Below are 144,179 nucleotides of genomic sequence, written 5' to 3'. Positions count from 1 at the left end.
TTAAAACAACTCGAAGACTTTAACCGCAAGGGGGATCACTGCAATTAAAGGATGGAATCATAATCTTTCTAGAAACTCCTGCGATGTAACCTCTGCAAACCCTTTCTGCTGTCTTTCCCATGCTGCACTTTGACCGAGGCACAGAACTGAGGTAACGCCTTGTTGCCACTTCTAAAATAAATTACTAGGAGAAATAAAATGTGGACATAATGAGGTATTGCGAAACAAACTCATTCCGGGCTTGTTGTCTCCTTCCACCATGGCTGACCTGATCATCCAATTTACTCTTCTGAGAGAAAAAAAAACCTGCAAAGTTACAGTGGAACACAATAATGCAACAGATGAGACGTCGACGTGTTTACTGACAACACTCCGTCACCATCGAGAAGCCATTATCAAGGGCGGGTAATCAGATAATGGGCAGACTATACACTGGCGCAGAAACTCAATGCTCCGAGCCATCATCTCGCACAAGGAGATGACAATTACCGACGAAAAGAGACCATTAAAAAGCGATGATCAGTAACAACCACAGACAGCTACCGTGCCCTGGAGTGATGTCCCTACTTGCAGGAAAACTACACCTTTCACTTTGCAGTTGTTTCTTCCATTCAGCAGAGTTCTTTCCCTTGTCTTCTATTCCTGATTAGCGGCGTTGTGAAACGTTTGTTTCTTGTTATTTCTTCTTTCTATTTTATCTTTCCTCGTCTTCGTTAGCTTTTCAATCACGACTGCTGTGGGGTTTGTTTCTAAGTGTTTGTGCAAGTTGAAGCGTGTTGTGATGGAGTAGAAAAATCCAAATTTAGAAAAACCATTGAAAGTCTAGTCTTAGAAAAATGGTCACTGCTTCTTATCCTGAATACTCCACGTAGCAGATGACTGACTAAAAGCGTGTTCACTTGAATTTGCATTCCATTTCATTCCGAATGTATAGATACTAGAAAATATTCTAAGCCTTAGATGCTTATTTACAATTCCAAATCATAAAATAATCAAGCCAGATTATTTTATAACTACATCTGGCGATATTGCACATATTAAAACCAAATAATTGTCTCTGTCTCTTGGCTAGCCAGAAAACAACATTATCGTAGGAAAATATATATTCAGGACCATGTCTAGCAGGACTGAAGCTCGATTATAAATTTCTCGTTAATATGGCCACGATGAAAAGACGAGTTTTGCTTATATTTATTTTAATTTGAATCCACATCCGAGCCACTCGTGATCTTCGATAAGCCTCTTGAAGACACCATCAAAGCGGGCTTAAACAAGTCACTGGTGATGGGGGATTTGGACAAGACGGTTCTTGTAACCAAATTAAACATTTGCAGACCTTTATTTTTGACAGTTGCTTGCCAGCATAACACATCGGTACCGCCCACAACCCAATTACCGCTCGCCTCCGTCTTGTTTCCAGACCCTCCGTGAGATTTCCGCCAATGGTAGACAGCATGCGCTCGTCTTACATCGTCACAATCCCCGGATGTTCACTGCTAATGGCAGTGACCGAAGGTTTCCAGAAGAGCTGTTTTGCTGATTATTCTCGTCTGTTAGGTCGAAAGCATTTGATATTTCCATGTATGTCATCGATTTGAAGAATATTGTGGAAAAAATCCTGTTGTGTCCTCGGCGGAGCTTTTTTTGTTCGGAAAAATTATTGAATGGAAGATTCCTAAGACATGACAAACTTCGGCACATTGGAATATATTTTGGACATTTGGTGACTGATACAAAAGACATTAAAGATGGTTTGTTTGACTATTTACTGAATAGTAACAACAGACACCGCGGTGTTAAAGCAGTCTCTATTTGGATTTGTTTATAAAAACTGGTGATAAGAATAAAAAACCCCAGCATGATCAGTTCGTATCTTTTAAAATAAAAGTGTGGTCGCTGATGTACACTTACAGTTGATGAAGTCAGTGCCCCAACAAAGCTTATAATCGTTTTTATTTACAAGTCTTCTTTGGTTTTATTTAGTTATGTATGGCGCATGCGTTGTTACCGGAAGAAACTTTTAGGTTCAAGTGACAAAAGATTAGCCCTGAGAATAATCTTAGACAAAGGAATCCATGATTAACAGGCGACGAGATGCTATTCACCATAACTAAGAAAATAGTTCAATGTCTAAAAGAAGTTGTCTCCATTCACCCAAACAGTAGGCTATAAATCTTTTTTGGAAGCGACTTACTAAACTGCTTGTCAGTGACTTTCTCGTGCATCTGGGCCCCACTACCACGCCTGACCCCCGTGTGTGTCAGTCTGTGACCTTTTGTGTAAAATGTCACCAGACGACAGCAGGCAGGCATATTTGTATCAGTTATCACTCTTTTTGACAGAATTCATCGAATGAGTGACGAGACTGACATCGGAGAAACTTTACCTGACCAGGTCTGACCAAATTTATGAACAGAGCAATTCGTGAATGAAAGGATGGAAGGATGATAAACTATGGGTGGATTGGTGAAGGGAAAAAAGGAAGGAAAACAGATGGATGTATGATGCACAGATCTGTCTATATCTGTCCGAAATTTTCTGTTTGCCAGTTTAGAAAATTCAAGAAAAATATAACGAGAAAGGAGGAAAAAACCCAGCAACGACCGTTAACGTTTATAATAAAATGGAGAAAATTTAAAATGCGAATCATGAACCGCAAGACTGGCGAAAAAAAGGCTTATTAAAAATCCTAACTTAAAAAAAAATATCTGTCTGAGCCAGTTGATCTTCTTGACTGTTATAACGCGATATGTTTTTCGCGGGACACTCATCTGTGGTATCAAGGAGATGATGGATGGTCCTCATTGGGGAGTCTGAAGTGTGGAAAATGTAATGTCCGCCCATCCATCTCAGCCACGGCAGCAAGAATGGCTGCGATAGCACAGTCTCAAAAACATGGATTTGAAGAAGGTGCTAAGAAGAAACAAGAAAAAAAAAATCGAACATAGAAAAGAGAAAGGAAGGATCAAGGGACAGACAAAAAAGTAAGAAAAAAACAACTGATGAGTAAAACAGAAAGAACGAATTAAAAGAATGGACAAAGAAAAAACCGAAAGAAGAACGGAAGGATAGATAGAAAGAAAAATAGGAAAAGGAATGTAGAATTATGACAGAATAGCTGCGAACAACATATGTGAGGCTGCAAATGGCCGAGATTTCCTGTGATACATCTACATGATGGATTTTTGCTTCAGGCCCTATACGTTTTCGTCACGGTGACCTCCTCCTTTCCCATGATTTGCCGACTTAACAGCGCCCTCTAGGGTTTCATTGGTTATGCTGAAGACGAAAGTCACAATTTTAACAGAATTGTCCTCGCCTTGAAACTTTAACTTTCAGATTCGCGTTTAGTGCCAGCAGACAATCGTAATGTTATGTAAATTGCTGATGATAAGTTTGCTAGCAAACTGTGAAAGGGAAGATTAGTTTTCTTTAAAAAATGTTTTGAAAATTTCAGTTTGGTTGCGTGCTTGTTGCGTCTGTCGTACGAGAAGTTGCTGAGTTGTAGTATGTTTTGTGAGCGGCAACAATAATAGTCACACATACACATATATATATATTAACTCCATACCTCTACCATTAACTACCATCAACGACAAAATCGACGACAGATCTTGATACTAGATGTTTCTTAGCACGACTTCATCAAACCACATTTTCAAAAAACGCATTGAGGTATAAATTTAGGTAAGTGAATAAAAACTCCTTTTCAATTCCCAGGAGCAAATATTATTTCGGTCATACCACGAGTTACCCCCGAGACCTCTTCAGCGAAACCGTTGTCTCCCTTCGCGAACAGTTGCCGTTCATTTCCAAGTTGCCTGCAGCGCTGCCATCCTCGAGACTGTACAAAGCTGTCCCTGCAGCCCGATAGGTGGCGGCTCACTGCGCATGCGTGCCTACCATAATCCGTTTACACGCGAAAGTCGAGTTCACGTGACAATTATTTGATCGTCACGACGCTGATTAATGCCCTTGTCTAATTCAAATACCGGCGTCACGCGTGGTGACCGCTTATTGGTCGGCAGGGGGCGCACTCTAGCCTTCCCAGAGTACTAGTGGCATCGGGCCTCGATTTGGGATGGATGGTCCCACACTGCATTCAAACATCAATTGATAAAGCTTTTATCTGTAGTAAATTAGGATCGAAGTCTTTAATTTTAGTCTTCTTTCTCGAGCATTTAAAATAATTAGTAATACAGAAATACAGTAACGTTTTATAAAAAAATAATGATTTTTGTATTGTGTAAAATCAAGGAAAATCTTTAAAACGCCGAAAGTATTAAGCGATTTATGAAAACACCTGAGAAACTTTTGTAAGAAATGGAACAACTTTCCTTTTTGCATCTAACTGTGACCGTCTTGAAAGACTGAAAATACAAAACGAAAAACGAAACAAAAACAGGTAAAACAAGAGATTAAGGTTAGTGAAAACGATAGTCTCTGACAAGTTCGTTAACGGTCTCTGCAAGCTTAATTAAAGTTCTTCATTTCTTGCAGGTCATCGCTACTGCCAGCGCCCTCCATGACAGAGCTGACCTTGTACACATCACTTTTCGCCCTTCTGATGCTCAGTGTGAGATGCGAGGACCAGAGCCTGAACCTGTTGCACCACGATCAGAAACGAGAAGCTTCTTCTAAAGAGTCTTTAGCAACCCTTGACGGCGATGCCGACAAGACCGTCCCTTGGGCTCACAAGGGATGCTGGAGGACCTCGACAAACGTGGACTGGACCGCACCGCGTTCTTTGGTCAGCTGGGAAAAAGGCAGATGGGAAAATATAGGTTCGTAGGGCAGCTTGGCAGAAGAGAAATGGACCTGTCCTGATATATACGGACAGGAAGACGGACAAGGAATACTGGACCAGCTGGACAAACGCGGAGTGGACCGTCAACGCTTTCTTTGGTCAGCTGGGAAAAAGGCAGATGGATGACTTAGGTTCACAGGTCAGCTTGGCAGACGAGAACTAGACTTCCCGATATGTACGGAGAGCAGGACCAACTGGACAAACGTGGAGTGGACCGTAACGCTTTCTTTGGTCAGCTCGGCAAAAGCAGATGGATAAATACAGGTTTCCAGGACAGCTTGGCAAAAGAGAAATGGACCTCTCCGATATGGAACGGACAGCAGGACGCGCAAGAAATGCTGGACAAACGCGGAATGGACCGTAACGCTTTCTATGGCCAGCTCGGGAAGAGGAGTGTGGGCTGGGCTAAGGCGAGGAGGCACATTGGCAGAAGAGGACTAGACTTCTCCAGTCTGTATGGACAGCTGGGAAAAAGAGGATTTGATCGGTACTCATCATTTGGACAACTTGGCAAGAGAGGCCTGGATCATTATGGCATATTTGGACAGCTAGGAAAAAGAGGCGTAGATGGATATGGGTTCTTCGGGCAGCTGGGAAAAAGGGGATTTGACCAATACAGATTGTTTGGGCAACTGGGCAAGAGAGGTATGGATAAATATGGCTTCTTCGGACAGCTCGGCAAGCGTGGCCTCGGCCACTACAGCGTTTTTGGGCAACTTGGCAAACGGGACTGGGACGCCGAGAACAGCGAGTTTGAAAGGAGTCCGGCGAAGACATCGACAACTTGGAGCTGAAAGAAGAAGAAGACAGGAAAGACTCTGCAGGACATCTGGGAAAAGACGACGCCTCTGACGACGGCCTACAACCATCTTTGGAAGTAAGGACCCCGGCAAGGATTTGCTCTTAAAAACTGCTGTCACTTATTAATAAGATGCCAGCTGTTTTCTTTTTTCTGGGGGGAGGGATCGGTTCAGAAGCTCGTAGCACTGGAACTAGTATTAGTATCTCGGAGACAAGTGCACACAGCATCGATAAGCTTTAGTTACCTTACTAACATAACAATATTCCATGGTTTATTAACAGTAAACCGTTCGGTGATTCTTTCGCAACGATCGAGCGTCTAGTGTCTAGGGACGTTCTGAGCACGTGGCCAAGTCCGAGCACATATTTCCATGTCAAGTAGGCTTGTGTTAGATTTTTTTAAAAGCAAACATAACTTGCCCATAAGAAAACCCACAGAATGACAGAACGACAGAAGACAGAAAGAAAGAAAAAAGACTGAATAATATGGTTTGACCCAACGGTCAGTTCAGACAGTCCTACAATGCTTACACTTGAAGATATTTTCCTAATCTTTTGTACGACGATTCCCATCATCGCACACACCTCCTTAAACCTCATGAACACACACACAAACACACACACACATTGACGAAAAGATATTTCTACTGGAGCAATGGGTCAAAGGTCATCAAATGTGGTATTTTGTGATTTGTTTCAGAAACTGGAAGTCAAGGAAGTCTCGTGATGACTCAAACATAAACAGCTGCTTGAGGTTTTTTTCCTCGGGTCAGACACGCAATGTTTGACATTATTGATAAAAGGCGATTTCTCGCAACAAATATGCAATCATATCATGTGCGCCATGAGACATGGTTCCATCATATGAACGGACATTGTTCTGGAAGTTTCTCCGCTTTTAATAAATTCTTGAAAGAAAACGTTCCAATTGTTTTCCATTTTCAGACACGAACAGCTTTACAGATTATTCGCCACCAATTATTTACACGCTGGGCATAAAAATGTTTATCAAATGAATCTTTAACTGTGGGTACACACGATCTGTCGCCTCGGCCCAGTCGTTTTTTTGCGTTGACAGATAACATTTTTTTGTAAAGATTTGCAAACGGAAAATGTAATTAGAAAGAATCAAACCTGAACAGCCATTATAGAAATTGAGGATTTCTGTTTAAGCGCAATCAGCAGAATGATTTTCTCCCCAAATAGCTGCCAATGCATAGACGCATGCACATGCATTTCAGAGGTTATAGGTATTAGGGGCTTAGTAACACATAGACACACACACACGCACATGCATAAAGGAATAAAACGATAAGCAGATATGTATGTTCCAATTATTTACCAATACGCACTATTGAAAGGTGCATAAAATTATTTGTAGTTGTATAGGAGCCCTGTTTACTGAGTCAGAGGAAGGTTGGACCCCAGAGCGGATGTCCAGGACCCTGAGGAAATGGCCGACAGTGGTTTTGGACACAACACGCTGGGCGCTCTTGCTGTACTAGATGACCTAACATCTGCTGATAAGGAAACTCGATGACACAAAGGATGGCGTGCATCCGTGTAGAGATTTGCTCAAGATACCAATATTGGGTAGATGTGATGAAAATAAACGAACAAATATTCCTTCTGCTATTTTCTTCTTGTTTGTGAGTATCGGCTCAGTTTTTCACTCAAAGAGTTTGTGTGTGTGTGAGAGAGCATTCTTATGCTGCTTTTCTTACATATAGGATAGAAGGATTCAAGGAACTAAGGAGTGTGCAGACAAACAGTACAACAATAAGATATAGACTTCTGCTTGCAGCTATTCACATACATTCTTTTTCTCTTTCTCTCTATGCTACACACACACACGCTCGCGCGCGTGCGAACACCTCAGCGCGTGACACTATGACAAGAGTTGATATAAAGGCAAGGCACCAGGCTATCAGCGTTTGCTCAGGAACAGTTCACGATGCTATAATCGCTGGTTTAGGTGGGAATAACAAGCAGTCCGGGCTAAGAAAGCAGTCATAAAAACATCGTTTACTGCCAGGTCGCCACTTGACTACATATGTCTAGAAAGGAAATAGAGGGAAAGAAAAAGAAAGAAAAAAAGGAAATGAAAGATTAAAGAAAGAGCTGAAAAGGAAGCAGAAGCGAAAAGCAGCGGCGAGATAAGAACAACATAAAATAGAAACGGAGAAATGCGTAAAATAATGGAAAAAACTGGAGAGAAGAAATGAACAAGAAAATAAACAAAACAAAGTAATGCAAAAGTAAGAAACAAAGAAAAATAAAAAGAGAAATAAAATATAAAAATAAAATTAAGAAGCAGCCCCCCCCCAAAAAAAAAAAATACAAAACACACACACACACACAAACACACACACACACAAAATAATAAAAAAAACAAAGTTAAGCAGGATAAATCATACTATATACGCAAAATAATGATTTCTTGATGTTACTGTAACATATACACTTTACACTGGATATTTATGATTTCTAGTTGTAAAGATTGATTTTTTAAATTGTAAAACGAGGCTAATGCATATTACGCAGGCGCCATGTTGATACCTAACTGTACAAGGTAACAAATACATATTACACCTCCACAATGATGATTCCTAACTGTAAACTGTGCTTTGATTCATTTCTAACTATAAAACGAGACATAGATATAAATTGCGTTCTTAATATGATTGTAAAGTGTCACAGAAAGCAAACACATGTTTTAGTTGATTTAGATGATTCCTAAGTGTAAAAACCCCACTAATATATGTCACATATGTATAAAGAGAATTCCTAACTGGCACTGTATGGGTATGTTACACACGGTAAGAGATACCCGTATGTGGGATATCTGACGTCACTGGGGACAAATAATCTACTATAGCTACAAGCAGCTTACCTCTTACAAAACCATGGCATACATGGGCGGTTACTAATAATAAGCATCAACCTTCAGTGTGCCGCGCAGCTCACAATCAAATCACCAATCATGTACGAGGCAGCAAACAGCAAACAGGTTAATTATTCGTTGCGACCGATGCTCTGCCTCGCCAGGTAAGTCTTTGTGTCGGTGCATGCACGTGTGTCGTGGACACCTTCACCACAGACAACGATCGACATCGCGTGTTGTAGGAGCGCCGACAGATAATCAGCTAACTAGCGGTGTGCAAACACTTTATGACATCGAAGCTGCTGCGGTATTTGCAGTTCGAATCCTGTTAATTTCGTCTTTTTTTGGGGCAGACATGCATGAGCGTGAAATTCCCAGGTACAGATATAAGGGATTATTTGTCATTCCGAAAATACTTTGGTAAATATAGTCATAGACTTAGCACACCTATACTAATCACTGTAAGGGTCTAAGTAAAAAAAAAACCCCAACCAAACCAAACCCCCCCCCCCAAAAAAAAAAAAAAAAATAAAAAAAAACAACAACAACCCCCCAAAAAAACCAAAAAACAAAAACAAAACCCCCCAAACAAAACAAAAGAAAACAAAAAACAAACAAACAAATTGAACCAAACAAAACAAAAACAACAAAATAAACTTTGGACGTCTGCTATTGCAGGCTGTTGTTTCCAGGATCGTTAACTAAATTTTTTTCTGATCAAGCCTACGGGTTCTGCCATGGTGTACTGGAAGTATTGTCCCAACCTGACTCTTTTTTAAATGTTTGGATGGGAACCGAACGGGAAACAGGAAAAGGCCGAGCCATGGCGAGTGATTTGCGTGGGAGGGCGTGGGTGTGTGGTCTGTGGGTGCCAAGTCTCATGACAGCCGCACTTTCTTAATTTTTGCATAATTGAAGCGCTCGAGGAGTACAAATGTCGAGGTTCTGGCTGAAACATGGAGTGATTTTTGTTAAGATGAAAGTTATAATCTTAATGTGTCTATATTTTGTCTGAATCGTATTTCTTGTTCACTTCTCTCTCTTCAACTATTATAAAATGTGTGCTGCGAATTACCTTCTCTTGGGGACAGTAAAGAAACGCTCAAAGCACCACCCATCGACCAGCAGGTCCACTCGGACTACCTCCTTATTAAGTTTAAAAAACATCCCGTTCTCGAAAGCAGTAACTTCTAACAATGAACCTTGTAAAAAAAAAAAGCGGTCAGGTGCTCAAGATGGCTTCCACTGAAAGCACCGAATGGTCAATGTGTGGATGCCTATGGATAAACCTACCTTGGACAACTTTTCTGTGACAGGGCATTAATTGTATGTCGTTAGGGAGAGGTGTGGTAGTGGGCGGAAGTGTCATTGTGGAAACTCTTGTTAATAATCGCTCCATAACTCGACTGTGGACAGGCAGACATGACGCACGTCTAGTCACTACACTGTTCCTCTCCTAAACCAAAGATTGCCTTCCTCGAGAACAATTGTCATGTTGGATATCGGCGCACAGTGATCACTATAATGCCTGGAGGCAAATCTTCCCAGACATTTAATACTGACTGGTTCCATTCACGCGACACTGCTCACAATGTAGCAATAGCAATGCCATGGACTTCCTGATAACTGCAATTCCCAGACCCACTTGCAGCAAAGGGAGGCAATGATAACAGGCCATCATCCATTTCTATTGCAACATTGTTTGTACACCGGATGGCAATACTATACCCTAACGACAAAACAATGTTTCTTTTAAAGGGAAATAATCGCATCGTTATTATTTACGTATTACAGTTTCGCATCGGTGGAGGTTACCTGGAAAAAAATATTGTATGATTATGACTTGCGAACAGGAGCATCACGAAGAAGAGGCAGTGAAGCTGATAATTACTGTTCATTTTTCAGTTAAAGAAACGGACAGAGGCTAATAAGTGACAACATGCTGCAGGCGTCACGAAAAGATATATTAACTATAGACTATCTTATTGACACTGATCAGTTAGAACCTTTGACAGGTGATAGAGGTGACAGTCTATCTTCAGAAAAAAAATGAGTGGATAATATTGAGAGAGATATAAAAATGAAGGATGAGTGTAAGGAGCGGATATATAGACCGGTCACGTTTTGGCACCTGTGGCCTTTGATCACCTGGCGGCTTAAAAAGGTTGAGTAAATAAACCGACCATCAGTGTTCACAGGAACACCTGACATGTGATTTAGTGACCGTTGTCTCTGACTGACGAGTGTTTTGCGGTAGATGATTGGAGGAATGAAGAGTGGTTCAGTCTTTGTTGCCTTGGTGTGTGTGTGGGAAAGAGAGAAAGTGTGTTTGAGGCAGAATATATGGGTTTGGATGTACGGATGTGGAGGTCGTAAAGCGTGAGATACGCACATCTATGTTTGTTTGTCTGCCTCTGTATGAGTCTGCGAGCGTATGAAGAGAACTTGTCAAGCTCTCCGCCATCTCAGAGTTGCCAGGATACGTCAGGGTAACCCGTCAGCAAGTTGAGGAAAGGTCACAGATCCATGTTAAGTGCTGACGGCTCCACGCCACCCGATACCTGGTGGGTGGGCATTACCTTTCAGCAAGACAAAGTCAGACCTCCAGCCACACGCGCCATTGCCCTAGTCTGCTCTGGTCATGTGACCCACGACTTCAAGTCCTGTAGAGAGCATTGCTATCTTATTTTTCTAACAACATGGTAAAGCTCAATACAAGTTATTATTTCTCCAAATCTGCGTGAATGCCTTCCTGATAATATTTAGCAGCAGCAACACCGAGAGCTATGATCCTAGTCGACCAGTAATGAAAAGTCCAATAATTTCACTAAATTGATAATAAAGACAATATGTGCGAGGAATGAGTTTGAAATACATTTTACTTCAACCTTACACGCTGGATGCAGAAATAATTTTTTTTATTAGAATTCTTCTACTGCAATCCTTTCCTTCGTAGGTCCACTTTTTCTATCTTTTTTCTATTATGTTTTGTTTGCTTTTTACTTTCTTATCATCTCTGTACTTTCTTGTTGAGAGTCAGTAAACTTTTCCAGACGCTCCCCTCCACTACATACACTCTGTAGACCTTTCGTTCAGCCAGACAGTAGCATTATCTCTGGCCTGTCCAATACACTTTAAAAAAGAGCGACACGATTAGGTCGAATCCAAACAGAATTAACTTTTTTTTGAGGCAGCCACGGTGCCGATGTGAATTTCGAAAATGGCTTTTTTTCGGCGGGTGGATGGGAGGGTGGGGTAGCAGAAGATCAGTTTCCTACGATCATCCATTGATAGCGTCTGCTGCCGCTTCCCATCTCGCGAGCTTCTGTCCTCCCCAGTCAAGCCTGTCAGACGTGGCCTGCCCTGAGTGATAGACGGAGAGGAGGATCTGAGAGGAAACTTACGGCTGTTTTAGAGAACTAAGCTGATTATAATGTTTGTCCTTGTGATGGCAAGTCAAAGAAGATCGGATACTCCCAAAGCAGAATTCAATACTGTTCAAATTTACTTCCCTTCTCCATACCCTTAATGTGTGTGTGTGTGGGTTGGGTGTGTTGGGTGGGTGCGTGCGCGCGCGTGCATTACTTCTTTAGCATCTTCGCTTTTGGTGCCAACCACGGAGGTATGCTTCTGCACCGGAAGGACGTCCTCTAGAAGAAGCAGAATGTAGTCCGTGGTCTACAGCAGTGAACCCGGTGTTCAGATTAAAAACACAGGATGGTGTTACTATGGAAATTCATCATCATAGTTGTCGTCGTCGTCGTAATAGAAAGCTTGTTTAACGCAGCATTAGACATTTGTTTTCAGATTTTTTCATCATTAAACAAGTTTTCTATATATATATAAAGACAAGAACAAATAAAATTCAAAAGTAATTGAAAGGACAAAAAAGTAGCGTCCAGACCATCTATTTAAAGACAGCGTGACATTATCATTGTCATAATAAATCAAAGGCTTTGTCAGAATCATTATCGACAAAATTATCATTGTTATGATCATCGCCGTCACCACCCACTGATGCCAACATTGAAAGTGACTGTCACAAGTGCTGATGTCCCGCAAGTACCACTGTCCAGACTCTGGGTGTCTCTGTTGGTCACGATGTTGTCGCCCTGCCTTAGACGATCACTAATTTGTCCAAGTCTTCTTCGTCCTCCCAAAGGGCGCTAACAATGAGTAACAAATGCACAGCAACAAGCGCAGATTGTACTTAAGTGCGTCTCCCTCGCGGTGATTACTCTGAAAATGGAATTGTCTCGTTAGATAATTGGGTCGGACTGACTTAGCATATGCAAGGAACTGCACGGACCTCCAGTCAGAGAGTCACAGTAACTTCATCTTACAAATGAAGGGGGAATGTAATTGCCAAAACTCACAAGAGCTACCCATAATGGACCTAAAATTTGCATTTGAAGTGCATGGATGGGTCAAGCGTGTTGGTAGATGCGTGTGTGTGGGGATGGGGTGCATGGATTGACCACACACACCCATAGACCATTACCACTACCGCTACGGTTACGCCTACCACTATTGTTGTCGTTACTACTATTCTACCTCTATTAACACTTTCTATTACTTCGTCACACTAAAAAAGTTACCAATTACTGGGCACAAAAGAAGAAATTAAAAAAAGCGAAAAACAATTCTGTAAACCTTTTCTAAAATCAATTTCTTGATTATCCTTACCACCTAAGTATACACGTAACGACAATCGTTGCATAAATTAAGTCTGGTTGTGAGATCAGATTTTTTTTAAAATTTAATTAATGTCCTTTTTTGTTAGGGATTCCTTCCCTCACCCTCCATCACCAGGTCTTCGATCTTAGATTATAAGGAGACCTTTGTTCATTTCCCTCGGCAGAAATTGTCTGGAAAGATTGCATCAAATCTCTATCTGCTCGTTCGTTGAACTTTGGCAATCATTTTAAAACTCAGCGTTTAGAGCCAATGGCCTCAAGTCCTTTTTATTACCGTGCAGGGCGGTGCACCAGAAAAACTCCTTTCCCTTCTCCTTTTCCTGCTTCGGTGAGGTCTTAGCGCCCTACAAAGATTGCCATCTCATCCATGATTAAACTTTATTTTAATTTTATAATAGGTATAAAACACACATGGAAGATTTTGCTAATCTAAAATAAGTACATTGCTTGCATATAGGTTACAAACAGCAGTCACGTGGCTCATCTTTGATAAGCTTCGGTCAAACAAGATGCTGTTTGTAAGCGTGAACGAGAGCTTTAATGAAGAGGACAAACACCAAAATATTTGCACGTGTAAATAAATTTAATCCAACGAGTACACACATGAATAAGAAAAGCACATACACACACAATCAATATCTTGTGATTAATTAGACCACATCAAGAACTATAAAAATATAAATATCTCATGATATGTTTTTAATTATTAATCCCATGATTACAAATATCTACATCTTCATCACAGCCCTCCCTAGCTGTCACATCATTTGTCTCTAACCATCTACATGCCTAACCTTCCCGCCTCCTGCAAACCAGAGGATTAAAAAGTGAACTGGATAGTGGTAGTTAGTGGAGGTGGGCGGGGGAGTGTGTGGAAATCATCTTTGTTTGTTCCTCTCCGGGCGTTTACCTCTACCGAAGAGCTACACGGTGTGTTATCGACTTTCCATTTCCGCTGCCAGCCCTCGGGGTCTTCGACTGAAAGGTATCGCCGAGCGGCGACGATCGGCTCCAGCGACAACACCATCGCCGCGGTGGAGGTCGTGTTTAGGAAGTCGTAAGACCAAAGGATTTGGGGCGTAATGGGATTGGACTGCCGGTAAATTGAATATTCTTTGGTTTCAATTTTCTGAGGAATTGCATCGAGATCGCGTTTGTGTCTTGATTTACTGCCCCTTGATTCGGTCTGGCCACTTCACGAACGAGGATTGTTCTCCACTTTCTCTTGACAACACGGGGTGAAAGCAGCATCTTCCGGTGAAAGGTCACAGTGAGTGGGTCTGGCACTAGTGGCTGTGAGGAACGTTGAAAAACCGCGAAAAGTTGTAAAGTGTGAGTGCGAGAGTTAGCGAGGTAGAAATGATGAACGGTGAAATACTTTCCCGATACTTTCCGTACAGAATATAAGAAGATATTCAAACATTTAACATCTTTATCTTACTCTGAGAAGTCTGCAGCCAAAAAGTTACACCGTCGTCGGTTGAGCCCAGACACACGAGTTAGGTAAGCGTTTCATTAAACGTATCTTTGCCTCTCGACCACCGAGTAGCTAAGTCTGATGTCGAACCTTAGTGTTATTCATAAGTTTAGCTCTTAAAGCTGTCTAGTTCTCGCCGTCGGCCATCAAACACAGTCTTCTACCCGATATACAAGATGCCGTGGATCCGCGGTAGCCTAAGGGTGTCTCCCTCTAAAAGCAGAGTTACTTCAAATCGAGCTTGGAGCTCAGCGTTTCTTTTGATCCTGTTGGTCTAGCTACGAGACAGGCCATTAAGACAGCAGCTATGGAGAGTGTGTACAGTTTCCCCACCTCGGTCCGCTCGACCGGGGGTTTATCAAAGCTTAAGTCAACTGAACCGCTCGTTGATGCGTCTGCCGTCAGCTTAACGCCCGCGTCTTGTAGGTGGCCCTCGCTAACATCGTCGCCAGTAAAAGTTGGCAGCCTGGACTGCTTGAGTATGAAACCGGAAAAATGTGAGGGTGACTGAGAAACTGATCGAATGTGCGACGGTTGATGAACCAGTGACTAGTTCACGAGAGGGTCAGCTCAGTCTTGTGACGGTTGCAGAAGGATACACTCTTTTATTGTCTTTTTTGGTGTGAAGTTGAGCATTCTTTTCGTTGACGTTTCATCATATCATGTAATTGTTTAATTATGTTGTTGCTCTTACTTTTTCCGCTCTACAATTTTAGCGCATTCAGATACTACAATAAAAAATTATGCATTCTGGTAATATTACAGTTAGTGTAAAATCAAACCCAAGCTGTTCAGACTTTCGGAAACAGAGAGACGGTCAAACCTCAAAATAAGGAAGAATAAGTCCAATATCATGGTAGGGAGGGGGTGAGAAAATAAGATATATACCAAAGAAAGTTAAATTACATTTTTCAGTTATAACTACCCTGGAAGTAAATGCAATGCACCAGTCAGGCGACAGGAAGTTTAAACAAAATCTGGGCATATAAGGACAACTTTAACTTTGATACACGGTGCACAGAATTTATATTTTGTAATTTTGATCCCACCTCAAACGATTCTTACTTTTTTGTTAAACCACATCCACTTCGTATAATTTTCAGTTTGCATTATTAGTATGTTTTAACAATAAACTGGACACATCTTCAGAAGTTCGAAGTCAGATGTAACCGTGGACGGAATGTTATTCAATGACTGATCTTAGACAAGTCTGTCTGCTGGAAAATTCTCTCGATCTGCCTCGTGCCCGCCATGTCTTGTCCATCGGATCAATTCGATATTATGCTTAGTATTTAAAGTAACATCGCAAACAGATGTTCTGCTGATCAGCATACATAATGTAAAAGATGCATAGGTCAGAGAGTTGTCCTCATGAACTCTACTCATTATTCAGGGTCGTTTTAAAACTGTTGCAGAGCGATCAGAGTGGGTTACGACCGCTGCCTGTTATCAAGGTCTGATCAGGGTCATAACTGAAGAGAACTGCAGAAATTGTCGCAGTAGCCGCTGACCCCTGACCCCGTTCACCAGCGCCGCAATCCCATGATCCCCCAGTAAATCAGACGCCGACTACTACTCCATGACACAGCCCTATAACTCTGGCTTCGTTTGGCAGCACGAAGCATATTACAGGGTCATCTGTATCGTCCAGTCTCATTGTCTACCTGAGAACTCATCTCACCGTGTGAGTGAGCATATTATCAGTCAAAACTAAACTTGTACAGACCTCAATAAAGGTTTAAAATGATATATCTGTCTAGATAAATGTTTATGCCTATCATTTCTACACAATAATTCAAACACAAAAAGTACAGAAAGAGGAATCAAAGGGTCAATAATGTCGCCCGCCCACTGACACAATACCATAAAGTTACACAAGATAGTCCAATTTACCAGCTTCCCTTATCTTCCTGCCAAAACCAGTTTTTCATGGTCGTTTCTGTGGCAACCCATGTTTATGGATAAACTCTTGCATCGCCTGTGCCCATAAATGGTGAACCTGCCTACGCGCAGTTAACTGTGTGAGAAAGATGGACTAAAGAAGCAGACATGCAGCCTAAAACAATTATTAAGAAGTAGTATTCCTTTGCAGTCACCTTTGCTTATTGCACTCTGCTCATGTCCTGTCGGCACAAACATCATTTGATTTAATTGTTTTCCGATGCGAATTATGACTAACCCATACTTCGTTTGCAAAAACTGGTTCTTGACTTAATTACATTTGTTGTCACCCGCTGGTATTTTTTCAATCGTTTTTAGTCTCAGGAAGGTTAAAACCTTAACAAGCAAGATGCTGAGTGGAATGTGCTTCAGCCACGTGTAACTCAGTTACACGAAGATGCCGGAGATGCCACCAATCAAAAAGAGGCAGAATTGCATGGAATACAAACAACGAATACTCAATGTGCTTCACCTTGTCTCCTGGCAATTTTCTCAAGCACCACCATATGGCAACTTTCTGTCATGCCAAACCCAGGCAACTTTTTTTTAACATCTAACTTAATATTGACAAACGATGTCTGCCAGGTTGAAAGGCTCCATGCCACCTACACTAGAAGTAAAAAAAAAACAAGCTGTGTGGGTGGTTGTAGGGCTAGACTTCATCCTGTCATCAGCTCGCCCTTCTGCCTTCTGGTGTGGAAAGGCGTGTCATCACCACAGGTCAAAGGGCAAGCAATAAGAGATGCTGCAGACCTTTTGAAGTCACATGAAAGCAATGGCAGAGTGTGGCCCAGTTTCCTTGCTGTAGACGGCCATATTAGAAGTTTGGGGGACCACCTTGTCCTTGTAATCAGCAGACGACAGTGTTTACGGCGAGACGTCAAGGAATGTCAGGGAAAATGAAGCAGACAGTACTTACTTCAACCTTTTCGTACCATTTGGATGGAGGACCCCGGGATGAAATTCATCGGAAAGTAGGAAAAACAGAAGAAATAAATGAAGGGATAAGGAAATTGTAACTAAGACTTTCTGAGGATGACCATTGCAAGCAGAGATGAGCAAAACGCTCTCGGAATTTTGAAAGAAATGATGAGGCTGCTGCTTGAATTATCTGCTACTGATCACAAGAAAGCATATTCAACAGAAGGTGAGAAAGGCAGGAAATTCTGTAGACTTGTTGGAGGGGAAGCAATTCATTTTCTCTAGGAGCATGACACGTAAAAGGTGGAGGTCAGCTGTCTCTTTCCAGCCTCATCTTGAACCGGTGACCTCCTCCACAGTTCACTGCACTATACCCACCTAGGGCCGTGAAGGATAAGTCGCTGTTCCGAGTAAATTAAAATCAAGCATCTTGTCTCTGTAGTCATAGTAGGAAGTCCAGACTCCTCCGATCACAAACCATGAAGGTGGTTAACTGACTGACTGCCTCACATTGACCAACTGGTTGCCATCTGCAAATGCTGACACACATTAATTTGTTTTTATTCGTACAGAAAATGACGCCCAAAACAAAAGAAAACCAAACAAAATAAAACAAGTCAAAACAAAACACACCCGAAAGCGTGGCTGATGTTTATCGAACATCGAGGAAAAAGCCGAAGTGAAACATGTTGACTGGAATATTTGCTTTCAGCTTTTTTTCATGGGGTCCGTTATTCTAAATCAACAAAAACTGTATCGAGTAAACAGTTTGCATCATCATATCAGCCCACTTTATTTAAAATGTATCAAAAAATTCGTGTTCGCTTCTGTTTGATTTTAATTAAGCACAATTTCCGCCATTTTTTTTTACCCGACTATATTTTATCGCCAGGGGCTTCATCTGATAAATTACCCGGTGGAAAGAGGTTTGTCCAGGGCTTTGAAGCGTATACACACTATACTCAGGTACTTTTTTTTCTAATGATTGCCTCAGTACAGCATACTCCTTCCACAAATCTGGGAGACTACTTTGTTCCCGAGATATGCAAGACTGAAACTTTATCCAATAATTAGAAACAAAATCAGTTTTAAACAGGATTATAACAGAACAAGGTGACCTGGCATTCAAACAGTACTGTCATCTCACCTTTAACGGTCCCCGCCGGACACATCATGGCTGTTAAAATTAGACAAAGGCTCAAAACATTCAATCGTGTGATGCACTAATTTTTTTGTGGAGAAAACTGCGATCTGTCAAGAACTTGCATCAGGGGTAATGCGCTAGTTCTGTTAGCAATGGAACACGTGACCAGACTAGCTTCTCTGACCTGCGACTCCGTCCTCGCTGGCACGTGACGCGTCCGATCGGCGGGGCCATCCAGGGTTATGGGTCGCGGAGGAGTTGATAACTGAATGATATCACCCACCACGTGGTGTTTTATGAGCTGAGGCAATTTGATTATGTTTCGGTTGATTTGGTCGTTGTCATTCGATATTTGGTTTGATGTCGCTGCAAAAACTAAATCTCATCTTTCTTTTTGATGCTCTGTGTCTCCTTCTCTTCTTCTTCTTGTTCTTTTCTTGTTCTTCTTGTTGCTGTTCTTGTTTTTTTTTCTTTTTGTCTTTTCGTTCTTCTTGTTGTTCTTTTCGTTCTTTTTCTTGTTCTTCTCGTTCTTGTTCTTTTTGTTCTTGTTCTTCTCTCTCTCTCTCTCACATGTGATAAGTCAGAAGCAAAAGTACTAACAATCAGCGTAGTCTCTCTCTCTCACCCCTCCAATTCCAAGTGGTGTCATGCAATGAAGGAGAAGATAACCATTATTTTGTTTGTGGCAGTTTATATATGTTTCCAATATGTTAGTCAAATCAATAACGGTCTGGCACATTCGCCTCTAATCAAATCAATTTATAATGGCGTCTCATCCAGATTGCATTTTTATGCCTTGTGTTGTGGACATCATTTACATAAGTGTCTCATCCCATTTCTCAGGTCATTAAAAAAGTTACGACGATCGTATGTCTAAAAAAAAATACGAAACGGACAGCAACAAAGTTTGCTTCCAGCATTAAGAAGCACATTTTTGCCGCAAAAACCTCATTTCGAAGCAGTTACTGGTGTTTTTTCGTATTTAGAAGGAAAGCAATAAATCCTGGCGAATCAGATGTGCGCCAGTGTGCCATAACGCATTCACCTTGTCCTACGCAAAATTAATTGCAGTCATCAAATCGGGAGTGAGTAGTGCGCAGCAGCTCATCAAATAGGTGGCACATCCTTAAAGGTCTAGTGAAATACAATGTTTTTTCTATCTTTGAACCAGCTCAGCACGAAGATACAATATCACTTAAAAATCTCCCTTCAGTTCACGAGTTTGACCTCTTTCTTTGCATGTTGGTGTCTGGGAGGGTGTATTTTGAGAATGTATTCACTCAGACAAAAAAAATGTAATAATAATTGAAGCATGATAATTTTTTTTAGACCATACATCTCGCACTCAATCTGGTCATCAAAGTGTTGCATCATTTAGTTTGATTTATGCTTTTCAGGTTATCCAAAAGACATTTGCAGAAGTCCTTAATAACTAACAGTCCACGGGCCAACCAATAACGCACGTGACATATCTTGTCCTGTTGGAGTTTGGAGGGTTGGTGAGGGGAACACACGAAGAATGATGGTGTAAAATAGCCCTCGGACTCATTTTTGAAAAATTTTGGGTCTGATGCAGTTCTAAGAAAATCACCCCACCCCCTTCGCTCTCTCTCTCTCTTGTTGAAACCAAGTGTCCGACCACCTTCCTCCCTTTTCAATGCTCATCGATGTTGAAGTCTATGTACCTGCCGTTCTGTTGAACTGTACTCGGCTTTTAAGCGACGACTTGAAGCCTAACTGCCGTGATGGCCGTTTAATGACGATCGCATTAGCCAAGTCAGGGCGCCGGCCACGTCCCCGGCCTGTTCATACGACATTGATGAGCTGCAATCATTCCGAGGCAGGCATGCAAGGTGACGGAGCCGTGAAGATGAAGGCAAACAGGCTAGACAGGCATGAGACTGTGAGTATGGGGATGGGAGATGGGATTGGGGAAGGGCCATTTTATACCGAATCAGCAGCTAAGGTTATATCACGGCAAATCAGCCTGGCCTGTAAACAGATGCCTTATACAGAGAAAGAACAGCGTCCCAAGACGAGATCTGAACGCAGGACACCCAGTCCTCACTGGCGTTAGCCGTTGCTTAGAGAGAAAAGAAAAAGAGAAACTGTATATGTGTGCGTATGTGTATGTATGGAAGTAGGTGAGTAGGCGTGTATGCATCTGCGTGCGTGTATATGCAAATACGTGAGTGTCAAAGAGTGTGTATGACTGAGTGAAATAGAGAAATGGAAAGTGCGGCCTTTGTCACGGAAATTATGGCAAGCACTATGAAAAGTAAAATCTTTCATCATTATAACCCACAACTCTTCAGTTGAAGTATTATCAAACAGCCATAAAACTAGCATAACGACTGCTTAAAGTCAACAGAGCATGACAGGTCACGCTTGCCATGTATGGTCAGTCACTCCAAACCAGTATAACCAGCTAACAGTGCGATGATGAGAGGTAGACAGGTAGAAAAGGAACAGTCTCCGCAACTGCTTGTACCATCTAATGGAGGGAAATCGACTTCTTTTCCTAGGAAATCTCAAATGTCATCTCGCAAAAAAGATTAGAAAAATGTCTTACTCGTCACAGGGATTCCGGAAGTTTGTAGACTGTAAACAGCCTTCACGAGGACACGGACAGCACGCGAATCTGGGTGGGATGCTTCAGCAAGTGCACGTGCTCGCAGCAAACCAGTGCATGGCTTCAGTTAATCCTACCTCTGACATGTTTCTAAGCTTCTCAGTCAAAGAAATCACTTTTCTACATAGAACAAAATGGTGGTTGAGGGGAAGGAAAAATAGCGCTTCTAAATTTGAACTGTATGTTCCATTCCAGAAAAATCTGGTACTTCATAAACAGTTGTAAGTAGAAGTTTAGCAGGATCGAAGGAACTGTAGAAAACGCACGGATTTGTTAAAATTGAAAGATCTCCTTACCAATTACACGAGAAAAGTAAAAGTAAGTATTTAAAGTGGAGAATAATTACTTCTGTACAACTAAGAAGTGTAGACAAGAAAGCCAAGACAAACAACAGAAGAAATTGTAAAGTAGCCAAGTGGTGCACAGGTGGAAACGGCATGATGCAGGCATAGAAAGAACAATTCAGAAAAGGGGTAACAGGGCAACATAAAAGCCCAGATCAGTAGGAGACAGTAGGAGACACTAAAGGTGACGAGACAAGAAGACAGAGTAGTTCCGCACGTCAGACGAAGGGTCATCACTCTTCAACACCAACGAGGACATGGCTTATAGTCTGTCCCTCTTAATTGTGAATGATTATTTCAATAAAGAACTGACAGAGGACAAACACATTGGAGAGCTTGAAATAATTTATTAGACAAAAAAAAAAAAAAAAAAAAAACCCGAACAGATTGAAAGAAACCTTAACTTAACCACTTGGTTAAATAAAGGAATGAAATAAAGGAATAGGCCGTGTTATCATTCTCTACCATGGTAAAGAAGATTTGAAAAGTCTTACAGATATTCGAACAGGGTATGTGTTTTATTTGTTTGCAAGTGAGTGAGCGAGTGAGTAAAAGGGTTAAAACTGAGTAAAAGAGATACGTACATGTGTTTGGGAGAGAGATAAGGACATGTGTGTGAGAGAGAGAAAGCGAGAGAGAAAAGAGAAAGAGAGAGAAAGAAAGAGAGAAAGAGTGATGATAAGGCTAATCGACTTCTTGCATACTTCTCACACTCGTGGTCGATATGCTAGCGGTAACTGTAGCCGAGGACGGCGCGAGGTGAAGCGAGGTTTCCCGGAGAGCGGGTGAGAGTTGACGGGGCGTAAGGTTGACTTAAGGGACAAATGACGGTGGACGGGGGGAGGGCTACGATAAGAAAGCTTTTCATTCTCGATCTGTTCTTCTTGAATACTGACGACCCTTTGATGCACAACGTCCTGACGTCGCCAGTCTCGTTAGGAACCGCGACAGAGGGCGCACACAGACCCAAGCGACATAAATCTCCAGGGCAAGCTCAGCCGCTGATCTTACACCCCGCACAAATGGAGGTCGGCCCTTCGATGCTCATAACGGTGTTCCATCAAAGTGATCACATTCAAAATTGTGTAGGTGATTAAACAATATAAGCTGTACACTCTCCGTCTGGAAGACTTGTTTTGCCCTCGTTTTCACACACAGAGGTTACAGCACAACTCTCATGCAAGAAATTATAGAACATATGCACACAGTTTCATTGCAAAAAATAAGTTAGGTTTAGTACTAAGAACTATATTATTAGTGTACCATTATATTGGTATATCAGCCAATCAATCAATCCAGCACACGTTGACTGGCTAGCTCATGAGTTGATAATGGAACCACTTGGGAGGCTAAATGAAGATTTATACACTTGAAAGACCATTTGGTTCACGAGAAACTATGTTAGTGATTTATTCGGCAAGCCTGCTGAAGGCGTTTTTTGGTTTGGGAGCCAGAGAGAACGAAAGATAAGAAGGTTCGAGAAAACTTTCATTTTTCTGACGAGCATGTCACGAATTTTGACACTCCCCTATATCCCAATACAAATTTTAATGATTTTCAATGCACATAGTACATCATAATACCGTCTGTTATGTCCCAGATCATACCTGTACCTTCCAGTCTACCTCAATACAGTCCAGCCCAATAATCTCAATATTGCTAAGTACATTCCAGTATTCACTTTCTCCCTAGCTCATCTAAGTACATCCCAGTACACCCTGGTGTAGCTCCATTCCTACAAATAAAGTCCAGTTCAGCTCAGTACATTCCAATACATCTCAGTAAATTCTCTTGCAGCTTAGTGAACATCAGACGGGGAACAAAGAAATCTCTGATCATGACCAGCTCAGAAAGCAGAAACTGTTAATCTGACTCTAATTGGGAGAGGGGTGACCTGCTCGTTTATCTTCATGTCGCTCGCAGCCCGTAGTTAACGGCAACGGAAAAAATAAATAATCTGATCGGCTTTCAGATCTGACGAATTTTTTCTCCATCCTAGCGAGAGGATCATGGACAGCATCCGTGCAATTACTAACAAAATAAATATTTTACTTGTTTGATAAGTAAAATCAAAGTAGCTTAACCTTTAATACGCGATTTGCTTCAGAATTTTATTATCTCGCCAAATCTCATCTTTGCATGTCCTTTGCATGAATGGGAGCTTACCAAAGCATATTTTCACGAACATTCCACCACCTATTGCCAGTCATAGAGTACCTTTACTGATACAGTGTTTCATGATATTTTAACAAAGCAATTATGTTTAGATGACACTATTGTTAGTGTGTTTTTATTACTTTTTTTTAATCCAGTGATAAATGTTTGCGCTGGTCTCCCTGATTGTTTGGGGATGAGCAGACCAGACTTTTTGGGTAATTTCTCAGAATGCTGTCTGTCCGGAATCTGTTGTTGTGGAGGCAGATTGTGCAGACTTTGTTTGTCTTGTTTTTTGGCAGTCAGTAATGATTCTCTTGTTTCTTGGAAGGCGGAATTGATTCTATTTTTTGTCTGTGGTGATTTAACATTCTTGTCGGTCTGTGGTTTTACTTGTTTCTCAGCACTCTGTGAGGATTCTTCTTGTCTCTTGGTAGTCTCTGTTAATTCTGCTTATCTATTGGCAGTTTGTGTTGATTCTTAGTCGTTTTGAAGCCTGCACTGATTCGACTTCTTTTGTCATTTTGTGTTGGGTCCCCCATCGCTGTCAGAGGCAGCCTTTGGTTCTTGGCCGACTGAAAGCTTTATGATATCACCCTGCTTCATGTGTCCTGTTTCTCTTCAACCAGATGTAACTCTTCATCTTGTACTGGGCAAGCTTAATGTGTAGAAGTAGAAGGTTCCTTCCACAAGCAGGCTAATGAAAACACTTAAAACACCTTTGAGAGATTTTCCAAAAACAGAGAATCTATTTCCTTCTTTAAGGTGTAACTAGCACCTGAAACTAATAATGGACATAAATGCTTTTCTCCACATTTTCCTTTAAACGGTCAAAGGTTGAAGTTATGGTATAATCACTCTGTCCGCAGCAGTCTCTTCTCTGCTTCCCTGGCAGCCCGAGGAAGTGACTGCCAACTTCATCAGAAATATTAGAAATGTACTTTGTTTCCACACAAAATGATCCAGGAAACTGGTGAAGCAATGATTTGTTGGTTAAGGGCAAAATTTTTAAAAATAAGGAATGCACTTGCTTCTTTGAACCCCTTTCGAATCCTCCCCAGGAACTGAGGCAGCCAGTCCTGGTAAGATTTGTCTTGCCTGGGGTTCATCATAAGGCCGTAGAGGAAACTCCAAAAACCCATATTCTTGTTCGAAAGTAAGTTTTTGTCGTCCTTGCATTTGGGCTTCAGATGCTTGCTCAGGAATGGCTTAGGTTTTCAAAAAGTGTGCATGCAGTCTTAGTCAAATTGAGAATCTTACCATGTATTTTGTGAAGAGAGTCCCCCCTCTCTCTCACTCACTCACAGCGGGAATACCTTTTCTTAATATGAAAGAAAGCAGATAATCAAGAAGAAATGTTACTAACAAAAGCCCCTGGAGGAACCGATTATTTTGATAGTATGCCAACACACTTGCCAGAAATGTATGTCAGTATCCAAAATCTCCCCCTTCTTAGTATTCTTAGTTAATGACTGGTATAAAATCATGAAAGTATTTTAACAAAATCATTTCTAATGGGAAAAAGTAATAATAAATGATCTTTTCAATTTTGTATATTTGAAGAACGTAACTAACCTTTGTGAAAGTATTGTTTTTTTTAGTGCATTCTAGCAATACTGAAAACGTAGTAGTGATTTATAAGGTTCCACTAAACACCTTGTAAAATGATACCCAATTCTTACACGTGTCACATTATCTTTTCACTTATTTGTTTTCAAGAAGCCATTCCTACCTCAACTGACTGGCAGTATGGTCGACTTCTAAAGCTGCAGAAAAGTCTTCCTGGCTTTCTTTATTAAAGATTCGCATTTTTTAGGACTTCTTTGCTCGACGATTGAAAATGAATCTGCAAACCCGCTAAATCCGTTTCCGCGAGGGACACAACTGCGACATCTATTCCCACTGGCTCATTGTATCGTTCACGATACCACGAATCGTCTTCTCGCTTTTACGATTCCTAGCCCCTGGTCCTTCCACAGTTTTATTTTCCGTCTCAGCTACGACTTGAGATTTTTTTTTTATCTCTGGACAGAAATCCGTCCCCCGGACAGAGAGATCCTATCGAACTGTGTCTTTTGGGTGATTTGGTGTTTTTAGTCTGAGTTCAAGAAGTGCACAGCAGCTATGCAATCACACACACACCCACACAGAATCAGATGCTCCTTCTCACGGAAGGACAATGTACCTAAGCACCCCGCATACACAAGCACACCTTACTCCCATTTTCCAATGGCTGAATCCATTTTCCTCCTCCATTCCTCTATTCTAGCAGTGGTCACCAAGTCAAAACCTATCGGTAAAAAAAGTAAAAGAAATAACCGTTTTACGCGCGTTTGAGTCGTAACTGACGCATTGCAGCAACGATTATGTCAGCATGATTAGCCGAATTCAGCACCTTGCAGCAGCGATCTGTGGCAGCGTGGATCACTGAGTTCGATACCTTGTTTAGCGTGTTTTCAATGCTGCCTCGTGAACAACCATTCAGCACCGAGTTGCTCAGTCGCCGCGCCGAGTTCAGAACACGAGGGAAGACCAATCGCTGGGCTGAACGATGATCGTCCCGCCGATGGTTGTCCTCACGTCTTACTTGCTTACATTCGCCTCGCAGCAATTTTTTAAAAAGCTTTGGCCGCTCTTGCCGCACTCCGGAGGGGAACCATTACCAAATTTGAGTATTTTTGATTTTTTAAAAAGTACTTCGTGCTCCAGTGTGCTTTTTTTTAAAGGGTGATGCAGAGGGATGAATTGGTAGGTGGGCAAGGAAATTTTTCATGACAGATCTCAACAGTAATTACGCAGACGTGCAGAGGTATGGGTGAATAAATTCACTATTTTTAGCAAGGAACATAAAAAAAAGTTGAGAGCGAAACAGTCCAGAAGGCAACAGGACCTACCTGATGTATAATGGATGGACACATACTGGAAACTGAACTCACATATATGGCGAAAAAATGAGCAAGTCACGCTAATAAAAGGAAGTGTGTGTGTGTAGGGAAGAGGGAACTATAAGAGAATGATTGGGCGAGATAACGAGAGAAACAAGTGACACGATTAAGAGCGTGTTATTCTTCTTACGCTGCATTGTGAATTAAAAGCTTGCACAGACATATTATTTATAAACCTAATATTATCTACTCTGCAGTTCAAGATTATTTGAAGTTTTAAAGTAGCTACAAATTTAAAGCTCTTACAGAGAAATATGTTCTTCACAAAACAAAGCAGTACTTTAAAAAGGGTTATTTATTACCTCCTGACAAAAAACAAAACAAAACAAACCAAACAAACAAACAAACAAAAAAAAAAAAAAACCCAACAAAACAACAACAACAAAAACCCAAAACAAAAAAGGTCATCATAAGAAGTCAAAGTTCTATGCAAAGTCAATTGTACATATTGCTGTAATCCAGTTATACGATTACCAGGCATGTAAATATCTAAGTTTTGTCTAGTCTTTCAGTCTTTTTATTTTACTTCTCCAATGTGCAGTTTACGAAATTCATGTTCAACCTTAATTTTCAATGCAGTATTAAATCCATATTGTGTTTTACACAGCAGAATATTTAAAGACAATGTGTTTTAAACTATTTCCCTAAATCTGGGTGCGGAGATGTTTTATGTTCTCGAAAAATCTCGAGAATTCTCGAGAACGGAATATACGTCTCCTCACCTACAACCACCTCCATGAGCAGAAAGAAGTCAACAGACATGAAGACTGTGTATGGTTTCATTTACTTTTTCAAGAGTTCTGCCAATAGGAGAACTCCAACAATATGTTAATGAGTCGTATCTCTGTACAGATGTGACTTCACAATTTTTATCTCTTTCTGTGCTTGGTGATGTTTCTAGGGGACGGCCAGCGGCCATTCACCCTGATTTGGGGAAATAGTATCTTTGCACTCAGTTTTCTGAGTCATTATGAAAAAAAAATTGCACGACGCCAGACCTTTAAGGAATACTTCCGATCCAGACAGCCGGGCGGACGGAATGGATCGCACCATCCCAATCACAGACAACTTTTATTGTGCTCTGCCTTTTCTCGCCGCCAGAGTCGTCTGCAGCAGACGTCGATCACGAGAAGGGGACGCTACTCGAGACATGTATCAAGACAAAATCAGTAGCGTCCCTTCTTTTCTCCTCTGACAGAGCCTTCGGACTCGAAACTTTTGAAGTAGCACCATTAATTTTCACTTTTTTAGATGGAGAGTAATTATCATGGACAGTCGTAATCGTTTTGTTTGTGTTCTACCGTCCTATAGAGATTACGTGTGCCCAAGATAATTATTTAAATAACTTGGTATTGAATTAAATTATGTCTAATCATATAATAATTATATTACATTTTGAACAGAGACAACGTGCACGCAGACACAGGAAAACAAAACAGTAAACAAACTTTACTCTTACTTAAATTTTTGGAAGTGCAACTTAGAAGTGCAACTACAGTAGTAGAAGAGATACTCACTTCGAGTGGCATAAAACGATATCAATGAAAGTTGAAAATGCAACAAGTTTTGCACAATTGCAGATTATGATGAATTTAAAAAAATCGTCCTTTGTGTATACACTGTAGTTTTATCCAATATAGATCACAAGCATTTTCTGAACGTGCCGCAATATTTTTGTTTAATGAAAGAAAGCATTGCAGCTTGAAGACCGAAGACATAGTACTCCTGCATCATCATGTCCTGACCTACAGTAGGAGCACCCTAATAATATTTACACCAGTTGATCGCAGTTATAACATTCTTGGACAAACCCGTCCACAACACAGATTCTCTCCAGTCACATCTCCACCAACACCCAAACTGTAATATGAAACCCTAATCTGCTGCTAGTTTTTAAGCCTACCAAACTATTACATTAGTTGTCTGCCCTTTCAAAGATGGATCGCGATTTCATTTCGCTTTGGGATTAGGAAAAAATCCCCATGCTTCAGCTATAATGACCGGCAGATCTTTTTGAAGTTCTTTCGTGTGATTGATTCTTACGAACTCCAAATACTACAACAGATTTTCCTAAAAAAAAAAAAAATCTTGGTACAACGAACATCGTATTTTTTATCATGAATTTTTTGTCCGAGTAAATAGAAGTTTTGTTAACTGCCAGCACCATCGTCTTGAACTGCGCCTTCCGCGCGACGCAGTTAACAATTCCTCAGTCACTACAGCGAACGCGCAAATCAACTGGCGGGCACTAAGATGGCGTTCCCCTGGCGTGGATTGGCGGAGTTCATTAGCCAAGAAAAAGCAGTCTACGATACAACGAAACCAATTTGAAAGCGATGATCGGGCTGAAGCATTTCCGGGCATAAAATTCGCATAAAGAAGGTTCGTTTGAAGATTTCCTCAGCTCTGCTAAAACTGCAAACCCCCTCCAGCTCCTCCCCCGCCCCCTCTCTTTCTTCTCTTAAGCCGTATAGCTCCAATTGCAAAGCAAGGATGATCATGCATTTTTCTTAACTAATGCCGGTCGTTTCAAAGAGACCGTAATTGTTTCTTTGAGAGAAGCCTTATGAAACAACTCGACCATTTAACAGAATCTGTTGATTAAGAATCACGATAGCTGTAAAGGGAGAACTTTATGAAACACCGATTTTTTTTTTTAAATTTAAGACTACGCTTACATTCCTGTGTGTACAGCATATGCATATTCTCACGCAGAAGCAGATGATCACGACTGGACCAACAACAGCCACAGCATGGCACAGATTGTGTGTGTGTGTACGCGTGTGCTTACAACTGATGATGATGACCATGATGATGACCATGATCCTGATGAAATTTTTCGTGCCACATACAAAAAAAAAAGGCAAAGTCAGATGGTGCTGACATCAAGCAAAGAAACAGCGAGAAACGTTTGTAGCTTCGATTGCCTCCTTCCCTCCGGAAAAGAAGGCTGTGGTGGTTTTTTTTTTTCGCCAGCTGATACATTCATGACACTTCACCGTGTTGCAAAGACTGAGTTCGTGGATCGTTCGCTTTCGCAATGAAGGCGAACACAAAGAATCTGATTAAGAACCCACACAAAATTTCCTTCGATGTCCCAGGATCATGTACAATCTCGTTTGTCATTCGTTATGGCCGAGAAATTATTTTGTGCTTCTGCGAAAGTAATTTTCCCAATTATTCGCTGTAGCCAACGATGACAAATGGAGAAATAAAAAGACCATTTAAATGGAGGGGATTTATTTTTCACCTGCTGCTATGTCCAATGAGTAGCATTCGTGTACGGGTCTGATCCACCTTGCTTCATCTTTCAACTTTGGGCGTTTCAGTTTATATGCCATTTTGTATCTGGATTTAGCAGCAACTTTGAAGGCAATAGAGTCATTTATTGTCTAGAGGATTAGCTTAGTCTGAACTAAAGCTTTTCATTGTCTTTTTTTCTTGTTCTTCTTCCTTCAGAAGAGAGTTGTGTCTGTTAGACATTGTAACTCAGCTATGCTAAATAAGTAGTCTACAACGCCCACCCATCTCCAAAAGGAGAACAACAAACACCTCCACCTTTTGAAAGACAAATTCTGTTAACATAGAAATGCAAATAGAAATTACTTTGAACTGAACTTTGTGCCAAATACCCAACCTCCCGGTCCCGGTTGTTCAAAACAGAAGGTGCAAGAACCAAGGCTGCTTTGGAACACTTCCAGAACGGGTACAAGAATCACAGATTACTGCAGCATGCCAAAGGTCATTTACAATGATGCTCATCATTTAGCGAACATAACCTCTGCTCTTTGCTGGTTGATTTAGTCCGTAAGCAGTAATCAAAGTGTCTTTACGTGCCATTTGGCCAGTTGACGCACTTGTAGCACTTAAAACTCTTTCTGAAACAGGAAAATCCGTTCGGTTCCCTTTTTCCCCCGCGTAAGTAAACGAGATCAGTAATTCTCAAAAATCGCGCATGCCAGCTCCTGGCATATGCTCCTTTAATCAGGTGCCATTGGTTGCGAAACAGGTACAAGACGCAGATCAATAAGCAATAAACAATAATTACTGCCGGCGTCTTAGCCAGACAACTTCAGCACTGAGATAAGACGCGGCACCAGGACCTGCAACTGTTTGCCCTTTTCCTTCCTCCTCCAACCCTCGATAAATGATTGTTTAGTTCCAAGAGACGATTTTTTTAAACCTCGCACAGTAGTGCTGCTTTGTAAGCCTACCTGCTTGTTTCTGGCAAAGACCGTTAGATTGCGCACGTGAGGTAAAGGAGATCGTGAGGCAGGCGTCGTCACTGAAAGAAAGCAAACGACTACCCTGTACCGCGAAATCCTCACATCTCATATCATCTATTACTTCCCTTGTTTAAACGGAAAATAATTTCTACTTGCCAAACCGAAATGGACTTGCAATAAGCAAGTCTGCAGGAATTTCTAATCATGAATAGTGTAGGCTTTCCAGTGCATTTTCACATGTGAGCAATATATTTTTATTCAACAGTACCTAAATGTGTGTGTGAAAATCTGGCTAAGTGGATGAAGTTTTTCACAGGAAAAAAAAACTACAGCAGCTTTTTCCCCCTCTGCGACACAGACCGGAGGAACAATCCATCTACAATAGCCGCAGGAGGGAATGCCAGCGAAGCTTTCAAGAGGGCCCAGGCTCCCAGATTTTCTCCTTCGAGCACGTGAAATTATGAGGGAAAAACAACAAAGACTGCAAAAACGAGATTTAGACGTCTGATGATTGCAAATCGCAAACTGCATTAATGTTATAGCTTACGGCGATTGTTTCTGGAACCCACACACACTAATACGAGGTTCCTTCCACGACTGGTAGCTCGCCAGCGCCAGTGGATCCCGCAGCTGAAGGGACGTAAGAACGAAAACTTTAAGTGCGTCAGGTATACTCTCCCTTTGCAGTTGTTTGTAGTTAAGAGCGTTACAAATCGCACGAAAAAAGGAAAATATCCGCCGAAAAGTAATAAATAACGCTCAAAAGCAATGAGGTAAAAACATTGAGGTAAAAACATAATGACCACAGGACAAATTTGTAGTGGCAAGTGAAAAACATTTCTTAGAAAAACAGCATCAAAATTAATGTTTTTGTTAAATATGTGGGCTAAACTCGACAGTTATTTATTATTTCCATTATTTACACTATAAAAGAAAGAGATGCTGAAAATAAAGCAACGCGAAATGATTTATTGTAAATGTGCTTCTCAAACCAAGGCTTGCATAAAGTTTTATTCATGTTTCATCGTGGAGAACAAATTAAGATAATTTTGATTTCTCAAACAATTTTAAAACTTTAAAGAGCTTAAAAATTTTCTGCAATAAATAATAAAAGACAAAGTTACGATGCCGCAGAGCATGCTGGCCTCTTTCAGCTTTTCAAAGGCACTCATCCTTCTATTGATTGAAGATGACAATTATTTCTCTGCTTTACCTCTTATAACTCAGTAATGATTTTCAGACAATGATTTTGGTTGAATGTCGATGCTGTTTTGAAAGTCACTTTGTCCGAGGAGCGCTGCAAGCTTATTGCAGAAATCGGCCTCACATGAATGTTCGGTGATCCGTGTCTTGAAACCAGATAACAAGAATTTTTTTTCCAAGATTTTCAGGTAGAACAATTTTCGTTTTTCTGGCTTCTCTCCCACAAATTTGCTCTAAAAGACTTCCAAACTGATTCACTGTCCATAACTATTAAGAAGTGGTTTCGGTTTGGTTCTTATTTGTGTTTATTAACATTAAGCAACTTTCGACCCTTCTCTGTAGGCTGCATGCCCGATCTCACCACTAACTTTTATTTCTCCATACGTCCGTGATCTCACTTCAACGACTCAGTGTGTGACACGTGGCATATCCCAGGAAAACGTTGTTATAATTGATTTGTTTTTATGCTGGAATTGAATTTAAGTTCCTTAGAGAAGGAGTCGTTGAGTTGAAAGTTGCTATGTCAAGATTTATTTTACATTGAACACTATGAAAATTTTCCAGGACTGAGGAAAAAAATCGTTAACTTGAAAACTCGAGATTCTATCTGTATTTCTAATGCTGCATATCAAATGTATGGGTTTTACGTCTGCTAAAACGCAATCTGACGTACATGTGATGGCTCAGTAAAACAATGGATTTGTTAGCTGGAGCTATAGGCCTATAGATCTACAAAAGAAACAGAGATTAAATTTGTTACGAAACGTTATATAAAAAAAGAAAATAACACAAAAAATCCCAAACCAATCCAGCCAACTGTAAAACTCAATCCCAGTTGTAAGTGGCAAATAAAACTGGATCAAACAATTAAGATCATATATATGTGCAGCTTCAAAATGACAAATCAGCAAGAGAATGGTTTTCCTGAATGTCATATACATAGAAAAACATTTTCAGTATCCTTCATATTTCCATTACTTTGAATACATACCTGTAACAGAAGTATGTACATGTAATTGCTACCGTGTGATTAAGCTAAAAAGAAATTAAACTGTGATCCTTTTTTTAAGCATATATTTATGACCCACTTTTAAGCAATAAATAATGCTGTTAAAAAATTAACACGTGATCTAAATTCCTTTTTTTTTAAACTGGGACAACTTTATTCTTTTGGAGGGCTTGTCAGGAATTTTCATAGCTTATAGACGCATGAAAACTATAAGAATAAAGCAAAACAGAAAAAAAACTTTAACCCAATCCTAGATTTCTTTTTCAGCTCGTAAAAGAAATGTTACAGCATCCTAAGTTTTCCTAAGCTAGTGCATAAAATTGTATATGAGAAGCAGCTTTTTTAATATTATATAATATAGTAATTACTACATTGTTATGTAAATATTTTTATGCACGATAACTGAACGTTTAGTGATTCATCGTTAACAATCACACTCACTGTAGTATGTGTATTAATGGCAAAGGTATAAATATGGTATTGACGGCTCACAATAAAGCATCAAATATTAAAGTTTCGCGATTATACCATTTTAATTGTCACAAGGAAACAAACGAAAAAAAGCAATATTAATGGGTGCCCTGACATGTAGTTTATCTTCTTCCCCTTTTCGAAACAACTCTTGCCCATTCCGTCCAGAGTTGCTTCCCGTTGAGGTGCTAATTCTGACATTCCCTTTTTTAAAATATAAAACAAAAAATTGGTAGCTGTTAATGTTCGTAAAAGTACTGGTAAGTGGATTGTGCTGAAATAACTTTTTTCATTAAGTCTAATGATACTTCAACAGACAGTCGGGTAAAAGATTGCACCACAGTAATTTATTCGCCGGCGTTTCTTCGTTTCCTCCTGATGACGTCACGGGTTGGATGCGTTGCATGGCGGTCTAGATTGTGAGGATTTTTGGGTAAGTTTTCCCAGTGTTCATTGTAAATGTTGAGAGAAGTATCTTGGGAAGGGTAGGATAACGGCCGCTCTGCTTCTGGTAGTAATGCCATTTTTCTCTTTCAGGATTAAAGAATGACACCGTGTATATTTTGGTGTTTTAGAAGTCACACGTGTTGTGGTTACGCCAGGCCAACATGGTTTACCTTGTTCAACTTTTATACACAGAGCACGCGTCACATTTGCAGCTTCGTGTTTCAGTCGATGAATCCTCTGGTAGACAAAATACTGCTACATGTTATAGAGTCAACAAAAACTGGAGTGACAGGGTTTTATAATGAATTTTAGCGCTGTTAAAGAAAGATCAGATATCAACATTGAGATTTTAGCGTCTGACATACTTCCGCCTGACCTAAAGACGAAGTTGATCGCTGCAAATGAAGTGTAGATGAATTTCGATCTGAAGTAAAGTTGACATTGCAAGTAATACAAAAGGAGTATCATCAACACTAATAAGTTGGTGTTACCGTAATTTATATTTTAAATATTATATTTAACCTCTATTAGAGGGGTGAGAAATTTAGGCAGGTTATCAAGTTCACATTTGTGTCAAATGACTTGGAGATTAAATGGTTGAATAGTTTAAAATTGTTTCCTTTTAGTAAAGTACATGAAAAAACTGAGGTTGCCAAAAAGTCATCTTTGTAATAATGATTGATTTAATTATGCATATTGTCAACTGATTTAGAAACAAATTTGATTTAGGGGGAGCCAGCAAGTCGATATGCTGTTTAACCAATATTCACCAAAACTCAGCTTCATATTAAAAAATATGACTTTTTTCAAGGCCAGGACTAACTTGAACGGATGAACAAAATAAAATGAAAAAAAAAGTGAAATAAACCTATCGCCTGGTTCTCTGAAGGCACACTGTTCAGTTTGCGCAGCTCTACACCCTTCTGTTGAATGGGATCGTACTAGATACCTCTATTCAAGGACCTAATTTCTAAAAGTCAACACTTTTACAGTGTCATTTCCATATGACACAATTCACACCACACAAAAGAGGAATTCAAGAAAGCTCAGCAGCACTAAGAATAAACGGTCTTGCTATGTTTTTATGCAAAATATAGCTCTGGACGTAAAACCACAATGAATTTGCTTTTTTTTCTTGTACTTCAAAAGTTTCAGCTCTGACAGGAGCAGAAAAATTTTTTTAAAAAAAATGAAGAAATGAACACTACCATTGGACAAGGAAAAAAGAGGTGAAATAACATGTGCAAAACAAACATCATCACACTCTTTCCATAACTCCAAACAGCATTGCTTACTGTTGCTTAGGCCAAAAGAGACATTAAGTGGTGGCCCCATCCTCTCTCCCATATTTCATTTAACGGTATATTGAAATGAATTTTGGCTGCTTTAAAACTGTAGACCTTGCACAAGTTGCAGATGCCCACCTCTCCCATTCAATCAACGCTACCACCATATGTATGAAAACAAGTCAATCTACACATTCAACCAACATATTAACTCTTATGAGCAATGTGTTTCGCCAAACCCTTATTATTGTAATGAAGTAAAAAATAACAGTCGTTTTGCAGCATCAGCAGTATGCCGCCATAAGTAGTATATAGAAAAGGATAAAAGTTTTAAAAATATAGCTAGAAAGCTATGTTGATACTGACTTTAAACTGTCGAAACGAAATGTCGATTAAATGTTTTGGGAAGCAAGCAGACTAAACCTGATAGGGTTTCTTATATGACAGCTAAATGTTTCAGGTTCAAAGTGTCTGTGTCATACTTCTATGAGAGAGGAAGTTTTGGGCACATCTATTTAAAAGACAGTTTCTTTCTAAGCATCAGGGTATGTCATAAGCAACCAGTGGTTGGAAGTAATGTGACAGTTGATACTTGTTGGCCAGTTTTGTGTTCCATAGTTTCCTAGATACATTTGTAGTGGACAGTTTCTCTAACTGAATGTAGCTGCTAGAGAGAGGTGATGAATGGTTCACTAAGTCACCTTCTCTGACCTGCCCATTGTAAAAACTTGTAGTTGGTGAGAGTAACCATGCTGCAGCCATAACAACAACAGCAGCCAAGATCAGAAAGTTACAGCAGTGTTTTATCTCCCAGGCTGTCACATAAGCTGGAAGAGTGAGAAGAATAAAGCTTATATTTGTTGTTTATATGCACTTCTGCTGTAAATGTCATAGATTAGTGTGGATGCTGACGATGAACCGTAAGTTGTCATGTACTGATGGCATTAATAATAAAGCACTAAGTGTATTACGCTGCTAAGCAGTGAGCTCAAAGCACTTGAATAAAAGAACAGCGTGAAAAAAAAAGAAAAGAACAGTTTGCAAACTATAAAAACAAATGGCAGAGGAGATGGAGATAAAAAGGGGGAGGGGAGGAACCACTAATTAGGTGGGTTGCATGTGATGTGTTAAGTCAAACTTGACATGAAGCCCAAGATGTTTAGCTTGAGTTTCAAAGGTCAATCTAGGCTGATGAGGAGATGAAAATAGTCTCAAGTGGCAAGTTGACTGTTTAGACTTGGCGAAATTGGCCAGCTTTTAGATACTGGCAACTTAAAATTCATTTTCAAGATCTTACATGCACACTAGCCTTGTACGTATTCATGAAAAAAAGAGTCTTAAGACCAGCCCTGAGGAGACTGGTATTCTGGAGTCGCCTTGTAAAATCAGCAATATCACAGCACAGGATGACCAAACTGGAAATTAGTGCAGCTCACAAAAGAGTGGTGTTTTTCAGGTTTAATCCTTTTCGCTCCTCGAGGAGCATAGGGCTGCAACAAAGGAGTGGTATAGTGTGGGCAGTTATGCAAAATTTACAATAATATCCCAAATCTCCTACATCACTTTACTCAGATACTCGGAACAGAGAGCATTGTAGATAATTGCATAACACATTCCAAGTGTACGTTTTAGAAATGATGTAAACATGGAGAGACAGCTATGTATGGCTAGAACAGAACAACAATGTCAGTCACACTTAAAGAGACTTCAGTGGCCAGACTGGAAGCAAAGATACAATAACTTCAGTGATAAGTGTGTTAGGAGTGTACTGCTCTTCAGAAAAATAAAAACATGGCAGCCCCCATTTCACTACATTTGTGCTAATAACTATCGTTGTGACAAACGCATGGTTTGACATCATGGTATGTATAACTATCCATATCCCTGTCACCAGAGCAACCACACAAGGTCATAGGATTTTTAGTTACTGTGCTTCAAATCAGTGAAACTCTCTCCCCTTCCATATCTTCCATGTATCCACCATTGAATACTTTAAACGTGCACTAAAAACACATTTCTTCCATGAACATTATTTCTTACAAAAATCCACATACTGCTAGTGTACCTTTGAACCCTTTCTTTTACCATCTATTGGCTAGTCTGCCTGCTTGTCTTCCCTGTTGATCCACAAAACGCTCAATCCTTACTGTTTGTTCCCTTATTCCTCTTTGCACCTTGTATATTTGTCATCTGTTACTTGTCTGCACTGTCGTTTATCCTTCTGTCCTTCAATGTCGATGTTTTGTTCTTGTCTCAAGCACTGAGATCATGCTCCTTTATGAAAGTGTTCATGCGCTATATAAATCACAAATTTATTATTATTGCTATGTTTGCTTCTGCTTTTCTTGACATTTGAGGAATTTTTTTTCATTTCTAGTTGGTACTGAATACAAATTTCATTTATTCTGTAATTAGAATCTGTTTTGTTTTTTAAGGTAAACAGAGCAAGAGCAGGTGAAAATGGACATGGGAGTTCTCACAGTTCATCTAAGTGACGTTGAGCATGGAGGTGACATAGGTGATGTTGAACATGGGTCTGACATGTCACCTTTGTCAGGAAGTCATGACATCACACATGATGATGTCTCACAGCTTGAGCATGAAGCAGTCACCCTTGCCTCTGCTGATATTAGCCATGATGAAGAAGATGATGACAATGAGGATAACAATGGTGAAATTATTCAGATATCTTTGTTTTCTTAATTTTAAGGGGGATGGTGTATGTATAATACATCGATAACGAGAAAGAAAATAATCTAGTTCATTGGGCCCTACCTTTTCTTGCCTGAGGGTAGCAGTGGACATGATATAAAATCTCGCTGGCCAGACTTGGTGGTTTTGCTAGAATCATGATGTTATAATGAAATTATGTTGTGTCTGGCTAAAATGAGCGGGCTGGATGTGGCCCACAGGCCCTAGGTTGGGCATTCCGATCTAATTGCATTCTAACTGTTATATTATGTGACTTGATGTTGACTATATATTGGCAAAACAATGGATTCTTAAATGTTGCAGGAGGGATCAGCATTCAAACAATTTTGCATTTGCTGTCTTAAATGCTAAGGGATAAGTTTCAATTTATAGATAGCAGGTGGATTTAATATGGTCAATGTAAACTACTATTTATAAAATTAAGTATTTATAAAAACTTGAAGTAAAAGTAAGAAAGCTTAAACATTTTGAGAGCAGGAATGGTTATTAGAAAAAAAACAGTGACAAGAAAATGGAACTAAACTTTGATATTGTAATGCCATGTTGAAAAATTATGGGGGGGGACTATCTTGTGTGCAGAAGAAGTGGTAAATGCTGATGGTGCTGACGATGAAGAAGGGCAGGTAGGACAGACAGTGGTGTCAGCAGCCGACAATGGAATTCTCATTCATGCAGAATCTGGTCATGCAATTGTAGGGGGAACATCACAAGTTATAGGACTTCTGCTTCAGTCAAGTCATGTGAGCTTTCTTTCTCTCTCTTTTTCTGTGTGTGTATGGCTTAATTCAGGTCATCAGAGACTTCAGAATTCAGCAGCAAGACTTGTTTTGCCACATCGCTGTTGAAGACATTGTACTAGCTGCCCATTCAGGTGTGTGTTAAGTACAAACTGTATCTGGTCTGTGACAATATTGTTTCTTCCATATTTCTCCCTTTTAAATTTCTGATATTTTGACAGCATATTCACCTCAGTGCATTCAGTATTAATAACTTCTCTTCATCTTAGCATTCCAACATGTACCTGGTCTTTTGGTAAGCAGACCTTTTCCTGTGTTGGTATGAAGTTGTGAAATTACCTTCTGCATAATCTTCATCCCATAGATTGTACCAAATATTTCAAACTTTGAAGATGTACCTTTTCAAGAAAAATAGTCACTATCTCCTTTCCACAACTTTGTTTCTTATGCGCTGTGCTGGAGCTTTTTTGATAGTGTTCAGATGCCTATACTATTCGTTTTTGTGTGTTCATATGTATAGTGTAATGGGATGTGCACATGAACATGTTGTATATTGTCTTGTTACCTACTTTTACTCAGGTTATAAATTTGTCTTTTTTTGTAAAGCACTGCAGCTTAGCTTTAGTCACAGTGTGGCACTTAACAAGTCTCATTATTATTATTATTTTATCTAATTAAGCTATTACTGGAAAAATTAAAAACTGAAATGTATGCATACATACGGATGTACTGCATGTTTAAAGGTTAGTTAAAATAGAAAGGTAGAATAGAAAGCTGCCAATAGTTTGAAGGTGGATTAGTTAATACACATTTAGATTTGATGAATAACCTTGTGCATAATGATTTTAATTGAAGAGCAAATTTGCAACTTAGGTCAGATTTGACTTATTATTTATTATTATTATTTTTCGTTTTAGTCTGCTGGTGTGCCTTTGTCATCTGGCGTCAAACTCTCAGTAACAGGGATGCTGTCAGAAGGGACTGTTGTCACAGATCCCACTCATACTGTGCAAGCTATTCAAGCTGTCACACTTCCAGATGGTTCCACTGCATTTATACAGCAGCCTAAAGGTGAGACACTTATGTTTTGGTTCTGGTGCAGTGGAATTTGTCAATATATTAAGAATGCTACTGTAGAGTTTGATGGCAATGTTTCATCCTTACTTAAATAAAATTTGATAAAAATGGTGAATTTTAATTTTTTTTGTCAGTAGTGGAGTTGAAGATATTTTCTGATTATGAATAATAACAGTGTGTCAGGAAGAAAAGCAAAATTAACCAGGGGTCATATACACTATCCATTGATCCATTATTCACTGCCTATTGTGTTTAGGTCTTATATGCTTGTCTTATAACTGGGCCAAAAAATATATTGCAGGTGCTGTCTTACAAAAATGTACATTAGATATTTAAAAACTAGCAGAGGAGAGAAAACTTTTGTTGAAAACTAACTTGCACATACATGAAAATAAGACAAAATGTAATGATAAACTAATGAAAGCATATCTGTTATTTTTTCAAAATAATTTGTTAACTTTTTAAAATTATGTCAGCATTCCATTAAAAAAAAAAAAAGCATATAAAAATCAACACATCCAAAACAGATTTAGGCATGACATCATTGGTCCATTAGTATAGTTCCTGAAAGGTACATTACTGGGAGATTGGTGTGTATGTTAACTACAGTAGGCAATGGCATATGATCCTCACCTTTACTAATGGTAAGAGAGTTTGCTTTTTGATATGTGTATGTCTAAATGTGTACATATGTATTGGTTTGTGTTGTTTTTAGAAGGTAAACTATTGGAGGGACAAACAGTAACATTGGAAGATGGTACTACTGCTATTGTTCAAGGTACCATTCATCCTAAAGGTAAGATATTGTAAATAATGGTTGTCATGAAACTATTCTAATGCTAATATGCTTAGATTAGTAGCGTAGAGAGATGACAGAACATGGTAAAAAGGAAATGTTCTTTCTTTGTGTTTCCAGTGTTTAGCAAAACAGCTAATAAAAGCACATTAAAAAAAGAAGTGAATGTGAAAGAAGGTATGATTTAGCCCACATTGTGAAATTTTTCAGTTGAACCACAAGATGATAGTAAAGTTTTGGAAGGGCAAACAATTCGATTGGAGGGACAGACAATTCATCTAGATGACGGCAGTACAGCTTTTCTACAGCCATCTTCAAAAACAGCTTGTGAGTGTCAAAACATGTGAAGTCCATGAAGTGGCTAGATCTTCTGTGATTTCTTGAATGCGTTGGAGACTTTAGGTTTCTTCGCTCATTAATTTATATTTTGTAATTTATCATGAAGCATTAAGTCAAAAATACTTTGGTGCTTTTAACGATAGATAAAAATTATCATAAATTTGAAGAGAGTATTGAATGTTAATTGGCACAGTAATGTCAAAACTAATATTTTGTTAAAGTCAAGAGGTGTAGGTATGCCAGAAGGCAGAGTGTTGCACTAATTACAAAATTTGCTACTTATGATATTCAGTTATTATTGAAAATGAATAATGAGTTTAGTGGGATTTGCAATTTTTTGTTGTTCGTTTCTTTTTAAGTGGAATTTGCAGGGCATAAACTAATCAATGTCATTGTCGCCACCATCATCTTTCTTATTAGCATCATTATCTTTATCTTCATTCTGCTTCTCATCTACATTGCTATCTCTTTTTTTTTTTCCAGTGAGTGAGGGATTGCAGGCTATTAGATTTGAAGATGGTACCACTGCATTTATAGCTCATCCTAATGCAGAGACCCTATTTGATGAGTCTGGTGCCCTGGACTCAGCCACTCTTGATACTTTGACCCAGGTTTGTGAAGTTCCGGTAGAATAATTTTCTAGCATGATCTACAGATTTTTAATTTTTTTTTTACCTTGGTGTTTTGCTAATAGCTGGGCTTCTCTGGTGCAGTCAAATCCACAACAGCATAAACATCCTGAGCAACATAACTTTATGTACTGTAAAGGACTATTCGGTATGTTTTAAACATGACCTCTGTGAGTAACATGACTTACAATATGAGTAACTTCCATTCTAGAATAATTGCTGGCACAGCATTAATCACAAACAAATAAAATCCATTCTAACATAAAAGCTGGACTCAGCTTGTAGGTTCCTTGTAACAATCATTGATTCTAAGCAATGATATCATCAGCAGATCCTAGAGTTTGTAAAGTACTGGTTCTTTTATTTATTAAGTCGACAGCAAGAAATTTTGTAGTTGTGTACTTTTTTTAGATAACCTTTGAATCAAATAGGAAACTATTTGGTGAGTGTAAGCATGATGAAAGTGCTTTGTAGAAGAATAGCAAACCAAAACAGGGGTTTCGAAAGATCGAGTGAACTTAAACATTGGTAGTTCTGTGAAAATTCCTGAAAGGTTTGTTTTTCATGGCATTTAGGCCCCTCCCCCCATCCCCAAACAATTAAGTCTAAAATAACCGTGCATGGGAAAAGGATGAGTTTTTCAGCTATCTTATATTTTTAGAAATTTTACAAAAGGCTGACATGTTTGCCTAATTTAAAAATAAATTAACCTTACCACTGGAAAGTATGAAAAGTCTGTATTTAAAATGCATCAGATTTGGTCAGTGAAAGAAGGGATATTATTCTAAATGTTTATAAAACAGTGAAAGCATTAGAAGCAGAAAATGAGAATGTATTTCTGCAATAGCATTTTCGTAGTGTAAGTGTAGGTCAAGGCATAATACTTGAAGACAAGATCTTCCAGCAGAATTATGATAATATGCAGTTTTCACTATGGCATCAGTTCATATCATATGACCACTCTGTTTTCTATCAACCTGCCAAATATGCATACATACTGTGATAAAGTTACAATTTATTTTGTTTTTTGCTTAAGTGCAAGACTTTTGAAACTTGATTAAATTGCAGAAAGCAACCAAAATATCTGTAAGGATAAAATTTCTTCTTGAATCAGTATATTTGTGGCACTGGCTGTCAAAGCCAGTATTCATCCCTAACAAAGGAAATCACCCCTCTAGCATCCTTGTCTCCCATATCTGTGCTCACAAAAAAAAGCAAAACTACGTAAATGTAGATTTTATTAAGGAGGTGCATAGAATAGATTTTAGAAACAAAAGTTTCTTGGAACAATATAAATAATAAAAATAATAACAATGATAGTTTGTTGTGAAAGCATAGGAGTTGTAGCCATTGTGATAACATGAAGTACAATATGTAAAAGCCAACATGAACCACTATCCAGTCAGTCAAAAATGTATCAGAGAATAAAGAAAGGTAGATAACCCAGAAAACTAGTAATCGGGTGATGGTAACCATGTACAGTTGGGAGTGACAAGCAGTAAGCAGCAGATGACTGTTGAGAAAGCCCTCGCTATTGGAGAGAAGGCGTACAAGTGTGGGTACGAGGACTGTGGTCGTCTGTATACAACTCTGCACCATCTCAAGGTAGTGATTAAATGTAATGTCACTATAATAAAGGACGTTTACAAGCATTTCTCTTTTGTTTTTTTTAAAGTTTATTTACGAAAGTTTGCTGTTACATTTTTTGAGGTACAGACATCAGTAGCAGTAAAAGGGAAATAATCTGCTGCCCAGCTACTAGCCTTAAGAAGCTTGTCAGGGCCTAATGTTTTGAATGCTATCAACATCTGTGCATGAGGTCTTCTTTTCCACTGCATCAGGACATGCAAAGACAGTTTATTACTTCATAACTACTCAAGAACAAAGTAGTTAATGTCCTCTTTTTTTATGTGGTGTTTGTCGATTATACATAGAATCTGTTTTTAAGCAGATTTTAATAAACGTTGAGATCAGAGAGATAGGGAGAGCAATAAAAGAAAGGAGTAGTGTAGGTTATGTTTCCATAGGATCAGCTCCAACATAGTGGAAAATTTAAAATTAGGTATACCTCTTAACATATAATTCCTGCCTATAGACTTTCAGAGTTATGTTGTAGAAATCATACTTAGTTGTCATGTTTTTGTAAGAATGTAACTTAAGGACTGAAGCAGGTTTCTGATCAATGTTTATAAGGTTTGTGCATTTCACTTTCTTCAGACTGTTGTCAGGAAGGTAAAACAAAATGAAAATTATCAGCATTTTTGTGTTTTTGAGTGACTAACCAAACCAAACCCACATTTAAAATAATAGGGACACCTACAGCACCTGTGTATAGTAAATAATTTCTGTTCTACCTATAAAATATAATTTCCACTATCATCATGATACACCACTTATGAGTAAGCAGGCACCTCAGAGATTGTACTCACATTTTCTTTTCTCATTATTTGCCTACAGGTTCATGAGCGTTCACACACTGGAGACAGGCCCTTCAAATGTGAATATCCAACTTGCGGGAAAGCCTTTGCTACAGGCTATGGTCTGAAAAGTCATACACGGGTTCATACAGGCGAAAAGCCGTATCCCTGTACTGAAGAAGGGTGTGACAAAGCCTTCAAGACATCAGGCGATCTGCAAAAGCATGTGCGCACTCACACAGGTCAGAGAAGCATCTAAAGTCATTTTATATTGTTGTATAGTGTAATTTTTTTTTAATAAAGATGTTACTTGATAAAAGATAAATGTCACAAAATATAAATTAATATATTCAAATTGTAATCTGAAAGCATCAGCAGAGATTTAAACTGAAATATTTGTGTCAGTTATATCTGTTTAATTTTTTTTTTTAGTTTTTATTTTGAAGACTGTGGCTTGATGATTTTTAGTTAGTAAAATGTGCCTTTTCCTTTTATGCAGGAGAGCGACCTTTTAAGTGTCCATTTGAAGGTTGCACTCGATCTTTCACAACCTCAAACATTCGTAAAGTTCACATCCGCACACACACTGGTGAAAGACCATATATATGCCAAGCAGAAGGATGTGGCCGTGCCTTTGCCAGTGCTACCAACTATAAAAACCATGTCAGGATTCACACAGGCAAGTTTCTTTCACTTTCACGATCGCAAAATTATTTTGATGCTTGTGTAAAGCACCTTTGAGTAAGTTTATACCTTTACTGTAGTTCAAACTTTACAAAGCTTAATATTTCTTGAGAGGTGTGCAACTAGAGAAACAGATATTTGATAATTATTTTACCTGCAATTGACCACAACCCTGTAAAATATGAAGATCTTTGAGAATAGTATTTAAGGATGCTGTTTATGCTACTATTCAGCACAGAATAACCTTTGTTAATTGCATGTTAAGATTGGATTTTCTTTGTGGAAAAGCAAGTGTTACAGCAACATACTGAAAGGACTAACAGTTTGTAAAATTATGCGAAGCTTTATAATTTTTGCCACAATTTATTCATTGTGTCCTGTTATGAGAAATAAAATCTTTTTCCACAATTGAATATGTAGCCATATGAGTTTGTGAAGTACATTTATGTTAAAAAATAGCAAAGTGTCTGTCCAGCAATGTGGTTTTATAATTTTTTTCCCCCAAAACAGGTGAGAAGCCATATGTCTGTACAGTCCAAGGATGTGGGAAAAGGTTTACTGAATACTCTTCACTGTATAAACATCATGTGGTTCACACACATTCCAAGCCCTACAGTTGCAATCATTGTGGTAAGACCTATCGCCAGACATCCACATTAGCAATGCACAAACGAACTTCTCATGGAGAGGATATTTTACCAGAAGCAGAAGCCCAGCTGTTTGCTCAAGAACAAGGAGATGGAGGTAATTTTTTTTTTATTTATTATTTATGTGGGAATTTTGTCAGTTACTTTTTTAGTTTCTGAATTGGTAAGAAAGAAAACAAATGAGTGGTGTGTTCGGAAATGTTCAATAATGGGAGATAACAAACGTCTGTATGTATCGCAGATTTCTAGTTTTGAAGGAGCTGTTTCCCTTGGTTTTACTTGCTCAACTTCTTTACAAGGAATGTATGCTGTGTTTTGCAATCCTGTAACGTTCTCTTCCGTGAATAACATTTCAGTTAGTCATTTTAGTGTCATAATCAGTTATATTTAAAAACGTCTTTCTTGCATTATTTTTTTTTCCTTAAACAGCACTATTGTTTAAACTTGAAACTTGTCCATTTTTTTTACCATGTTTTCATAATGACCGGGTTAAAGATCAGTGCAAGATATGAATTCCCAAATCTGCGTCATCGTCTTTCGCTCCCCAGATAACAAGTCGACAAACATTGACTTTGGCCTGTGCGTGGTATTGTTTGTAGGCACGGATCTCGACAATGGAAGCGAGGTGTTCGCCAGATGGGGTATAGAGTACTTTGCACTGAGCTTTACCAAGTAATTAAAATGTTGCACCCACTAGAACGTTGCAAAGGAAGAGAGCAGCCGTTGTAGATCAGTATTTTGTTTTTGGTATTATCGTTTCCCTACCCACCCCAACTTTCTTTACAGATGAGGAGCATGGTGAAACTCCCAGCAAGAGACAACGCCTTCAATTTGCGATGAGTGAAGCGGATAACCAATCTGGAGGGGATGAAACTGAGAAAACTCTAGTCATTAACACAGATTCCCAACAGGTAGGGGCAGATAAGAGACAAGGGACGCTAGTCACGATATATGAAACCCTTACATCCGCTTCCGCGCACCATTCATTAGTCACCATGTAAGTGTCCTGCTTAATTACACGAGGGGATCTGCAAGGACTCGCATTCTTGACAGTTTGACAGCCTCACTTTGAGAACCACTGTATTAGACAAAGAAAACATCACGAGACGAGCAAAAGGTGGACAGCAATAAAGAGTGGCATGCTGGCTGAAACTAGTTGTAACGAGACTGCCATCATATCCCTTCCCCAGCCTGTCTGGGCTAAACCACTGAGTCAACGTGCTTCATGAGTCCATAATTCATTTAGATGCACGTTGTACCACTTCAGTAGCGTCCTTGCTGTCGAGTAGTTGACTTCGGTACCTCTGCCGTAGAGCTACACCAGAAAAAATTAGAAGAAAGCTGGAGAAAAAGGTCCCAAGGTCACTTCTTGGTCAGGCCGCCAGGGCCCAGACATCACTTGACCGCTCGCTGCATAAATAAAACAGCAACTCGGCGTTTAGATGGCGATATCAGATGAACATAGTTCATTTCAGTCGGGATATCGAGAACATTATGCAAATTCTGACCATCAGGGTCTTGGTGCTCTGCCGCGCACAGGCGTCGGTAGCGCTAACGGTGCAAGAACACGAAGTGAGTTTCCTCTGGGTACAGCACAGAAAGCAATTCGGGTGCCTAGGATGGAAAGAGAGAGCAGCTCTGCGTAGGTGGCGCTGAGGGCAGAGAGGACAGGAAACATTTCTCATTGTGTGTTATGTTTTATTATGTCTGGACTGTGGCTTGCACTGCATACTTTAATCCGCATGGTTTATTGCGAGGAAGATTCGACACAATCGTGTGACACGGGTACTTTCGGTTAGTGAAAGAGGAACCTGTTAGAAAAATCTGTTGGGAGATGGAGCTTGTGGCGGTCAGATGATTTATTAAAAAAAAAAAAAGAAGTAGCGGCATCTCAAAGTTAACCATTCAAGTAAAAAAATTTTTTGTTTTTGAGAAGTTAAGTAAAATTATCTCTTTGTTGAGAAACAAAAATAAACATCTGGTTTATTGGGTCACTTATGAATTGCATAAAAAATGATAAAAGTTTGTGAAAACGTGAAAGTAAGGATGATGATGACAGAAGTCTCCGAGACGAATAAAGCTAAGAACGCTTACTAATCGGACAAACATAGACAGTGTTTGGGCCAGATGAACAAAGTTTAAAAAAAATAAAACAATCATATAAACATTTTGTAAAACTTGATCAAACGCTCAAGAACATTAATGAAAGCCCTTCAAACTATCAACATAAGGTCGGCATGCCTGCCTTGACCAGATTACAAACTCCATCATTTTGAAAAGAGAAGAACGTCAGCAGCTGCCAATAAAAATGAAAAAAAAAAAAAATATCAGGTTCATCGATGAACATTTTCCTTTTGATATTTTTTTGCTTATGAAATTCATGAAACTAAACGCCCTTTTTGGCGCGAATCCAGCAGCGCCGCCTGTTTATCGTGAAATTTGTGTAGGACAAGGGTGGGAAATCCTTTTTCTGCTAAGGGCTTTTGGCATTTGCGGACAAAATTATCAACTTTAAAATTAGCCTACTGTGTTTTGTCAAGCTGTAGTTTCGCCACAAGCATGTTAACACTTTTACAGCAGCTAACCCCAGACTGTCCTGAGAGTCCCTGCAATACAGGCAGACAGGACATTGGCAGCAAATTAGAAGCATACGTGTCTGTCCCGTCACGTACTCATCTATCTCCTGTCTATCCCGTAATGGATGTTCCATGCTTTTCCCTCAAAATCTACGTTAGTATTATGAATCACTTAATGTAAAGCTATGTTACTACAAACAGTTCCTAGATTTATTGGATTTCGAGTCCCACCTGTGATTGCCTTGGCCAAGTCAGACCAAACGATTTTGAGGACCGGACATTTCCCACCCATGGTCTAGAAGAAGTAAGGCATCATCCTGCCGTTTGGCGCTTCCTCTGGTTACAACCAACGGAGACATTTCCCTTTTGATCCCAGCGCCACCTACACACAGTGTGTCCTTCGGTTTTCCGCTGGGAAGCGCTTGTGAGTCGGTAACTAAAGCAAGACAAGGATCAGTCTCAGCCAATGAAAGATTCCAAAAAACCTATCCCATCAGTGTTCTAGCAAGAGCAGACGTCCTCAAAGCTTTGTTTGAACACATAAAAGCTACTAGCAAACCGCCACTAAAGCTCCATCCTGGCTTTATACAGTCCATCTGTCATTATTGCTCTTTCTGTCCGTCTTGTCCGCTTGGCTATTCGTTTGTCTTTGCCTCTTTTATGCTGTTGTTGACGTGGGAAGTATCTTTTTTTAATTAGAGGCTCTTTCACTATTTCCAGCGCACAAAAGATAAAGTCAGATTAAGTGTGGTCAGCCATTGCTTGAGTTCCCTTCGTTCGCGCGATTGTGTGTGAGTGTGTTTTCATGTGTGTGCGCGAGTGCCTGTGTTCGTATGTGTGTGTAATTATGTATATATTTCTGTGTGTGTATGTTTATGCACAAAATGTACGTATGTTGATTATTGATGGTTTGCTGTCTCTCAAATCACATTAACAGATGTGTGTTCGTGCGTATCCATGTATGTGAGTGTTGGTGTATGTATTTTGAGACTGAGATGACATGTTGATTATAATATATAATTATAGATGGTCTACTATCTCTCATATCATAAACAGAACTCTGCGCTGGTCACGCTACCTGCACAGGTGACGCTGCAAGCTCTTCAAAGTCAAGGGCTGTCCAGTTTTACAGTTGGGCAGACTGGTCATCAGGTGCTCGTTGTCACGGACCCGGCGCAGCTGGAAGCTTTGCAGGTGGGTGTGCTTACAGTCTTGACATTTAGAATAAAGTATCCACACTTTTCTTCCTGCCTCTTCTCGCCTTGCTTTTCTTCTCTCCGTTCGTCTTTATTTTCTTTGTCCTTTTATCCTTCGTGAGGTCCGATTTCTTTGCCGTGATGCTATGTTAGTTGCTGGTTCTCCTTAAAACACCAATTTAAAAAAAAGTTGTGGTCCTTTTATCCCTTCCCAGCTTCTTTTGCTCTTTCATCTTCTCTTCCTTCAACATTTTTTCACCTTTCTATTTTTATTTTTTATTTTTTCAAATTAAGAAAACTGTATGTACAAATTAGGGCTTCCTACGTCTAATTTGAACAAGGTCACAAGTACTTGCGGGCGCACATACACGCTTAAGTGCATCTTTCACACAAGGGGTTTAAAAAAACGATAATTCCACTTTCAGATGTATCCGCTGTTATTTCGTTTGTAACAAGTGAGTCACTTTGGAATATTTAAGAACATTTGTACAAAGCGTGACATTGCACTAGGAAGACGTTGACCTTCTGCTCGCTCGGTTTCAGCAACTGGCCCAGCAGCATCTAGAGGGCGGGGCGTGCTTGAAGCTGTGTCCCCTAGCACCACCACCACTGCTGCTGCAACGGTCACCTCCGTCAGCCACCTGCCCGGCGAGTCCTCTCTCATCGTCTTTCCCACCGAGTGATGGGGGATCCACTGCTGGACGCGTCGCCGTGTCCTTGACAAGGGGGTGGAGGGAGAGGGGTACGAAGTGTGGGGGGAACTTGCCGTGGGCCTCGTCTCCGCCGTGAAGTGGATGGACGTTTGTGAGCGAGCGAGCGTTTCCTGCACGTGTTTGGCCAGAAATAATTAAAATTGGCGAAGGTTGAAGACACTTGCTGTATGGAGAGCTGTAGAGGACAAATTCTTGGAAACGAGGGTGATGCACGCAAGTGGTACCGGAAGTGAAGACAGATAAGAGGACTGGACATGCATGTGTGTAAAAGGTCACCAACGATGACGGGAAACTTGTTTTCTTATTTACTGAGATGGAGTTTGTTTGTTGGGAACTTATTGTTTAGAGATTGGAGGTGGAATAGCTCTTGTACGCAGGTGCTAGCTTGTTAGATCTGACTATAAGCATTCCTTTGAATTGGAGTTGATTACCTCAGACTGGTGTGAATCTTGATTAAGTGTTCGTGAGAAGTATGTGACACTGAGTTCTAATTAAATTAAATTTCGCAACAGTTGTTTTTATGGGAGTTCTTGGTCTCTTGCATAAGGAAGGCGTTGTGCAATCTTCGCCGCATACAGTAGAATAACCACGTACGCTTCTGCTTATGTAGCTGCCGTGACGAGTGTGTTGGTGTGTGAACAATTTGCAAACTTGACTGCATATAGCCATCCTGATATCGAAGCATGAAAAGTCGAAACTTGAGCAGTCTGTGAAAGTAAAGGCTTTATTGTGATACTCAAATGCGTTTTGTCTTTTGTTTTTATCGTGAATGCCTGGAATGAAAGTTACTTGATTAAAGTTGTATTTTCGCAGTGAACATTTTCGGTTAGTCATGTCCTAACATAAAGGTATAGAGTTAGATAAACATTTTGTTTTCGACAGCAAGTTACAGAAAAAACGATCTAACTTAGAGGAAAGTGTATTTACAGCTATGGAGGGAATCAGTGAAAAACAAACTGGACCTGTTATGTCCATCCCTCTCTCTCTAGGACTTACTGAATCACGTGACCATAGATGGTAGTCTTTTAGAAATGTATGAATATACGTTAGTGCTGTTACATGTACGACGGGGTCCCAAAACTAAGGGTGATGATTATTTGCTTCTTGTTATCTGATTGTTTTATGTAATATATACAGAGGCTTGCTTAGCGCAGTCTTTTGCTCTCCTGTGTTCAATGCAGCAAGTTAACATGTCCGGGAAGCAGCTTCCTCCATCCACCAACCTGCTTCAGCTGATAGACCTTCAAAACATCCTGCTTGGAGCAATGACCAGAGAGTTTTTGTGGTGTCAGGGTGTTCGTGACAGTTGAAGGCTTGCTGCTCATGCAACCACCTCGTCACAGGTGTTAGTGGTGTAGACGTTCGTAGACATAACGAATACAGACGGGGGGCTGACTTCATGCTGGTGACAGCAGACACCCCTTCAGTGTCTGTGGATGAACTCCTCCTGCCCCTACAATAAACCACTAGTCAGTCTGGAAGCGGCCATAACTCGCATTCACACAAAACTTTCTGTCTGCATGCGCACCCCATCAGTCGTACTTCGCACGCACGCATCAAACACTTGTGCTATGAAATAGTAGACGATGTAATGCAAATCTCACCAGGAAATCACCAGCAAAAAATAAGCTCAGAGAGCAGAGATGCTATAAACAAAAAAGTCTTCAAAGTATATAGGACAAGAACGGTGGAAATGTGAGATAATGTTTCACAACGATGGCATGATTTCCACCAAACATGTAAAGCAGTCTACGAAGCATTACTAAGACTAATCACTGCCACTTTTTTAAATAATAAATTATTAATTATTGTACTGCACATTTTCCTGACATCTTATGTAAAACGGTAATAACTGTAATTACTGCGTCAAAACAATTCATTTCTGCTGGACACGACTGTCTCGATGTTTGGTAGTGGTGTAGTCAGAGTGGATCGTTCCAAACTAAACCTAGGATCGCTTCCTTAGAGAAGATCTGCACTATAGCTTTTCAAAACCGGAAAATGTGTTTGGTCAAAGATTTCATTCTTTCTTTACAAAATTATGTAACAGGGACACTAGATTAGGTGGGGAGGAGGAGGATATTATCTCCAGATGCTGTACTCCACGGTCGAGCGATGGCCGAGTTCTGATCAGCGAAATGCATTTTAGTTCAGCAGCAACAGTGTACTTTTGGATGCTGTTGAGGTCAAAAGTTCAGAACTGGTTTAGAAATCAGTTTTGTCTGACCCTTGATGACCGCCTGTATGACCTCAACAAACCCAACAGTACCGTAAAACAGTCCTCGACAGTCTATAAGTCACGTGACAATGGAAGCTTGGTCTTTGACTCTAGCTGATCGCTTCCCTTCTTTGTCCGAAACTGTGAACTGTTACCCTCCCTATGAGCTCCCAAAACACGTGTGGTCGATGCAAAATAGTTTTTATTAATAAAGTCTTCATGAAGGAAGTTATTAAACTGCTGTACCTTGTATATGTGTGTGTGCGCGCGTGTGTGAGATAAAAAAAACAATAAAAGAGAGAATCTACATTCGCTCTCTACGTGTCGCTATTAATCATGCACGAGTCTGGTGCACTGTCATGGAACCGTTAACGTCATTAAACACTTGAAAATGGCGGCAGTTACCTCCAAATCGTCGTGATTTTCTCATATTCTGCGCTATCTCATGCGCTGCACATCAACTGCAGCCACAAAAACTATTGTATTCCTCTAGTCTGGAGAGATTGCATGCTGGCAGAGGCTGCTCGAGCCTCTCTTCATGGCCAGTCCGTCATGAAGAGTTGTCTTCTTCCCTACAGCACGCTGCTTACGATTTATGCCCCCTGAAAAAAAATCTCGATGCTCTTGGAAATTATTCAGTCTGAAGATATACCTCCAGAAATAGTTAATTACAAAGTGTTTGTTATCGGAGGGAACACTTTTGATAATAAAGCGAATTATGTTGGTGTCTGCATCTGTTGGTGTTGGTCTCTGCTTAGATAATCATCCACGGTTTGTAGAAGCATCACGTGTCTTGATATACGGACAGTTATACTTAATGAGGTCATGTTTTACCTGTTTGTGGTACAGATTTGTAGAGGTATCATGAACTGAACAGGTAGTTAATTTTAAGTCGGTTACTACTCAGATGTTTATTTTTTTTTTACATGTTTACTGCTGTTTACGAAAGGGGGGCAGATATGATTGTAGGTCATAGGTTTTTATTTACACGCGTTCAGCTGCACGCGCAAACACACAAACAGACAAATGTTGAATTATGGATGCACACAATTGCTTTGTATGCAATTTCGTGTGTAATTTTGTATAAGGGCTAATGATTTTGCTCGTTTACTATTCAAAGTATAGTCAACGACCCTGCCTGTCAGAAATACGTTTCATGTAGTGGTTTTCATGGCTTTACTTACTATTTGGAAGCCAACTGTCTAACTACTATTTTTAAACTATCACAGTATCTCACAACTGTTAGCAGACATACCACACTAGTGATTGCCTTGACATCTTGTTCCGTCTGTGGGCGAGGGTCTAGGCACATTGATCATATATTTGTTACTATCTTTCCTGAGTCGCTGTTCCCCTATCCGCCCAGATTCTACTGCCTCATTTACATAGTGTTTCGAGGACGGGAAGATGGCAGACTGGTCCCGTATAGTGTTGTAACAGGAGATGCAGTGATACGAGACAGACCGCCTTCCTCCCCATCCTCGCCCGCCAATAACTTCCAAGGACCGTTTACACGGCAAACAGGACGGGCGCGGAGCATCTGGCCATCGACTCCATGGACAGGAGATAGGTATCACACGCAGTGAAGGCTGACCGGCTGTCAAAAGAATAATCATGTATAGAAGGGAAGGAAGCCATCAAGAGTCGAACAAACGAAGGCAAGCACGCAGAACGACGCACGTGCACACATGTTGATGGGATGGGTGCGGGGGATGGGGATCGACACAGTGCATGATGGCGAGGACACTAACACGAACCTCAGAGCATAAACTAATTCTTGTTGATAAAATAATTACCGTTTATTTTCTTCTCTCTTTGAGCTTCTGTTTATCTGTTCGCCATACAAGACCTGGATCATAGCTTTGAAGTAAAAAGTTGTAAGGACGTTTTGTGAGCATGTGTGCGTGTTGTGTGTGTGTAAGCGCGTACTAAATATATGTTCGTGTATCCGTGTTAGTTTGAAGAGTTGGACAAAGATGAGGATGGAGAGTGGTAGATTAGCAGAGATTCCTATTTAAGGTGTTCACATGTCCACTGCTGTCCGTTTTTGCCGTTAACACCTCAATTTTCAGGTTTGTGACATAGTCGAAGATGAGCAGTTGCATTGTTTGTTGGCAGACATATCCGCCAAAGATAGGACAAGGTATCAATTTGGAGCAGAAGGTTTTTTGGTGTATGTGTGTGTGTTTTTTTTTTGGGGGGAAGATCATTTAGAAAAAGCTGGGGAGGCACAGAAAAAAAGGGGCGGGGGAGAGACACGGAGCTGCTTGTCAATATGTGACAAAAGAAAGAAGCTGCAAAGAACAGAGGAGAAGGGTGTATGGGTAACATCACTATTGTTTTCAAGTTGCAAGGCTGACAGGATGCACTCACCATAATTCCAAGCAGAACGACGAATGACGTCATTTCATCGACCGTTACTTTCTGGGCGATGTGACGAGGAGGCACACGTAGGCTTTGTGGTAATGACGCAAAAATCTGAAATTAGGGGCGTTAGTGGATGGGTGAGGACATAAGAACGTTCTGGAAGCTGATGTAATAATACAGCCTTAATAAAAAAATTATTGACACACACCTACCCGCTAAAGATGGCAAACAGCCTGTCATTTGCGATTGTCAGTGTGATTGTCAATGCAATAAGCGATCCGGAGGATGTCTCGATGACATTGTAATGACATCTTGTTCATGACTGTAATGAGGTTCTATGAAGATGGAGGCTCCAGTGTCTTTTGGAAACAGGGCATTGTGGTCAAGAGTGTGCAAAACACAGGTGAGGCTATATTTTCGTCATCTGTGAACACACAGCAACTCATAACCTCAAAGTAACATTGCAATCACAGCTGCAAGATGGCGGAAGTGCGCCCTCGCAATCATCTGGATTTCGTAATCGCTCATTTGTCCTTTGCTAATCATGACAAGTGGCAGGCATGCAATGTTTATTTTATCTCCGAGCCTTTTGTTTGATTATTTGTCTGCTGGCTTGTTAAAATATCTGTCTGTGCGCGTGTGGAACATCGTTCGCTTCTGTGCTCATGTTTATGAATGTTTTTTTTTTATTTTTTTGTTTTGTTTTTTTGTTTTTGTTTCATCGCTTCTGTGAATCTTCCGAAAAACTTCTTACTAAGAGGCAAGGCTTTCCTGGTGACATGAAAGCTTTGATATTACTTTCTCTGTCATTAACCTCAACTTCTGCTCCATTAAACTTACTTCTTCATGCCTACCGTCTATTTTCGATATGCATTTTCACAATAGGACAAACACCTTTCAAGAAATCCTTTGCTTTTTGATAAAAAAAAATTGCATAGGTTTGTTTGTTTCGCTGTGTAGACACCAAAATCACAGAAAGCTGTTTCTATTCAGTTATCATTTCAGAGCTGTTTTTATTCGCTGGCGGATCAGTGTGATGCCTGCAATCACAGAAGAAGAATGGCGGTTGCTGGTTGGAGACCGGCGGCTAGGATGAAATGCTACCAATGATTGTGAATAAATACTTGTTTTGAATCGAGAACTGGGACACCAAGTTCTTTTCGCAGACGAAGGTTAGTCGGGGGAAGCTTAACTTGCCTGTATTCTTTCTTTACCCCATACCTAGGCTTTCAGCCATTCGACTCAAGACACCAATCCAGAGTTCGCAAGATGGTGCAAGGGAAGGAAATTCACTGCGAATAGTTCATCTAGCTGACCCTGGCGACAAAATGCCACACGGATATCAGAACCTTGGAGGAAAACGCAACAGGCATTGAGAGCGCTAGTGGGGAAAATTCTCCTGGCATCCGGAGAGTAATGCCCCTTTCAGCTGGCCTCTGATCTGCGCCTGCGTAGCGAACACGATTCTTTCCCCTGCGCTGCTCCGTCTACCCACAATCCTTTGCCTTCGGGAGGCTATTTTCAAACAGGAAGTGCTGTCTAATCCAGTTTTGATCGGAAATGCGACACACACAGGAATGATGCTGCCATTTTTTTTGTTGACGCCTTTCCTTTCACTGTTCCAGAATTTCTTGGGGTTGAAAAGACTCGGGGTCCACCTACGGAACAATTGATTCCTTCCACGCCAAGCATCTACCTTTCTTGAGTCTACATTGTATCTCGCATAAAATTACTGTAAATGTCTCTCAGAGGAGGCGGACAAAAGTGGCTTAGGTCTAATAAAGACAGCTGTTCTTGTAAGGTTTGTCTTGGGTTAAAAAATAAGATAAACACGAGATAGTTGACTGAGCCTTGCTCAACTTTTTTCAGTATGACCTTCGTTTCTTTAAAAAAGAAAACAACAAGCTTTGCAATTTTTTTACTGTTTGAGAATTTTTTTTTCTTACACCATCATGGAAGGCCAGTTTTGTGAGGAGGGTGTGAATGTCCAACAATTTTTTGTCAGAGATGATTACTATGGCCAACCACTGTATTTTCTGAAGTTTTATTTTGAAGTTATGTCCTTGTCCTAACGGTTCCGTTGCTACTAGCTGATTGCTCTTTTATCCAAAAGTTTGGAAGCCTCTTTACGAGACTCCAAAATAGAGAATCCGAAGGAAACTTGACTCCAGTGTGGTTAGCTGACGCTCGGACAAAGTCCGTCTGGTAGGGAGGAATCGGTGGCACTTAACTGTGTCTATCTGGGAGCAAGTTTTTTCGGGAACTTTAGAAAAGTGCGAGCAGATAGAGAAGAAGGTCTAAGACCACGGCAGACGCCCTCGATTCCGATCCTTGCGAGGCTGTTTACCACCAAGATCAGGAACAGTGTGGTGTCCTTTTTGTGTTTCTCGTACACAACGGTCGTACATCGCGAAATCTGGAAACACCAACGTCTTGCGGGATGGTCTGGGAGGTGGAGAACAAACGGGCAAGGGGGTGGCTGGGTGGAATGGAAGGGGTTCGAATTCCCAGCATCCTCACGAAAGGGTCAAGTGAACGAGCTTGATGTGGTGGTTGTGGTGGTGGTGATGGTGGTGGTGGGTGGGACAGGAAGAAAACACTCGGACAACTTTGATGTGGCAGTCGGGCTTGTCCGGCGATCGGTTTGCGGGAAGCTGGGCAATTTCCGTGGACTGGAAGCAAAGCAGCAGACAAGACGTGCGTGGTCAGACTTGCCAGGGTGTCGGTGTGTGCTTTCAGTTGTGAATGGGGTGCCTGAGCCCAAGAGAAAAGACAGAGAGACAGAAAGAGTGCTGCAAGACCGACAGTGAATGAAAGAAAAGAGAAAAGAAAGAGTCTTTATGCGTGGGCACTCTTTAATGTATGTTGTGCGTGTTCATGTGATTTCGTGTGTGTGTGTGTTTGAGAGAGAGAAGAGAGAGACAGAGAGTAAGAGAACCCCTTTCTCTGTATTCATCCCACTTCTCACACTTTAAAATGCACCAGCAATAATTTCTTTAGATCAACTTAATTACAAACACCTCTCTCATTAAACGCATCAGCTTGATCATTATGTGTAGCTCGTGCTATGGAGATTACTGGCCGCTGGTGGCTTCATGTAACTTCACCTTGATAGCCCAGTAAGCACACTCTTAAATGTGAAGTGTGATGATAACAAATCCTCGTGCAGTCGACTTCCAAAAGTGCATTTTGTCCGAGTGTTGTTACTGGCGCTGCGACAACATGGACGAGAGTCCCAGTCCTCCTCTTGCTCTTTTCTTATTCATTGCAGGAACAGAGAATGTTTACGCAAGATTCTTTTTCCCCAAAGTGTGAGTCATTATCAATTATTATTTGCATCAGAAAGCGCAATAAACAGCAAGCCGGACGAGGAGACTAACGCATGCAAGACGAAATAACTGTGATTACGGCAGGCCACCCGCACCCACATTAAACCGTGTTGTCATGGAGATCACACCTAGGGGAACAGAGGAATAAAAGATGAAGGAAGAGAAGAAAGAGTGGAATGAGAAAATAAGGAAAAAGAGGTAGAACGAGAAGAAAAGATGAAGAGAAGAAAGACAAGGAGAAGAAAGGTAGGGAGAAGAAAGGAAAGGAAAAAAGTAGAAGGATCGGGAGAAGGAGGTGAAAGAGAAGGAAAATATGGAGATAAAAAAATTTGAAAAAGGCAAAAATAGGAAGAAAGACAGCAAATAAGAGGATGAAATCAGAAAAAGAAATAGCTAGGAGATGTATAAATATGGGTAGTAGGAGCAAAAACGAGACAAAAAAAAAGAGTAAGAAAGTAAAAATACATAAAAAAAAAATGTAGGAAAAAGAGAAAAAGAACGGAGAAAATGAGAGTAAAGGAGGAAAATAATGATGAATAAGACGAAAAGAAAAAAAGGATGATTCGGAGAACAAAAAGAAAAAGGAATAACGGAGAAAGAGAAGAAGGAAGCAAAATAAAAGTAAGTAGAAGAATAAGTCTCAAGTCGAAATAACTTTTGGCATAGTGTAGAGAGCTTGAGAAAACCCAGGTTATTCACTTAGAATAATCTAGAACGCTGAGCAGGCGCTTCTCTTGTCATGAAATAATTTCCTGGGTGGGCACACTCACATTAAAACCGTGCTTTTCTTTCTTTTGCTTGGCAAATCCAGTTTTCTAATTGGCGGGTACAACTGGCTGATTTTATAGACGTTTAATTTTTTTTCTTTTCAAAGACAGAGTGACGGGCGAAGGAGGCTCGACACAGACGCTGCTCTATCTCGTCCTTCAGGAATTTCGCTTTGTCAGACTCTGACAGATGATGGCCATCTGGGTATCCACTAAAGGTATGTCTTGCAATACATCATTTCATACGGAGTGTTAAAAGAAGTGGGAGGAAAATGCATGAGACCGATATGACACACTCTAATATTGAAAAACATTTAACCCCGTCTGCCACCAGATCCGAACTCATCACTTGCTGATCCTCCCTTCTCTTCGCACTTGTCTCATGTAATGTATGTATGAATGCAAGTGTGTATGCACTCTCTCAACACACAAACTAAAAGCCAAAAAGTACAAAAGAAGTGAAAACAAAGAAAAAGATAAAAAATACCATTAACTGCAAACAAACGCAAGAAACAGCAACGAAAAGACAATAACGTAAACACACACACAAAGAAATGAAGCGAAAAGAAATGAAAATGAATGAGAGAAAAATCTTTTGCTGGAAACAAAGTTAGTAGAGTCAGTGCTCTAAGTAATTTAAAGTTGACATAAATAAAAAAATTCTTAGAATCAGGCCAAATTTCCTTCTCCTTCTACTCTTACGAGTATATAAAAGAAAGCAAGAAAATTATAGAGATAAAAAAGTAAGAAAGGAGCAGTAGTAATATAAGCAAGAAAGAGAAAGATAAATAAAGAGACAACAACAAATAAAATAAAAAATGTACAAAAAATAATAAAAAACTTTAAAAAATAAAAACAACTGAGCAAAAAAAAAGAAAAAAAATTACATTAAAATTTAAAAATAATAAACAAAATAAGAGAAAATAATAAATACAAAAAAGTAAAAGAAAGAAAGGAAAAAAAAAGAAAGTAAGAAAGTTACAAGTACTGAGTGTCTGAGGCCCACAAAAAGAGGCTGCACGAAATTAATCTGAGCACGAGGATTGGCAGAAACACGAGACGATCTGCAAGAAGTTGATCCACTTAAGATCAATGACTCCTCATTGCCCAAGTATTCCGAGCACGTTCCCAGCGTGCACCGCGCGTGGTCACGTGCCGAGGCCTTAGAACCCTCTCTGAACTCGCGACTTGTGGGTGGTGAGATCCCACGCGCCGGAGAAGGCTCGGCTGCAAAAGTTTAGGGTCTACTCTGTGTGTGTGTGAGTGTGTGTGTGTGTGAGTTCGTGTGTGTGTAGTGTGTGAGTGTATGTGTGCGTGTGTGTGTGTGTGTTTTGCCCGCTGCGTGTCCTTGCGTGCACCACTGCACCCGTTGCTGCCCCTGCATGTGTAAGATGATTCCTATTTAAAGGTTACTCATTTCCCCCACCAAAAAAACTCATCTTGTTTTACCTCTAGGAAATGTCTAACTGGCGCCAGACTTAAGGTCTTGGCTTACAGATGGCAGGACTCTGGGACACGGCACGTGACCAAACCCAGGTTTGCCTTCAGTTTGTGGTGCCGCCTGCATGAACAGGGGCCAACCCCGCACGTGTGTCCACAGATCACGCCGGAACGAGACAGACGAGGGCTGTTCCTTATAAGGCGGATATACCAGTCTGCCGGCTGTAGTAAGTTAATGAACGGCCATGAAATCTGCATCCGTTAGCATCCAAAACATATAGCCTTTGAACATCGTCGGGAGGAAGAACATCAAGGCCGTTTGATTTCTGCTTTTGTGCGGAAACAAAGTTGGGGGGAAGTCGTGGGTGGGGAGGAGCAGGGAAGAAACGGATAGCATCACTCGATAACTGTTGATGAGCGTCATTCGAGGGTCTTAACTTGCTGGAGACTTTTAACCCAATATGTCAGTTTAGTCCCCACACATCTCCCTCTATCATCTTCCTCTCTTCTCAACTTTGGGTCCGACCACGGCTCACGTGACCGGAAATTCATAAAGTGGAAGCTGCGCAGAGGAGATAGGGGCAGGCGTCAGAAAAGGAACTCATAACTCTTTGATAAAAATTCCATTAACCTGCGAATGGACAAGTGGTTGTCCAGGGGGTCCGGAGGCGACACTTAATCACTCTTAGTTCGGGGTATTAAACACCTCTGCGCGGTGGAGCGTGCTGTGTAGGGCAATCAGCCATCTCGTTCGCGTACGCGTTGCGTGCTCGCCAGCGCAAACAAAAGACGTGCATCACCACCTCCAGTCACGTGACACCAATACGTGACGTCAGGCTAGGTGGTCTGCGACCCCTCTGCAACTCCCTCGTCTCGGGAAGTTCTCGTCGAACGTGACCTCTGTATCAAACACTAGAGGATGGGTTGTTGGACGAATCTATATAACTACGACCTCGCCGGAGGCGTGGGATGCTGGCGGTGATGCCAAGTCTTGGACACTAAGTAATTTTTCTAGAAGCATGATTACCGAAATTATTGGTGCTGGGAAGGTACGTGGATGAGTTGGAGAAGCCTAGTCTAGTAGACTTTTCCTCGCTGGATGGTGGGATTGCAATGTCGGGGAGCTAATAAAATGGAAACCAAGTGCCTGGACCTCAACAACTTGATGGCTAAAAGGGTTATTCACACAAACTAAGTGCTAAGTTTGAGGACTCAGTTTCAAGTGAATTTTCCTTTTGACACCACATATGTTATTGGTTGTTCTTGTAAAACTATCTTTAGAATGACTACCACGATGCCGGAATGACAAAATAAATATTTATGAACTAACCGTTCTAGTAGTTTCAAACAAGCGAAACTACAGAGTTTACCTCAAAAGCTCAATTAAAAGTGAAATTTTCACAGAAGAAACGTTCATTTAAAGGACAGAGACTTTTTTCTCCTCACAAGAAATGCTGGTGATGAGGAAGGAGGCTCTTTGTCGCTTGACTGATGTAATGATTAAAAACATCCAGTGTCCCATCCTTGAGAGGTCACTCTTTTTCACGCGCTCCTTAATCTGTCTATTTTTTCCTCTGTGCATCATTCTCCCTATGATTTCAGCTCGCTAGTTTTAATTAACCAGAAATCGATCTCCCTTTAATGATACAGCGTGAAAGACTTCATTCATCCCAAGAATGTTTCTGTCTCAGTTTAGAGGATTAAAAAGAACGAGATCGGGAGGAACCTAACCATACTATCAAGTCATTACGACCGGAGGATTGCTGGAACTGAAAATACTGAATTTTACTCATTCCGAGGACCGTTAGGTGTGGCTGCGCATAGAGGCGATGATGGCTGAATTCTTGAGCCGGATTCCCTCCTCATAGCCTCAGGCCTTCTGCCAGCTTCTTCTCATTCGTCAATAAGCTTTTCCGCTCGTCTTCCTTCACAACGACTCGTTAGGACGCTACAGGATCGTTTGCGAGAACACTTGTACCAAACGTTTTTGGCGCACGTGGTCTCCCCTACATTTGCAAGTGAGTTTTTAAAGGTCTAGTGTGGTGTAAAATGTTTTTATAATGACTAGGGAAAGCTTAGTGTAAGATACTGTGTCCTTTATTTCTCCAGAATGAATACTCAGGGAAATCCCTTCTGTTCATCACCGCGAATGGTACGAGATGAACAACACCGACGTCAGCATTGTACGTGCATGTGTTTACACTGTTGAGGATTCAGCAAATGGAATATTAATTAGGCATCGAGTTTGACTTCACTTTTCATGGATATGTTTGTTAGCTTGTATGTCAAGAACGGAAGAGGAAATGTAATTTATTTGGGGAAATAGTAGCTTACTCAAAGCGTCAAACCCTAATTACAAATATTTCAGATAATGCACCTTACTCGTCCTTTAAGTCTGCTTATGCTTAATACTCAGGACAACGCGCAGTCAGTAATCTGAGGCCACGTGATTCCTTTTAATAATGTGGTTTTGCATGGCTTCCTTCCTGAACGATTATTTTACGAAACTTTGCGCGTCTGGTCTCCAGTTACTTTGTAATGACATCTAAGCCTTTGGTTTGGTTGTAGAAAGTGGTAAATACGCTACAATTACTTCCATACCAATATCCACCCGTATCTCGCTCAATAACAGCCAGCACATGGTATAGATGGCGCTTGGGGTGTCCTCTCTTGCAACCCACGCCGCTGTCCCTAGGCTGGAGTGACCCTCTATAAGCTGTTGCCTACCCGAGCTCGATGACGAAACTTGATTGTCCGGATTCGACAACAACTTCTACTATACCACCCAGCCCCCACTCCCAACCCACCTTGGTACCAGACAGGACAATGGCTGATCTACCATGAACACTATCTATGTTGTCTGCCCTGGACCAGGCCACCATCCACATGAGACACGAACTTCATGGCAAATTATTGCCGATCTGTTTTCACTCTTTCTCAAGGATCCGCGGACGGCTTTTGGCCGGAGCCATCTTTGCTTCGCTGTCGAAGACATTATAGTCGGATATGACGTCAAACATCCCTTCGTCAGGAAGAGCGTAAATCTCCGGCCGAGGATGGCGAGGGCTTTATCCAATCGCAAATCACGTGGCGGCCAACTTTCTTCCTCCTACCCCCTCTCCCCCAAACAACTTGATGTCTTCAGCCCCAACGCGCTCTCTCCCGTCTCTCTACTCCTTGAACACAATTTCGTCCGGTCTGTCTCCGCAGCGGAAATGCTTTAGTAATGGAGGATACAGATGAGACCAAAATCAATAACAAAAACAATAAGAAGAAAACCAAAACAGTAACAACAAAAATAATAATAGTGACAAAAATAGTTACGCCAGTACTACAGCACATCATTATTTATCTCACTTCAAATATTCGGATACTAGCTTTAAAATAAAATATCCCAGATAAGTATCTGTATAAGTATATTTAAAACCTCAGTTTTAGTAATCTCTCCCTAACTGAAGCGAAAATTCTTGAATCAGACATCGAAAAAATGGTTACATGTTAAGTGACACTGTAAGTTATGAACTTTTCTCTCAAGAAGTACAAGAAACAACAGTCGCATATTTAGACAGTCAGAACAGACTCATCTGTTGGGGGGTTTAAGACCTTGAAGGGAGGCAAAGATACGGAAGTGGCCGCGGGGATCAATGGGGCAACGACGCAAAGAAAGACAGCCCCGTCTTCCTTCAGATCCACGAACCTCTCAATCCTTAGTTTGTTACCCGATTCCTCTTTCCGTGTTCTATTGATCTATTTGTCTTTTATTAGTCATCAGTACTGTTGTTTATCCTTCCATCCGTTCTAAGCTGTCCATGTCTGGTTTTGTGTAAGAGGCGGAGATCATGATCCTTACTCGCAAAATAAATTATTTATTATTATGAACCTTCTAGTAACTTGTACAACTTGAGTATGAGGGTCCTGAGTTCATGCTTTAATTTTGCCCGGTTATTTACTTTAATATTGTTTACCATGAATATATAAAGATCACTTTTTTAGGAAGAAGTTATATTAAGGGTGAATTGTAAAATTGAAATCTGTTATCTAGGCTTCTTGAATATAGTTCCTTTTTTCGAAACCGTTTGATGAGATGACAACAATGATTAAAAAATTGTAGTTTTTAAAAAAATTACTTTCGAGAACCGAGAACAATGACATATTAAACAAAAATTGTTACTAAGATCCAAGTAGCATTTTGGATTCTGTCTTCTACATTCTTTTTCACCTAAGAAAATTCGCAGCAGAAATGCGCACACCTCTAAGTGTTTCCACCATAAACTTGGTAACTTTCCGCCATTTATCAATCCACCCAATCATCCAGACTAGCAAAGCTTTCGTCCAAATCTCGATTACTCGATTACCTCCCTCCCTGCTTCGATCGTTTCCAGTCCACAAATCCCATCATTACAAACGTCCCGACGAGCGAATTAAGCCCCTTGCCCAAACCTCCATGGCAATGACCCAGGAGAGGTTGCGACCGGGCGTTTAGCCACGTTGACAACTGCGCCATGCTTGCAACGATGGAGATTGGGAGAGCCGATGAAACATCTCGTTTGACAATAGCAAGCAGGGGCACTTAAGTCGTCTGATACTCAGTTATCGGCACTGCGTATCTGCACTGCACCATGCTTTATTCATGCTTTCCTTCTTGTCAGGTCCGTCTCGAGAACTGGAGGAAAAGAACATTTCCAGAAAGGCAAACGATTAGCAAAGGATTGAATAAAAAATAACGAAACATAATTTGTTTCTCTTAAAATATGTCTATCTGTGTATATATAGTTTTGTATGTGTGTACGCGCGTATGTCAGTGAGACTGAGTGCATAAAGAGGAAAATAACTTTGAACCTGGTTTTTGATTCTTATTACAAAGAGATGACAAAGGATTGTGATAAATGGTCAATTTTGTCTTCAAAGGTTTTGTTTTCTGCAATCTCATTTCAGACAATGTCTCTAATGTGGAAATATATACCAAAGATTGGACCAATCAAAATGAACTATCTAGCTGTTCACATGTTGAAGCGAAATGCTGCTCCAGATCCTTTCCTTCCCTAGCATCAACAAAAGCTCTTGTCCGTGCCCTCTGTTAAAAAAAACTGACCAATCACAGGCCAGCACGTGACACTGCGTTACCCAATGTGCAGTGTGGACAAGCAATCCGTCACGTGGTCTTATTATGTGCCTAGATCATAAGACGGGGGTAAGCTTGGCGAAAAAGCTGCATAATTGGCCGTGATTACCTCCTTATTATCTTCAGCTGCCAAGCCTACCCTATATCCGATGGCAGTAAATATTTTGATTCAGCGCGTGGCAGGCAAAATAAAAAATAATATGCGGCCTGCATTCTGCAGCAACGGGCCCGCGGACGCGTCCCATCGGCATCCGGAAGGAAATGACGCAGGGCCTGCGCATGCGCCAAGCAGCCTCGTTTTCAAAGAACCGCCAGCAACATCGGCCGCTGTGGCCTCACACTTGGAGTGACAGACGTTTGCTTGGCTGGACCCGAAGACCGCATCACGTGATATCTTTTGACATCTGTTGACGTTGCATTCAGGGGCCAGTAAAAGCCGAGGTTCACTGGCGCCAGTCCTCAATCTGCCAGATCCCTGCGGCCACGAGACATGTTCTTCAGGAATTTCTGGAATCCCAAAATGTGGGAAATAAATAACTTTATTCATGGGGCGTTTGATCGTAGGTTTTGATTGGCTGTTAAGAAAGATTGTGCGTGGCCACGTGAGTTTAGGAGCGAAACATTTTCCTGTGGTAAAAAAGGGATATTTATGTTGCTACTTTTTTTCTGTCAGTAACTCTGTGCTGCAGAACTGACCACAAACACTACAGTCAATACAAAATGTCATACATACCACTGAAATAAAATTAATAAATAATAATTAATCTTGCCAAAGTTAACAAGAAAGTGGTGATAAATTTAAGAGAAGAGTTATTTCATTTCCAGTATTGTCTTTTTTCGCCGACATCTACTTTAAATCTTAAAAAAACCTCTGATGAATGATGAAGGAACACAAAGTCGATCTGTTGAAAATAAGCAGCTGACAATATTCGTTTGACTAAATCTCGGACCTTTTCACACCTGACCACTAATAAACATTTTCGTTGACCGCAAATTTTATAAATGATCAGTGGCTCTGATCTTACCCTTAATAAGAAACATAATTTCTTAATCAAACGATCACTTCTTACACACTGTAAATATTCTAATGAATAACACATACTCTAGCCTAAATAAATGAATAAAGAAATAAATAATGTTGACTTGTCAGCCTCACTTAGAAAAATGATACGCGCTAACAAATAAACATGTTTATAAACTTGGATATAATTTATTCTCACACAATATTCTTCAACTTGTTTTATTTATAACCAGGTAAGCTTTGCAGTTCTTTGGTTCTTTGTTACATTGACTATAAAGGCTTTTAATTGCACAAAGCTTGCGAAAAAATATCTTTTGGAAGAAATTGTAGATAAACAGGACTGGAGACAAACGGGTGTGAGGCTGGGGCACTGTCTGCCGGTCTGTCTGCATCTGATCTGTAATTGTTCATTCCTCCCTGGCCTTGTTTTTTTGTAGCCGCTTGTTGTTGATACACAAGAAAACTTGTCTGTAAGGCGTAACATCGCATGGAAATCCTTCCAACAGGAAAATGGAGGTGTAGATTACAACAGAAAATCTCGTTCCTAATTTTCTTCTCCGGTTGTTTAAACACAAGCTGTCATTTCTGTGTCTTATCATACAAACAAATGTCACATAAAACGTTAGAAAACAAAGAGCAGAAGGAAAGAGGCGATTGCCTACCGGAAGTGACGTAGTCCCCAAGTTATGGCGCCTCCTAAGTATCGCACTGTGCACGTTAAATACTGTTGCCGCAGTTACAGGTGTGACTAGGACAGGTTTTGTCCTCATCTGTAAAATGTTCTTCAGGGTTTTTGTCTTACTTTTGTCTGACTTTCTTTTCTTGGCCTCACCATCGCACTTGTCTAGTTCTTTCTCTCTATTCTGTTTCTGGTTTCCTTCGCTGATGTTACCTGATATGTTTTCCGTTTCAAAGCTTACGTACCTTTAATGATAATTCATCAAAATGACAGTTTTATCTAGCAGTGGTGCGCCTCGGTGCTCTGTGGTGTCTGTCAGCTTGCTTGTCACTGATCCATGGGCAAGTAATGTAAGCCAGACGGTAACGGATCCAAACAGGATAGTCTCTCCTCGGTGGATGTCAGCCACACAGTAGCATTCATCACATGGCGATGCCAGCAGGAAATGATGACCCATACCAAAGTCTGTCGGAACCCTGTTTGATTGACAACCCAGTGTAACAAGGTTTCTGATTTTATCTCCCTGGAGTCTGGCTGCGGATGACTTGCAGTATTTTTAAAACTATGCTTGCACATGTATACTCCTTCTTCTCCTCCTCCTCCTCTCCTTGGATCTGTCATGCTGACATACTGAAACCAGTTCCATGGATGTTCTACCATCATTACACTATTATAAAGTCGAACATTGCACATCCACATCAACAAAAGATCGACTCACAGAAATCTGAAAATCAGACTGGCAGTGGACATTTTTGGATGTGTCCAATGTTGCCACTCCTAGTCTGACTACCTCTTCTCCCACCATCCCTTGATGGTGATTGTGTGTTATTCCTGGAATAAGAATAGGGTAATTCAAGATGGTCGGTAGTATTCTCTTCCACCTCTGTGGAAGTTTCTTTCCCAACAGATTCAGCATCTTCTTAGCTGCTCAGTGCTTATTTTCCGCCTCCGCTGTTTTCGCTACATTACGTCTGTTGGTAACAAGAACTGGACCTTTGGCTCCTGAGCCATCACGGTGGTCAGGGGGCTATCTGGATATTGAAGTGTAGGAGTGCAAACCTCCCGCCCACTCTGGGTCACAACACGTCAACTCATCGAAGATGCTAGAAAATTGGCAACAGAGAGAAATGAAAGAAAAACATCTCGAGAATGTTTGTAATTAAAAAAGTTAAACTGAAAGAAAAAGAAATATTCGCGATAAATGGTAAAACCGTTCCTACGCAAGAATTCATCTGATGACAGGCGATTGAACCCTGGCTCCATTGGACAAATTAAACTCACCACCTGAATAGAAAAATGTTTAAGAAATACTAATTCTAATATTCTAATTGTTATTCATCATTTTTTTCATTTACTACGTTTACCTCTCTCTCTGTCTCTGTGCAAAGAGGTTTACTTGCAGCGCCTTCGTGTATTCTCAAATATTTATGACAAACGATTTGAGCTCACCGTTGGCAGTTAGGAAAAGTTGTATATAAATAAACAATATTTGTTGAAATACTCTTGTACCACCAGTAATTACAATTACAAAGCTATCATACCTACACGACTAATTGCAAAAGAACACCAAACGATAACAAAGTCAAAGCCAACCATTCAAAGCCAAAAGAAATACAATAACCAAGTAATTCACAAAAATCTTTTTTGACCCATAGTTCCACAGGCTTTCATCTAGTTTTATTTTAGAATGTTCAAAAATAACCCCGCCTTTTTCACCGGAGATAGACGAAATGTAAAGACATTTTTTAACAGATGCTTTTACACACATTTGAGTGGAGGAGATCAAACGCTGGGTAAAGCAAAACCTGAAAAACTTTGTTTCTCTGGCTTTAGTTTATTTGATCAATAAAATCTGTTGTCGTAGAACACTATTTAGCTGTGTTTGTTTGTTTGCTTGTTTTGGCAAACTAATAGAGGTGGTCGGTGAACTTAATGCCAGCCATCGTTTCGTAATGTCGGATTTATTTAGGTTTAACCATTGTTTGCGATGTTCTGTAGGGTTACATCACGAGAAGCAATTCTGTAGTGTTTGTCGAAACAAAATAGACTGTGCCACTATTTTCGGATGCTTCATAAAGGAGAGAAAGTATGTAGCTAAGGTAGTTTGGTGATTACAGCGCCAAGGCAGAGACCAGAAAGGTACATGCAGTCATCAAAGATAATTATTAGAACAGAAAAGTGGTGGAAATTTCGAAGACAGTATTTTTTTGACTCCTCCATTCCTTTGCGAACATTTTTCAAACATTTAAATGGCAGCAATTTTCCGTAATGATTAGGTGAAGCTCTATGCAAGATACGGTTTCTCCAAACCTATGTAAATATCCTCCTTTGTTCTCGAGATACTCTCCTAAAAACATCCCCATGCACCCTAACCCTAACCCAACAAAGGAAAGGTCTGGATCTTTGTAACTACCTCAGCCAGTGAGAGAACAAAGTATATGTTAATTAGTTAAGATTTTTCATAGTTTGGTGAATAGTGGTGTTCATAGGCATGCATTTCAAAAACAAAATGGATATCTTCACCCAGATTTGGGGAAGTAGTATCTTGAACAAAATTTTAGCCAATTATCAGACAACGGTTGAGCCCTACAATTCCTTTAAGAGGCAGGGAGGCCATAGTACTAAAGAAAACTTGAAAAGACTTTAGCTTTCACGTGTATACATATTTAATGTTTAAAGCTACACTCTACCCGATCATGAATATCGAAAACCAACATCCACTCAGATGAGGTCAAGAAAGTCTGAAGTTTAAAGAGTTAAGCACGTCTTTGTCGTCTGCTTTTTCTCCATGCTGAGAATGAAAACTAAATTAAGTCCCACGAATACACATGCAAATGTATCGCCTTTTTTCCCCCAAGAGCTTATTTTTTAATTCCTTTTTTCTGCTCATTTTTTTATATTTTGGTATAGGGAGAGGGCGTGCTCAAGCTTGCAGGTTGCAAAGGCCTCATAATCAGCGCTTTTGAAATTTGCAATGGTTCGCGGGTTATATTGTTGGAATATGAAAGGCATTCATTCAACTAGCCCCTGGCGAGGAAAAACACGGAACGAGGCTTGAAAAGCGAACGTTCTCCTCGATTAATTTGCATGGCAACATTAAAAGCCAGGCGAGGACTCGTTCTCTACTGTCAAGGTTGTGGATGCTTGCACGGCCCCCTTCTCTTTTCCTCCCCACACCCCCCCCCTGCCAGCCTTCCAGTCATCAGTGTGGTGCGTGCTGCCATTTCGCTTACCAACCAGCCTGCGTTTTCCTTTCTCTTCCTCGCAGGACACCTTAATCATTCTCTCATTGCTTTCTTCTTAACGGGACAAATATGGACGAAGGTTTGGCGAAGTTTGAATATAACCATAATGTAAAAGGTTTGCCAAACTTGATAGAACAAACGTCCACATTTTGTCCGGTTAACAATGACCTTTAGGAGGAAGGAGGGAGAGAACGGATGAGATGATAAGCAAGAATTAAGTGGATTGTTTCAAGAAGTAGTCCTCATGGAAGAGGTGTAGTTTTAATGAACGTTTGAAAACATTCAGCAGTGGGTAGGTCGCGGAAAGGAAATGGGGAGAAATTTCTCACTTTTATTGTACTAAGGGGGTGCTACATTGTATGCTCATATACTGTTCATGTTACATGCTCCACAAACAAAGTTCGTGCTGCCACCCATACCACAATAGTCAGGCATTTTCTTTTCTCCATTTGACTTCTAGAAGATGATACCTGACGATTTGGCAGCCTGCTTTCTGAAGCAAACATGTCCAAAACAGAATAGAAGGATTTCCTTTTGTAGGGTGTGTGTGTGTATCCGTCCTCAGAATGGCTAATTGTATTTCAGACAACAAATAAATAAATCAGTTAGGCTGTTTCAGCCAATCAATGACCTGGTATTGTGTGTGGGGCAGATATGGCTGAACTTCCTGATAGCTCAGCACGATGTCTGCATTAACTTCCTTCTTCTCTATCTCCTTCCCCCACCAACCGTGCTTTGGCACATGACAGGAACACACACACGCAGACACACACACTCACACATACAGACACACACGTGAGAGAGACAAAAAAGAAAACTATGATATATTTACCAGCTCAGGACCTTTCACTTCTGAAGGATTTCATTAGCTACTAGAGAGAAAGCGCAGTTCTTGTTGTTGCCTCTGCAAGTAAGACGAGGCGCAATAATCATTAACATCTGAAAAGAAATATTGCTTTATTTCGGTCCTTTTCCATAGTGCTGTAAAAGATCTGTGGGTTTGCGAATGGGTTTACATTTTCTATTTGCTTTTCTGGACACAAAGCCCACAAACATGTGGCAAGCAGCATAACAAACTAACTTAAGACCAGCTGACCTAAGAACTAATCGCGGAGATCACCACCTGAACGATGACAAGGAGAAGCCACCGACAGACTACATTTAGCTGAAAATTTCAGCATAATAAATTCTGTGAACTGACTTAACAAGACTACTTTTACAGTGATTAGATAATTTTTTTAGTATTTTCTTTTGAAAGTATGACAGGGGTTTCAATTTTACAGTCTATTCAAAGGCAAAATATCAAACTGTCAAAATGTTTGCATATAGTTCATGGAATGGTTTTGAAGATGATATTTACATTTATCAGTATTTTTTTAATATTTTACAATATAAGGAATAATGTTCCAATTACTAGTATTTCGTCAACCATCTACAGAAGAGCTCCTACAGAAGAGCTCCACAGATGCAGACAGTCGAGGAAGGGGTTTGGCAAGTGGCACTAGTCCCTCCACAACTGCCATGCTTGCCAGCCAGGCGTATCCTATTGAACAGTTAATGAGCATCATGATTTTTCACAATCGTCTTGGTGCGAAAGCTTGGCTTAGGAAAAAAGGAACAGAGAAATAATGAACAGCTTAAAGAAGGAGGCAGCTTAATGGTCTGAACGCCATCATTATTTCGGGATCAACAAGATTTATAATACAATTTTTAAAAGGAGAGAAAAGTCCTGTAGCTATACTAGTTTCGAGGATAAACTATTTGATGTTCATGTATGATGCATTTTTGTCTCAATCAGTCAGGACCTTTAGATCGAATATTCTCGCTACTATTTTTCACATTTCTGAAAAAATGTATACGATTAATTTAGCCCCAGTCGTTGTGAACTAGGAAATATCCCCTTGTTTCTATATGTAGGTGCGCATGCACGAATATATGTGTTTATGAAGGAAAGAGAAATAAAATAGTTCTGTTTGTGAAAGGAATTAGCGTATGCTATTTCGAGATTCACCAAACATCTCGAGCTATCACATTTCTAGTCACCAAAGTTGACCAGTCGGCAACCGATCCCAGTGAAAATAAATGTCCTTGCTTGTTTTCAGTGAGCGGAACACGAGCATCAAACCGTTTCCGCGGTCCGGTGCCGGCGTGTCCTCGCCATCTTGTCTCAAGGCCGGACAGGATGTCCCTCCCCCGTGGTCGATACTCGACGGGCTCCAAGGATGTTTATGAAAAAGCACAAATCAAGGGTTGGGTTTCTACACAATTGCAAACTTGTGAAACAAACATGAAAAGAAAGTTTTCTAAGTTATGGCTAAGCAATATTGTCTTATGTGTCCCGGCGCTTTTGTTTGGATCATCTTCACTTTCTTTGAAAAAGTTTTTTGCTGCTTTCATATTGAGTCAAGAAAAACCAATGGGACCACACAACTAGAGAGCTAATTTAGTTCGGAGTTTTATATCTCGTTTGTTACTTGTCCATCACTGTCTGCACGAATTTTCTTCTTTAGGGCAAAAACTGTAGTCTGATGGTCAGTGCGATTCACTTCAGAACAAGAAGGTTACAGGTTCAACGCCTACGGGTACCTGACTGATGGAAGAAAAACTGCACGATGCCTTCCTGTCTTAGATACGGTGAACCACTTACAGCTCATTTCACCTTTGATCATGACGTCTTTTATAGTTTTTTTTTTACCTTTTTAATATCTTTCTTGATTTTCTACTCCTGTCTTTTCTCTGTTTCCGTTTGTATCCATGGCATCTCTTTAAATCACGACGCTGTTCTTTGGAAAGTTTTCCCAATCGAAGACAAGACAACAAAGAAAAAACAAACTACAGATCGTAGTCTCCAGTCGCTACAGTGAGCTGCTGTCACGACCATATCATCGGTAATCACTAAATAGCCCACAGGTCATGTGACTGGCGCCTCTAAAAGCGGATCTCTGTTGCACCATTTCTCATTTTGTCTGAGGTTGGTCCACAGACTGCAAGTAAATCAGTCTTATCGACTTTTCTTACTGTGAACTTGACTTGAGCAGACCATCCACGTACAGCCTCCTGTCCTGGTCTTCTGTAGATGTGACTAAGCCGATATGTGTGTGTGTTGTGTGTGTGTGTGTGTGTGTGTGTGTGTGTGTGTGTGTGTGTGTGTGTGTGTGTGTGTGTGTGTGTGTGTGTGTGTGTTTTACCAAAAAAAGTGTAAGAAAGCGACGCTAGACTGGATTACATTTTCTGTAGAGTCACAAATTACTTCCAAGTAAAATAAATCACCATTTAATTCTATATTTATTATGTAGGCAAAAATTACACAAAATTAGTGCAAAATTTATTTTAAAAATAAACCTTTTAAAAAGACCCCACAATAGGCATAACAATAGAAGTGTTCAGTATAAAAAATTAATATTAATAGTAATTAGAGACACTGTATAATGAATGCTGCAGTTATGATATTGCAGAAAGGGTTGATTATAAAGTAACATATTCAACCACATCTCCCCCACATATTATTTTTTGTTGGGAAATGTCTTGTTCTGGAGACAGTTACAGCGACGAATGAATTTTTTTGATAATAAACTTCATTTCAATACTCTTCATTCTATTGTATTTCATCCAGCAACCCTAAGTATAAATATTGAATCAAGAAACTACTAAAAACTTCTTGAAAACTTTAGGCCAGTCGCTTTACCAGGTATGGTCAAGATTCGTCTGTCACATTTGCTGTAGCTATCAGTGCCGAGACCAAGCTCAAATTTTTGCACACTAAATCTTTTTTTTAAATTTTATTTTCATAATACACAGTCGAATGTTGCTGCAAACCTTGGTGAAAAGTCTTACATATACAGATATTACAGACAGCAGTATACATCGAAGTTGACGGACATCATCCATATCCGCCGACTTTTCTCCTTCCCTAATGTCCAGATACCGAGGAAGTTGACTGTTGTTGTCGTCAGAGCCTCTTTCTTAAACTTTATTTATTTTCTCCCTCAACTCTGATACAAATCCACACATTTGCTTAAAAAGTAAACAGAACACAGCCGTGCCCTTAAGATGATACTTCTTTAGGCTTAATTCACAGGCTGCCAGTCAGATTTGAACCCTGACAAAAAAAAAAAGTAAACAAAGCTCTCTCGGGACTCGCTTGATCGATGTGAAGATACTTGCAGGACTCTATCAGGAACAACTGTTTGTGGTGCACTTAACGAAGTTTCCTATTTCTAGTGTGGGTTGATGTCGGTTAAACGGTCGAAGCAAACCCACTGCAGGTCAGAACTTGAGGACTTGGATGGCAGTCCTTGGAGGGCGTTGTCGTTTCTAGAGGGCGCTCCTGCAGCACATTCGTCGGCAAATGAGTACGCATCAGATCGTCAACAAATTCTTATAAACCAGATCGTCACTAATTGACGACGACGACGATGATGATGATGATGATGATGATAATAAAGTATTAGACATCGTAAGCTATTAAAATAAGTAAAGACACGCGGCAACAGCTTACAGCCATTTCCTACAAACTCAGAATTTTTCTTTACCAGAGTATCAGCCTGGAAAATTTTGAGCGAATTTCCATACTTATTTTGTATGCTTTGACCCCAGATATCCATCAAACAGGACGTGCAATGCTATGGAGGGTTTGGTTTTAACGCTTGCATAGCATCCCCTCCCCTTTAAGTCTGTCCAGGTCAATTCCTCTCAAATTAATATCAACCATTTAACAGATTCTGGAGTTAGAACACAATGATAATATTTATATCAACTCCACAGCTATAAAACCCAACAGAAAAGTAAAAAAAGCAACAAAAAAAAACACAAACAAACAAACAAACAAACAAACAAAAAAAAACAAAAACAACAAAACAAAACAAAAAGAAAGAAAAAAAAAGAGAAAAAAAAACAAAAACAAACAAATGCAGAAAAAAATGGTCAATGAGAGTTTAGATGTTGACTTAAGGAAACAGCCTCGACATGAGCACCACCCCATTCTAAGTGTTCCCAATAATGTCACACATCCAGATTATTCGACAGATTGCGCTTTTCAAAAGTAAATCTTTGAATCCCTGGTACTCAAACCTTCTAACACGCAGACCACACATCTTTGTCCACCTTTACATCTCATCACAAAACAAAACTTTCATGCCTGCAGCACTTGATGACCGTAAGTAGACACAGCAGACCCTCGCACTTTGCAGCAAAGACTTTCTACCAAAGTGAACAGCCACCCGATGGTGGCGCGGACGAGGGAGACGCACTCGGCTGGAGTTGTTAACACACACGAGGGAGGGCGCAGAAGGATGATGGAGTTTTATGATGCGGGACGCTGGACCCTCGTCAATACTCTTAGCGTGAGCGCTCATGTCCTTGAAATGCTTTTACGCGTTTAATGTTAGGTTGTCTCCCTTCGTCCCGAACAGGGGGTTATCTGCCATGAAACATTTGGAAGGATCCGTTCTTCACTAACGCCTCTGTCTGACAGGCGGTCTCTCACACTGTCCCCATTATCGCTTCGTCTCCTATATTCTTCTTTCTTTCTTGTCTTGTTCCTCATTCCATCCTGCCTTCCTTCATTCGTCTTTATTTTTTCTTTCATTCATTCACTTGATTTATTTTTATTTTAAAACCGAAAAACCTGATACTTCTTTACAAGATTCGTTAACTAAAATTGGAAGAAAAATTATTTACTGGACTGTCTGTAAGATTCCGAAGTTTGCTGTTTATTTCAATCAACTTCACTTATCTTTGAGCACCATGACTGTTATATATTTTTAACTTTTTATGCACCTGATGGATCTGGCGAGTATTTAAAGCCTGCTTAGTGAAAGACTAGCTAAGGAATCACCCAATCATAACCAGATTTAGCAGCTGAAAGCCTCGGCATCGAGAAATTCGAAAATAATTGTCAGAGACAGCATCTACGCGTAGCCCGAATGAATGGTGTTTGGTGGACTGTTTACTTCGTTCTCAAAATAGATCGGAGATGTTTTCCAGTCTGTTCATCTGCTTTTTTCTGTGGTCTGCCATTCGTCTTTCGTTGCCTTGTTGTGACATGCGCACACAAACGTGCGCCCACGTGCACAGCCAGCCACGCAGGACCGATTCGCACTTGCTGCTTATATTTCTTGTAACTGGCATCTTATTGTTCGCATTTTCAATACAACGCCTTATTTTGTGTTTATTTATTTGTACCATTGCTATTTCTACTCGTTTTATCATGTCTCTACAACAACTTCATTATATCCTGGTTTTCAAAACTATACGCTGAATATTAAACTTTTGAAAGCGAATGATATTTTTTTTTGAAAAGTTTGATATTACCAATAATAACAAAATTCATAAATAACAGCAGAAATATATACCAGATCCAGATATGACCCACCATGGCGGTCGACGAGACCTTTAAAAAATCACACTCCTTTTCGTGCATGTGACATCCCTGTTTTGTATTTATTCTATCTCAGACACGCAAACAATAGTTACACGCAATCACATGCTCATCACACACACACACACACACGCACATATGCGCACCGAGAAACCCGCCAATTGTCTAAAGAAGTAGATCATACAGCTGAAGTGACTGATGATGGCCAATCTTGACATCCATTTACGTGTGTAGGTATACATATATCTATATATCGATGATCGCACTTACTCATAGCTGGAGGTAGTTCAGTTGGGTAGAAGAAGGGGTGGATGTGATGGAGAGGGAGGATGGCGGGGTCATTTTACTTGCTTACAAAAACAAGTTTGTCTTTCTCCTTTTTTGTGGACAAAATCTTGTTTTAAAATATACTTTGTGTCTCCGTCTCACCTGTATTTAAAAAAAAAAATTCTTTGTGTCACAGCCCCACTCAGTCACTCGTAATGTTCCCTAACACGAGGGTGTGTGTGCGCCCACTCGTGGTTGCGCTGGCAAACTTATATTTTACGATAATATCGTAAAAAGAAATCTCAATATCTATCTATCTATCTATCTATCTATCTATCTATCTATCTATCTATCTCTTGACAAGTAAATTAAAGATATTACTTGAGCAGATCATGGGCAAAATCCAAACAAATTACTGGAATCATAGAAAACTGCGGGTAAAAAATAATGATCAAAGTACTCAAAAACACAACTGTAATGCAATTAAATTATCCTTCGACCCGGACCACCCCTCTCCCCCAGGCTCCATGCTTCCACTGGGCAATTTCAAAAACAAGGGATGGCCAAGAACACGGGTGTGACGTCAAGAACGGTATGAAGGAGAGATGGAGCCACCAGGCCGAGGGCTTCTGGAAGTGCGGAGGACGTCCAGCGAGGACTCCAGCCTATTGATCACCGACAGGCCACTCACACTGATCAAGGCACACGTGTCCAGTTCAAGCAGGCATCAAGAAGCTCCCTACTTTTATAACACCGAGACGAAAAACGCTTTCGATGTTCTGGAACTTTTGTTCTCTTTCTTTCAATTCTTGTTTATGAGGGGCTTTACAATCTTTCATCTTTGAAACAGAAACACTTCTGGCCTCAAGAGTTGGACTTTATTAAGAAAAAAAAAACAACCCTGAACATCTGACGAATTAGATAAAGAAAGCAGTTTTATGTTAAAATGCGAATAAAGAGCAGATCTTTTTAATTATGTTTACCGTGTAGTTTAATTCTCATTTAATGTCGTTTACAAAGTCTAGTAGGGAAAATGAATTCTTAAAAATGTCATCGATGAAAGATTTCTGAAAGCAAAGCTATGGAAATGTTTCTGCAGTGTTACGAAACATCGCAACATTACCGAGATAACACAGGCAGAGAAATATAAAAACCTCTTTCAAATAAAACACAATTTTTTAAATAGTGAAAAAAAATCTAAGTAATAAATAAATGGTTCAGATGTAGAAAATATCTCGAGACAATTGACAATAATTATACGAACTGTGGCAGGGTCCTTGAAACTGGGACAGGAACATTGTTTTAGACAGGGTTAGATGATACGATCACCAAGAGAGAGAGAGAGAGAAGAGAAAGAGAGATCGTGTGGAAGACAACGACTTGGCTCACTATGCCATTAGCAACAGCAACAACAAAAATGTCAGCAAAGATGAAAATGATTGTCATCATTCTCAATGGCGACGACGACGACCTGAGGAAAATAGCGATATCATCAACAGAAACATCAGTAAAAGAAAGATCACCAGTGGCAGGCAGAAACAACTGAAGAAGATCCAAACAAGAAACAAAACAAAAAGGGACTTCTACAAAATATTCAAATTAGTTTGAAGCGAAACCTTCTTACCTTTTATCCCTCTTTATGTATCAGTTCCAGATATACACTTTTAAAACATACGCTCTTTTAATTTTTTTCATTCAGATCGGTCCTACACCAAGTGGCAATTAACACACCCTAGAAAATTCCTCCCCACATGTGAGGAGGTATTAATTAGTTAAAGCGATGGGTCGATTTTCGGGATGCAAAAAATCTTGTAAAGTGCCCCTCCATTTATGTCGTCTGGGATTTCTCCATCTTTACTGCTTTACATGTTGCCATGCTGGCGTTTGATTGGATAAAGCATACCGACCCTCTGGTCTTCATTCCTCTGGTGGCGGTCGTAAGGGATGAAGCCTCCTGAAGTTTTTTTTTTCTATTTTATTTGAAGCGCAATGGCGCGGCACTCGCTTTACGAGGCCATTTTGCGAGGTCAAACCTTTGATATCATTCACCATCATTTTATCAGTATTGCTCGTGCGTGTACTAACGTCATCGGGTCGTTAACTCCACAGGCACTGCGCATGCGCAGAGCAATTGAAGCTCTATACTGTTGTTTTTTTTTGTTTTTTTTTATAAATCTCTGTTTAAAAACCATAAAGTACCACCAGAATAATTTTTAATACTTGTCCGGTAAAGAAATTTTAATCGTCTTACTTTCTTTGTATTGTTACAAAAGGTACATCGTTGAGTGTTTATAAAAATCAAGATTTGCTTGTTTTTAGCCGAGTTGGTGAGAAAAAGTTTGGATGACATCAGAGGTTACCAGAAAGGAATCTGACAATTATCTGACGACGCACGTTGAAGAAGACTGAGTTAAGAGACAGCTTGATAGCTTAGACAGCGGATGCTTGAAAGAAAAGAAATCGAGAAAAACGTCAAAAATGAAAAAGAAAAATATCTTAAACGGAAATTAAAATTTCCGCTCGTCTAATTATGTTTTAAAATTTAAAAATACCGACTAAGTATTAGAAATCATTAACGTCAAAAAAGGAAGTAAGACGATGGAGTGAGATATTGACGGAGGAAGCGATTGAGACACCCACACTCCCCGTGATGTTTTCCTTCAGTCCCTCAGTCCTTTTATTCGTTTTTCCTTCCTTCCTTCCCCAAACAGACAAACGTTTAGCGTGTCGTGTTACAAGACAACACCGTCCACCTCTACCATAGTTCTGTCCGGGATTTTGCGTGTTGCGGTGTTGTAGCAGGAGGGTGAGTGGTGTTTGATCTCACTTTTATCATGTCTCATGGCCGCCGTTTAGTGTAATAGAAGCAGGCAGAGGCAGATTGTCTTACGCCAAAAACTGCGCATCTTACGGGCTCGGCCGGCAGTTCTAATCAAATAGACCCTAGTAGCCCGGATCTTGAGGGGCTAGTCTTGCACCGGATGTGCCTTTAACCTCCCTCCGCCTTTGTCCCACCACTTTAACTCATTGGGATGAAGATGCGCATGAAATCGATCGCGCAGCTTGATGGTGCATGCGCGACCGCCAGCCGGAAGGAGGAGGGCGTACCGCAAGATGGCGGTGGTTGTGGAGGAGGGGGACAATTCAAGCTCGTCGTAGTAGATTGCTCTTGGCTCTCTTCTCCCATGTGCTTTTGTCTCCCTTGCTGTCGCCGGACGGTGTAGGGGGTCCAGCTCCTACAAAGCCAGGACTCGCACCCGGTGATGCTAGAAGAACGAAACCCTCGCCAGGGGTTGTCGAGACTTTCTTTTGATTACAGCACGCACATTCTGGTTCTGAGCAGGGAAAAGGGTAAAATACGCCTTCACTGTAATCATTGTATTCTGTTCCATTTCTTACGTATGCTTCCCATAAACCAGAAGTATCATTTCGTGCAGGTGGTACTGATCATGTAAAGTTCATTGTCCACAATCCCAGAATTCTATTCGTAGGATAGGCAGGAGGACACACGAGGGCTGGTCAGTCCACAGAGTTCTATATTTAGAGCTGAGCGAAAAATAATGTACATACTGAAGTTGATCGATGTCTGCGTGGGTGTTTCAGGTCAGATCGTGATGGGATGGATGGATGGACGTACACTAAAACAAACAGTATCAGTTTATGTGCCAGTGGTACGTTGAACAACAAGCGTCACAGCCGTTTTCAAGACAAATGGATGCTTCAAGAAGAAGAATATGAAAGACTGGAAATATCTGGAAATTAAATTGGGTTTTAATCTAAAATCATCTTTTAATGGCGAAAAGGGAAGGCAGAGAAAAGGGGGAGGGAAACTACATCCAGATATGTTTAAGCCGGGTCATGTTTTAACGGTCTCATCTTTTAAGAACATAGTTAAGTAATTTTCTGTCCATTTTTACAAATCTTTTACATCGACAATATTTTTTATGATTACCTTTGCCCGTGTCTCTTAATACACTCAAAGCTTTTCCACATCTCTGGCTCACTGTACAAAATTATCAACGTATCAGTAAAACATTTATCCACGAATTTTTTTAGATCAAATAAACCGTTGAGGAAATTGACACAATAGAGACCTTTATAGATATCGGTAATTGGCACTGGAACCTTAATGAGTCAATATTGTGTGTGAAAAACACAAAGTCATACACAGGTTTGAAAATAAGTAGCTATGTTAACAGGAAGAACTTAAGACAGATAATCCGGTTGAAAGGAAGGACTGCAGACAAGGAGTGTCTGTACAGGAAGGAGAAACAAGAAGTCCAGGTGAGAGGAACAACTGAAAGCAGCTGGTTTAGTTGACAAGAACTGAAGACTAGAAACCATTGAATTTCAGGCAGCTTAGGTGACCGGAAGTATTTAGGACAAAGAGATCCGTGGACAGGAAATACAAGGCTCTTTGCAGATAAAGACCAGAGAGACAGAAGGAGACACAGAACAACGGGTCAGGCTTGATGGTGGCCAACTGCTCGGTCATGCACGGGCGTCACGTGCAACGTCACCCACCCGTATGGTAAGGCTCTCTGAAGCACAAGAACAGAGCGATTTCCAAACACTAGAAGCTATACTTAGACTATATATATATACTAGCTACACTATATATATCCAAATAATGCTCATTACGTCGTTCGCAATGAACGCTACACATCGGGGTCAAGGGTCTCTGGCAGCTGTGGTTATGTAAGGTCAGTTGTTTGTCGCCCCTGCTGATGGTGCGTACATGTTGTGTGGATGTTGAGTACATACCTTGACAACTGTGACCATGCACATGTTTACACGTTCATGTATCCTTCTTCTGGGACTTTATTTTTTTGTCCGCATTTTTGTTTATATAGAATATAAGTAATATAAACATCTAAATTTTGTTTTTTATGTTAGCTTTTTAAATACATTTTAGCCTTTTTTCCTTTTAGCATCGCTTCTTATATTAAAATTGTACGTTTGACTTCAAACTATTAAAACCAACAGTTTAAAAAGTCAACAGCTATTATTCTCTCTCTCTATTTTTTTAATATAAAAACTAAAGCTTCCAACAGAAACTACGGGGGAGTAAAAATAATAAAAAAAAACAAAAAACGGAAGTGAGGCTTTTATCTGTATCCGTTAACTTACATGCATTTAAGCGAAGAGTTCAAAGAACTAATTTGCCAAATGCATAGGAAGCGGAGAGGACTTCTCAGCCTTTAAGAAAACCGTCTTTCTCTCCCATCCTTCTCTCTCTCTTTCTAACTCTTAAGCTCGGAGGACGGAAGCGAGCATGTTGCAAGTCAGTCTACAAACATCAGTTAAATCGGACCGACGATATCGGCAAGTATTTTGTGTGTGTGTGTGTGTTTATTTACCAATCGATGGCAGCGCTCCCTGGCGCCTTGATTGAGAAGCGCGCGCCATCGGAGGGAGGATGCTTGCGTTCCCTCAGTCACTTCAACTCTCCGCTTCGCCGTTAGCGCCGCTCGGGTGTGGGAAGTGAGAGAAAGGTAGAATGAGGCGAGGGGCAGGAGAATGTCCCGCTGTTTTGCTTGAGGAGAGGAGGACCACTCCAAGCTACGCCATGAAATTTCCATTTGTATACTACACACTGCTTGCCTAATTTCGTCCCCTCCTCTTAGTGGCGCCCTCTTTCTCCCAGTCGCTCCCGCTTGTCCTTTCTCTCGCTCTGTCCTGAAAGAGAAAGACACGCGAGTGGGAGGAGGAGACCGGGGTGCGAAGAGTGTTTAGGAAAAGGGAAGGGTGGTGGCGGGGCGATACCCGTTAGGAAAACTGTCGATCAGCACTTTTGATGAACAAGTTCTCGGCAGAGCTCCGCATGTTAAGATGTATCCAAGTTGTCTCTTCTTCAAAACGTTTGGCGAGGTTGGTAAGGGAGGTAAGTCTGCACGTCTCGGGGGAAGGGGTGCGGGTAAACTAGAAGGTTTTTCAATCTTTATCCTAAAAAAAATCACTAAAACATTTAGGGTGACATTACGAGTACGACCCCACGAGAAAGATAAAGATACCACACGAAGAGATTTGCATTAGGTTTCAATGAGAGTCTGTCCGTGTTTGTCGCCGCACGTGTATATGCTTAAGTAAGTGTGCTTTCTCTAGACTCTAGTCAAACACTTCTAGTCATGATTCTACAGCAGAGGTATCTTTATATTATTTACACTCTAAATCGGTATGTGTCGAGTCTTTTTCCTTCCAAGTATTTTCATATTCCCTCACCCATTCGGGGGACTTGGGGATTATGTATTTTTGCCTGTCTTTGGTGCAGACGCTCAGAATCTACAAAAAAAAAGTAAAAAGTTTTTACTGGGTCTAAATATATAATATTTTAAATTACAAACACCTCGCCGAATCCATGTTACAGTTCTGAAAGTCTTGATTATTCGTATTTCTTATGATGGAGAAAACCAGTATCCCTAAAGACATACGATGAAATATTGTATTACAATAATTCTGTCTCCATGTTTTGTCTCCTGTTACGGTAACTTACTCATAAATCAAGATTAATCGACTGCATTTTTTCGCCCAAAAACAAATGTCTGGAAGAATCATGGGACACAAGTCTGGAACTTCAGTCGATCCTCGCTCATTTGAGGCTTTCCCTCTCTCTCCCTCTCTCCTGGACCGATCGTTGGACATGGGCGACCTTTTGTCAGCAAAGTTCACACTAATCGACGAGTGCTCCATAGCTCAGTAGACAATTGGGTCTGGGATAGATTTCATGTCAAGACTGTAACTAATAGTCTGACCGAGCTGATGGTCTCTACCCCGTGGACAGCTCCTGTACCCGTGTCCACAGGCCTCATGGTCACGTGCCCCGGGCGGGAACAAGAGTTTCGTTGTGAAAGTTATCGGTTTGACCGACCTTTAAATTAGTTACAGCCTCGATATGAAATCTGTCCTGCCTTTTTTCAGCTGGATGTGGCCTGATAATGAAGCTTTTTCCTTAAATTTCATTTCAATGTGTCAATGGGGCGGCAGAATTGTGAACGGCTCGTTGAAACCTCTTCTGGGAAGGACATGGCTCGTTAGAACTGATAGTCGTGTTGTTTAAGGGTATCTAAGTGCCATTGGAGAAAGACTCCTAACATTTCTTTAGGGTAGAAAGTATGCTCATCTGGTCTTTTCTGACAATCTTGAATGGTTTTTTTTCAAGTTTTAAAAAATGTTAGAATTAATGACAAGAGTCTGAGACCTCGCAATGCTATTAAACATAATGCAGCTAACAGTAAGAAACGACAAGATGTTAGTTGTTTCCCTTTATTAGAAGATTATTACTAATAAATAAGTGTTTATGCCTATGTGGTGTGTACGTATGTGTGTGGAGGTGTAGGGACAGAGAGGAGAGTAAAAAGAGATTTCTGCTTGTGAGCATGTTTGAGAGTACATCATAACCATCGTTCTTTTCGTCTGAGATAAATACAGACTAGATTCTTCTCAAATGTATGTATAAAAGTTAAATTAAGGAGTTTAACAAGTAGTCTTCTGAAGGAAAGCTCGACACAAAACAAGTAACAGACGTGAAGAAAGAGTGACCTTTGACCTAGAGTTGGCGACAACAAACACACACGGTTGTACACGGCAGGAAGAAATATCGGCAAAAAGACAAACATTCTGAACATTAAAACATGTTGTATTTTTTAAAATGCTTTACTTAACATCTACTGACGACGATAAATGTGGAATACCTCTCATCACCTTGGTTTAAAATAAAGCAAAAAATCGTTATCGAAAGTGTTAATTTTAATTAACAATTTTTCCAGCAATCAGCATCAAACAGTTCCAGCATACTTTCCAGGCAGGACATATTGCAAATGATTTGTATGTAACACGTGACGGGGCCCCAGGGAGCGGCGTATAGACTGCAACATGATTCTTGTAGTAGTGACCTTACTGAGATCATGTCAGGCAAACAGGTAAACAGAGATGTCAATATTATGCCCTTCATTAACAAATGCATCCAAATTTTTTTCAATTGCAGTATGGAAAGAAAGAAAACGTTTTGAGAACCTGTAAAAGTCCAAGATTTTCAGAATTGCTAGTTTTCAGGTTCAAAGACTCATTCTTTCAAGTTATTACGAAGAAAAAATATAGAGAGAACAAGATATGGAGACACAGAGTGAGAGAAGGGAGAGGGTGAAAAGAAATGAATGGATTAACAGGGAAACATAAACATACAAACTTTATTTCCATTTCATCGGCTATTTCTGTTTGCAGTCTGCTAGCACGATCGTCATATGAATTAGCATGCTAATTACCGTATGGACAACAAGAATTAAACTGTGTGCTGTATTGTATGATAAGGGACACAACTGCATGGTTTTGGGTGCTGGTGCTTGCGAGAGAAAGAGAGACAGAGATAGAGAGACAGAGAGAAAGAGAGGTAACAAGAGTATTGCTTTGACATTTGATACAAATCGAAGCAGATGCATTTGTTTTTGTCGCCTGCCTGTGCATGTGGGTTATGCCCCCTGCCATCAGGAAAGACTCGGATAAAGAACATGGTACAGTCCAGGTGGCGTTAGCTTCGCTCTCTCACTATAGGGGATTGCCGGTAGTGATCAGTCGAATACCTCTCTGGCTGAGAATACAGGTGTATTCTGGATCACTACTCCATTTATGCTGAGTCTCTCTTTCCTAACCTCAGCATGTTCATTGGACGTTTTCCAAGCCGCAGCATGTTCATAGGTCGCTTTCCCAATCGGAGCATGTTCATTGGTCGCTTGCCCAGGCGAAGCATGTTCATTGGTCGTTTCCCCAGTCTGAGCATGTTCATTGGCCTCTTCCCCAGACGCAGCATGTTCATCGGGCGCTTTCCGAGACGGAGCATGTTCATTGGACGTTTTCCGAGGCGAAGCATGTTCATTGGTCGCTTTTCGGCATCGAACTGATCCTCTTCGTCGGGTATCAGATCCTCTTCTTCATCGCCGTTGTCTCTCTTGCCCAGTCTGAGCATGTTCATTGGTCGCTTTCCAAGCCTAAGCATGTTCATTGGTCGCTTGCCCAGCCTGAGCATGTTCATTGGTCGCTTACCGAGTCGCAGCATCCTGATCTGCCTCTTGTTAACCGACAGGTCGTCTTCCCCTTGACCTTCTCCATTCTCGGCAGCTCCCGTGAAGTCATCGTCGCCGTTCCAGTCCAACCCGTCGGGATACAGAAGGTCGTCGGTATAGGAAGGTTCCTCCAAGTAGGACAATGACCCTTCTTCTGATTGGGGCTTGACGTCACTGTCGGGGACGGGTGGGGCGTCAGGCACCGCCTCCTTACTGGGGGGCTCTGAATCAGCTGACCTCCGGTACCGGAAGTGTGACTCCTCCTCTGCAAGGTCTTCAGCCGCGAGGTCGCTGCTCGCCTCCTTCTCGAGGGCGAGCAGCACCTCTTCGAGGGCGTTCAGTTCTTCCGGTGAGAGGTCGAGGGCTCGCTTGCCCAGTCGTAGCATCTGTAGCCCGCGGCCCAGTCGCAACATGTTGATGCCACTTCGCTTTACCCTCGAGGTCTCGGCCGCAGGGGATGCACCTTCCGAGTTGGCGCCATTCACGACTTCTTCAGCTTTTGCTGCAAAACAGAAAAAAAGATTCATTTAAGCCACGTATTAAGCTTTGACCTCTAGCTAAATCATTTGTTTACAAACATTTAAAGACAAGGCGAAGTTAGTTTTACGAGAAAGTATGTGGCCCCTGGCATCCTACTTACCCCGCCCATGGTTGTTTTTAAGCGTGACCCCGCGCACTCGAGTTTGTCTTTATTTACCAACGATAGTCTGATGGACTTAATTTTGTCTTTATTTTCAGTCCTAGCTCCGACCACAGACCCCTGCCCTTTTCTTGTGTGGTCTTAATAACCAGACTACACAGGACGAAATCATCCCTCAGCAAGAATGCATCAGTCGCGAAAACAAATAGGAGAGTGGGATTCAGAGGGACGCCTGGTGTCTGCAGGCTACTGACAATGTCTGTGATATATTTGTCTTACATGGGACGTGGCTCTCCATTTCGGCTGCTGACCCCACACACCATCCTCGCCCTCGCACTAACATGTAATTTTTCAGAGAAAATTTGTTACGCATCGCAAAAATGTTCTTTGTGTCTAAAAAAATGTCAAGATTCCACAACTTGCATTTCTTTTACAAACATGACTCATATTTTTTAAAGTTTGTTCTTTCTTGTTTCGTTGTTGTTTTGTTTGTGTGCTTTTTTGAGTTGCCTGTTTTTTTTTGTTTTTATTGTTTATTTCTCTTTTCATATTTTGTTTTTGCATTTTCTTTTTGTTTGTTGTATTTTTGTCTTTTTTTGTTAATTTTTTTATTTTTTTAATATTTTTGCTAAATTTTGTCTTTCTTGGTTTGACTTTTTCAATTTTGTTTTATTTTTAATTTTTCCCGTTTTTAATGATTTTGTTAAAAATTCTGTTTCCCCTTTTTCTTTCTTTTATTCTTGAAAAATGGCTTTTACTGGATCATTTAGCAATATTTCTTGTTCAGATAGACGACTGTCAACGTTATTCCTTCATTGTTTGTTCTCCGTTCCGTCAGCCATTGTCTGCGCCTGTCACCAGTGTTGGGTCTACCAACAACTCTCTAGTCTACTACCTCAGCTAGCGTGGTCCTCTGTCGTCACCGACCGGCCCTCTACGTTTGATGGAAACGGCGATGAAGGGTGGATGGTGAAGCTTTAGGTACTTATAACTGCCGCGTCCGTAAAACGTCACTCCGCGTGTGATTACGTCAATATTGTTGACTGATGACGTCTGGCCTCTTTGTGCACGAGACTAGAATCGTCTGGAACTGGAGCTGACCTCGCTGTAGTCTCAACATGACTCAAGTAATGGAGGATACTTCAGATCATTCACTTCGCGCGTGAAAGGGAGAGAAGCAGAGAGAACGACGAAGTAAAAGAAATTTTTCAAAGAGAAAGAATCAGGAGAAAGAGAGCGAGAAAAACAAAACAGAAAAATCGTTTGAGAAAAGAAGACAAACTTGGAAGCAAACTGAGAAAAGCGGAGGTCACGGGAACAGAGACACAAAAAGGGAGAGATAGAGAAAGACAGAGAGAGACAGAGATATCCTGTTGTTTTCCTCCGCCATTTACGACCACTTTTCTTCAGTAATTAGGACACCGCGAGCTTTTTTCCCTCCCCCGTTCCTTAGAAGCGTGACAGATTTGTTATGATTAGCGTAATTTTCGCGCGCAGGAAACAGCGGCGGCCATGTTTTGACAATGTCTTAACATCTAAATACTCTCGTCTTCGCCGCCTCGTCGTGAGGGGCGCTCACTTCGTGTGGTCACACCGGACCACTCCCTACCCCAACCCCCCTCACCACCAACGCGCGTACGCTCCCCCACCCCAACTCTCCCCCTTCCTCCATTGTCCTGCAGCACGCGCGCGTGGGGAAGGGGAGCTGGCAGCTCCACTCCATGGAATCGAATGTCCAAATACAGACCTGTCGGACGCTGGCGTCTGTAGCCGCGTGCAGATGAGAGCATTAATCAGCAGCCCACCCACCTCCTTCTCCTTTATGTGCGCTTGCTTCCACTCTCGCTTTCCCTAGCCGTCTGTCAAATATTGGCTCTTGTAGGGTTCATTCCCCTACCCCCTCCATCACCTCGCCCCCAACCTCCACAACACCGCGCACTCTTCTGCCTTTGTCCATGTCCGTGAAACTTCATGCAGTGTCACAGATTCGTTTGCTTTTTTAATTTATAGTTTCCTGACTGAGCTAGTTCTTGACTTTCTTTTTTGTTTAAAAGTTTTAGCACTGTATGAAGATGTTTGATGTCATGATGGAGGAAGTGCGAATGCGCGCGCATGTGGGATGTATTTCAGATCCGGGTCTCGCCTCTCTAGGCTTTTCTGCGCCATCATGTGAAGTGAATGCTTAATGCTTAAGCTCGCAACGTTTCTCTGTGTTGGAGGAACGAACGAACGAACGAACGAACGAACGAACGAACCAACGAACCAACCAAACAACCAACCAACCAACCAACCAACCAACCAACCAACCAACCAACCAACCAACCAACCAACCAACCAACCAACCAAAAACAAACAAACGAACGAATGAACAAACGAACACATCAACAAACAAAAGAACGAACCCTAATTCAACAAACTAACAAATAAATCGCAGCCAGGCTCCCCAAAGATCCCCCAAAGCTTCACACGGAGAACTGAACGTTCAAGGGGGTCAACTCTGCAGCCCCGTCTGCCATGCATGTCGATAACGCGAGTTGCCCAACCTTTGGCTGATAGCTGACGCCACCACGCTCCTGTCAAGGGCAGTAACGCGCGATTAATGTTTAGACTTTCAGATTGGAATATGTCGAGCCGCTTCTCATCTTAGAATCGCAGCCATATCTGTAAGATTTTCTAGAAGGTTGGAGCCACCCGAACCTTACTAAAAGCTGAAGTACTGATATCGTAATGAAATCGACTTCTTGGGTATCGCACACTGGACCGGAGTGGTGACATTTCATCCATACATGTCCTTGCGATTTTTCTCCTTTTTCTTGAATTTCTAACATTCTTTTTTTAAAGTTATTTTTAACTCCTTTTTTTTTCTCTACCCTTACCCCTTTTCTTTAACTAAAATATCCCTCCCCCTTTTTTGTCCTTTCTCTGTATCTCCTGTTGTTGATAAAAATAGTAACGATTGTGGTAACGAGCATTACAAAGAAGACGATTTCAGCAATGACAACGTTGATAAAGATGAAGCAGGTGATGATGATATCGATAAAACACTTAACCAGTGAATTTCGGTACTCGGGTAGGTGCAATAACCCCTCCCCCACACCCACCCACACATCGACGGACCGCGGACAAACGTCATCGCCACTCCGGTCGCCGGTGCAGTCGCCAAATGTCTAACAACGGAGCCTAGTGCCGTGTTCCAGTCCCGCTAATCTTTTGTGTGTCTCTCCATCTGCACCAGGCGCCGCCGGCGAGGGGGACAAACACGTCTCTCGGCTTGATTCAAGTCAGGGCGCGGAGAGAGCACGTGTTTGGTCGTTGCGCCGGCAGGAAAGAGTCCAGGTTTAACAAAAACGCCTTTTGCCGTTTATCCAACTGCCAAACACCCAAATGCTGAGACTCGCTTTGGCAAATCCATTGGAAGCCCTATCAATCAGTTGGACATCGATTTGTTTAACTCCCCCATTCTCTCTCTCTTTGTGCTGTGTGGTGTAGAGATAAATGTCATTATCGCACAGTATGAAGTTTGCAATGTGACCTCTACCCCCTTCAGGGTAAAAATTAAAATCTAATAATAATAATGTCAGCTTTATCCTATATTCTTTCTTCTTTCCTCACTCCTTCCATCACTCACTCGAATAAAAGCTGTCTCACATGAACAGAACCCTTCACATGTTACTCCATAATCATGTCTTTTTTGTCCTCCTGCTTATAGCGTGCTACTCAGGGAACTGACATTCTACAAGAGATAATTGGCCAAACTGAAAGAGCAATGGCAAGATTTATCAATCTGATCGCATTTTGGGAAGATCTTATAAATCTGATGATTTTCTTTTTTTGCCGTTTTATGAAACACTGATGTTGTCATGAAACTGCAGGCAGGAGAGCACAGTTACTCGCCATTATTTTTCCAAACTCAGATGGTTTATCAGGAATCAGTGGGAAACTCTTTTTTTGGTCTGTTAAGTGACAGACTACTTTTAAAATCCGGATGAGCAAACGCATTACAGAGCAACGTTTGATCTTTATTTATTTGAACTTTGAACTGCAGACTTTGATGCATGCATCGGTCGTGGTCCTATTTTTCATTAAATGCTCTCACCTAAAATTAAACATGCAAAAACATAGAGGTTAAAAATAGTATTTTAAAATGTGCCACCTTAACAGTATAAAGTATAAGTATAAGAAAAAATTAGTTATAAAAAAGAGAGAGGAAGAAAAAAAAAATGTGTGAGTTGTCCCCTCCTCCATCCTCCTCGCGTCTCCATGTCTCTACGTCTGTTTCTTTTCTGTCTCAATCTGTCTTTGTACTTTTGTCTCGGCAATTTTCTTTCCAAGTCTCTAAATGTGTTTTTCGAGTGCGTGAAAGTTTGTCCAGTTTTGCTCTCGTACATTCCTGCCATCCAGGACATCTTTATTTTCCAGCGCCTGACGCCCATTATAGATCACGTGACTGCGGTACCAACACATCGCGAAGCACTCTCCAGTGCAATAGTCATCAGACCGATTCGCGCAGGTCACATAAAGCCTCGCGGAGGACTTCCGCTGCACTTGATTTCCTCTAGAATGTTCCTGCCTACCGTCCTAAGAGGGATCAAAAGCTATGAGTAAGCAGCTTACACAGGGTAATCACTGATGCTCAGCGATTGGCTAGAAGAAATCACGTGACCTCGCGAGGGAGGTCGGACCTATCGCTAATCGCGTTTTGGCCATTTTGGGGGGAGATATCGCGCGGTTGTGTCGCTGGTTGAATATTACGGAGATGAATTATACATTTATCTCGTAAGGTTGAACCCTGTGCGGAATAATATTCATTGGAGGATTGACGAATGTCGAAATATTCGACCACAGCTAAAATGTGGGTAGCCGCAGAGCAAACCGTAGGGATAGGTTGAATAGCGATGATGATGATGATGATGATGATGATGATGCAGAGAATAATTAAGATTATCGTATTTTATAAAGTGAGAGGAGTGATGAGAAAGTAGTACGTGTTAGAAGTAAGGACTCCGCACTTTATTCTAAAAAATTATCTTCTTGACTTCAATTGTAAATTTTTCTTTCTGTTATTTTTTTTTTCTCACATCAAAAGTGAAAGTCGGAAATGTTTAGATTTTAATGACAAAATTTTCTCTTCACACTTTAGCGCGGTGTCCAGAACATACTCAACCCTGTTGCCAAGCTTCACTAAGACTTTTTAGGCGATAAGAAACAACATATTTTTTAATCATCATAAAATATTATTTACATGTTTAGAAACCTACGGTTTGTTGTTTTTAACTTTCTCAACAGCTTTGCACAGTGTGGAAGGTTGAGTTACCTTTGACCTCAACCAGGTAGGAAACGAGCCGGTCACCAAGAGAAGGTTGTAACCTTATTCAAGGCTGTTGAGGAAAGCCACTCCGTGATTGCTGAATGTATGGGCAGATCACAACAGCTTACTAAATTTATCAAGTTGTAAAGTGAGCAAGGCTTTTAAGCCGTCCTTGGGCAGAAAATTGCTTTACAATTGGATTGTCAAGGGATGTCTAAGTTATGTCTACACCGCCTCCGCCGTTAAAACAATCGCACAACAGCTGCTTTGTAGCCCACGACAGCTATCTGCACTTCGAGCCAACTATAAAGAACAAAATTAAAAATAATTGTCTGGGAGGAAAAGACAGGCAATATTTATAACAGATTTTTAAATGTCCGAAGTCTTGACATTTGAAAATATCTCTGTGATCCACGCCGCCCATGAATGTGTCGGAGATGGTATTGATAGTATACTCCGAGGACGCTTCAATTCCAGAAATGTTTCGTGTGATCTGCACTGTTTATCTTGGGGATAAGAATGATTTCTGACTTGTAATGCTTTTTACACTGCGTCGCCTGTCACCATAAAAATCGACACATTTATAAAGAACCTCTCAAAATTGCTATGCCACAAGATTTTATGTGAAAACTCTCCCGGTCAGAAGATATGTGTCATTCTTAATGTTGTAAGAACTTTCTTAACTCATGTGGATTGAAAGCATTTAACACTACAGACATGCTGAAACTATTCTCACCTTGTAATAAAAGCTTTTTTTCCGATTTCCTGTATTTTTAAGACATTTCTCATAAAAAGCCATTAAAGTGTTCACGATCATAGTTATTCTTATTTCAAAGGATCACTATTCTGTAAACAAAAAGTTATATAATAACACTTTTGAACAGCTGCCTGCTCTTTAAAATGGAAGCTCTAACCAATGTAGACTGGGAAGGACCAGTGAGGATTATAAAAACCAACACAAACACGAGTAAACAATGTTAACGACTACAAAACACACAGGGGAGACAAGAAAGACGGGTGGTAAGATCTATTATTAGAAATATGAACAGGTTTACATTGTTCACCTACAAGGTTAGCTATTTACAAAAGGGAAGATGCTAGAAATGAAGCCAGAACATAAAAGCAAAATATGTCTACATGTTTAAACCATTTTCCATGTTTTTTTTTTATTATTATTTCTCTTTTCTGCTCTTCTCAGCGTGCTTTCCCTGTTCATCCTGTCCTAGTGAAACCCTCCAGGAGGGATGCCTGATGTTAACTGCTCAGAGAAGCACGACACAGAGAAGAAAGTTGTTTGATCAATATCTGTCACTTATACTGTCAGAACTAAATCAAGTGTCATCCCGTGATTAATGTCATTAGGAAACGCCAAGATGTATCTGGACATGCACTGCATCTAATGTGAGCGCCGCCATTTCGCTCCGGTTCATTCCTCTCCAAATTTCATTTCCCTGCACAACATGTATGATAGGATAGTGAAGTGGAAGCTTCTTGTTTTTCGGTCAAAAAAGAAGAAAAGAAGAAGAAGAAAAAAAAGGAATTGGAAACGTAGGTTCAACAGCGTGCTCGATAATAATGAGACGAAGGGGAATTTGTGAATAGATGAGAGCATAAGGGTGAAGGAGTGTATGCACGTGTATCCGTTTGTCTGTTAGCCTGCATGTCTTGGTCTGTCTGTCGGTCTGCGTGTCCACTTATCTGTGTCTGTGTGTTTGCTTATTTGGCTGTCTTTCTGTGTTTATATTAACTTGCTTTGTAATGCATGTGGTTTGGAGCGTGCTTATAAGGCTCGGTGTGTTTATGTCTATTTTCCCGCGTGCGTGCGTGCTCGTGCGAAGGGATATGCGCTCACTCCGTCATTTTTTGCTTGTTTATGCCTGCAATCCCTTCCTCTTCCATTTGGCTAGAGCTTTCGCCTCGACCTGCACACTTCAACCCCACACATCATGTCCCACGTCAGGTCTCAGGTCCCAAACCATTTTAAGAACCTCATATCTTTAAATCCACAGTTTCTACATTTGTTCCTATATGCAACGTTTCCTCCAAATAAGCCACAAAAAAATATAAATAAAGTGAAATAAATAAATCGCTTCCACAATTAAAAAAAGCCGGTCTATAATTTTGCAACCCCCAGCAGGCAATGCTTATTATGAGCTATGGAACTTCAGCGGTGCATCAAGATATTGGAATTGAAACATGAAGTTGAGTAATAAAACTTAAAAAAAAATTTCATGAAAATAAATAAAAATAAAAAAAAATAAATAAAAAAAGGCAGGCTGATTTTTTTCGCTATATTCGTCCAGGCATCGTGCTCGGCAGGCGGACGGCGTTTCCTGCAACGGCCACTAGGCGGCGCTTCGTCAAGTGACGCCATGCTTGTCCAAAAATCTGACATCATAAGCGCCAAAGTCGGAAGGAGGTCTGTGCACGCGGCCAGGAATAGGGGCCGAGGGGGTTGAGGGACGGAGGGAGTGAAATGGGAAAAGAAGTTATGCTTGAGAGATGAAAGTAAATTCCTTGAGTGGGCCAAACATCGATCCGACCATCTAGACACCCGCGCATGCACGCACGCACGCACACATTCACACGGCGCACTGCACACTGGGAACAGGGATCTGACGTCACTGCATGGGATACTGCTTCGCGGAGACAGATGCCAGACACATTCGCGTTTCGAACACTTCATTTCGAGTGTAGGGCGTCTGAAATGTTCTTCAGAACAGGTGGCAGCGTTCACGTCTACCCGACATGTGGAATAAAACTAGTTTAGGATCGTTTAGCATTTGCCCCTGACTTTTTCTTTTCTAGTTTCTTCTAAATTCTTTGTCATCGCCTTCTTTAAGATGACCTTTAAAAGAGTCGAAATGCAATCAATTACAAGGGAAAAAAAACTAATGACATAAAACAGGTTTACAGAGCAGATACAGGTAACAGGAATATACAGGTGTACAGAAAATATTAGTGCTAGATACCAGCTATTATTTTTTTACAGATACTTGTATAAAGGATGCACAGGTTATGGACCAAGAGAACGCCGGTATCAGAGTTCGGTGCTGCACTATGATCACACTGGAGTTTGGACAGGAATTAGAGAATATTCAAGCATTGCGATGGAGCACACTGACACTACAGTGAATTAAAACATAAGTATAATATTACTTAAATGTGGGTGTATAATGTAACGATAATGAGTATGGTGATTCCTTTTGTGGTCTGACAGACTCTTACATCACCAGCTTGGCTGCCTTCATTAAAAAAGGGTCTAAACTATAACTACGACAAAGATGGATCGAAGTAGCCATCTGCTAAAATAGAAAAAAAGAAAAATTGCTGGAAAATGTCGGACCTCTTTAACTGTTCTGCAAGACGGTGCCAGGGACGGATAACATTTGCCTGAGAAAGATATTGAGAAGAAAAAAAACCGCTCATTTTTAGAGATTATTTTTCCTTTCTTTTGTTCCCCGCAGTGTGATTTCAATGTTTCTACACGTTAGGTCTCGCGAACGAATATTTACACATTCTATTCCACAACTCGTAGAGAACGAAAACCGCGGATTGACTCAATGAATACACTGCACTCTTTGCCCGAGCAAACACGTAGGTGTACACCGAGCAAATAAGTCTTTTTCTGAGCAAACACGAGAGTTTATTTCGCGCAAATACATATCATATGGAGGAAACACATAAGTTTACTATACACACTTTATGCTGCGCAAACAGGTTTACCACAGTCCACCGTCTTCCGCAAATGCGTGCGAGCTGCGCAAATGCGTTTAGTGTGCGAATGTCTGGCTTGGGGAGGTTTTTCACAGTTCTTTCTCTCTTTCAACTCTTCTTTTGGTGGTGGAGGAGGATGGATGTACCCACTACAGTTCTTATCCCCTGAACACTATTTTATTTTCATATAATGACAGGAGACAATGTTGTGGTTCGGAACAATGCCTCTCGGTCGGTTAACGACCACCAGGCTTGCCAGAAGGATAAAGACTTTCGTTTTTCTGGCAGAGACCTACTTTTCTCACCAGAGACTCCACCAACCGTCGGGTTGGTCGTCACGATTATCGCCGTCACGTCGTGTTCGATATACGTGACAAAATGACCGGTGCCAGCAGAGATGTCTGCTCGGTCATCACGAGTGCAGTGACGTCAGCAGGGCCAGAAACATACGTTGAGGGTGGAACTCGATATCACGTGACCATAAATATGTTGCTGTAGTAGTCGCAGGTCGTCAAGAAACATAACTGGCGACCTAGAGGGAGTGGCTAGACACGCCGACGTAGATTATCCGCGTCGAATAACGTCCCCTGACGTCAAAGAAATGCTTGGAAAGAAAGGGAGGTAATCTTTAGAAAATTAGTGGTGAAACTCGTCCAAAGAAGGAGAGTGAGAGGTGTGGAGGAAAAAAACATCACAGTTTTCCAAAAAATGTTCTCGACAGTTAACAGCTAGAATCGTGAGTGGACGTATAGATGATACACCCTCAAGAGAAAGCTCTCTCGGTCACAGCTACAGTTTGGTAAGAAAAGGGGAGCAGACATTAAATTCCTGATTGGCTGACTCCTAAGAACCAAATATTCCGATTGTTTAAATATTGGGAATTTAAAAATCATAGAAAGTAAGTATTTCAAACGAGTCCTGAAATAACTTCAAGAGGTCTTGTACTTGCAGCCGACACTAAATGAGGAGACTTCTTGTTATTACACTCCGCGTAACCAAGGATACGAGGCCGCTAGAGAGACAGAGTCCTGAAGCACATGGCGATTCTCGATGACAGGAAGAACTGTCTGCAACCTTGACAGGCAGGTGCCGAGGTTAATGTTATCACATCAACTGATGCAAGGCCGCGTACTGCGAACTTGTTCTCATCATTACTCTGTCAGAGAGACATTGCTGGTATAACTACCATTGTGTCTTAGTACGATTGCCTCTTGCGATTAATATATTTTGCCATTTGTCATGATACTGGGCACATATTTTCAAGTATCTTGGCATAGTTCTAAATGACTGTCATAATATTTTCCCCAGATAGTGATATATTCAATAGCATGTCTGGTTTAGGACGATCTGCTGTTAACGAAGAGATGTAAAGGAGAAGAAACGATGAATCGAGAAGATGGTGAGTAGGAATAAGTTGCTGTCTAATGTAATCCAACAGATCGAAAGTCGTATCCTGTCATTTAGGAGTTTTCAGGCACCTGGACTAAAGCTGGATTGGGAACAACTACTACTTGACAGTAGTGACACGCACTGATGAACAATAGACTCTGACATTAAAACAGGGACCGATGAACACTTCTACGTTGACACTATTTCGCTAAAACAAACAAACAAACAAACAAACAAACAAACAAACAACAAAAAATTAAAAAAAAAACCAAAAACAAACAAAAACTGAAACACAAACATGTAGTCTAAATAAAACTTGTTAAAGTATCTTTGTAAGTACGCTTGTGTAGAATTTTTTAAAAAGGGTTTCGAGTGTCGGGGCTGCCAGTGGCTACACTTTGATGCGGGTCAGACAGGACGGAGGGTTGTTCCCTTTGTCGGCCTTACAAATCCCCGGATAAGCCCCAGCACAGCTGCTCTCCGCAATACAGTCGTAGTGGTAGCCAAATCGAATCAGTCAAAACTAATCATACGCAACATCGATGATTCCTAGGTCAACCACCAAAGTCACCAAGACCGTGCTTCGGCATTTTCCCGGCCAGTCTCATGTCCTCCGCATGGGAAATTAATTTGATGATGAGGAGATGATTAAATACACACGATAAAAAGTTATTAATGACAACAGTTAAGTATAAAAAGAATGAAGTAAAGAACGAAACAAACTTGTGAAGAAAAACTTAGTATGGTATAAACTTTAGGAAGAGATTAAACATATAGATATAAAGGTTTCGAGAGTCTTGCAAGAGAGTCTGTCTATTTTTTTTTTTTTATAAACTTCTTTATGGATACATCAGGACTAGACAATGGATCAAATCACTAATTTTAGAAAAGGAAGGCGAGAAAGAGAGAGAGAGAGAGAGAGAGAGAGAGAGAGCGAAAGTGGGAGGAATAGTGGGAGGAAAACGATGTCCTCAGAAGGGTCATCAAGACGGTCCCAGTTTTAATGAGCCTGTGAACTGCTGCTTCTGATAACAACCTACGCATCAGAAGTAGACGGCGACGACTTTGAGTTGTGGTAACGACGTACAGCAGGCGATGCTTCAGCGAGTCCGCGTCTTGGAGGGGTTGCTACGGCAACGGACTTTTGCTGCTCGGCGTGAGCAGCCGAGAGGGCGTCGGCGGTGTTAGCGTTGCATGTGTCTACCCAACCGAACCTTTGCGCATGCGCAGTCATAAGTGACAAACTCTTTTACCGTTTCCCGCGTGCCATCAAAAGGGTCTGATGCAAGAATCGAAGGATGATAGCGATGGCTGATGAAGATGTTGGTGATAGTGATAATACGTGCGACGATGATCTCAGTATCTGAAAGCGCGTGCTTACTTTAAAACAACAAAACATGGTTGAAGCCATCATAACCGGATTTTATACTCAATAATTCCCCAGACGAGATCCGAACCAGGGAACTGAAATCCGTGACATCAGAATTCCTAAGCAAGAACAATCCTTCTTGCAGCAAGGATTAAATATGAATGAATGAATGAATGAATCAATCAATCAATAGACAGTCCTAAAAAGAACAGCGCGGGACTATTTTCTGTACAAGAAGTTTCTATGCCCACATTATGTTTCAGATGCAAGGTTTCAGAAGCCTGCTCTTTAGAAACGAAGCTGTGTGACGTATAATTGGTGACAGAAAGAACGCGCTCGCGCAAGGGGAAAACCGGATGTGCAGGGACGCGCATGTGTAGTAGGACTGTAGAGACATCCAATCCTCGTCAGCTCTCGGCAAAAGCACGCGAAACACGTGATTATCCAGCAAACCGATGCCTGAAAATCAATGGCGGTCTGTCGTTATGTCTTGTAGGAGTTTACCCCACTGCCGCAGGCTTAGCCTTCCCACAACCCCAAGTAAAAAAAACAAAACAAAACAAAAAAAAAAAAAATCAGTCGCTGTACACTCAACTTCAAACTTTTTCTACATTCTGTCTTGAGACATCCGTGACTATTCCTCCTTCATCAGTTTATATATATACACCATGCGTATATCTCTGAACTGAATGACATAACTTTTACTGAGTCTAGACCATTATTACCCCGGTTACAACACTTTATATCAAGATTATACCACAAGGGAGACAGTTTTGCCACATAATCTCTAGTTATACGAATATACTCCAGTCTCATACTACTTTATCTAAATTACACCCCTTTATACAGACAGTTTATCGCCATTTACCTCAGTTTCACCACTATAGGCCACAATTACCGACCAACACATTCGCATCTCTCAGAAAACTGGCAACAAAATACTTTCGGGCAGGGAGGAATACGAGAGAGCTGGAGAAGAAAAAGGTTGTAAACAATCTCAGTTTCTATGATCTCCCCTTGTGGCAACTGGCGAAACCAGGGGAAAAGCCGGGTACGACTGGTTGTGTATTAACGCGCTTATCCTGCCCGCGGATCAGAAAACGCAGGGTATCCGATCAAAGACGCCTTCCGAAACACGAAATTGCTAAAGTAGTAAATTGCTGTATTCTGGAGTTACAGAATTACTAAAATTGGTTTATCTGGCACGCGAGGTAGGCGGTCGATCTGCAGTCGTCCTTTGTTGCGTCACGAGAGTATTCTGTTTGTATTTGCAGCCTAGGGAATCGGGAAAGAAAGGTTTTCTAGCTAGCTTTGCTTTTTGTTTGTTTGTTTGGGTTTTTTTTTGTTTTACATCGGCTTACATGCAAAACAAAACGATTTCGGCTCAGTTGTCTAAAGAGAAAACAACTGTAACTGGAAGACCTTCTAGTCATCTGTCAAAGACATCACATCTCCGGTTCTCCAACATTGACGCTCTCTCTCTAGACACACCAAACTCACATATGTATATAAAAATTACATATATACACTACTGCGCATAGTCGTACATAGACAGCAAGAACACCAAACACATCTACAAAACACAGCAGTCCAATCTCACCCTCCCCTCCAGATTCCATCCAGTTTTTCCTCTCATGTTTAGGGACATCTCCGAAAAACAAATCGTGTGTTTCTGAAGATCTACACTTCGAAGTTCTTGCATTAACAAAGATTCGCGTCTCCGTTTGGAATTGTGGGATTTTTCACCCCTCCTCATTTCTGTCTTTAAGAGTGTTTGCGACTCTTTCTTAATAACGGCTTCCGTTGTGGAGACGTAATTTGATAATCAGCTGGAAAATTGGCAAAAATGGGGAATGAATCACGCTGGAGCAGTGAAGTCCTGGGAGAGATGCAGGTCGCTAACGCTGGTCTGAACATGATTTATTTTCATTTATTTACTTATTTATTTAATGCGAAATGTTTGGAAGCTAAGAAGGAAGCACAGGACACGACTGTTACTATGGCTGTTGCTGTTTTTTGTTGCTGCTGTCGCTGCAGCTCTGCGGTTGTTGGCCTTGCGTTAGAGCGTTTTATTAGAGGTTGTTAGTCTTGCTTTTGTTGCTTCTGGTTTTTTTTCCTACTCTATTGATATCAGTAGCAATAACAACTATTTCGGGACAAACATCAAAGAATATCTCCGTGTTGAATACATTGTTCGTATTTATGCTGCTATCATCAATTATCCATAACTTCAATATTGGTGAAAATCTACAATTTGCATAAATCAACATACGCGGAAATACGAAAATTAAATTATGTTTTTTTATATCTGTATGAAATGGACAATTAATATTAGATACTAATATGGTTTATGTATCTTAAGAATAAATAGTACATGTTCAATCTAAATTTAACCAATGCATTTTGAATGTTGACATTGCTTAGACAGTACAGATGAGCACTTACTGTATAAATGGACCTATATGTCAAATAAAACTATTATCTTTCGTTGAAGGGGACTTCAAAGTGCTGTTAATTCTCGTAACAGACATGCAATTTTTTTTTAAAGTTAGTACAAATACATCAGGATCTCCGACACCTTGGTTCTGCCAAATACGTCAAGAGGAAAATTGGAAACAAATAACAGCGTGATGAAACCCATATCACCTTCATCCACTATGCAGATTTGTAACATAATAAAGGCTTTCAACTGAACTCTTTTAAAGAGCGTTTGCAAATTATGGGGCCAGAATTTTATACTCTTAACAAATCTAATAATATGCAAAAGAAATCTTGACTTCTTTTATATAAGGTGTGAAGAATGGGACACATAAAAACTGAAAAGAACTGCTTTTATGGGCTGAGGATCAGATGCAGTACTATAACAGCATTAGCATAAGACGTCGTAGGTTATATTAATGCATCAAACAGTTGGAAAAAATATATCAGAATAGATTTAACCAACAGACCAAAGAAACATAAGTATTCCAGAAAAGATTTTGTCATGACGAACATCATTATTTAATACATGAAAAAAAGGACACGCTGACAAATAAAGACTAAGATACTTAAAGATATTTGCAGCTGATATGTAATTGTCACTATTTTAGTGTATTTAAAATATCAAACATTTCTAAAGCTAACACTACTTGATTTATCTAACTCAGCTGCAAACCATAATTTTTCTACTTATCTCGTAAGAGATTAGGTTGATATTGAGGTAAGTCACTGAAACGAATGAAACTTGAAATAAGTGCTACCTGAAAACAAAACAAATATTCCATTGATGTTTGGGTACGCACAATGTTTGCCATCATTTACTAACACATTGAAAATAGGTTGCAGCCACCCTTCACCCTGCTTTAAGCCCATGGGATATAGAAAAGAATCTTTTTACATCACCCAGTACCCCTAACCTTAAAGTTTACTACATGATACGTTCCTTGGTTTGTGTTATTGATTCTGTCTCTCAGCATATTATTTTTTAAGAATTCCCAAACCTTTTCTCAAATAGCAAAATCAAATGCATTTTTAAAGTCAATAATACCACACACACACACACACACAGTTAAAGGTGGATGAGGGAAAAATGAAGAGAGAGAGAGATAGAGAGAGAGATAAAAAGAGAGGCAGCTCAAGTAAAACTGGATTTTCGTCGAAGACAGAGGAGGTTATTATTATAATATACAATATTTGGCACAAAACAAGGGGGATAATGGTTGTGGTAGCACTAAGTAGAAAAGAGGCCATAGGGTGTGAAGTAAATAAAGATTGAAAAAGTAACTTGAACGCAACAGAGTGAGTTTAACACCTTATATAAATGTTGCTCTGTAGTATGCAGGAGGGTCAGGGGTATACACTTCCCTCCCGATGAGAAAACCAGGAAGCGTATGGATAAATGACGTAAAAAGCGATAAATAGGAGCCAGCTCCACATACCGTTGTTTGCCAGGTTTTTTTTCAGGCCTGAAGATTATCAGGATGGTACATCAGTAATAAATTGTTCAACTGTTACAATTTGAATGACTTTGAAGTCCTGGTGAGTTAAAACTCCTAAATCAAAGGTTAAGACACCTGTGCATAACACTTGACCTTAGGACGTTTTCTCACCCTTCTACTTATTCAGCCTTTCAACCAGTAGTTCCTGAATTTTTACGACGAAGTTCATCTTTCAGCTGGACTAGACTTCACGGACCATATACTGACATAATAACTGCCATACACAACAAAGAATTCAATGTGTCATGAATAGTCATTGCAGAAGCGTATTTCCTGTCCTCTTGCCCCTCAGCGCAACTTAGACGGTTTGTCTCCCAATACCCATTAACCACGACTCATTGCTAACTAACAACAAAAGAAAAAAACAAAACAAACAAAAAGTAAAACAAAAAAAACCCAATTGCCTTGAAATACGAACCTTCGCCTTCTGCTCAGCTGCACCATTCTACCTGCTGTCCACCAACCCTGACCGCCTGCCTAACCATGCATGCAGGTCGCTGCACTAATTGTGGGCCTGTCTCGCCTCTAATCACGTGTTCAAAGACCGGTTTCTGGTAGGTAGCTAATGCGTCCGACACATGAGATCGCAGCAGCTCCGCGCCTCATGTTCGGCACTGACCCAATACAGTTAATACTGCTCATACCCGCTGGAGACGAAATAAAATGTCCATCTAGCACGCATGCACATGCTAATAAAGATGTTATGAGAAAAATTATTTGGAGCTATGTTTATAACTTTTTTGCGTTTAGCTCGGTCTAATATTTTTTTTATATATAACCCTATTTTTTTTGTCTATTTTGTCTCTCAGCTGTGTCTGAGCTCACATGCACATTCTGTTCAGTGGAATTGTTCAGATTATCTACATCTCTTTTGTCAAACCTCAACACTTTTTCTAAACATCAGCAACCCAAAATAAAAGAAAACAAATGCCATTTCCAGCTCTTTCTGCAATCGTTTAGCAGGAGTAGGGACTTGCACCACAGACAGCCATTTCCATGAAGGTTAGTTATTTCAAGAGCCGGACACCCGAGACGCCGACTACACAATTAGCCAAATATCACGTGTAAAAGCCTTGAGCCGCTTCTGTAGTTTCATTAATGTTTCCCGAGGGTCTGCCGTAAAGGAAAAACAATATTTGAGCGTCAATCAAGGGAACCACTGACATTTAGTTGAAGAGGAGTAAAATTCTTGACTGACCGTATCTCAGGCTGCGGCGGAAGCTAAGCATGGAGCTCTCCAAATAAAGATTAAGTAGAAGACTGTTTTCGTAAATGTCGAAGTTAGCAATGGAATGGAAAACACTCTTTGCTTGGTCTATGTCTCGGTAATATCCTGTTTCAACGCCAACGCACCAACAAGCTCGCACCCAGCCCCAACATGTTGGTGTAATTAAATCAGGTTATGGCAGGGTTCCTTGACTCTAGTTCAAATGATTCGATTTGGCAAATCGCTTAGTTTGTGGTCGCAGAACTCGTAACTCACTTCCATGGCATCTATCCTGATGGATTTGTTGTGAAGCGAGCAGGGGAGACGACCAAGCTGGAACCGCAGTTTTGGCGTCCTAATCCAGTTGCTGTCAGGATTGCCTGACCTCTCCCATGACCCCTGTTTGCACATTTGCAGGACCCCTTGCAGCGGACCATTGTCACCCGTTCATCCATGTCGTCATTTCATCTGAGGACGATGCTTGCGAATAATCCGCGCTCTCAGGCTTGAACAGCAACCATCATCGACATCATCCACAGGCCCCCATTTCTTTTCCTGTCATTCTCCCCTTTTCTACTTTCCCTCCATCCTCCCGACACCCCAAGCCTGGCACATTGTGGTGTCTCATGTAACCAACGTAGAATCTGACTGTCCAGTTGTTGTTGTTTTCGTCCCATGGATAAAAATACTCCATGTGCGAAGCTGATACGCCATGCTGTGGTTACGCTCCGCTGCTTTCGCTCGTTCACCCGATACGCTGGGCGACATTTTCGCAGCGACTCAAGCATTCAGTAACGCACCCCATGGCCCTAGTTCTTCTTGTTCCTGCTGGCATCATGGCATATACGCATGCAGGATACATATACACACACAAACAGGACGATTTAAAATAGAGTAACCACTGAAAATGAGTTTTATTGTACAAGAGGGAGGCTTATGCGTCTATAATAATAATCATCGTAATCATTATCAGAAGTTTTAACTAAGGAAGAAAACAAAACTGTGAACACATTTATAAGTTTTAAAATCTGCGAGATTAATTTTTTCTGAGCGTCTTTGACTGCGTACCTAACTTGCTTAATGCCGACAATCATTTGTTTGATTTTGATTGGACAGCAGCCGAGTGGTTAGGTAAGAGTCAGCGTAGCAGACAGTCGGGTTCCACCTGTCGATCTTTTGACACAGTGTACCACTTACATTTCACTTCCCCATACAGTCTCTGAGTTCAAGGGACCATTTACATTTACCTTTAAGTCGCTGAATGTCAAAATGGCGCTAGCGACCAAACAGTTATTTTACATTTTTTATTTATCTCCCTTGTCAGCAGTCATTTCTCAATCTGTCCTTCCATTCACAATTACATCTGCACGCCCGCTTGCATAAGCGTTTCGTCTCTTATCAGCCCCGAATCTGACATCACAAGTCATTCAGTCTGCCCCCCATCTTCCCGTCCCCCTTCCCGGTTACCTCAGCCTCTCGAGCGACACCTAGTGGTGGTGTTTGCCGCCAGCCGCACGGCGTCCCGCTTGAGCCCCGTACTCAGAATTTTTTTACGTTCTTCTCTCGCAAGAGTTGTGTGCCTTGCGCTTGCCAGCAGCTTTGTCTCCCGTCGGATGCCAACCGGTAGCCAGGTGGCGCAGTGGTCATAAACACGCAATTTCCGCCGTAATCTCAGCAGGTCTAATCAACGGCGGCGCCACTCCACCGGCCTCAAGTGGTGGTGGGACCGAAAAAAAAAAAAAGAAGAAAGGGTTGTGGGTGAGGTGGGGGGATTCGGAGGATGGAGGGAATAATATCAGCCCCCATAACACTCCTACCCTCTCTGTTTCGATTTTAGGGGTTTTCTTTTCACCTGGCAATCGGCACGATGTATCAGTATTTCATAGCAGTATTTCCTACACCAGTTTGTTAGAGACATCAGCGACTGCAATGTAACTAAATGGACTCCGTGGAAGTTCAATCGATGACATTACATTTCCTAACCTTCCTGTCTAACCATTTCCCCCTTCTCCACATACTATCCCTACTGCATGGCTACCTTTTATCCCCACTTTGTTCCCCTGACCTCAGCAGGTAGCCACTTACGCGTCAGGCACTTTTCACGCGTGAGTGATTTCCCCTCGTGCAGAAGGATTATAGTCAAGAATGGACGTTACCGCCGATTCCTTTTATGCCCACTCGGTGTTCTCCTCCGCAAGCATCGATTCACGCATGCGCTGGCGTATAGACATGGAGATTTACATCTTCCCACGCCAGCCCCTCCCCCGCACACACTCATAAACTTTCTCCAGGTTGAGCACGAACTTTTTTCAGTCCACTGGTGCAGTGGCTGGTCCAGCAATGACGTGGTCTTCGTACGTGAGCAGCACTCACGTAAGGTAAATAACTCCTACACCTCGTATTCACGAGTATCAACAGTTTACCCATGGGTATAATTACCCCTATATTGGGCTACTTTACCGATCAAAAAAATTAAGTCCCGATCTGTGTCCCTGAGCATGAGAAGTCACCTGACTGCATAGCTTTGGTAAGAGGTGGCCATTGCGAATGTATGATTTGGTCACGAACAAATACCCCTGGACTGCTGGCAGACGATTTTTCCAGTTAACTGCTAAATAGAGGCACTAGACGACAATGCTTCCGGTTTATTCACATTCTTTGTTTAGGCTCGCCGAGACTAACAGGGGATCATTTCTCAAGAGGCTAAGCGTTGGTCTCGGCTGACAGACAGCAGTCCACCTATACACGTCCATGGTTTGATCAAAGACGAAGCAAGAAACCAATACCTAAACTGATAAAAAGTAAAAAAATCCCCGCAAGAGCAGCAGGCAAGTAGATAAAAAGAAACAAGCAGACAATCTATAAATTTATTAATTTTAATGAAACGTTCTAAGGCTCTATTAAAGCCAGTAATAACCAGCTGTACAGCGCGCTACACATTACAGCTGTCATCATGACAATAGTCATTAATGTAAATCACAGCCGAAACCCGAAGAACAAATCAAAGAATCAACACAAGGATAAGGTGTAAGGACAGCAGCAGGAGGATAGCAAGTAATGGCAGGCGGAATCTTGTGCTGGACGATGCCAAGGACGCGCATATCAAGCAGACACGGAGCAGTTATGGCGGGCAACGATAGGCCACCAGCTCGAGTGGTAAACCATGTCCAGAGAGGCAGCAAGGCACATGGTTATCCACGACTGGTGTGCACTCAGATTACTGGTAGCCATGCTGCACCAGTGCAGAACAATGAACACAAAGGTCAAAGGGTTACAGTCTACAAGTAAATCAAGTGGATCCAGGTTTAAGAAAGTGTGCGTGTGTGAGAGAGAGAGAGCAAGTACAAGAGGTCTAAAAGGTAACTGCGAGTAAAAATTAAAAAAAATTTAAAGTAAAATTTAAGGTGGGAAAAAAGTGAGAAAGAGTGGACGTTGGGCAGACATCTTGTCCGTTGCAGGGATTTCTGCTGCTGCTCTTGGCGCGTGCTCTTCTCGCGGCATGACGCTTACAAACTCAGCCCGACCTTCACTTCTTTCCCCTGTGTCGGCGTCGTTTATAATCTCGTTGGTTATCGGCCAGAAGGGAGGCAACTGGCCGCTCCATGACTATAAATTGAGCAGCAGTTTTGCTCATAGACCAGTGGAGATTGGAGAGAGGGGGAAGCAACATGGCGCCCTGGGGGTGCGTGTGACCAATGCACTTCTGACGGAAAGAGAATTAAAATGAGGAAAGAATGATGGAAAATGTTAAAGAAAGATGCCACAAATTGATGAAAGAAGGACTGCACCTTTTACAGATTTCTTTTTTAATCATACGTCAGAGAAAGTAAACTTTAAACATGATTTTTGGGAGTCGAGTTTAAAAGGTGTAATTGCTTTTGTCTGTCATCTGTTGATGGTGCCTGGAGGAGAATCTGGCATATGAGAACAATCGTGTAAACAGGATGTCCAGGATCTTGTATAGAGAACCAATGACTTTGTATGAAGCACGGTCACCATGCTCGTAGGACACCATGATGCCTTATTCGCAACAGGAAATGGCGGAAGCTATTCTGGTCAGAATATTTTCTCGATGAATGTTGTTTAAGATATGTTAGGAGGCCAACACCGCGGTGGTCAGAGGAAGAACTGGTTGACCAAAGTTAAGGAGTAGACCGGTCGTCCCGTGCAGGACCTGCTCACCATCGCCAAGTCATCTCCACAAACTGTACAGGTTATTGGATGAATATATAAATGAATGAATGCCAGGCCTACAAGAAGGTAGTAGACACAATCATCAATGACACATAAACATTATTCACTCTACCTTAATGTCATATAGAAAAGTTCTCTTTAAAAAAATAACAACTTTTATTTAATTCGTATTTTAGACATTCATTTGAAAAACGAAACATTTTCCAATTCGTCTTGTCTTTTCCTCCCTTTCCACCTCTGCTCTTGTTTCTAGACAGAAGATTTGTTCTTTGAGGATGTACGTGCCTCGTTGTGAGAAGTTAAAGATTGTGGCGCTGATTGGTCGAGTTTAACTCCTCGGAGGTTGCAAGCAGAAGAGCGTCCTTGATTTGATGGGCCCGTGATTGAAGCTGTAAATGGATTGGTACACGACGACCGGGTAAAAGGGAGGCAAAAAAGGGAAAGTTAACCGTGTTAGTGGAGGGCATTCATCTCGGCAATTCATATGGAGAGGAAAAGAGAACAAGGAATGATTTGCATCAGGGAATATCGACAGATCTCGTCATTTAGAATGCAAGTAGCGTCGCTAGTGTCGCCGGCAATTGTGTTCAGATTCGCGCAGAAGGTACGTGATTTCACGTAGTATTACAAGCACATGCAGAGTTTCTTCCTCTTGTCTTTCCCTCTTTCTCTATCTCTCTTTCACGCGCCACCCGCCCACCCACACGCACGCTCAGAGAAAAGTAGTTGATGCAGTATCAACACATTTAACATTTATGAGACATCCCGAGATCCTCGGGTTAATAATGAATATTTTAATATAACTGACGTCTCAGCCAATAACCATAATATTTTTTTAGACCTAACCCTAACTCTGTATGTGGAAGCACGGCAATGGTCATGTGACAATAAAGACTCCTCTCGAGCCCCTGAAGGTTCCTCTACTCCAGTTACACCATTCCCACGCAGTCATCTCCCTTGCTCTTGCAAACAGTCTGATTTCTGAAGCAGTCGTTGCCAGGTAGCCTGACGAAGTGGGCCGATATGAGGATGGGTCCATCTGCGGCTGCATTAAACTGCCACAGAAAGAGCGATGAGGATCTGGTCTGGTCCACGCGCCACTCGAGCAGCCGGCCGCGACATTCGCTCGGCCAGTAAAAACAAAACAATGACACAGGATCTGTTTTAATTACTCCATTTCCGGAACTGGCCTTAAGCATGCGCCGCAGAGGCCGGTGGCTAGCTGTGCGCATGCGTTCCTGCGCAGGTCGCGTGCGCTCGGGATTTGATTGTGTCATAAAGAGTCAGAGGTTCAACCACGTGCAGCTGCCGAGTACAACAGTGCATGTCAAATAAAAATGTCTAGAAATTCTACAGGTCCCCATGACAAATAGAAATTTTCTAATGATAAACCTAGGTTTAGCTGTTGGCTTAGTCTTGATAAACCTGCTTAGTGTAGACATGAGGAACATGCGTTTGTCCACGAAGAAAAGAAATTTACGCATGATAAACATATTTTACAGAATTAATTTTTTTCAAAAACATCTTAGCTAATGACTATTTTATGCGCACGTTTCAACCATAAACCTTGAGATAAACGTTCGTTTACTCAGGATACAATTGACTTTCCAAACGAAAATCATGTTCCACTTTGAATAAACGGGGTTGACGCAGGATAAGCGGTTTGCTCGTGATAAATTCTACATTGTACAGATAAACTCACGTTTGTCTAAGATAAACGTTTGGTTTCCGGTGCTGAAGCAGCGTTTCCAGATCGTTTCCGGGTTACAGCTACACGAACCGACAGACGTGACTGAGAGTGAGAGATCGAGATGTCCTCAAAAGAGGGCGTGCAGTGTCCCCATGATGGTGCACACGTGCAGACAGCGTGCACGTGCAGCCTGACGTCAGCTTAACCTCTCGTGATGGATGGCGAAGAGGCAGCTCGTGCTAACAGCCAAGTAGTTTATGACGTCAGATGGAGGGGCACAAACACGGACAATGACGATGCGTGTTAGTCTGCATCGGGGTCGGGGTGGGGTGGAGAGGAGGGGTAGCCGGATGGGTAGTGGGAGAGGGGGAAGAGCTCCGGACCCTGGTTCGTTGCTGGCGAGGACGTTTATCCCTTGGACTGCAAATAAAATGAACTGCTTGCTTAACAGTTTACATTACCATCGAGGTCTTATAGAATGACCTTCCGGTTTGGCTATTAACTCTAAAATGGAAGAGTAGACGATGCGAGTTCTTTCAGGTTGTTGCCGAAGTAGAAAAGCTCAAGCCTCATTGTCTGTTGTGTTTCGGTTGACTGGGGATTGCGAGGCAAGAGAATTTTTGTGGTTGACGACTCTTACATACAAGAAATAAATATAAAATGAATCAAAGAAACAAACTTCCGGCAAGTATACTTTTGGCATTAGGAATTTCGTCTTGCAACCCACTTGCAGCACCGTCGTCAGATGTTGGTTGTGAAAGGATTTGCCGAAATGACTTCGTGCCTACAACTTCCTGAGAGGCTGAGCACTGGTCTCGGTAGACCGCCAGCAGTTTACCTACGGTCCGTGACTACCCAACAATGTAGGATACAACTAGTCAGACCGTGGCAAAACACGTAAAGGAAGTGTCTGACCAATCACAGGCTCAGACGCTTCTGTACACGTCAGCCTGGGTTTCAGCGTCGGCTGAAAGGGACGCCATTAAGGAGTTGACCCCGAGCGGGGTAAAAACTAGATGTGGATGGGTGTGTGGGGAATCTTGGAGATTGATACAGAAGCCCTCGGAGTGCGCTGTCCTTGGGCAAACCCCTTTCAGCACACAACCAAGCCCTGCTGCTCAAAGCCTCGATGATGTTTGTGTGCTCTCCCATGCGGAAGGTGCTTTTCTATGCTGGGCAGCAGGTTAAGAAGTGATTGACCCGAACAATCGATTTATTTGGTTGATCGGCATGCTTAAGTCATAAGCTGTCATTTCCTTCGATTATTGGACCTGAAGAAAATTCTTTCAGGGTCGTAGCCTAGGCTGTAGTAAACAAGTAACGACCAAAGCAAGAATAGGACGAGGAGAAAGTTGAGGTCTACCGTTTATATTCCGTGCCATGGACACATTGGACCACTTACAATCTATTTTTCTACATATAGGGGTAGCTGAGAGCTTTAATATTACTTTGTTAAAAGTAGCTTACGCTACCGGGCACCGTCCTAATATAAGTAAGTTGCTTTCAAGATGAGGTGGGTGGTTAACACGTCACTTCCCGAACAAGTCTAAGGTCACAGGGTTACCTTTTACCTTTTTACAAAAAAAGAAAAAAATACTGGCCTTATTTAAGGATTTCTAGTGTTGACGTGGACGTAAGATTACAAATAATATATAACGTACAGTTTTTATTATTTCTTCGGCAAACTTTTCTGGAGTGTTGACATTATATACACTGCCCTGTTCCGGGGTCTAAGAAAAAGGTCGGACATGTTAGTCGGAGTGAAGATCAAAGCAAGAAATAGTTTATGGGGCGGAAAAGGGCTTCACAATGCTTGCGCCATCATGATCTATGGCAAAACGATTCTTCTTTTATGTTTTTCCTTTTTTTCATTCCAACCGTTGTGATTTTTTTCCCTTTGAAAAAATATCAAAGCCATAATCAGACACGCAGAAGAAGGAGAAATATATGTAATTGAAACATCCAGTAGTTTGTCTTCCCTGGCCGCAGTCGCAGGGACCTACATCAAGACCTCTCAGACTGACTTTGATAGACTTCTATAGCGTGACGAGAGTCAGCCGAGGTTTTCAGCGTTTTCGTTTGTTTGGTTTTTTTGTTTGTTTGTTGGTTCTCTGCCCAGGCTATCTTATGGACGTTGCGTCGATGGCAAGGAGTTAATTTGATAACTCCGCCGAATATAGGAGAGACGAAGTCACCTCGAGACCTTTACTACAGACGTTGAAGTAATTGGTTGCGTTAAATCAATGTGTCAAGTATATTGGAAGAGCACAAAGCGGCTAGCCTCAAATGCAGCTGCATTTGGATTCTTTCACCCAGCTGTTACCAGCTGTTTCTTGTGGGTATTATTTTGATGCCATGGAGCTTACGTGTGGGTGTGTAGGCACGTGAGTATGTCTGGGAGTGGTGGCTCAACATCTGAAATTTTCTAAAAGCACCAAGGGTCAAAGGGTACAATAAGCACAACATAAATTTACGGAACTGTGAATGCTTATAAGTGTCATAATCACTTTTATAAAACTAAAGCTTGTTGGTAATGCTGGGAAAATCATCTGTATAACAAACCCGACGCTTGCCGAGGTATTAAACGCTGAAAGGAAATCGGTTAATGAGACTATTGAACTGTCTCGACTGTTCTATTGGACACGATGTCTCGTTAAAATCCATTGGCCAAACGGCAGTTCACGGAGTCTGTGCTGATGAGTCTGATAAGCTAAATGTGCAGCTCTGATTTTCAGCCAAAGATCATTCTTAAAGACGCGAGATGCCCTCCGTAGTGGAGTAAGCTCGTCATTTTTAAGGGCAGCTGCGTAACAACATCATAAGAACATCACAACGACTTTACAACGACATTAACCAACCATCATTGGCGAGGGACTGCATCCCACGCAGCTCGCTTCATCGGATAATTGAAGGAAGACTTGAAAATAGAAGGTTACTTTTGTCCGAAGCTTTGTCAACCGTTCGTAGGAGGGATAAAGTGCCGGGGTCCTTTCTGACGATTTCAGCTCTAAATATGACACGTTTCTTGACTGGTATGGACCGAGAATTCAAAAATAAAAAGAATTTGTACGAAAATATACATCAATCCTCACCGATCTTGCCCAGAAACAAATGGATTATTCATTCTACGAAGTTATGCAGCAGAAAATCAGTAATGAGGCCGAATATTTGGGATCTTGTCTCCTCCCGAGAGCGTAGAGTTACTCATCACCGGATGCAGTAGATTCTGTCCCCTTGCGGGTTAATGTGCGCGTTACCAGACAAGACGGTTGCTGATGGCTTCCGTTCAGCACAACTCACGGAGGCAGGCGCTGGAGCAGCTGCGACAAGCCTCGCGCTGACATGTCACGGCCTCAGGTGGCGGAAGTCAATAAGTCAGGTTCGCTTCCCGCCTCGGGACGGCTGGCTGATCGCGACACTGCAGAACCCACTGACGGCAAGGGTTATAAAGTACTAGAAGCTTGGCATTAATAACTCTTAAACTATTCCAGTTTCTTTCTGGGGCAATGGTGGGGGATGCGGCGTTAATTATAAGGCTCGCTTGTCAGTAGGAATTACAAGCTGACGGGATGTCTACTTGCACTTGTAAGTCTTAAATTACTACATCAAGTATACGCAGGGAATGACACTGGCTATGTGAGGAGATGAAGGGAAGTTCATGAGGTGCAACTGTTAACTTGATACAAACATTCTTCTCGAGCTAACCACTTCATGATTTAGGTAACTACAAACTGCCTGCAGACGTTCTTTGAGAATAAGAAGTTCTTCTAATTTGAAACTCCAGCGAAAATTTAAAAAAAAATGTTAACTGTGTACCTGCAGATTGTAAATAAGTTTTACTATCGTTTGGGAAATATTTTGATGAGAGAATCACTTTCTCTCACAGACTTTTCAGTTAAATGCAGATGCGTTTTCGACCATAGTCATTCAGAAGCAAGTGTCTATTGTTTTGAATCCAGAGAACTTCAGAAAGGAAATCAGCAATATGACTAACATTGAAAAGTTTGCTTCTGCGGCAGTCAAAGCTCCAGTCAAGCCTGTGTTTCTTTTTTTGAAACTTTTATTTTTGGTAGACACATCGATCAAGATGTATTTTAGCGCAATGAATCAACATGTCTACAATTCAATCGAACCATCATGTCCATTTTAGTCATACTTGGAAATGGATGGCTGCTATCTTTAGCCTCGAGAACATGAGTAAGGAATTCAACGAGAAAATACTTCAACTACCCTGAAAAGTTAGTTTCTGCAGTACTCAAGCCAGGACTGAGAGTTTAGAGAGGGAAAGAGAGATCGAATGAAAGAAAGAGAAAGAGCGAGAAACGCATTAAGCCATGTCTCTTACGACTGATGGACAAAAAATACATGGCTTTCAGTCTCCGGCTGTTGATTCGCAGAATGACCAGACGCTTCAGTACTCCGCGCATGCCCTCTCCACCGTCGACAGTGGCACGTGATCATCAATTCGATTGCCGGTCTGAACAGCGGCCCTCGACAACCCTTGATTTTTAGGTAGGCAAATAGTGACCCCCACTTTTAAAAATTTCCATCTAACGCTTACCCTTCAATCACTACCCGCAATGGCTCTCTGTCTGTACAGTCCCTCTCTTTTTTCAACACAAAGATTTTTTCTCTCTACCTACACCTGTTCTTTCTCCTTTACCTTTTTCTCTCTCGTCTCTCTCCTTCCCACATTCTCGTTTACTCGTTTTCCACGTCCTTCCCCCATCTCGTCCTCTACTTACCCCCAACCCCACAGCAACCCTTCTCCCTCGCTCGTCCAATGTCCGTGAGTCGTTGGTCTTTGACCCCGGTGTAAGTCGCATTGATCAGGCACCGAGGCTCATTCAAGTGCAGCCTGCAGATTTCACGTGCCAAAAAAGCATCGTTAGTCTAATAAGCTCTCTTCAATTCAAACTGCTGGAGCGTCCGATGCTAATCCGCTTAACGACCGTCCCTTCTCCCCGGGTCACGGTGGTTTCCCTCAATGCCCTGCGCAACCTAGACTGAGGAGTGAGAGAACGGAGGGACAGTGCCAGACAGAGAAAGAGCAGGAGAGAGAGAAAAGATAGATCTAGACACAGCTAGGGTTTAAGGTAAAAAAAAAAAATAAAATACATAGACTGGTGTCTAGTAAGGGTATAGAAAATATACATTATGAAACCTCAACCAGAAAGAGAGAGAAGGACGATAATAACGTTGTTTATTTACGAGGGTAGCAGAATATGAAAATCATAGTTTTATTTTCAACTTTAACCCTTTACTGAAGAAATATACTACATTATTAGGCTTATTTATAATGTGATAACGCCAAATGAGAGTGGAGGGAAGAATGTGTACAAAAGGAAAGCGGATAGCCGAGATGTTAGAGCTCTGGTGTTGAAGCCCGAAGGCAGGGGTTCGATGCCCGTGTGGCGGAGCAGGCTTTCCGCGTTTTTGGTTTGTTCTTGGCTCCATTGGATGCCAGTATGGATGCTTGGAAATGGGGTGGCTACTTTTTGTTTCCTCTATTTGTTAGTAATAATACTTCTGTTTTATAGAGGTTATAATTTTATTTAGCTCATGAATAAAGTTTTAAAAAAATTCTATTGTAGAATATTTAGGATATTTTGCGGTGTCGTCTCCAAACTTTTGCATGAGGGGATGATTATTAATGCAGACAGATAATAGAAGAGGTTCTATGACAAAGCCTTGTGAAAAACCACATTTTTTAATGAGGATCAGATATTTGGTTATTTACAGCGATCCCCTGAATCCTACTTGCGAGACAAAAGGAAGGAGTTAGGAGCTCCCAAAGTGGCACGAGAGAGAGAGAGAAAGTGCGTTAGGCATTACCTTCTGAAAGAAAGAACAGAGAACAGTACAGAGAAGAAGAGAGGCAAAGCCGAGGGGCTTATATTTACTTCCCTGCAGTGAGGTACTCCAGTGATGTCTGAGTCAACATGGCTTTGCGGCTGTTGCCGAGGGTTTGGTCAAACTGCCGTAATGCCAAGCGAATCTCTTGAGGACTACGATCAGAGACATTGGGCTGATGGAGCAGTCACAAGAATTGTTGTCGAAAATGATGATGCTGATCACGTGAGGAAGAAAGAAAAGAGAAAGACAGCCTCGATGATGATGGATGATTGATGATGAGTGATGATGGGTGATAGTGATGATACATTCACACATACATACACAGAGTTGTCAACACTTCGCAACTACATCACACGTAATCAGACACAAAAACAGAAACGCTCACACAGCATAAAATACTAATAAATAAATAGTCGTAAAAAAGTGCAGCATTAATTGGCGCATGCCTACTCAGTGTTTTTGTTTTTACGAGACCACCGAAACAAAGCAGAGCTCCGCAAAAAACAACTCAGGGGCCATGACTTCTATGGTTGCAGGTCATTCGGCGAACAACAATTTGTTTCACGCAAAGCGCCTTGGACATATCTGGACATTTTATCGCAGAGCTAAGATACGACATTGAAAAAGCTTTAGCTCATGGCCGGTAATGTGTCCTGAAGATTTTGTGCTTTCTGCATCTTTAGCTAGTTACCACGCCCAAAACTGATTAAGTGATGGTGTGATGGTACTCCATGGATTGTCACATTCTCTTTTTGCAAACGAATGAATGAAAATAGATGTGCCGTTCATTTAAAAAAAATCTTTGTTCTGTTAGTTTAAAATAAAACATTGTGCCAATTATGTTAAAAATAAAACATTTCCTCCCTCAAAAAAATATTGGAAGATCGTCTGGGCTTTATTCTGTTGCGTGCGAACATGATTATCCTGATTATGGATTAACAACGGTGAGTAATCTTCTTTGGTCCTTTACTTCCTGACCGGAAGTTCAATGATAGCTAACACACACTATCCGAAAAAAATCGCATGCAAAGTAAATGAATAAAATGAAGTTAATGAACTATAGTTAATATTAAAACACAAACATTTGATGGAAACGAAATCCATCCATCGTTCTCGTCTTCGCGTCCAAGCCAACAGCTCCTGGACGACTGCTCCGCGCAGAACTCTTCAGCTTGCAGGATGCGACATTGATCTATTTGAAAACGATCGCACCTTCTGTGTAATTTAACCGCAGAACTTGTTTGCAAGACAGCCTGGCTCAATCGAAGCGCCATCTACATCGTTTGGACTCCACTTACTCGCGCCTTTTTAATTACACGAAGCAGGCGAGAAAATGACTTGGTGGCTTGCGTCTGCACGTTGTGCAAAATTTGACTTCATACGTTCATTTATTTTGTCAGACATTTCTGTAAACTACAATCTCATACGTGTGTGTGTGGGGAAGTAGGAGTGAGGGAGAGTGACAGAAAAGGTAAAGATTTTTACATCGGCAGACTTGTAGTAGGAAAATTGCAGGTAACAAAAGAAGAAAAGAGTTTATGTGTATCGGAAAAAAAAGAAAGAAAGAAAAGAAAAGAAACCGTGTATTGAACACTTTACAAATATTTCTAACTTTCCCCATCTCGCGAAGTTTTCATTTCGTTTCCTCTTTCCCTTGCTTCTCTTCCTGCTCCACTAACACGTCATCAGACCTATTCCGTCTTGTACCATCCAGCCCTCCTCTTGCCTACCCTTGTACCTCGTCCGTTATTTGTTTTTTTAATTTAACATTATCCAATTTTCCTATTTCGTTACTTCTACACAGACAGATTCCAGTTCCTCCAGCCATAATTTTCTTTCCTCCCCCACCATGTTTGAGGTAAAACCTGATAAACAGAAATAAGTGGACTGCGACTACTCGCTGTCCATCGCTCAAGCACCACATTGTGTCGTCATTAGGCGAGGGGTGGCCAGGGGTAAGTGAGTGAGGAGGGTAAAGGGTGAGTGCTGTCCATCCTGTTCACTGTGGGACACCGGGCACGCTTTAGCCGGGCAATGAACATGAGGCGAGTAGAGAACAAACAGCGGGTGCTGCTACCGTAATGACGACTACCGCACGAGCGCGTGTTGGGGTGGATGAGGGAGGGGGTTAAGCATGGTCACCTACTACTATCTGTTGGTGAGCTCATGGGAAAGCTTTCTTTTCTTCATTTCTAACCGCTTTTTTTTCTTTAATCATTATAAAAAACCGCTCCATGTTTACTGCACCCGTACTCTCTCTCTCTCTCTCACATGCGCGGAGGCAAGACCGCATGTTGAATTTATTATTATAATATATATTGCAGTTGGTGTGTGTGTGTGAGCATCTGTGGGTAGAACGCGTAGTTTGTAGACAGTGAGTTGGTGAAGGGACAGGGGTAGAGAGAGAATGACAATCTGAGAGGGCAAGAATAAACAAATACAGGAGGAAAGAGATGATCATTACTGTTCAATGCCTTCACACAACTTACGGAAAGATGGCATCAATATTTGGAGGAAATAAAAGTTTGTTTTAAACACCTATCACAACGCTTCTCTAGTTGCTTGCCAAAAAAACAAACTTTAGGCTTACACATCAACTCATAAAATGAACGGTTAAATTTTGTTTTTATTCACTGATGCTCGGAGTACAATTTTATAAAGCGGATAATGTGCTGCAAGGATTAAAACCGGTTCCGGAGTTACATGAAGCGTGTGAACTGGATTGCGAATTCTTTGAACAGACAGAGCATCGCTGTCAGCGCACAACAGTGTTGGCGCCTCAGTTTAAAGGGAAAGGCAAGTGTAATTGCCAATGAGCCTTAAATAAATAATAGACAATTAGTAGACACTGACGTTCTGAATCATTTTTTCACTCAAATTTTCGAGTTACAAACCCACTGTTTGCTGAAAGGTCGTGGAAGTGTGTACAAAGCTTCCAGTTTATTCACATTTCAGATTAACTACTAAAACGAGGCAGGTTTGTACAAAGCTTCCGGTTTAGTGACATTCATTGTTAAGGCTCGCCGAGACTAAGAGTAGAGAACTTTTTAAGAGGCTAAGCGTTGGTCTCGGCAGACAGCACTCCACCTATATACGTCCGTGATAAAAACGAGTGATGACAGCAGCACCTAGCGATTTTGTCTAACCGCCTCCGAGCTGTTTAAACGGGATTGTTTGTAAATAAATGTTTGTCTTGCAGCCCCACAGTTTAAGCGGACACGATTCAGGATGTCAGTATTTGTGACCACCACTACAAAATGAGTCTAAATAACATTTTTGTAGTTTACCCTGCTATAAAACAAATGTCAATCGAAGAAAAGTGTTAGTGAATTCCAATCGGCCTGGGAATACAAACACACACACACAGAAATAACAGAATACCCCAAATCATCTACCAGTGTATATTTTCATGAACCTGTGATGAGGAGAAAAATAATTTAGCATACCTGAAGACTTAGAGAACTGGCGCGCCATACAAAGATTAAAAAAATATTTCTCTTGTAGAACAGTGTAACGATTGTATCCTTTAATGCCATTTTTCTGCCTTTAACTATTATCACGAGGCCGCTGAACCCGGATTGTTAATGGCGCTTATAAACAAGAGATGGCAGATGGCCTACAGAGCTTTTAGCTTGTTGCTGTGGAAGTGCTCACATCCAACATGAGAGTTGCAGAGTGTTGTAAACAAAATAATTGATTGAGTAAGGCCATGTGTGTGTAGTTAATACTGGAGCTAGGTGATCGTCAGATGCTTTGTCGTGTGTAACACGGGGTCATAGGCTTATCACCGAGGTTGACGAAAACTGCCAATCGTCTTTTCTAGTCTTTAAGGACAAATTAATACTTTTATCTTTAAAATAAACGTGTGCAGAGTGAATAATCCTAAACACACTTGCACAAGAAAATTTTATAAAATGAAAGAAAGTGCTAACAACGAACAAAATAGCAAACTGATTAATAATCCAGTTAGCAAGTAAACAAGCACGAGAACACACACAAGCAAAATCACAATATGTCCACGTCTTGCCAAGGACCCTACTCTCTTCGACAATGCCAGAAAAAACACAGATACCATTTCCTTGCGCGCACAGCCAACCTTTTAAAAGACTTGCATTACAAACATGAACATTATTATCTGTGACGAGGCCCCATGGCGCCTCCTCGTATTGTGGACACGGTCTGCTGCTCGCCAGGAACAGCCCTTCACGCAACCAGGTTCTGGACAGGAGTTGCCAGAAAAGTTGACGCTTTGCCAGGCGGACATGCAATTTCCTCGTAAACTAAACGGCCCGACTCCCTCCGTGTGGTAGTTTTTTTGGGGGGGAGAGGGGAAACTAAATTATGAGTGCTAGCTGAGGGGCGGAGGCTGAGAGCGGCGCAATCTTGGCTTCGATGAGAGATATTTAATGATTTGAAAATATTATAGAGTTTTCAATGTTTAACGTGTTTAATTTTACTGTTTTGGTTTACGAACACACCTAGAAGATTAGTTAACTTAAACACACAACATTAGTGTTAGAGAGACAAGGGAGGAGGAGGAGGAATTAAGAGTTTTACGCCGAGTCACCAACTAAGACCATGTCACTGAAAAGCAGCCAGCTCTGTAAAGAGATGCCAGAGGCAGAGAAAAAAACCCCAGCGTATCCGAGACGAGATCTGAACCCAGCACAATTAATCCTCACAGTATTGGTGACAGGCGCTAGCGGTTGTGCCACTAAACCGCACGAGAGAAAAAATAGAGAAAAGACAGAACAGAAAAAAATTAAAATAACAACTGACGAACTTACAAAACTTTAACAAAGTCTCATTGCGCACAGAACTCAGAAATATCCAACTGTGTTGATAAAGATCATGCCGCCACTCGCCTCCATTTCGCATCGATCTTTCCTTTTGCTGACTAGTACATCATGGGGAGCAACGTGCGGTGGAAGTAAGAGCAAGAGGAGATGGGACATCGACATGGTATGATTTAGGAATCTGAAGAAAACACACACACACACACACACACACACACTCACGCAGTCTCGAACCACCCCTTGACCATCCCACTCCTTCCTTTTCGCTTCGGTCCTCTCTGAGGGTCATTCACGCTTGTCACGACTCTCACCTAGTCATTCATTGGCATTCATGCTTGACAGCACTGCCTCTAGTCCTTTATTGACATCCACGACGTTTATTTCTACTAGTCATTTGTTGACATTCTCACTTGGCATGCCTTTCGTCCACAGTTATTCATTGACATTCCCACTTGGCAATCATTTCATCTATTTATTGACATATCCACGTAGAATGCATTTCAGCTATCGTTCATCGATGCTTGATACGAATTTTATCTAGTCGATGAATGGCATTATCATTTGGTACTTATTTTATAAAGCCAATCATCATTTCCATTGGAAAGTTACTGCATCCAATACCATACCACTTAGTTTCTTAAAGGGCTAATGTAGTGCAATTTGTTTCTACTGATTGAGTAAATCTCAGTCCAAGATACTTTTTTTTCAAAATCTTTATGAACGCTTTTCTTCCTTTTTCAAAATACAAACATGTCTACACACAAAGAAGACAAACTCGTGACCTCATGACCTGTCTATTTAACATATATTTTTAGCTCTCCTATTGGCTGAGGCCTTCACAGAATAAACCTATCCATACCCTGTCCTGGCAGTTATCTTGCTCACCCTTTTCTATGAATGATGATGTTTGCCAGCTCTGCTCACATCGGCGTAAAATTCAGTCAACCAAGCCCCGGAATCGGTGTCTCATTGAGACAGATTTTATTTCAATTTCATTATGTCTGACTTTTCCATCACAATTTTTTTTTATTATGTTTATTCATTTTAAAAAACCTCTTTCCCTTCGTGTCACTTTTTGAAACTCTCAACCTATTTTTTCTGTTAAATACCGTTCTCTCTATTTTCAGTGTGCCTTGGCTCACTTGCAGCTTCTAGTGCTCTATAAAATAGTTGCATGTTAGACGGCAAAGACCAGCAAACAAATAAATGAGGATTCGGCCTGAACAATCTGCCTTGTTCGGTGGAATTGACACAGTAATAGCCAGCTATCCATGTTCCGCTAAGCGTAAACAATGCCTCTCAGGCATGGCCTGTCTCAAGCAAAGGAAAGTTAACTCCAGGAGCCTAAAAATACAGCAAACAAAAAGGAGGATCTTTAACTTCGGTTTCCGATGTTAATCGGACCTGAATAAATATCGCTAAAGCCGTAATAGTGCAGCTGGGTATTTTCTGTGTTAAAAAGCCTTTCGTAGGGAACAAACACTGAGAGGGAGGAGTAGGAATGATATAGGGGGCGACTAGAGAGAATCTTCTCCCATGCAGAGCCCCATCTCCAAAAGAACCAATCAAATGCACGGAAATGAAAATGAATTTTGAAAAATGCAGAAAAGCTTAAATATTTAATAGATAACTTTTTGTAAAGAAGATGCTTTCAGAAAGTTTAAGCCGTTATTTCATGAATAATGCATTAATTTTTATACAGCTGAGGATGTACTGGTGTGTTGGTGTGGTAAGGGCCTAAATTAATGATTAGTAACTCCATTGGTCAAAAATCTGGGGCCCTCTATGGGATGAATTCCTCTCTATGGCGCCCTATAGAATAAAAGCCGTAAATGTTGATTCCACATACAGCTTTGTGAATTGCGACAAGGCAGACAAGGATGAAGATCTGTGTAGTTCTGAACGAAACATAAATTTTCAAAGTATTAACTACAGCTTGTACATAACTTTTGACACCTGATTCGACTTAGGACTGAGATCATGCACAGTCTGATTTTTGGTCTGGCAGACTTATATTTGCTACATTTCTTTTCATTTGCCTTTGATATATTGAAACTTTTCGTTTAACCTGACTATGTTATTGTTTACCGACATTTCTCCTCCGGCCATGACATTAAAATTGGCTGTATCGATGTCGGTATTCAATGTTTTTCATTCCGTCAATGATTTGAGAAGAAAAATAAATAAGAAGTCAGTTAATAAGCTACTGAATGGTCTCTGGTTGGACTACCCCTGAGTGCCTGACCATCTTGTGCTTCATCTCCCCAGAAGGATTTCGACAATCATGGAAGTCGATCGCAAAAGCTTCTGGTTTCGAAGGACTAACAATCTTTTGACGCAGTCGGTAAAGCACGGGCTTACTGCTAAAGTGATCAGAAAGAGAAAGATAATTCCCTTGGACATTCTCAGCCTCTCGTTCTGGCAATGGATACTGAGCCGTTCTTCATCTCTCTACCCTTCCGCGAGGAAAGAATTACCGGAAGGGGAGGTAAGAGAAGATTGTTAACGTCCTCCGAATGACCGTTGGACTTTTCAAACATTTTCGTTGCCAGTCTGATTTTTATGCTTTATCCTTCAGATAGTGGTTTTGCATGAAATGTATGCTTTAATTTAAATATTGTTTTGATAGTTAAATCTTTTTTCTTTTACAAGAGGACATATGTCTCAAAAAAAAAATATTGCAAAATTTCAATATTTGTGGAAGGAGAGAGGAAGAGCAATTCCCACTGCAGAGCAAATGTCTTTACAGCCCGTGAAGGCAGTACACCACGAAGTTAATTTTCTTCAACAAACATCTACAGTTATCGAAATATCTTGCAATATATTCATAAACTATCAATATCATTACAGAACACTTGTTGTTTTGCACCATTTTGATAGCAGAATTCTCAGGTTTACCTCTGAAGGTTAACAAATACCGGGAAAAAAACTACATAAGTTTCGGGGTGCTAGCAATATATATACTTCAGATATAGCTTTCTGACTAAAGTTCTTTTATCCGCGTTGATTATTTACATCCGTATTATCAATCACATTAATTGTCTTATTCGAAAAACTATATCAGTTTCCTCCCTTATCGGATTTCGGCGCCTGGGGGTCTTTGTATCGAGAACAGGTGAACACGTGTGAGGAGTTCTACTTAGCTATTCTGGTGAGGGAAACCTAATATACCATTCTCTGTTAGTTATTCCTTCAGGCGAAACATAGTAGCCTGTTTTGTCCTTAAGTATTCTATCGGCAGAAACACAATATACCCTTCGTCCAGGAAAGTTCTGGCAGATGTAGCCGTTGGTACAGGTGAAACGATTCACAGACATGTCATATCAGTCAGGTAATTGACAGTCATCGATTTTCGCTTTCCTTCGTGAGAGTGTAAAGGAAGCATCTCAGGTGTAAGCTGAAGTGGATAAGAGAGTTTGCCAATGTTTTGTAGGATTAAGCATCCAGTTACTACAGGTGTTTGTTTGTTTATCGTTAACATGAAACTTCGCGACACAGCTTGGCACAAAATGACATGACACAGCATGGCACAACACGACATGACACAACATGACAAATTATTGGACGATATGATATGACAAATTATTTGCATGACATGACATGGCATGACATGACAAGGTGCGCAAGTTGCCAACGATGGCTTGGCTTTTCTCTAAGAGATGAAAGTGAAAACGAGGCTCTGACAAGAGATTTATGTGAGTCATCCCTCCCGCCACCCGTTTATTTAAAGGTACGTAGATGTTTTTCTCATCATGGTCGACAACTTTATTCACGAAGATGTATGGAGGTATCATGTCTGAACGTTTCGTAACGGATACAGGCTAGATAGGTCATCATTCACACAGACCAAAATAGCACAGAGTTGAACTTGACACTTTCAAGCTTGGACCACAACAGGTAGACGGAAACTAATCTCACCTGCAACAATGGCAAACACAGAATTCCACGGACTTGCATTGGACACTGATTTCTCTTCCCACCCCACCCCACCCCGCCCACGACCTCGCCATTTTCTCTACCCCACCCCATCCCCACTCCCTCCACTCACACCAACGGTTTCTGTTGAGATGCTGCATCCCGTGTCTGACTGGAAAGGATGAAAGGACTCGTATGACAAAAATGGAGCAGGCAGAGAGATGCGTGTGTGCGTTCGTGTGCGCGCATACATACATGCATGCATTCTTGTGTGCTTGCGTGCGAGTGAAACGCATTTATAATGAACCTACACATTTCAAAATTTTCTCTGTAATGAGTGGAGCCGGGGACAGGATGTCGCATAGCGATGGGGATCATCTGGAACCCAGGGAATCAAACTAAGCGTCTGTGATTGCCATGTGATCTTTCCCATTGGAATATATATTTAAAAAATAAAAAATGATAATTCTGCAATGTAAAAATTATACATTTAAATAAAAATGGTAATGAAACCTTGTAGAAATTATGAATTTAAATAAAAAAAACGAGAGGATATTTAGACGATAGGGGCTTTGCAGAGATTAGCTTCTTTCTGAGTGGCGCCGACGACGGGTGGTTCGATACCCACTGAGCAATTTTGAAGGGTTAAGTGTGGCTTTTCTGCTGGACGCTAGGAAGGCCTTCATCAACCGATCTGTCGAACTGTCTTTAGCGCGTGTCGTCTGTTGAGGATTGGAATACTAGTATGATGTAAGCCGCAGGACATGTTTGTTCAAGGCTTCCTCACTTCTGAACAGTGCGGATAAAGATTTACGAACAGAAAAAAAATAGAGAAACAAATAGATTGAGAGAAAACTTATTAAGGGATGGGGAAAAGCTTTTTCTATTTCTGTTGAGAAAACAAATTACAGAAAGAGCGACCTGGACTTGGTCAAAACCGAAGTGCGATAGGATGATGTACATCCTCGCATCACTTGCATCCCCGATGTCGTATTTTCTTAGAGCGTTCTGAATACGACAGTTGCACCAGAAACTAATTCGGCAAACATCTTGAATAATCCATACCAACACCTCCAATTTCTGAAAGGGGGCCGATAACGAAACCGCCGAGATTGGCTATTTAGTCATTCAGGGTGTCCACCCAAACTGCTGTAACTGCACTCCTATCATCTCTCATTTTTTTAACTTATGTGGACTTAAAGGTACTGACACTAATTCTTTGTGGGTTAAGGTAATGAATAATGAAAGAGCCAGAGGATTGGAATCAGAACAAAACGTGTGAGTGTTTTTATTGACACCACCATTGTCCGAGTTTCCACCCTGCAGGGCAGCGCTACCTGTGAATAATTGTAAAAGTAAGCAGAGGCTCACAAAACTCTACTAATGTAAGCAGTATTAGAGGCAATTTGTGTGGATATGCATAGAGGTCTGTCACTGCAGTCCGGGGGGCCTGCGATGCTGATGAAAAAATGAGGGTAATTTTAGGTTCTAAAAAGCGAGAAGAGAAGAAGGATGCGACAGCCTGATGATGCTAAAGGATAATCACGCCGTTTGATAAGCAGCCACACCAACAGTTGTTATGATTGATCGCACTGTTTAGCGGAGGTGACGAATCCAAAATGAAAGTTTGTTTGCTCGATGATAAACCCTTAAAGCCACCCCTGAAGGCGGATGATTGCACACCTGGGAGTCAGACACGTAGACGTACACACAGACGAACGCGCACGAAACAAAGTATTAGGGTTCAAATTTTAAACAGGTCTTTTTTACTCATCCATCCTAAAATCACAGTTTTTTTTTTAAATATAGAAACTTTGCTTCGTTACTGTATTATTCCCTTTTTTTCTGGCTGACCAATGAACGAGAGCGCCTCATGAGTACATCGCTGACGTCACATTAAACACCGAGAAAGGTGTGCTCGTGAAGAAACAACACTCAGGGGAACAGGTGAGTCTGTTCGGGTCGATCCGCTTTCTACCGCGAACCCGCACTTAGTCTAACCCTCGAAACAATATTAATCAACAAAGTGGCGCCATTTCATGGCGACTAGGTTCGAACCAATCAGCGACCTCTAACGACTCTTAAGGATGGAGTATCTGGGATAGCGAAAGGGTAAACTCGTTATGCGGAGATAACCCAGCGATTAGACTCAAGACTCCTAGCACTCAACCTGAGCAGATAAGGGCTGACAATTCTATATATCGTGTGTGAGGGACAGATGCTGCCAGTCTGTAGGGTCCTGGGTGCTCTAAACCTTTCTGCCGGGTGCATATAAATGTGTCTAATTCTTCTAGACTTTTCGGGGCCGATTGTGCAAGATGATTTTTAAACACTGATGTGTTGGGTGGCTCCCTCTACTATTTTCAAATTACCCCCATACCTTAATTAACTCTGTACCCGACAGCAAGATGTGGATAGGGGAACGACAGGAATGTTTGACACATAAGGACACTTTTTTTATTGTCACTGGAATAATAAGATTAAGCTGCCCTGCGCTTACAGTATAAAGTAATAATAATTTTGAAATAAAATATTTGTTTCTTGTGTAGGGAACTGGTTGGAAGTCCAAGACACGAGTGTTTTACTGGTTAATTTGAATTTCAGCGAGCGCAGATAAAGCAAAGGATAGACATCCTCGCATAGGTCATATAACATAATAATATACAGTCAAATCTCCCTACTATGCCACCCCTCTACTATGCCACTCTCGGTATTATGCCACTTTTGCTCGGTCCCGACTATAAATTCAATGTAAAAAAAAATTTACTATGCCACCCCTACTCTCCCTACTATGCCACTTTTTTGTGACTGTTAAAAGACACAAGTTGTGAAATTCCGCGCAGTGCTCGACTATTATACTGTACGGTAGTGTGGGACATTGCAGTTAGGTGGGATGGAACATAGCACGCACACAGGGAGGGTGGAGGCTGGCAATGTGGGGGTGGTGGTCGCTGGCCGGGTGACAGCCACGTGACAGAGGGAAGGTGTGAGGGGGTCGACTAGCGACAGGATGCAGGTGCGCGGATGTGGTTGGGAGGGGTGGAGGATGAAGAGGTGAGGGGGAGAATGAGAAGAGACAGCTAGCGAAGCCGACGATTCTTGAGAGCTTTGGACCAGACTTGGGCAAAGCCCTCCTGTCTCTGACCGGCCCGCCCGCCAGTATATATATACACATACAGTATTGGGTAAAACTGAGTTAACTATATTAGTCCGGCCCTCTAAAACCATCCCAATTTCTCATGCGGCCCCTTGGGAAAATTAATTGCCCACCCCTGCTTTGGACTGACGGGTAACTTGAGCAAATAAAGCCGTTTTTACGAACCCTCTCTACTATGCCACTCTCGCTACTATGCCACTTTTGCTCGGTCCCGGTAGGTGGCATAGTAGGGAGATTTGACTGTAATAATAAAAGTTCAGCAATAGGACAGTTCTAGAGAAACGGTGTAGGAGCGATGTTCAATGGTAGAAACCTTTACTGTATGTTGTATATGGAATTTAAAATAAGAAATATTTTGAATTCAATGTTAGAGATATTTAGCGAATATAAGCTGACTGACAGAATGTGTATGAGGAGGAGGAAGGAGAGTAAACAAGATGGACAGGGAGAAGACAACAAAACATAGAATAAGATGAATGAGAGAATAATAAAAAGGTAGAGGGAGAAAAAGAGAAGTTTAGATTAGTTAGTTTAGTCGTTGTTACTTCTCGAGGAGTATAGGACCGCAAGAAGGGAGAGAGATAAATAAACTAAACATATTAAAACAAATAATGTAATAGTGTCCGAAATGTCAAGAGAAAAAAATTGTGTTTAAATCAAAATAACAAACTCAAAATGGAAAAAGATAGGGGAAATGTAGAAATCAGAAGAAGGAAAGAAAAGAACGAAAATAATAATAAAAAAAGGAATAGAAAAAAGAAAAAGGAAGAAAGTAAGAAAGGTTTGTGCAGATCAGACAATCTTTTTTTAACGCCGGACCTTCAGAAAGACCCAAAGATGGGAGTCGAAGACAGAAAGATGTAAATAAATGAAAAGAAAAACGCCCCCAGTCCACAAATCTCGGTTCAGAGCTGCGTTAAATGATTTGTCAAACTTATTGGAATAACTAGATCGTAAGTGAATTAACCTGAGCAGGACGAATGAACAAAAAGTACAAAGAGGAACACGAAGAGGATGAGAGTTTCGAACATCATAGAACTTCATCGAACGTTGGACAGGAAGCAAAGACCGGAGGGCAAAGACATGATGGTGTTAAAACTGATTTTGTCATGCATTACAAGGAGAGACAGAGTGGTGCAGTGAGGAAGTGTAAGCTGTGCTCACCGTGGTCGAAGACTGACAGCAGGAGGAGGACAGTGGCCACTAGTAGAGAAAACCTGGACATCTTGCGGCTCCGAGGACTTGCCGGCGTGTGCGGGGTGTTAGTGTGTAAGGGGGGAACCACACCGCTGGTCTGACGGCTCTGACTTCTGCTAGGAAGGACGTTGGCGGGTCGTGATGTAGTTGCTGTGGTGTGGGTGGTGGTAGCAGTTGGGTGTGGGTAGGGGGGACAGACACGCTGTCCGTCCGCCTTCTGAGGGTAGAAGCAGCTTTAGTGCCGTGTGTGGCGCGGTGCTCGCGGTCTGGTTGTGCGGGCCCCTGACGGGTGGAGCGCACCGGGTGCGTGGTGGTGCTGCGAGTGCCCGTCAAAGCTCGGTGCTCCGCCTTCTTTACCCTTGCACGGGGCCGTGTCGACGTTTGAAGAGGCCGGCGTGGCGAGCCCTCCGCCTTTTAACGCCGCGGGCCGGCCGCCACACCACCGACCGGCCGGACAGGCGCGGACCGAGCCGTTGCTTAATCGCAGTAAATTGCTAACCCCCGTACAGCCACCACAACCACCTCCGCACTGACACACACACACATACACACAAACAAATTGATGATGTGTGTGTGCGTGCGTGCGTGGGTGGATGGATGTGTTTGCGAATTTGCACGTCATCGTACATGCTGTCGTTGTTATCCAATAATAATGCATAAGTGTGTGTGTGTGTAAGTGGGTGAGGGCGGGTGAGTGGGAGGGCATGTCTCTCATACGTGCCTTACATATGCACGCGCACGCACGCACACACACACACATGCACGTTGACTGCGCACTATACATTTGTACATTTGGCTTACGCATGTGTCCTTTTCATAATCAGCACATGCAATGGGTCATACTCAAATAAGTATATATATATATTATAACATAGAAATGTATGTAATATCTGTCTATATATAACTGTAATATCTATACCGATATTTATATTAATGCAAATGTGTATATATTTATAGAGGCTCAAACATTAATAAAGAGATAACGCATTTGACGCATATATATATAGTTTATAATTTATAATATATAATTATATATATACCAGTAAAGACAGGCATGTATACATATGTGTGTGTGTATGAGAAAGAGAGGGTTACTTATATGCGTTATAATTCTCTCTAACCCTGAGGAAAACAAATTTCTGTAAAAATGCTCCAAACACGTGTGAGCACATGTGAGTATACCACGTGTCACAACTGTCAAAAGTCAAGAAATCAGCACCTCGCTTGTTCTGTTGGGGCCCAAGACAGATTTGGACCGGAGCCGGACCGTGGGTGTGTGGGCGGGTGGATGCCAGACAGAAGGTGTTTTGCGCGCCTGAAAGGAAGGAAAGTGGACGAAGGCGATCGGAGCTGCATTTTGATGCGGGGGAGGACAGGTGGGTGGGTGGGTAGCGATAGAGGGAGGGAATAGAGCAGTGGGAGGTGGGAGGGAGGTACCTACTTTCAACTGAGGAGGCAACACTAGCGACCCTAGCAAGGTAGTTCGTGGTGGTCGAGTCGTCTACACTCCCACTTGATGCCAGTCCCTGATCTGTTTCGCCCAGTCCAAGGCAGCAGCTCCCGTTCCATTAGTTTTATTCATTTTGTCCAGCCATTTGTTCAGCCTTTCATATTCGTTCCTTCTTCACTAGCTAACTTTTCTCAATTATTCTTCTTTCGAATTCACCCATTAGTATGTGATTACGAGTAGGAGACGATCAATTACGATTATGATTATTTACGAGTTAATTACGAATTTTGAAATTAAGACTAATTTTCACGTTCCCGCTTCCTCTTTCTCTTTCTCTCTTTCTATATATATATATATGTCATATGGCATTTCGTGTATATATATATAATTTCCTATATATGTTGTTTCCCCTCTCTCTCTCTATATATACACACTCTTTCTCTCTCTCTCTCATATATATATATATGGTATATGGCATTTCGTATATATATAAAATTTCCTATGTACATGTACGTAGTTTCCTCTCTCTCTCTATATATATATGTAGACTAGTTTTTAAATTAAATACTTCGAAATCTTTAGAATTCCTGTTCGGCTGTTTTTGTTTTTTGTTTTTGCTGACGTCATCACTTACGCAATATTACTTATCTGTCCAATCATTTTCAGCCGTTAGCAATAAAATAACGGCACGGCCCCGTCAGCAACCCACGGTGGGTTTGTTTCTTCACGTGCTCGCCAGGGCACGTTCGAGAACACGGATGAAAGGCGTCTCTGCAAGAGGCTGCCAGAGATGTCACGATATCCAGCCCTCGGTAGACAGATCCCATGCACTTTAACTAATAAGGCTATCATTGGTGGTCAGCACCCTCGTCAAGACTGTGTGTATCTATGGTAATTATATTTTTATCCTTTCTGCCGCTGACGGTTGAATAATTCGGTTGACAAGTTTCAGACATGGCCAGCAGGCCAAAAACGAGAAAGGAGTACGTGGTCTGGATGCTTCTTGAGGTTCAGGAACTTCATGGTTTGTCTCTGTCAGGGACGGAGGATCGCGAGTTTCATGAGCGGTAGACGTGGCTAAATATTGGGAGGACTTAACTCCTACATACGCTTTGCTTGAGATGTCATACCGCGTTCTCGGTTTCTCAGTTTATTGCTGGAGAGAAGAATCCGTTTGTTGGCATTAGTCCACAAAACACACTCCTTGTGGTGACATCAACGCCTGCTGTACCTCTAAACCAAAATCTATCCAATATAATTAAAGGAAATGATGAATTTCGCTCTGCTATGGAAAACACAAACAAACCTACCCCTTGTGGCGTCCATTGTCGCTATTTTCAGAAACTAATTGCCTCTGTGGTAAGCGAAAAAGGTTGCTTGAAGTGGGCGTAAGGATTGCTTAAGGAAGACTTAACAATCCTTATTTGATGGAAATCTGAGTTTATTTTAAAATCATTAATATCCAAAAAAAGCGCCTTCAATTTCCGAATTTTTTTCTTCAGACATTGACGAATGCAGTTCTAGTCTGTGCAGAGGTTGTGCAAAGCGTGATCACGAGTTAAGTTCAGTTATTTCGCAGAAAAAAATTCATTTGTTTTTAGATATATATATATATACACACACACAGAGGTAAATGTCCTGGATTTATTCGTCTTGTCCAAGGGCAACACTTATCCTCGTTTCTTAACTTCGGACCCAGCAGCAGTACTTATCATTTACCTGTATAAATGTTTTTCTTAGTGATTTGCATCAGCTTTCTTTTTCAGTCCGAACTGCTTCGATTTTATTTCTAGTGTTTAAACCTCCGCAAATAAACCATCTAAGCAAAGCAACAAAAACAACCCAAGAAAAATACAAACAACACGAAGACAAGAGACCATCTAATGTTGACCTGAGAAGGTTTATGTGGTTTGTACCATTAACCTATTTCAGAGCAAAGACAGAGAAAGACATTGTCTTTCTTTAAGGTGAAAGGTTGAATACAAGCATGAGATCATGTCCGAATGCATTATTTGAACATTTTTATATTTTCACAGCTAAAATGACCGGCGAAAGAATAGGCTTGCAAATTCTGTTGCTACGCCAGGCAGCCAAGAGTACTTTATTTATTCAGTTCAAATATTTTCTTGCTTTTTCATAATAGTTCTTATAAACAGTTGCTATCCCAGATAACATTGAACCATTTTATAAACGTTTCAAAAACGCTAAAGTTTTAAATGAAGCATTTTAGAAACATTTTGCAATTATTTTGAAGTGTAATGTTGGTAGAGTGGGGGGTGAGATGAGGTGGAGGCTAAGGCAAAGAGCTTATTTGCATCAAACACCATTCAAGTGTTTATTAGCAGAACTCGCTTGTGTCTCGTTTATTGTTTGAAAGCAACCGAGGGACTATCGAGTTGTTTCCCTTGCTCACACTGGGAGAAGATAAGTACTTGTGGCAAAACCGAGATGTATAAACATGTTTTCTTATGAGAACGTAGCTGTAGAGATACAGTCAAACATGGAAGACAACTTCAGTCAGAATATCTAGTAAACCATTAAAGTATGGCGACATTCTATATTGAAAGTAACCTAAGCGCCAGGTGCTATGTTGATAACCAAAATGTCATGGACAGCTGGACGCTGCTGTCGTCCGCTGCACGTGTCGGTTGAGGGGTCTGCCCCCTACACACAGTGCGAAATCACCTCCGCGAAAGCACTCCCTCCAAAATCAACAAAAACATCGTGTGAGGGGCCACCCGGTAGTGTAGAGGTTAATACACTCGCTTGTCACTACTGCAATGAGCGGTTCAGGGTTCAGATCTCATCTCGGGACACTCTTTGTGACACCTGTTCGCAAGGCTGGACGTCGGGGGTTTTCTCCGGGTACTCTGGTTTCTTCCCCCTCCCTCTACCCCTATAATGTGAAATCACTGCAAAGTGGAAGCACTTTCCTACTAAATAAACCAACCAGGCCAACCAGACGTGTGGGTTGTTCTTATCAGCTTAATATGTGAGACACCTTCCATTGAAGGGCTCCACGACTAATTTTTGACATGTTGTTGAGTGTTATGATCTACCTCTGGGTTGGCCTGGTATTGCATTTCCCGACAACATTTTGCAAAACATTTTATAATATTAAAAATTTTTCAATCCTGTATGGGGTGCTTCTGTTTGGTTTGTATTTTATCCGCAAAAATGAACCCTAACCAAAAGCACAAGCAAACAAAAACTGATGGCTTATATTTTTCATACTGTTTTTGCTATTTACTTACTGGCAAACCTAATGTTGACTTTAAAATTTCCGTTGTTTTTGTCTGTTCCTTTTCTCTTCCCCTCTAAATCCTCCAAAAAACAGATCCTAGGTTAAAACAGTTATGTCGATTAGTAACAATGAAATGACTACACCTTTAAATGGTTAAAGAAGAAATTGTAAACTGTAAACTGTTCATCTGAAATCATTCAGTTTTTCCTCCTATGCCCAGAATATTTTGTAAATAAAACACTTTAGCTAAGACTTACTTTCGAAGACTAGAAGCAACTGTTCCCGATGTCAACATCTTGGAGTTCATTTACCTTGCCCAGACACTCTGTGTTTCTTTCATGTCATTATCACCGCGTTTCCTGAAACTTCTATATTCGTACTATAATATGGAATCCTTCCTTCAGCAAATTCTAGGTGTACTGCGATATTTGCATTGACGATACGAAGGACTGACACCCTAGCATTTCCACACCAAGCTTGCTTTACCTTGCTCTCGTATTGTTTCTATCGGCTCTTCCAGAATCGGGGGTTCTGTTCAAACAGCAAAAACGGATGTTCCAGATTCGAAGATATTCTGTTTTTTTTTTTTTTCATTCTTGTGTGTGTTTCACGGGGCTTCCAGTTCGCAGTTCTCAGCCAATCTTTTTCGACTAAGATTTTTTTTTTCACGCTCTCACGTATCTCTTGGTTGCCAGCGCTGGTTGCTGTGTGTAGCCTTTTGCTGGCTTCCGACTATAAAAGGGAGAGGACTGTAGTTTTTGCTAGCTGAAGATTCTTTTGTTGACTTTCTTCATCAATAAAAATCTCTTTAAGATAAATGCACAGAGAGCGACAGAGAGCGAGAGAGAGAGAGAATATTCTTTGGCACTCCTACACCAACTACATTTAATAACAATGTCTCAAGGAAATATAATCATATACAATAAATTGTACAGTTATCTCCCTTATCCTAACGTCTGCTCATCCCATTTTATTCTACCCTTGAAAAAACAACTACACCTTCTCACTGTTTACGATTGAGTCCTGCCTCGACTCACCCATACAAAAATTATTCCGCATCAGTCCTATTCTTTTGGATATATCTGTTTCCTTCCAAAACTTCCTCGTCTTTGACCTCTCCAATCCTGAACGTTGCTAGTGATGACGTCAGAATAGTACATTGACTACTTCTGAAGGAAATGAAAGCTCTTCAACCGCCTAACCTTTCCTCCAACATGTGCCAACATTTCTTACAGTCTGAACCCTCGAGCAGATTCGGAAGTCCCAGCCTGATCGCCACACTGTGTCGTGTCAATATTTCAACTTGTTATGACCGTTAAACGTTTTCATTGGACAAACACAGGCTTGGCTCCGGTTCTCTGCTCCTTGCAAAGCAGCGCCTTTAATTTTACTGGCAGAAAATCAATGGGTTTCGTGCTCGGTCATAATTTTAATTACAGTTTCTACAGTTATTATTCCATGGTTTAACCGAAAACAGGTGTATTCGTTAGTGGCAACCGACTCGGAGTAGAAAAGAAATATCTCACTCCTTTAGCGGGTCCGGCGTGGTGACATAATCTGTTTGTTAATGGCAACAAATTGAGAATATGTTTTGAAATTATAACAGTCTAGTGTCTCTAATCTGTGTGTTGTTAGCAGCATTTTCTAAACACTATCAAAGCTTTTGATGAAGTTGAAAACAAAAGACGTCTGGTGAACATTTTCATCGACAGGTTGGGGGATGAAGGAGGGGGAGACTAATATTAATAATAACTGAAAAATATTTAGTGAAGAAATCACGAAGAAATAATTATACAAAAAGATTAATCTGCAGGAGATGAAGGATCAGAAAATTTGTAATAGATGAAGGTAAAACCTGAAAAAATTTCTTGAGGGAATTAAACAATTCTTAGTTGCTAAATTTATTAGCTTATGAAGGAGAAATATTATAATTTAATGTTTTCTTAAGTTAGCTTACTGAGTTTTTAAAGTTTGATATATTTGTGTAACTATAGAAGTGTCTCATTGTCTACTGTTGCAGACTCGTAACCTTCTGCACTCCCTTGGCAATCAAGATTTACTAAATCATTCACTTAAGAAAGGAAAGGAGGAAGCATAACCTTTCTCATCTCGAAACCCGTTTTTACATCAAATTATGATGTGGTCTGAAACGACAGCGATAATGTAAAGCCGACATTTTCGTGCCTAATTAACTGTTGAAAATGTAAAATTGGACGAAAGATTAATTATAAATTATCTTTTTTTATTTTCTCTGCGCGCTCTTTGGGCAGCCATAACATAATCAGGATAAAACACTTCTGATAAAAGTTGAGCAACTCAAATTTGTCCTTCGACTGTTTGCCTCCCAAGCAGCTTTGGAAGTTGCGCAACAACTGTTGTAAATTATAGTCGGTGAGTCCTGCTATCAAACGTGCATCGGGTACTTAAGCTGTTATTGCTCCTACCTGCACCCTCAGTCCACCTACCCGTGAGTTTATCCAGATTATCGAGACAAGCCCTGGCTTGGGTGGACGAGAGCAGGACTAGGGACTTGGATGTGGAACCGAGTGCAGACTGTAGAGGGTAGGGGAGCCTTTCTTGGCGAGGACTTGCTAGTTTTGGCACCTTGATGACAGATGAGGAATCGATGTTTAAGACGGCGTGGAGGGAGATGTGGCGTTTGCAAGTGTGGGATTAGGCGGGCAGATCCTGGGGCTGGTTGCACGTGCTGAAGGCTGAGCTTAGGTGGAGGTGTTGTTGGCAGGAAGGTGGGAATAAACACGAGGTTTGAACTGCGGTAGTGCAGGTGAACACGCGCGTGAGTGAGATGCCTGCGGGTGTGCAAGCAGGGCTGGGATGCAAGCGAACGCACAGAAGCTAGTGTTCACATGTGAACACTAAGTAGACAAGCACATGAGCGCCCACACGCAACAACGCGCGCACGCACATACAAACGCACAAACGCATATTCACGCAGACAGAATCAAAGGGCAAAACTTTCCAAACTCAAAAGGACATATATATATATACACACGTATTCGCTTATTGATATAAACACATTTAACATACACACATGGATAAACACACACTCACACACACACCCTATATATATATATATGCAACCATACAAACACATTCACACACGTGCATACAAATCGACACACACACACACACAAGCAGACGTACAGGTATACGCACGCATACGTAAAACTTGCAGGGACGCATCACCGTTACACACATTTATAATTCCACCTTAGTGGTTAGTTGTTTTTTTACATCTCAACCATAACGATACAAACGTTAAGTCTCGAGATTTCACAATTCCATCTTCAAACCTAAAAAAAAATAAAATGAAAAAAATAGATACCCCTCCCCTCCCCGAAATTTGGCCCAGTGTGTGTGCAGGTAACAAAACAGTCATACACAGCTCCGAGTGCATGAGGACAGTCCACTGTGTCACACACACAAACAGCACAGGAAGGGGTCCCGCACGCAAGCACGTATGCACAATCACGATCGCACGCACTTATAGAAAAACGATCTTTTATCTGCATCCCTGCTCCACTCTTTACTGTCGCCCCTCTGCCAAGTCCATTAACTGCCAGCCTCCACCCGGAGCCTGAACAAGGGGATTGGACGCCCACGGAGCAGGGGGCGTAACTCTCAGAAACTTGACCACCGACGTGTGTGTGTGTGGAAGAGCGAGTAGTGATGGGGAGAGGAAATGGGAGGAAGAAATTAGGAGTGAAAGAAAGAGGAAAGGAAAGAGAGAAAGGAAGAACGAGATGGAGAAGAGAGTGAAGGAAGCCACAGAGAGAGAGAGAGAGACATGACAGGGGCATACAGATCAGAGACTGAGAGAGAGACTGAGAATGAGAGAAGGATAAAGAGAGAGCTAAAGAGTGTGGCCTGGATCCCCGTAGTGTTATTGGTCACGTGGTGACCAGACAGATTGCTTTTCTCCTTTCTATCCACTGATATCCGGTATCGCGACGAACTTTCTTTTCCAAGTTTCTGCAAACGCTGGCCTGGTGCGGCGGTTTGTCTACAGACGTAGACACATTGCCATTTTCTTTGTGCATCATTGGTCTACAGGAGATGATGCAATGTGAGTTTTGTGGACTAGCACCAAATGTCAAAACAATACACATTGCTTTATTTTATTTTATGTTTTTTTTTTAGGAAAGCGACGTCAGATGTCTGGGATTACTTTTTTAAGATAAAAGAAAAAAACTAAGACATCAAATGCTTCATGCTCCGCATGCTGATCCTGACACCACAGAGCAAAGGAGAAAAAATGGAAAACTTCGAGATAAATAAGAACAAAAAATATAATAGCAATCCTATGTGAGCACGCAAGTAAATATTTTGTCCTTTTACTTTTACCTAGATGCCATGGTTTTTTTTATTTGTTTCCGAATTCGAAGTACACGGGATTCATTTTTCTCTTTCTTTAAAGAACAATTAAACTTTGCAGCTGCATGCAAGCATTTTCGGACACGGTGTCTGGCACACAGAAGTGTGTTTAATGTTTGCTAACATACAGAGGCCAATGAATTTCAAAGTGAAGTTTTTTTTAGGACTAACATATAATAAATGATTATCTAAACAATTGCATTTTGGGATTTATTTAATATTCGGTGACAGGAAATGTTAAATGGTCTGATATTAATTACCTGACTTATCAACAAATACAGGTGTCAATGATTGTTGTGACCCTGTTATAAAGTCTCACCTCCGAGATAAGATTTAAAACGAGAAGTAGCTCAGCCATTAAAAATTTTTTCTTGGGAGTCTGCTGCTTAGCTTCCTATTGGCCACATCAAGCAGATGTTTTATTATACCTGTTTAATTATGATTGGATGGAAGGACGTACTACGTGCTTTACGCAGATTGTGTCCAGCCATAACCGGATGTATCGTCAGGAAAGAGCATCATTTCCGCTGCCATGGCAACGTCAACAGCGGACGCGGAGGCCCGATCTCATCTGGCACAGGGTGCGCCACCTAGCGAATCAGTAGAAACAATACTTCACCTGCACTACCGAGCACTCCAGATGCATTGTGGGTGGAGTATCATGCGCCGTCAGAGGCACGGCAGCACTTCCAGGGAGAAGAGGTCAAGGAGTGCAGCTACCTGGTTAATCAATTATAAAAATAACGGAATACCTCAGGTGATCGAAGTCCACATTTACTCCACTAACCATTCTGTGATAAAGTGACCACAACCCCACCTATACTTTACATTTAATAACACAACAGTTTCTTCTAACTTCGCAGGGTAACTGGAAATGAAATATTTTATTAATGTATTTAAACATTTAATGAGACGTCGAGATGGTGTAAGATCTTTTATTAATAAAACCACATTAGTTTGTACTACGCAGTACTAATAATTGTTGATTCCTAAAATTTAGTCTGGCAATAGTGAAAAGACTTTCCCCCAGAAATTCCTTTTTTCTTAGATGATGAAGATTACGATTTTAAAGTAAATTGACAGTCTCACATGGTCCGGACAGGTCACTGAACACAATTCATAGCTCAGAAAGTTAAGATATTTTACCGAGAACATCACATGAAAAATTAATAATCTCTGCTAATAAATATTCATAATTAAGTTTATTAAATTTCTATATTTAAATGCACACTAGAGATTCATGTAAAATCTATCCTGCTTATTGTGTCTTAACTTTGTTTTTGTTTTTTTTAATTTTCTACGATCTCCTTTCAAAAAACTTAATTTTTAAACAAATGGGAATAATGTTAATTATATTGGTGTTGTAAATGACACGTCATTAATCACTTATAAGCTACAGGTAACATAGTTAACATATCTCAACAGACTGTGTAGTTGGAAAACAACAATTATTTCATTATGTAAAGAAACAGAAATCATGAGCATAGACAAGGTAGTAACAGCTGTATTCAAAATAAAGCAATAAATTAACCCCTCTGTTCTAAACGCCTCAATAGTAATTGAACTTTAAGACCGAAAGATATAACATTATAAAAAGATAATAATTAAGCATGAAAGAATAAATTATTATATTTATCTTAGTAACTTTCGCAATGCTTGTTTCGTATTCTGAAAGTGTTCTGTTATTCCACTACCGTAATGCAAAATTGTGAGAAGTCGTATTGAAAGATATTTTGCTTGTTACCAGCCCCCAGACCGCTTTAGAAGTGCTAATCAAAGCTGTGTAAATTCCTTTTCCAGCTACTCTTCAAATAATTGTTGAAAAAAGCGATGCTCTTTGATATAAAATTGTGTGAGTGGTGAAAGTGGTGGCGTCAAATGCACTTTTAGAATATTATTTGGATGAAGTAAGCTGCTCGTTAGCTCCACTTTCATGAGGCAAAACTGTAAAAAGAAAAACACAAGCAGAATTTCTCTTTTTTTACATCGGCGTGCGATGATTGAAGTCAAGACCAAAAGAATGATGGCGACAGACCCTTTAATCACATACATGCCCACGTCAAGATTGAAATGAGGAAATAAGCCAGCAGAAATTTAGGCTAAATACCAATAATTTCCTGCTTTTTCAATCAAGTTATATTGTTAGCCTCGTACAACACCGTTATTTCCCGTTTTGCCGGCGAAATTTAATAGGAAATGAGCTCGCACAAAGCATTGGAGTTTCCAGTGAGCTTTCTCACCTGTGCCGAGACTTGACGCCTTAGTCTCACCTGATATTTCCTCTTATGGTTGCTTTTTTTCACTTTCAGAGGAACTACTTCGCAAATTACTTTATTTGCTTTTATCTGAAAGATCTTCACACGCCATGAAATAATAAATATAATTTAATGAACATGGAGAGATATTTCCGTCAGTCTACCTGTCCACACGGAAAAGTTACTTTGTAAGCGATGAACTATCCTCTGATATTCAGTTATTTTGTCAGTATCTCGCAATTACACCTGTGCATTTTCTTCAGTTATTTAACAAAGTATTTAAAAAAATTATCGAAGAAAAAAAAGAGAAATGGAAGGAAAAAATGAAATAAAGACAAATGACATAAATAAAGGGGAAATAAAACATAATAAAAAAAAATAGCTAGAGCATGAAAACAGAAGAGAAAAAAGAAATAACTCAAAAGAAATAAGAAATAACTCAAAATAACTAAAAGAAATAAAACTGTTAAAGCAAAATGTAAATTAAATGATAGAAAGAACAAGGAAGAAAATAATGAAAGATCACATGCAAACAGGAAAGAATGAAAAATTCCGGTCGACGACTAAAGGGTCTGTTGTATGGTTCCAGCCATCGGGCTTGGAGGTAGAACAACTAACGGCCACAGCCACGAGTCACAAGTCAGTTTGCATATGAAACGAACTGTCATCCGTGAAAAGTAACGGGTGAACAAAGCAGGTAGAGGCCAGGTAAAGGCCTTTCACTTCGCAGCCTGAGCACAAAAGGTGGAAGTTCACCCTCGGGTGGGGCCCACGTGGGCCTCGGAAAGAACGCATTCGCGCCTGATTTATCACCCACCGCGCTCTCCGCCATATTGAAGCAAAAGGCCCGGATATAATTCATTTCTGACGTCACATCAAATGACCCAAATCTTTGTGTGGCGGTGATGGAAAGACCAATATAGCTGGTCATGAGTTTTGTCTACAGATGATTGCTGTGTTTGCCGGGGACGAGAGGAGCTGGGTAATGAATGAGCGCCGAAGTAGAGATTTTGTCAAAGTCGGAGCAAAGTGTGAAAAAGCCAATTGCCTCTTGGTCCTGTATATCGAATATCGACAGGAATACCCTGATATGTGTTTGGAACTTCTACCCGTAAAACCATCGAGCATTCAGACTGCAAACAGCATTATGTTGCCCAACTTTCAGTCTTTCAATCACGTCATTAGCGATGTCAGGTGCAAAGGTCTCCAACGGTCACTTCAAAGGTCCCGTTAGTAGATTGTCAAATGTCATTTTGACAAATCTCCGAGCGTCCCGTTTGTAGATCATTCAACTGATTATTTCCACAACTCAGGAAGTCCAGGAACGTATTATCCTCCGCTTGATGTAAATTTACCCTGCACTGTCTTGTCTCTTACTACTGTGAGCTTCTCTTCCTAATAATTTGCATCGTGATGTCTGTTAATAAATCATTACAACCAAGCACTAAATGTCTGTTGGGCTAAAATCAGTTTGTTTATCACGGACAAACACAATCTGTTAAAACAAACCACAGCAAGAAAGAAAAAATAAAAACACAAAAACCCTATGAAATCAATAGGCAGGGAGATGATTTTTGTATAATTAAAACTGCCTATTTGATAAAAAAAACCTTTATAATGTACATGCACATCTAAGAACGTATGTAACAGAAATGTCACAAGGAAATAAAATAAAACCATATTTTATGCGGTATTATATAATATTTGTGAGCTCATTGTGAACACTTGCCAAAGCTGCCCTCGCTTTTTCTTCACAAAAATTCCTCGACCCCGTCTTCTTGCTTAGCACGAATCACAGCTTGTCATAAGAAGTCGAAACACTCCAACTGCTGCGAAGCTTGTGGTCAGCGTAACAGCCGAGAAATATTGAAGAAAGGACTCAGGTCCAGGAAATACAAAAGAGGGAATCAACATCATCTTGAAGCATATTGTAGTGTTGTAAACGATAAGAAATGCATAAAGTTTCCATGGCACGATGTAGGCGATGGCAAGAAAAACGAAGAGAAAGAGGAAATCCAAGAGGAACAGAGGAAAAGAAGGAAAGAAGAAGAAAGAAAGAAAGTAAATGGCAGAAGAGAAAATGAGAAATAAAGAAGGAAGACGAAGAAGGAAAAACTAGAAAAAGTTGAAAGGAAACAGTGAGCCAAATCGAAGAGATATGATGGAAGCCCGTATGTCACGTGTCAGAACAAGGGGATGTTCTATATGTGTCAGTCCATGTCTTTGAGCTCAGAGTGTACATCGTGAGGCCTCGCACCTGGTCAGGACTTGCTTACACACCTGTACGGTGACTACACAGTCTCACAGGTACGACAACAGCAAAACCACAAGCTGTACTCCCCAGCATCAGGAGCTCTCCATCACACTCATTTTTAACCTTTTAAGCTGAGATTTTCTTCTTCTCAACCACTACGTCAATGCAATGTTTTGATTGTGGACATTGGGACTGAACTGCAAAAGGTTAAATACCAGAAGAGTTGAGATTACCAGATTGAGAGATAGGGACCGACAAAAACAGAGCAAGTTCACAGTAAACCAATCTTTCTAAGTAGGGGACAATAAAAATGAAAGGATGTAAAGACGACGCTTGAAGATCAGCTTAGTGGCTGAAGGGCTACTAAAGGATTCTTTCATCATCTACAGCAACGAGCTGTTCGCGAGGGCGGAATCGATGGTAAAGTCCTCCGTGTAGGGGGCTCGTTACCGACTGAGCATGATGCTTCGCCCTGTGCCTGCTGCAGCAGCCAAGCTTATTGTCTGGCCTGCATTTTACATTCCCTACACACACACACACGTGTGTGTTCCCGAATACCGACCTCGCCTTGCCCCATAAAAATGAAGCATTATGCAAGACATTTTTTTTATTGCATCGTCTTCCATTTTTTTTTATCTTTATTTCCTTCTTTGCTTTTGCTCCATCCATTTCTTCCGTCCATATTTTTGTGGCTTTATTATTATTATTTTGCGGAGTTGGGATGAGGAGTAACTTTTTGTCTGTCAGCAGTCTAGCCAGTCCAGTCAGTTCAATCCTAGTCCTCGAGATTAGTCAGTCGATGTAGTTTTAGTGTATCACTCTCTCCTATCGACTGTCTGAGCTGAAGGACTGGTGTATGTGTGTATCTATAAGCCCACAGGAGACCATTTCGGGTAAAAATTCGATGAATTACGAGCTATCTTTTGGAAGTATATTGATTTTGCAAGTCCCTGTATCTCCGAAGAAAGGCACGATGCTATCTTTTTGTTCGCCACCAATAACAAAAGCAACAGGAAGCAGCAACAAAACAAGAAGAGGAAGAATAAAGATCAATGAAGAAGGAAGAAGAAACATGGAAGGAAGTAATAAAGAAAAAAAATGAAATATTTTAAAGTGAAAAATATACTAGAGAGTGCTGTAATGCCAAGAGATATTCTGAAAAAAAACCGTGTGTTTATCTATAAATAATTCCATGATGGCGATGATAGTCGCCATGTTGGCGTTGCTGATGTTGATAACAATTTTCATCGTCAGTGTTTGCCTGTCGTCATCATCGTGTGAGTAAGCGTGTCAGAACTGTGGTCTAATTTGGTCTCTCCATCCTCTGAGCTCCTGGCTTTGTTGTAGGGAAGGTTGGTTTGATTCTCGGACAAGTCTTTACATCCATGTTCCTCAAGAAGCTGCTGTTTGATTAATCTTTACATATGCTTTGAAAACATAAAATTTTTCTTAGTTTTAACACACTTTAAAATTTTTACAAATAATCCTTGATAAAGTTTTTTTAATAAAATACATTTTGTTCACTAAAAACTATCTTTTGCTGGTAACTGACTGAATATAAAATAAACAAAGTTCTTAGGGATTTTTTTTTACATTTTTCTCCCCCACACTAATAAAATGCTTTCGTTCTTTTTATTTGATAAAGAAAACAGTCTAAATCAAGAATGACAAAGTGATGATCTACATTGACCAATGCATTAAGGACTAAATATAGTAATTTGAGACATCATTTGTGCCGAGGGTTGGCTGACACTAAAATACTGCCATGTTCACCGTAGCTTTGTGTTTGTTTGGGCTTTTTTAAGAGAAAGGGAGAGAGCTTTTGGGAGGACCGAGGGCAAGTTGATAGATTGCCATTTACACGACCAATGGTTGTTTATTTAGAGTATGGATTTCTATGACTAAGGATTTCAAGAGAGCAAAAGCAGCAACCTCAAATGTGATATTATCAGGACAGAAGAACACAATTCTGGAGTCTCGCTTTTTATAGCTTGAGTGACTTTTCACAGCACATGCAACATGTATTTATGGCTTTTTATGCAGTTCTTTGAAATTGTAAGTAAGCAGCACGGGAGACGAATGTCTCAAAAGGAGGCTTTGACATTGAACTTCCACAAAATTAATGTCTAACCACGGAACAGTTGTCAAAGTTATTTACAGTCCACAAAGCGGATCTTCAGGCCATGGCATGAATTTGCATCCCACAGTGGAAATTTTCAACCCGAAGTGTATATTTGAAACCCACAGGTTTGCAAACATGAAATCTCTTGTTTTCAAGAAAATTCAAATTAAAAAAAAATCGAGAACCCTTAAACCAAAAACATATATTGATTCACTTATTTTTAAAGAGGAGGTGACATGAAAATG

General features: G+C 41.0%; 3 protein-coding genes across 5 annotated transcripts; 2 read left to right on the top strand and 1 right to left on the bottom strand.

Moving 5' to 3' along the window:
- The first annotated feature begins 4,833 nt into the window (after positions 1 to 4,833).
- Positions 4,834 to 7,238, top strand: LOC112560377 (buccalin-like). The gene is made up of 2 exons (XM_025232201.1): positions 4,834 to 5,684; positions 6,309 to 7,238. Exon 1 carries the CDS (start codon positions 4,981 to 4,983, stop codon positions 5,599 to 5,601), a length of 621 nt encoding a protein of 206 aa, XP_025087986.1. The 5' UTR covers positions 4,834 to 4,980; the 3' UTR covers positions 5,602 to 5,684; positions 6,309 to 7,238.
- Positions 7,239 to 33,936: 26,698 nt separating this feature from the next.
- On the top strand, positions 33,937 to 50,653 carry LOC112560144 (zinc finger protein 76-like). 3 transcript variants are annotated; one of them, XM_025231750.1, is made up of 14 exons: positions 33,937 to 34,089; positions 37,825 to 38,060; positions 38,684 to 38,841; positions 39,756 to 39,909; positions 40,631 to 40,711; positions 40,922 to 41,038; positions 41,534 to 41,661; positions 43,162 to 43,284; positions 44,137 to 44,338; positions 44,596 to 44,775; positions 45,291 to 45,524; positions 46,214 to 46,338; positions 49,060 to 49,197; positions 49,743 to 50,653. In XM_025231750.1, the coding sequence occupies exons 2-14, from the start codon at positions 37,850 to 37,852 to the stop codon at positions 49,986 to 49,988; spliced, it is 2,097 nt and encodes a 698-aa protein (XP_025087535.1). In that variant the 5' UTR covers positions 33,937 to 34,089; positions 37,825 to 37,849; the 3' UTR covers positions 49,989 to 50,653. The 3 variants fall into 3 exon arrangements, with proteins under 3 accessions (XP_025087535.1, XP_025087534.1, XP_025087536.1); XM_025231749.1 differs by having other exon boundaries at positions 38,681 to 38,841; XM_025231751.1 differs by lacking the exon at positions 43,162 to 43,284 and having other exon boundaries at positions 38,681 to 38,841.
- Positions 50,654 to 84,366: 33,713 nt separating this feature from the next.
- Positions 84,367 to 128,613, bottom strand: LOC112560146 (myomodulin neuropeptides 1-like). The gene is made up of 2 exons (XM_025231756.1): positions 128,182 to 128,613; positions 84,367 to 86,304 (listed from the first exon to the last, which is right to left on the bottom strand). Exons 1-2 carry the CDS (start codon positions 128,240 to 128,242, stop codon positions 85,367 to 85,369), a joined length of 999 nt encoding a protein of 332 aa, XP_025087541.1. The 5' UTR covers positions 128,243 to 128,613; the 3' UTR covers positions 84,367 to 85,366.
- Between the last annotated feature and the right edge of the window lie 15,566 nt (positions 128,614 to 144,179).

This window comes from Pomacea canaliculata, linkage group LG3 (assembly GCF_003073045.1).
Source record: "Pomacea canaliculata isolate SZHN2017 linkage group LG3, ASM307304v1, whole genome shotgun sequence".
NCBI classification, from domain to species: Eukaryota; Metazoa; Mollusca; class Gastropoda; order Architaenioglossa; family Ampullariidae; genus Pomacea; species Pomacea canaliculata.
The sequence above is the reverse complement of the archived record's forward strand: the minus strand, read 5'-3'. Positions and strand labels throughout refer to the sequence as shown.

Coding starts and splice junctions, on each gene's coding strand:
- LOC112560377 (XM_025232201.1), top strand. CDS start 4,981: ATGTACGGAGAGCAGGACCAACTGGACAAACGTGGAGTGGACCGTAAC.
- LOC112560144 (XM_025231749.1), top strand. CDS start 37,850: ATGGACATGGGAGTTCTCACAGTTCATCTAAGTGACGTTGAGCATGGA. Junction 38,842..39,755: donor TTCTGCTTCAGTCAAGTCAT/GTGAGCTTTCTT, acceptor TTTTCGTTTTAG/TCTGCTGGTGTGCCTTTGTC. Junction 41,662..43,161: donor CTCTTGATACTTTGACCCAG/GTTTGTGAAGTT, acceptor AACCATGTACAG/TTGGGAGTGACAAGCAGTAA.
- LOC112560146 (XM_025231756.1), bottom strand. CDS start 128,242: ATGTCCAGGTTTTCTCTACTAGTGGCCACTGTCCTCCTCCTGCTGTCA. Junction 86,305..128,181: donor GCTGTCAGTCTTCGACCACG/GTGAGCACAGCT, acceptor TCTGTTTTGCAG/CAAAAGCTGAAGAAGTCGTG.